At 35.9% G+C, this 144179-nt stretch overlaps 1 pseudogene; it reads right to left on the bottom strand.

Annotated features, from left to right (window-relative positions):
* LOC100739852 lies at positions 32934-87016 on the bottom strand (annotated as a pseudogene).

Genomic DNA, 144179 nt, shown 5'->3' with positions numbered 1-144179 from the left:
CTGGACCACCAGCATTAACATCGTGGAAACTTGCTGGAAATGCCAACTATTGTGAATCAGAAATTTGGGATTTCGGGTCCGAAGATCTATGTTTTATAAAGCTTTACAAGTGATTTTAAAGTAGTGTAAAGTTTAAGAGCCAGTGTTCTAGAACTTGAAAGATATGAGGATAAATATAAGAACTGTGGAGCAGATTGGCTTTTTATAACAGAAATAAAAGCCTTGAAGAAAGAGACTGACAGCCTTAGGTTAGCCAACTATCGACTCAGGGCTGTAAAAGCAGAAAGCCTTTGTGGCAGTGTTTAAGACCCTCTTCTGCAGCTGATGTGCAAAATGTGCTGACAATTAGACCCACCATTTGATTATAAAAGAAGTGTAATTACAAATATAAATTCACAGGCCCGGAAAATCTTCTATGCCAAAGTCAGGGCTATGATAGGGAAGAATGAGATATCAAGGTCTCAGATGAACCACTTAATGGTAAACGTACCTGAGAATTTTTCAGCCCCTACATCACCCTTCATTGTTGCCAGAGGAAAATATTGCCCCCCATGCCTGGACATTATTCTAAGGCCTCATGTGGGGTAAATGCCAGACAGAGGATGTTTGCTCTCTTCAAGTTCTGAACTTGCTCCCCTTTCCTGCCCCAGTGATTCTAGGTTCAATAACTGCAAGTCTTGTCCTTGCATAAATGGGGAAAGTCTGTCCCTGGTATCGTTCATTCGCCAAAAATCCGAAGAAACTTTATAATATGTAATGGCAGGGTATATATGAGAATGTTTCTAGAGTGTTCTACTGAGAGTGGCACCAAATATAAGACAAGACAGGGGAGATTTATTAAAAATCGGGCAATCCTGTGATTCAGCATTCAGTATTCCCCAAGGACCTACAGTAAGCCCTTGAAGCTTGGAGACAAAGATAGTCTGCAGTAAGCAAGTTCAACATGCCAGAATCACATAGACAGAGCATAGATAGAATCACATTGTCAAAGTAGGGACAGAATCGCATTGGCAGAGTATAGAGGAAGGGGTAGGTTTAGAGGTGGGGACCTATAAGAATTGGAACTAAGTGTCTTACATCTCTGTGTCTTTTGTCTTTGTGTCATTCATCAATGGCCACTAGACAGTGCCCACTGCAGAAGAGATGTTGGAAAACCACTGGAAAAATGATGTACTTAGTAGATGTCAGACAGCTTCTGTCCTTGGCCATAGTGGTACTTGCACAAGGGGGCCATGAACAGTATCTACAGTGACAGGAATGCAGGTTATACATAGACCCAACTGCTTGCATCTCCTTCTGCTAAACCAGAAGAGTATCAGAGACCAATATTGACTACTTAATAGGGTACTGTCCCTTAATAAGACCAGCCAGTCACTTGGTAGGAAGTTAATCACTTCAAAGTCTATGAGAAAAGCAACCCTAGATCAGTAAAAGTAGAGGGCAAGGGTGAGGGAGATCCAGAATGTTTAGTAGAGAGAGGAGTTGAGAAACACCTATTATTGCTCTGAGACCAACTGTGGCAATGGGGACTGTAAAAGCTATTGCCAGCAACCCTCTTATTGTGGGAACTGAAGCTCAGAATATGGGAACTTAAATGCCAAATTAAAGAAATTGTATTTTTTCCCCTTGAGGAATAAAAACTCCACCAGTTGGTAAGGTAATATAATCATAAATTTAATTTACACCAACATCATTACTCCCTCCCAGAAAAGTAAACCCATGTACACACATACACACATACACATACCAATTGGACAATAAAATGTCAGAATAAATTTAAACAATCAACTTACTAGGTAACATTTTCCTGAATAATTTAATCAATCCAATTTTGTTTTGCTATGACCCCAGAGTACAAGAAAATCACAAATTTTAGAGCTCCTAACTAAAACAATATTCTTAATAAATGTAACATTTTTTGAATGCTTACTCTGTTCTAGTCTCAATACTAACACATCGATAGCAGAATCTTTTTCAGCATATTCCAGTGAGGTAAGTACTATTATTATCTTTATATTTGAGAAAAAGAAACTGAAGGTAAAATGCTTGTTTAAGATCACTTAGGAAGTAGCAACATCAGGGATTCAGCTCCAGTTCTGGTTGACACTGAAATCCATGTGTCCTAACCTCTGTGCCATATTTGTCATCAAAATTTTTTCCAAAAGAGGTGGTGAAAAAACATAGCACTTGGGAAATTTTAGTGTAATTTTCTATGCTGTCTTTTGAATTGGCAAATCAGACTGAGAGCACTGGTGCTTTGATTTTAAAAGGGTCTCAAAGGGAAAGCTTTTTTTCTGTTATCCCATCTATGGTGTTTCAGGTAATTGCCGATAATCCAAATTGAGGTTCTTGGCTGCTGCAGCTTATATTAATGATTAAATGAAATATAATAAACATAAATTTAACTGTCTCTAGTGTTTGAGGAGTAACGAAAGATTATAGTGCTTCTAAAGTAAAAGATCTAAAAGACAATATTACAAACCAAGATGTTAATTTATTTTTAAGAAGAGGTTCAGGTTTAGAAGTAGGAAAATCTTTCAATCGACCATGGCACTTACATTTGTAATAAAAGCACTGCCAAGTTTATAGTTACATTGCCTATATAATGTGAATCAAAGCTGTGAAATGTTTTATTTCAAATTGCTTTTTAAGATTGTTGAACTCCTGTTGGTTTATACACAAGATTTATACCAACATGTTCTTTCCATCTCCATTTTTCATGAAGGAAATATTAATCTTTGATCACTTCTGTAATTTTTTTTGGGGTAGGAGTAGAGTATATGGCTAACCTTTGATTATGCATCCTACCTACAAACACGTTTCTACTTAAAAAAAAAATCTTTTCTTTTACCATTTAGGACTATAGAAAGCAAAGCCACATAGATCCCATAGGGTGTTGGTAATGGTCAGTCATGTTCAGACAAATCCTTTCTTGCCTTTTCTCTTCTGTACTTTGGACATCTACCCTCATGTACACTCCAGGCTAACTGAATTTTTCTAAAGTATAGTCGTATAGTCTCTTTTTCTCCTGTCATCCCTTGAACAAAACCATTGAGTGCTTGGTTTTCTTCTTTATGTAGAAACCCATTATATTCTGACAGCTATTTAAGTCAAAAATATATGCTATAAATCATGTATTTGAATTGGATTTCAATCTGTTCTCTTAAAAGCTGGTTGGTGCTTCTGAGAAGCATAAACCATATGCGTTTAAGCATACAGAAGTTGTCTTTTTTGAAACATGTTTGTAGCTTGTTCCAATTCTGGTAATGGTTTTCAAAATCTTTGTTATTTTAAACACCATCTTGGGGATCAGATTGCTCTTACCAATTATACTAAACCTACAAATTAAAAAGTTTTTAATGTTATATAAAGTGATATGCTGTAGAGTAATTTTAGATGTCTATTTTGTATTAAAAGATAAATTTAAGTAGGTAATATTTAAATATAAGTTCTATGAAAGAAAGGTCTATCCATGCCCCCCCCAAAAAAAAATGGAATAGTAGGGGTACTTTTTTTTTCATTTTTGATGTGTAAAGGTCATGGAAGTTATACTCTTTGCTGTATGAAACAACAACGAGAAAAGATGAACAAACTGAAAATCAACTTTTCTTGGACCCATCAGAGAGCTAGGATTACAAGGCAAACTGACACCAAAATCTTGAAAGACTTAAGAGAATAACAATTGAGATTTGAAAACAGGAACAGAGCTGCTAGAACCATACATTATTATGAAGCGTTGAAATGATAAGACAATTTACTGGAGTATAAGTGTGGACTAGCTGAGAACAAGAAACTATTAGAGGCTACAGTATGAGTGAGGTACACTATTGTGGAGTGTGCTGGGAAACTACCTCAAAATTCTCACATAGAAGATTCAAGAATGACATCATCTTGCCTCTGGTGGGGGAAGACTAATCCTTTACAAATATGTCTATAGTATACTTCCTATCAAGTCTATTCTCAATGAAAAAAGACTTTACCAGAGACTTATCCCAAATAAGGGAAAGTTTTCCACACATTCTATCCCATTTTAGACTTCCTATTTCACTTACTAAGGAAAAATCTATTCAGCTGAAGAAATACTTATAAGAGTCACAGTCTAGAGACACAGAACCTTTAAAAGACTGAAATATAATCAAACCCACACACACCTGTCCCTCACACCAAGACTGTTCCAGTATAATACAATGTATTATGACTAGAGTTAAAATGGCAAGATGCAGATTCTGTCTATGAAGGGCTATTTGGAAAGACCAAAAACAAGAGAGATAAAAACACTAGAGGAATCTGAAGCCTCTGGAACCTATAACTATAGAAAACATTCATGTTTGCTCCTGGCTTGATTAATATGAATCCCCGTAGCAATACTTATTAACCTCAGATCCTCATATCAGACATATTTAATACATATCTGGCTTTCAATAACAGCAATAAAATTACAAGGGATTTCAAAAGTCAGGAGAAAAAAAAACTAAAAATACAAAAGAAGCATAGAAGCAGCCTCAGATTTGGCATAGAGTTTGGAATTAATAGAGAAGATACTATTAAATTAACTTATTAATTATTATTAATTAAGGGCTCTAATTTTTTAAAGGTACAAGCTGCAAGAAAACATAATATAAGCAGAGAAACAGGAAAATCTAAGAAATAATTTTAAAAATGTTTGATATCAAAAGCACTGTAACACAAATGAAGAATGTCTTTAATAGGCTTATAGGTAGATCAGAAATGGCCTAGCAAAGAATCAGTATGCTTCAAGTTATGTCAATAGAAACTTCCCAACTTCCCCAGATGAAAAAGAGAAAAAAGAATAATAATTTTAATACAAATCAAACCATAAAATAGAAGAAAACATTTAAGAGTTTTGGAACAATTTCAAAAGATGTAACATGTATAATTAGTATACTTCGAGGAGAAAAAAATAAGAGAATTGAAAAAGTGTTTTAAACAATAATGGCTGAAAAATCCAAATTAATAGCATATGGGGATACATCAAGGAAGCTCAAAGAACAAAAAGTGAGCAATGTCAAAAAAAATCTATCTACACCTTAATGTATCGTATTCAAACAACAGAAAAACCAGAAACAAAGAAAATACAGAGAAGGAGCCAAGGGGAAAAGAATACTCTCAAGGAGAAATGAGGATACGAATGACGATGACTTATCATAAGAAACAGTGCCAGCAAGCTGACACTAGAATTAAATACTTAAAACTGTGAAAGGAAAAACAAGCTAGAATTCTATACTTAGCAAAATTATTCATTTAAAATAAAAAGGAGATAAAAAATATCTTTAACAAACCCAAACTGAGACAATTCAATGCAGCAGATTCACAATGTAAAAAGTGATAGAAATTATTCACACATACTAATTTACCTAAAGAAGAAAGAGCTTCAGAGAAGGAATACATAGAGGTAAAGTAAAATAATTTGTTTTGATTATTTTTAATCTATTTTAAAAAATAACTGTGTAGGAGTTCCCACTGTGGCTTAGTGGTAAGGAACCAGACTAGGATCCATGAGGATGTGGTTTTGATCTCTGGCCTCTCTCAGTGGGTTAAGGATCTACCATTGCCCTGAGCTATAGTGTAGGTTGCAGATGTGGCTTGGATCCTGCTTTGCTATGGTTGTGGTATAGGCTGGCAACTGCAGCTCTGATTCAACCCCTAGCCTGGGAACTTCCATATGCCCCCAGTTCAGCCTTAAAAAAAAAAAAAAAAAAAAAAAAAAAAAAAAAAGATAACTTTATATGAACAATAGTAACAATATATTGAGTGATTGTAGCATATGTCTAAGTGAAAAAACAGGATGTCATAAAAGGATGGGAAGGGAGAATTGGGGAAACTCTGTTATACATTACCATTGCCCCCTCTAGGCACACCATCCTCTCAGCACCTACATGTGTTCATCAAACTGGAAACTCTCTGAATCCCATAATTTAAAAAAAAATTATGGAGGACGCATTGCATAGGTGTTATTAATCATTCAGTCAACCCTTCTACCTTCCCTGGAAGACAGAGTGCAATGCAAAGGTCCACGCTTTTAACTACAGCTTGATCTTTCTGGTGACCAACCCCTGTGCTGAAGTTATCCAGGAGCCCCCTGAGAGTTCCCACATCAGAATGAAAGATGTCCCTATTATCCAGAAAATTACAAGGAATGTGGTAGCTCTGTGTCAGGAACCAGGGGCAGAGATCAAATATATACCTCTTATTGCACATATATTACAGGCAGCTTTTCAGATATGTACAATGTATATACTCAAAAAGGATATATGCCTAGAATATTGACATGGCATCCTCCTCCGAAGCCCTATGGCATGCTTGAATGCAGGCAAAACTCTTAAATACATATATATTTGATCATCTAGCTTTATCTTTTCCCAATTGTGCTATACTAATTTTACTTAGATTCATGGAACTTGACATTTTAGTATACAAGATTCAAGAAGGAACTTATGAAATTTCTTCATAAAATTATGGCATTTTGATGTTCATGTGGAAGGATGCTGCTTAAAAGAAAGAGAAACTATTAGGAAAAGACAACAAAAATGCTATATAAAAATTGACTATCTGAAGGAAATGATACCTAAAATTGGTGAATTTCAGAAAATAATGGGAAATTTTCCAAAATAAATGTTACAAGGAATCTGCCTTCATATAAGAAAACACATTGAAACTGCTTGTGTTCCAAAGTTTCTAACCTAACCATTAACATACTCTGTTAAGTAACATTCCCACTTAGTGGTAGAGGACATAATGAGTCAATTACTTGATTTTTCTTTAAAAAAATGAGTGCTTCTGCTCTACAGCACAGAGAACTATACCCAATATTCTGTGATAATCTATGTGGGAAAATTACCTTAGAAAATGGATTTGTATATATGTATAACTGAATCACTTTGTTGTACATCAGAAATTATCACAAACTTATAAATCAACTATACTTCAATAAAATGTTTAAAAAAATTTAGAAGAATACTATTGGGGATAGGTTTTAAAAAAAAGCATACTAGATATTACCACTATTTCATGTTTTGTGCAAATATAAATGGAAGGAAAAATATCAGTAAGGATTATGTAACATTGTATTTTTTAAAAGTGAAATGTTAAAGAATACCATTTGTTTCCCAATGTTTAAAATGAGGACACTCTTCTCAAATTAGTTCTAAAAGTAGTAGAATATTAAAATCATGAGGTCTTTCATTAAAGTAAAGGAAAACACTACAAGGTGATTTTATTTTACAAATGAAATAGAATCGTAAAAGCAAAGTTGTGAAACCACACTGATAATAAAATAATCTTAAGGCATCAAAATCAACCTCTATCAGGGAACAACTTTCAGGCCAAAAAATTATAGTATGTAAGCAAGAAAGAAAAGCTGTAGTTTTCATATTCTTCAGGCAAAGAAGTTATACTGTCTAATGAGCCTGTACTAGAGATGATTTAATCACATAAAAGATTTTGCTCCATCTGTATTATATACACTATCTAAAACACAGACACAAGCACATATATACTTACACACTCATGCATATGCACGAATGCATGAAAGCAAAATTTGTTTACCAAAAATATTTCTTTATTTTTTGTCTTTTTTGGGCCACACCCATGGCATGTGGAGGTTCCCAGACTAGAGGCTGAATCAGAGCTGTAGCTTCCAGCCTAAGCCACAGCCACAGCAGTGCAGGATCCAAGCCGTGTCTGCAACCTACACCACAGCTCATGGCAATGCAAGATCCTTAACCCACTGAGTGAGGCCAGGAATTGAACCAGCATCCTCATGGTTCCCAGTTAGAGTCATTTCTGCTGCACCAGGAAGGGAACTTCCCTACCAAAAATATTTCTCTATTGTAGGACTTATACCTTGATTATCAGAGTATGGTTTTTAGCAATTTTAATTTAGGAATAATCTAAAACAGAAGGCAGCAACCTTTTCTCTGCAAAGGGCCACAAAGTAAATATATTAAGCTTCATGGGCTTTCTAGTATCTGTGAATGGACCCATGGACAGTGCAGAAAGAAGGATGTGTGCTGGTGGCAGTAAAACTTTGTTTATGGGCATCAAAGTTGAATTTTATATGATTTTCACATTTCATGAAAAAACATCTTCTTTTAACTTATTTAATAACCATTAAAAATATAAAAAACATTCTTAGTTTGGTAGCCATACTAAAACTTAAAGAAAACCAGATTGGGCATGCAGGAATAGTTTGAAGAGCACTGGTCTATGCTATCTTTCTTAACAGTGCTGTGTGTGTGTGTGTGTGTGTGTGTGTGTGTGTGTGTGTGTGTGTGCACACGCGTGTATGTGTGACCTGGGTAATGCATTTGTTCTTTAATCAATTCACATTGATTTTGGACTTGTTTATCTGGATGAGCAAGAGTCAGTTATTTGGCATCAATGAGTAGAGAAAAAGGAGGAGCTTACAGTGTGGGCCCACAAATTCCTTACTCCATTATAGTTTTCCCTGTCCATACAGATGCCCCCTCCAAACCAAGATTTCATTCTAAAGGCAAGATGTCCTGCAGACAGGAATACTTGGAAGCCCATTTTTATGTAATTCCTTACTGACATATTTTCTCATATTTTACCTCTTTGTCTCTTGGTTTTGCCTCTAGGAATGTCTGTCTTAGAATGAGAAGCTTCCACCTAAGGCCCAGGAGACATGTCATAGAGTTGACCTAACTAAATCAAAGGGTCTAGTTGTATAGGAAAATATTTAAGTTTCAAAAAGTAAACATCTTCTGTTACTTTACTGTTGAATTCTATTGTTAAATTTCTTGTGTGTGTGCATTCTATTAAGTGACTTTATTAAAAATATGACTCAGAAATGCCATCTGTGTTTTACTTTCTTGAAATTAGTGCTGTCTTCTAGTGAGTTATGACAGCTACCCTTTTGAAGATATGTGGTAAAATTATCACGTTTTAAAAAATAATAAAAATCTGACCCATAAATGGATCACATATGACTTGTGATGCATAGAAAACCTAGTATTAATTAGACATTGTTCTTTAACTCCTGTGCTTCTAGGCTTCCTAAAATGTAACGTAATAGTGATAGGAATAACATGTTTAATACAAAAAATAATGTTTACTCTAGGTTGTGATTGTCAACTATATACCTAAAAGAAAAAAGTATTAAAATGTCACATATTTATAGGAATATGAGGAAGTAGGAGACTATAAACAGGAAAAATAATTAAAAAATATATACCTCCGCAGAAAAAAGCTAATAAGACTTCTGTGACAGATTGTAGTAGACATCTCATTCTCACTGATGTTAGGTAGGCCACAGGACTTGTTTTGGCATGTTAGGATCTGAGAAGATGTAAGGACCAATGCATGGTTAACCAAAATCCCCTTTTTCTCCTATTATGATGATGGGTAATATTAAGTAGAATCTTGGAGAGAAAATGATATGCAGCAGAGTTATTGTTGCTTATCCAGTGACTTGTAATGTGGGCAAGCATAAACTCACTCTTGTTGTTGTAATTCAATACAATTTGGGATTTGCTGTTATTGCAAGCTATTGTACCCTATACTTGCTGATATCTTTTTTTACAAATTAAAAGAGGACTCATCACTCTTTTGTAAAACAGCAACTGGTGACTCAGGGTTATGGATGCTATATAGTGTTTTCCAAAAGACTCAACTGATTAACAGTTTAACAACAGCATCCCCACTCTATAATGGTACAGCCATCTAGGTTGTTCAGTCAGAGCATGAAAATCTTGAATGAGCAGCTTAAATGGTCCACACTTTATAAAAACCAATTCAGTTCATAAAGAAAGTCATGGAAATTAATAAAGAAAGAAATCCACAATAGAGAATGAAAAGTGTTTATAGCTAAATGATGAAAGTATCTAAAACATAACCATACCAATTAAAATATAGTATAGTATAGTAAGTTTCTGCTATTAAGTTCTAATTCTCCTCACTAAAGAGTTTGTAGGTTTTTTTTTTTAATTTGCTATTACAGGATAGATTTCACTCAGCCTTTCATTATTCAGGTTATACAGGAATTCTTCACTGTGTCACATGTTAATAATGAAAAAATATTTTCTACGCTAGTATGTCCATTTTTTGATTTTTAAAATATTTTCCTGCACTTCTCCTTTTAGAATTACTCAAGTGAACTTTAAGTGTAATGATTATTATCTATGTTTAAGGTTATTTCCTTTCTGGAGTTCCTGTCATGGCTCAGTGGCTAACAAATCCAACTAGGAACCATGGGGCTGTGGGTTTGATCCCTGGCCTCGCTAAGTGGGTTGGGGATCCGGCATTGCCATGAGCTGTGGTGTAGGTTGCAGACTCGGCTTGGATCCTGCGTTGCTGTGGCTTGGGCGTAGGCTGGTGGCTACAGCTTTGATTCAACACCTAGCCTGGGAACCTCCATGTGCCATGGGAGCAGCCCAAGAAATTGTAAAAAAAAAAAAAAAAAAAAAAAAAAAAAAGTTGTTTCCTTTCCAAATGAAGTTGTCAGATGCTAGATCCACTGAGCAAGGCCATGCATTGAACATGTGTCCTCATAGATCCTAGTCAGATTCATTTCCACTAAGCCACGATGGGAACTTCTGTACTATACTTCTAATTCCATTAAACTGGAATGAAAGAAATCCCAGACTGTTGGATGGAATTATGTAGACCAAGATCCAACCTGTTGGTGGAAAGAACCAGCAAGATGTACACCAGGATAAGTGGGATTCCAACAAAGAATCAAAACCAGCAAGGCAAATTGAACCTCACTCAGTAAACTAAATACAGGGCTAATGGTGAATTACAAACTTCAGTGAACATTTGAAAACCAAGTGACCCACCCTTCAGGCAACTAATAACAAGTTGAGAGCCATGAGACTCATTTCAGGTTATGAAGGATTCCTGCAAACTTTGGCTAGGGAAGACCTAAGACTTATGATGGAATATAAATATAGGCTGAAGATCTTGATTAAGAATTCTAGATCTGCCTTTTATTAGCTGCATAATCATGAGCAAGTTTGTTACTCAATGACTTGATCCCCTCAGTTATAAAATTATAATAATAATTATACTTACCTCACGAGTTTCTATAGTAATTATGACATATAAATATGTCCTATTGGCTAAGACAGTGCAAAAAAAAAAAAAAAAAAAAGAAGAAAAGAAAAAAAAAGTGACACACTTTACTAGTACATGGCAAACCCTCTGAACATCAAAAAGCTCTGTAGAGGAGTTCCCATTGTAGCACAGGGGAAATGAAACCTGCTAGTATCCATGAGGATGTGGGTTGGATTCCTGGCCTCCCTCAGTGGGTCAGGGATCCAGCATTGCCGTGAGCTGTGGTGTAGGTTGCAGATGAGGCTCGGATCTAACATTGCTGTGGCTGTGGTGTATGTAGGCTGGTGGTTGCAGCTCCAATTCAACCTCTAGCCTGGCCTTAAAAAGCAGATTAAAAAAAAAAAAAGGCTTTGTAGAAGTTAAATCACTAAATCACTAGAAAGCACTTCCTAAAACTATAGTGAGCTCAGAGAAACTAACAGAATTCTTTTTCTAGCCTTCTATTCCTCAATTACTATCCCAGTTTGAGTTCAAAACTACCATCTGTCAACTGGATATATTTACATACATAGCATGCCTTGAATGATTTTATTTTATTATCTTTATCCTCATGCTTGCATCTCCTTTCACTTGTCAAATATCATTTATAGGAGCTCATCACCATAGGCATCCATGTCTAATTCATTTCTAAAAACATCTCCCATATATAATATTTATCACATCTATTCTCTTTTATTCACTATTTAATAGTTGACTTCCTAATTACCATTGCAATTGTCTGTTATACTTTATAACTTATTTGATCTCTTTATTTCCAAATTAGTTTTCTATAGTTTAATTCTATAAAAACACATAAACATTTTCCCTAACTAAGCAATCAACATTTCTTCATTTCCTATAGGATAAAGTATATATGTTATCCTGGCATTCATGGTCTTCCTTAAGTTGGCCTCAATATATATTTCTATTCATATCCTTTTCTGTATTTTATATCCAGGCAAACTATTCCATTTATTTCTGAGCACAATTTTTTTTGCTATTTTCTTGTTGACTTTACACATGCCATTCCTTCTGAGTTTCGATGCCAGATACCCATCAGACCTTGTTCATTCCTTAAGAAGCAATTGAAATCATTTTATATCTACACCTCTTAATGGCCTTCATTGTTTTACTTTGAATTATAGTCAGGCATGTGCATGGTCTATTCACCTACACTCTAAGCTCCTTGAGGAGAGACCCTAGGTCTTTGTACTTCACAACATATATGATTTATTGTACAAAATGGATTCTCAATGAATTAATAAATAAATGAATAAACAAATATGTAAATTCAAGTCCCAGAAAGTGATATGGTAATAATACCTCCTTAAAAAAAATGGGTAATTTTGAGGTGTTTTAAGGATATTTTTCAAGGGCGGTTTCTTATTGTTTTATTCTTTTTATTTTATTTTATTTTATTTTGGCTTTTAAGGGCTTTGCCCTTGGCATGTGGAATTTCCCAGGCTAGGGGCTGAATCAGAGCTACTGTTGCTGGCCTACATCAGTCACAGCAATGCAGGATTTGAGTTGCGTCTGTGACCTACAACACAGCTCACAGCAATGCTGGATCCCTACCCCACTGAGCAAGGTCATCTATAGCTTTTTTGCAGCAAGTCCTATGTTTTTCTGAATAATTCTCTACAGAGCTAACCTACGCCACAGCCACAGCAACTCCAGATCCTTACTCCAATGAGAGAGGCCTAGGATTGAACCCGCATCCACATGGATACTAACTAGTCAGATTCATTTCTGCTGAACCTCAAAGGGAACTCCTATTTTATTCATTTACTTGAATATATTATTTATCTAATTAAAATCTTCTCCACATGAATAAATAGTTTTATATAATTTTATAAAAACAAATATTGTTTTGTTTTCTTATCAGATATAAATTCTTTCCTTTCCTGACACCCACGCTGAGGGTGAAAACTGATAAAACTGAAAATTAGACCTTCAGCAATTTTAGAGGAAATTCAAGACTTTTCAGGATAAAAAAAATTGCAGGTCCCTGCAGCTAAATTTTGCCAAATATGTATGTGTATATATATATATATGTACATATATATATATACATATGTGTATATATATATACACATGTATATCAGTATTTTTTATCTGAGTAGTTTGAGTTTTTGTTTAGAAAACACTGAAGATGTTGAGAATTTAGGAATAAGTAGGAAGGAAGTGTGTTGAATTAGCATATGCATGCTAACATCTGCTGAAGAGAGCACAGAGAATGCTCAGAATATCATACTCTTGCAAATATGTGAAGAAAAGGAAAGGAAATGAAGAAAAAATGGAGCTATGGGAGGGGTAGAAATGCAGACTCTGAATCATCTATAACTTTTTGCAGCAAGTCCTATGTTTTTCTAAATAGTTCTCTACAGAGCTAACCTCTCAACTTGAATGCAACAAATGGCAAATAATAATAATGGTGACAGCAATAAGTTTTCACCATATAATTGGTCTTCGAGGTATAGTCAACTTGAATCTAAAAATTAGGGGCACATCTGCAGTAAATATTTTTATTTAATCCTCCTGTACTTAAACAATATGAACTGTATGATTAAAGTACACATTCTCAACCATCACTACAACCATTTATCCTAATGAGGACAAGTTTATACAATATAAGTTTCTTAGAAATTACACAGTAGAAGTTCCTTAAAAGTTTACACATTATATGATTTTTGGACATGGCACAATAGAAAAAGAAACCTGTCAATTCTGTTACCTTTTGAGATGTTGAGAAATAATTTTATTGCTATTTGGCTGAGAAATTTGAATAATATACTATTGAGAATTACTCTTCAATAGGCTCATTTATTCATGAAAAAATATTTATTGAATATTTGTAATGGAAAGGGTATAAGACAGCAAATAAACCAGACAAGGTTTTTATGCTCTTGGAGCTTTCATTTAAGTAATGAAAATAAAAAGGAAGAGAGAAAGGAGGGATGGTGGAGATACAGATTATAATAGATATCATGAAGCAAATCAGCAGAAAATGTGACAGTGAGTAACCATGACTAGTGAAAAGCCATGGGTGCACTACTGACAGAGTGGTCAGAAAAGGCAAGGAGGTAATTTGGGAGTTGAAGTACAGGAAGGAGTTATTCAAGCTGAGGGCAAGAGTGCAAGAGTGGAGAGAGGAACATCACCAAAAAAAAAAAAAAAAAGTGAGTCCTTGTAGATAGAAAGAAATATTTTTGGTGCATGTGGCCTGAAAGGAGGCCAGAGTGGCTGTGGCCTGGAGAACATGGATGAGAGGAACATGAGACAGGCCCTGGAGAGGTAGGAAGGAGGAAGTCTATGCAAGGTCTTAGGGGCCGAGGAGTTGAGTTTATTTTTGCTATTTAATGGGAAACCATGGAATTGCTGTAAGCAAGTTAGTGATAATTCTAACTATTCTGGTTGCTGTGGATAGAATGGGTTAGAAATGGAAAAGAGGAGACAAATGGACACAGAGGGGTATTTGCAGGAACCCAGCAGCCAGCCGAATGATGAGAGCTTAGAATTGAAGGTAGCAATGATGAAAACTGAACAGATTTAAGACATATTATGAAGCTATGAGTAATAACAATTGTTGATGAATCATATATTGGGGAGGGGGGTATGTAAAAGACAGAAATCAAGCATACATATATCCTAGGTTTTTAGCTGGAAGAACTGAGCTGAGTACATGATGGCTCCAATTTTGCGAGATGGAAAAGACCAGAAGATAAAATTTTTATTGTCCTTCTAATTATGTGAATTTTACTCCAACTTAGTAAGCCAGTTCAGCTTTTGACTCTATAAGACTGAAGTTCAGAAGAAAGCTATGCACTAAAGATATAAATTTGAAGTTTATTCGGAAGGCCTCCACCATTTAGTGACACAGAGAAGAGTAGATGCTTGCCAAAAACATTGAGAATTCTCAGTAAGGTAAAAAATTAAGAAACCAAGGAATCATGGATTCTAAAAGAGGAGGATATTGGAGGAAAGATGTAGTCAGCTGTGTCAAAAGTTATTAAAAAGTAGCAAAAAATAAAACAAAGATATTCCCATCAGATTGCAGTTTATTTCCATTAGCCAGCACCATTGGAATATGTTATAAATTAACATATATATTTTTTCCTAGGAAACTGGTTCTCTTCAACCAGTGCAAAAAGATGGAACACTGTAATTCTTATTCATTCATTTGATCCATAAATAATAGATGTTACAGGCTGTGTTAGGCACTCTTGGAAATATTTTCATTTGTTTTCCGATTTTTTAAATTGCAACCTAAACCTTATAATTTGAACCAATCTTTTTTTTTTTTGAATAGTCTAATTTTGAGTTATACCATAAAACTCCAGACCAATGACTTTCTACATTCCATTCCTATTTAAATTTCCTTTCACAATGAAAGCAATCTTCTTATCCTCCTACCCTTTCCCGAGAGAATAGCATTTCATAAGCTTCTGCTATCCTGCCATTGATATAGGCATGAAATCACAATCAGACAAGAACAGAGGAAGGAAAATAGAATCATTAAATTAAAGCCTAATGAAAATCAGGCTGTTGTTTCTCTTTTAAACTTGTAACACAAAGGAACCCCTTTAAAACAAAACAAGGCGAAACAAAACAAAAAAAGGGAGGTGATCATGGGGAGGAAAAAAACCAAGCAAACAAACAAAATAAAGTAGTGATTTGGTTAAATGTGTTATTCTAATTTCTCTTTTCATAGATTGCAATTTTCAATCTTCTTTTTTTTTTAATAGAGATTAGGAGATTGGCCTAGAGCCATAGGCAAAATACAATGTCTATAGGTACAACCTACTACAGTGGCATTGAGCCAAACATTTCATATTATGAATTTTGGCACAAGGTGTTACTTTGGGAGCACAGACTGTTCCTATGCTTCTCAGGCCAACCCACAGTGCATTCTTCATAAGGCATGGTCTTTATTAGGGCTTGGCCCTTTACATCATACATGGTCTGCATATTGGCACAAGTCTCCAAAGGTTTTACTAAATGCATATTCTACATGTCTCAGGCATGGTGTGTATTAGTGACATAATTATCCACACAAACCCAAATTATATAAATTGGAAAATGTGAAGTTCAGTGTTTTATGCGTTATGAAAAGAAAAAAAAATCTTGCTGACTGCTTGTGAAAATATTATGCACATGATCTAATGCTCTTCAGTTCAAACTACTTACTGTGGAGATCTTAGCACAAAGTCTAGAGGGTTGCCCTCACAATGATATTCATCACTTCCCTTGCTGAGAAAAATCATATGAAAGCACTCTGACCTGGAGGTCACAGTACAGACTGAAGGGAATATGGGGGATACTAATAAAATTTGGAAAGCTCATATGATGGAATGTTCAGACATGCCAGTAGGAAAGAATAAAAGTTTTCTATTTTTTTTGTTATTAGTGCTATTGTTTTATTATTACTGCTTTTAGAAATTAGCTTGTATTGATTGCCATTCTGGAGGATAAAAGGCCATTAATTTATTCAAGGTGATGCAATTTAAGCTTGGAATTTTTGCTTTAACCCCCTACTCTTTGATTTTCGATGCCTGGACAAACAGCATTATCTACCCTTGATTTGAAATAAGAACAAGTGGAAACTATGGTTATGTTTTGTTCCTTTTTTTCCCCCCAAAGCAGTTTGCACTTCTGCTTGTTAGCAAATTGCAGACTGTTGTGTTCACTTTCTGAAATAGAAATGGAAAACTGAGATAAAAAGAATAGCAACAAAATACATAATACCACTGCTGCTAACATCACCAGAAAGCTCCCTTCAGCTCCGTCATCTATTGACTGTATTCAAAGAGAAAGATGAAAATCCCACCACATTCTATTATAAGAATCTTGTTCAATGGTTTAAAGAAAGAACAAGATTTTTTAAAGCTCTTATTTTTGCCTTTTTAAAGAATTCTGCTTAAATGGATTATTTTTGTGCTATTGGTCTTACAAGACATTTTTAGGCATTTTTGCACGTTTATGGATCTTTTAGATGATGGTCTTAAAAACAGTGGGCTAGAACAGTGCTTCTTAAATTTTAATGTTCACTGACAGATATTGTTAAAAATGCAGATTCTGATTTAGGTGGCCTGGGGTGGAGCCTGAGATTCTGAATTTTCATCAAGTTCCAAGGTGATCGGATGCTGCTGGTCCACGAACCACATTTTGAATAGCAAAGGGTTAAAAGACTCTACAGAAGTAACTTCCTACTTAATCTATCTGGGTAAGGTGAAAGGATATTGTATCCATTGAAAGGAAGATTAGAAACTCATTTTTTTTTAAGTTTCAAAGTAATAGAATATTTTTGTGGCTTTATCTGGGTTAGTTAAAAACTTTATTGAGAAAGTTGGGTTCCAAAACTTTGAATTCACTACTACGATCATTTCTTTCCATTGTACTGATTTTATATTTCCAAAGATAAATACAAGTTTGTAATTGTTCCTGGAATAAATTATTTTAGAATAGCAAAGCTTTTTGGCTATTTCTCAACCTAAATTGCTCTCATTGTGGTGTGTTTCTCAACTAACAGTATTCCTCTTCTCAGATTTGTATTTTGAAGCTTCCCAAATAATTCATCTGATCACATAACGAGAGGGTGGAGGATTGGAGCTGACCACTGATCACTGGGACATAAACTTAACTTATTTGGCAAGTCAGAATCAAAAGAGAAAAACCGGTTGTTTTTCACAAAAGATGGAGTGGTAGTAGCCATGGCGGTGGGGAGAGGGGTGGGTATCAGAATCATATAGAGAGCTCTTAGAAACTAGACTTTTCTCTCTCTTCCACTGACACCCCTTTCCAAATATTAGAATTTTCTTCAGGGAACGTGGCTATTTTAATTTGAAAAATTGACCCAGATGGTTCTGTTTTGCCACCTCAACCCCTCAAATTAAAAACTGTCGAAAGAAATTAATGACATATTTTGAGTCTTACCTTTCATTTTCAATTTTGAAGTCAATACTGTAAAATTCTTAAATTTATCTGCGTACTTTTATTTATCATATAGTTAAATAATACTAAGCATACTGTGTTAGAAATTTTCTCACAGATCAAGCAGCTAAAGAGAACTACATTGCAGCATATTCTATTACATAGACTAGTAGTTCTCAATTCTCACTACAATCCTGGAATAACTTGGGGGAATTTTATTTTTTTATTTATTTTCTTAATTTTAAAAATTTTTTCTTATTTCTTTCTATTTCCCAAATACATTAATTTTTTTCCTACTATACAGCATGGTGACCCAGTTACACTTACATGTATACATTCGTTTTTCTCACATTATCATGCTCCATCATAAGTGACTAGACATAGTTCCCAGTGCTACACAGAAGGATCTCATTGCTAATCCATTCCAAAGGCAAGAGTCTGCATCTATTAACCCCAGGCTCCCAATCCATCCCACTCCCTCCCCCTCCTCCAAGTCCATAATTTTCTTTTCTGAGGAAAGGTTCATTTGTGCCATACATTAGATTCCAGACATAAATGATATCATACGGTATTTGTCTTTCTCTTTCTGACTTACTTCACTCAGTATGAGAGTCTCTAGTTCCATCCATGTTGCTGCAAATGGCATATTTTGTTCTTTTTTAATGGCTGAGTAGTATTCCACTGTGTATATATACACACACATCTTCCTAATCCAATCATCTGTCAATGGACATTTGGGTTGTTTCCATGTCTTGGCTGTTGTGAATAGAGCTACAATGAACATGCAGGTGCATGTGTCTTTTTTAAGGAAAGTTTTGTCTGGATATATGCCCAAGAGTGGGATTTCTGGGTCATATGGTAGTTCTATGAATAGTTTTCTAAGGTACTTCCACACTGTTCTCCATAGTGGTTGTACCAGCTTACATTCCTACCAACAGTGCAGAAGGGTTCCCTTTTCTCCACACTCCCTCCAGCATTTGTTATTTATGGACTTATTAATGATGATCATTCTGGCTGGCGTGAGGTGGTATCTCATGGTAGTTTTTTTTTTTTTTATAATTTTTTTTATTTTCCCACCGTACAGCAAGGGGGTCAGGTTATCCTTACATGTATACATTACAATTACATTTTTCCCCCACCCTTTCTTCTGTTGCAACATGAGTATCTAGACAAAGTTCTCAATGCTATTCAGCAGGATCTCCTTGTAAATCTATTCTAAGTTGTGTCTGATAAGCCCAAGCTCCCGATCCCTCCCACACCCTCCCCCTCCCTCCCCCTCCAAGGTCCATCAACAGATGATTGGATTCGGAAGATGTGGTATATATACACAATGGAATACTACTCAGTCATGGTAGTTTTGATTTGCATTTTTCTAATAATCAGTGATGCTTAGCACTTTTTCAAGTGCTTGTTGGCCATCTGCATATCTTTCTCAGAGAAATATCTATCCAAGTCTTTTGCCCATTTTTCAATTGGGTTGTTGGCTTTTTTGCTGTTGTGTTGTATATGCTGCTTATATATTCTAGAGATTAAGCCCTTGTCAGTTGCATCATTTGACACTATTTTCTCCCATTCTGTAAATTGTCTTTTTGTTTTCTTTTTGGTTTCCTTTGCTGTGCAAAACTTGTCAGTTCGATTAGGTCCCATTGGTTTATTTTTGCTTTTATTTCTGTTGCTTTTGGAGACTGACCTGAGAAAACATTTATAAGATTGATGTCAGAGAATGTTTTGCCTATGTTTTCTTCCAGGAATTTGATGGTGTCTTGTCTTATATTTAAGTCTTCAAGACATTTTGAGTTTGATATGTCTGTTTCGGTACCAGTACCATACTGCCTTGATTACTGTGGCTTCATAATATTGCCTGAAGTCTGGGAGAGTTATGCTTCCTGCTTGTGCCCACTCTCACCACAGTTATTCAACAGAGTATTGAAAGTCCTAGCCACAGCAATCAGACAAAATAAATAAAAGGCATCCAAATAGGAAGAGAAGAGGTAAAACTGTCACTGTATGCAGATGACATGATACTATATATAGAAAACCCCAAGAACTCAACCCAAAAACTGCTTGAACTGATCAACAAATTCAGCAAAGTAGCAGGATGTAACATTAACATTCAGAAGTCAGTCACATTTCTGTATACTAACAATGAAATATTAGAAAATGAATAAAAAATACAATACCTTTTAAAATTGCACCCCAAAAATCAAGTACCTGGGAATACACCTGACTGTGGAGGTAAACGGTTTATATGCTGAGAACTATAAAACATTAATCAAGGAAATTAAAGATGATGTAAAGAAACGGAAAGATATTCTATGCTCCTGGGTTGGAAAAATTAATATTGTAAAAATGGCCATACTACCCAAAGCAATCTACAGATTCAATGCAATCCCTATCAAATTACCCATGACATTTTTTCACAGAACTAGAACAAACAATCCAAAAATTCTGGGTCCACAAAAGACCCAGAATTGCCAAAGTAATTCTGAGGAACAAAAACTTGAGGGAATTTTAAAAAAAACACCAAGGCACAATCCCCACCCTAGACCACTTGTATCAGAATCTGTGGGCATCATTATTTGTAAACTGTCCAGGTAATTCTCATATGCAACCAGAGTAGAGAACCATTGGTATGGGCCAAAGACCCAGAAACCATTTGTCTATAGAGTAATCTAGAATGATTTAGTTTTATATTACTAAAATATTGAATTTTAGAATAATAAATTATAGCAACCTCAATTCTTCTTAAGGCATTATTCAAAACTTATTTTTTCTCATTATATAAAATCCATGATGCCATTATGTCATTATACATTTAATCTTTCCTGAGAATAATTAAGGGATATGTATTTACTCATCTCAGATTTTTCAAGATACATAGAACTGACTGAACTCAATTTAATGAATTAGCTTTAATGGCATTCCAATGCTTAGTAATTTATTAGGTCCTTTCACTTGAGAACATGCATGGTTTTGTTTGTTTTTTGTCTTGTTTCCAATCCAATTAAATGTTAAAAAAAAAAAGTGAAAATCCTCACATAGGCAATAAACCTCTTGAGGACAGAAAAGGAGAAAAAATTTTCATATTACATCATACTCCCATTCTCATGATTTCTTGAATGAAAGCTTTTTAAAGAACTAGGTACGTTTATATGAAATAAAATTCACCCTTTTTAGTGTACAGTACTGAGAGCCAATTCTCATGGGTTCTCACATTTCTGCATTTCTTGCAAACAGAAGTGTTGACTGCCCTTTCTTCTGGGCTATTTTCAAGGATGTTTGTAGTGCAAGCAGCCTTGGAAGATTGAGTGTTTCCCACTGGAACAAGGAGAAGAAGGCATTATATGAGTCCCAAGTAAAATTTTTTGACACTATATAGGCAGATAAAAGTAAATCCCTCAGCAGTCAAGGAAATATGTTACTTCAGCCTCCCATCACCAAAATGAGGCCCAATCCCTTACCTGACTGCTTGGGAACTAGAGAGAGTACGTCTCTGCCCTAGGCACTCAAGTTGGTCCTTTATATGGGCTAAGTCACAAGTCAGCCTGGTTTGAGAGAAGCCCAAACCAAAAGACTATGTTGGAAGTGGTCCAGGAAGCTGTGGCTGCTCTCTACCTTGGGGGCCCTGTCTAATGAACACTTTGAGTTGCAAGTCTCTGTGACTAACGACTTTGCCCATTAGAGCCTCTGTCAGTGCAAGGCAACCCCCACTCAGGGGAGCCCTTTTAAAGTTTGGACTTAACACCTCTGATACAGCTACCACCCTTTCTGAAAAGCAACTGTGAGCTTGCTACTAGGCTCTGGTCAAAGCTGAACTCCTGACCCACAGAGGCTCTACAACAACACCTCTGCCTAATATTTCCATTTGAGTATATATCAACTCAGACTCAGTAACTAACAAGGTGAGAAGGCCCCCACCAGCCTTATGCTGTAAATGGTATATTAAGAACACATTTGGCCTCAGAGACATTTGGGTGTTTTAAGAAAAAGTGACAGCTATTCTTTTGTAAGAAACTTTACCCACCACTCCTCCATGTGAAGAAATCCACTGACTCAAGGGGCTCTCAAGTCACAGAGGCTCCCTAAAAACTTGGGCAGGGCTCATGGATGGTTCAGCTGTGCCAAAACCTGATGTTGTCTCTTGGGCTATTGTAACCACTCAACTTCAGGGTTAGCTATGCAATGATGGAGGTGGTTGCTTAGCGGACAGAATTCAATGTCATTCTCTGAGCTCTGGTGACTATTTCCTTCAATGCCCTTTGCTATATTTTCACTCACTTGTTGCTAACAGCCTAGAAAACTGCAAACTGATAAACAACCCCCTTTTTTTTTTTGGAAATTGTGAATGATAGTTAATAAATGCAATAAATAAATCATAGCGGCAGGTCGAACTGTATGGGGCAATTATGTCCATGGAAACATCCTATTCTCTGGTGAGGCTGAACAGAATTAAATTGCTATCAAGTCTGAAGACCCTGAAGTTCCACAATCATTGCCTGGGGCCATCATTCTATCAGACCTGGAGACATATTCATCATTATGGACTGGAAACAAGATGAAGGATTGCATGTTTCTGATATGGGACTTACCAGTGCATGTCGGATATTGTAGTGTCTGACAAAGTTGACCTGTTTCCTCATGGTGAGGGAGGCCACATCACATGGGACATTGCCTCCACTCATTCCTGGCAAATTGACTAAATTGGACCTTTCACCCCTTTTATGGGCTCTTGGTGGTGCCTCATTGCTCTCATCACTTTTTTAGGTCACTGTGTTGCTTTTCCAATCCCATCAGTCACACTGTTTTGGCCCTTGATCCTAATCTCTGTCATGTTTGCAGATTTCCAAATCAGATGCAATCAGAGGATCCATTCAACAAAGGCAATGGACCTGTATTCTCTGTATCATCCACAGTTATCTGGTGAGTTTGGGCATTGAAAGACCCTCCTCAAAAACCAATTTAGTTTGTAGTAACATGGATGGGCCTAGAGATTATCATCCTAAGTGAAGTAAGTCAAACAGAGAAAGATGATATATGATATCACTTATATGTGGAATCTAAAAATATGTATAAAAATGAATTTATTTACAAAATACAAACAGATTCATAACCTACCAAAAAAAAAAAAAAACAACTTATTGCTACCAAGGGGAAACATTGAGAGGAGGGATAAAGTAAGAATTTGGGATTAACATATACACACTACTATACATAGAATAGATAATCAACAAGCACCTACTGTATAGCACAAGGAACTCTACTCAATATTCTATATTAACCTATACAGGATAGGAATTTGAAAATGAATTGTTATATGTATATGTATGACAGAATCAGTTTGCTGTACATCTGAAACTAACACAACATTGTAAGTCAACTATACTCCAATATAAAAGAAAAATTAAATTTATAGAAAAATAGTAATTTAGAAATATTTTTGACTTTACTTCTTTACCTTTTCTGTAATAAGACAGTTTAGTCACTGAAAGTGGCTCTCTCCAGAAAGGGATAATCTCCTTAGGCCACTTTCTGGGTAATGACCAGGATGAAAAGGGTGGGGACTATATATACCTATTGTGATACTTTGATATTTTGCTCTGACCATCCTGGGCATGAGTCTTCTTCCTTTTCCTTGATGACAGTGTTACACAGACCTGTTTGGTACACTTTCTGGATGGAAACCTGGCCAAAAGAGGGTCTAGGTGATTCAAACTTAATCTTGCATCAGCTTCCTAGATTCTCTGATTGCATTGGCATGACTCTCTCTCACAAAGATAGTGATCATATTGTTGATGACATTTCTTTCCAAGTCCACAGGTACCAAAGTGGGGGACAAAATGGAACTTTGTCATTTTTATAAAAGTTCATTTTTGAAGAGGGTCTTTCAATGACAAAACTCATCACATAACTGTGGATGATACGAGAATACAAGTCCATCAGCTTTATCCTGTTCTGCCTGCACCTTGTCCTTCTGGAAAGAAAAATCCAGGTGAGACTAGTGAATGATTGCAAAAAAAGATAAAGTTATGATTTATGGAATATGAAACACAAATTTTGCAGTAAACGAGGGAAAACAAAACCTTGGCACCTGGGGAGAGAACACCTCAGACATCAGGAGCTATGGGGGGGAAGGGGCAGTACTATTTTTTTCTTTCAGAATCACCCCTAATGAGGTGATTGTGAAGGAAAACTTCTTGATGAGGCTTCCCCCAAGCTGTTTTGAGAATCTTAACTATATAGTTAAACTTTCACAGCCCTGAGTTCCGCATCTGTGGCTGTGGAGGGCCAACTGTAAAGGACTTCATTCTGTGGATTTGGGTATCCAAGGGTGTCCTAGAACTAATCACCTGTGGATACCAAAGGATGACTGATGATGGATAGATGGGTTTGCCAACCCTGCCAAACAGTTCTGATACAGTTTTACCACCACCCCCCTTTTACCTTACTGAGTATAGGAAACTAAGAATTGGCCCCAGTTCTTACATTTCTATCACAAAACATATATCAAGACTCCTGTATTCCCCACCTTCATTACTGTCTCCATCACTCAGTCATTCTGTACGGTGAATGAATGCCAATCAGCTGGTGATATAAGCAAACGTAAGAGGATGAATTTATTTCTCTCAGATAGTCCTCTCAAAAATAAAGACTGGCTGCAAATTTAAGTTGAACTGGGAATCCTAAGTTTACCAGCTTGCTGGTCAGGAGTATAACGTGGAGGCAATGTCAACATATGCTTCTCTGCTGAGGAAGGTCCTATCTGAAGTGTCCAACAATTGTAAACAGCACTTTATCACAGCAGCACTATGTACATCCATGGGACTCTATTTCTTGTATGAAAGCCAGGCATTAACTTACTTTTCTTCCAAAAGTATGATGACGTGTACTTCAGGGATTGTCAGAAGAGACCTTGAAACATTTAAGGAAACAAAGCCAGTAGATTTCATACACAGCAGATGAGTGCAAAAATCTCTCCAAAATGAGACTACCATTTGTTACCTAGGAGAGCTTCCTGGAAGGATGCACAACTCATAATTTATGATAATTAGGTATTTAACTCTATGACAGTATCATCCAATTAGAAAAGGTTGGAATGAGATTATCCCTGACTTTAGCTGAAGGAAATAATCAAAGACACCACCTTATTCCTGAAAGGTATTTAGTTCAGTCTCAATTTATTGTTCAGGTTTAGTATGGATATAGAATTGCTCTAGATTTTTCTCCTTATGGACCAATACGGAGCTAGTGCAATCATTAATTTATCCTGCTGAACCTGAATTAATTCCTCAGGCCAAGGGAGAAAACAAATACAGAAACTTAAGACTAAAGGCCCCTAGCTTTCTAAGACCAGCTGATTTGTTCCAGGAGCCAAGGGTCATACTTGTGTTTAATACCACTCTTGGCTTCAACCTGCTGCTCAGAGTCCTACAGATAATAACCTAAATATATACTATAAGACACAAGTTGAATGAAGTTGGTCCTACCTTTTCTCAGAAGATTACTAGAGTGGCCAATAGAATTGCATACTCAAGAGAAACTTCACTAGAAGCGAAGAAATTTTGGGGAAACAATTCTTCACTGGTGTCCATTTTTTTTTTTTTTTTAATGTATCTTACAAGCAGAGAGATGACTGTCCTTTGCTCTGGACTACATTTTCAAGGTTACTTTTAATATATATTTAAATTCCCTGTTTGATAATTTCAACATCTGAGTCATATAAGATCTGGTCATATTCATGCATTGTCTTTTTTTAAGTTTAATTGAAATAGAGCTGATTTATAAGGTTGTGATAATTTCTGGTGTATAGCAAAGTGATTCAGTTATACCTATACACATATCCATTCTCTTTCAGATTCTTTTCTCATACAGATTATCATAGAATACTGGGTAGAGTTCTCTGTGCTATACAGCAGGTCCCCTTTGGCCAATTATTCCGTATACCTCAGTGCACATTTGCCAGTCCCAAGTACATCCCTCCCACCCCAGCCACCTGTCCCCTTTGGTAAATATAAGTTTTTCAAAGTCTGTAAGTCTGTTTCTTTTCTGCAAATAATTTCATTTGTATCCTTTTTAAAGATTCCACATATATGTGATATCATATGGTGTTTGTCTTTCACTGTCTGGTTAATATCACTTAGCATGATAGTTTCTGGGTCCATCCATGTTGCTGCAAATGGTATCATTTCATTCTTTTTTATGGCTGAGCAATATTCCATTCTATATATGTACCACATCTTCCTTATCCATTCTTCTGTTGATGGACATTTAGGTTCTATGTCTTGGCTAGTGCTGCAATAAACATTGCAGTTCAGGTGTTTTTTTTTTTTTTTTTTTTTTAATTATGTTTTTCTCTGGATAGATGCCCAGGAGTGGAATTGATGGACCATATGGTAGTTCTATTTTTAGTTTTTTGAGGAAGCTCTGTACTGTTTTCCATAGTAATTGTACCAATTTATATTCCTACCAACAGTGTAAGAGCGTTCCTTTTTATCTACACCCTCTCCAGCATTTATTATTTGTAGGTTTTTTGATGATGACTATTCAGGCTGGTGTAAGATGGCACCTCATGGTAGTTTTGATTTGCATCTCTCTAATTATTAGTGACATGAGCATCTTTTCATGTGTTTTTTGGACATCCACATGTCTTCTTTGGAGACATGTTTATTTAGATCTTCTGCCCACTTTTTTTTAATTGGGTTGTTTTCTTGCTATTGAGCTACAGGAGGTATTTGTATATTTTGGAGATCTTTCTTATTGTGAGGGTGGCAACAGTATTTTCTCTGGCTTTCCACATCTTAAGCAGAAGCAAGAACGCAAATGGACTTTTGATACAGTCTTAATTCTCCTGACCTCATGACTCTATGGGCCTTTTTTAAAGGGTAATTTTAATATTTTTAATTAAAAAAAATTTAAGGCCACAGCCATTACCTATGACAGTTCCCAGGCCAGGAACTGAATCCAAGCCACAGCTGCGACCTATGCCACAGATGCAACAATGTTGGATCCTTTAATCCACTCTGCTATGCTGGGGATCGAACCACTGCAGTCAGATTCTTAACCCACCACACCACGCAGTAACTCATTGAAGGGTAATTTTAGCCCCTTTGTTATCTGATTCAGTGCTGTCACAGAGAGAATTGGTTATTAAGGGCTTAAACAATATTTTATTTCTTCCTAACTTTTGAACACGTTGTGATTTTCTATTAACAGGGAAAAAGAGACATTCAAGAAAATCTTGGTTTATAATTTCTGAAAGTAAAACCATTTCTACACTTACCAAAGTTGAGTAAAAAAAAAAAGAATTGATCATTTGTACTTCAGGAGGGTTCTGTTTATGGCCTGGCTGATAGAGTGCTTTACTTAAGTCATGTATTATGTGATGATTATAATCTTGGGCAACTTATTTTTCTGGTTCTACACTTATTTATTTATAAAAGGGGTAAAATATAATCTGCTTCTCTTTTCACACAGGGTGTCTAAGAGGACCCAAAGATGTAGGCATGCAGAAGTGCTAATCTCAGAATAAGTACACTTTTTACCAGATATATATTAAGATTAGTTCTCCTACAGTATGCTCTTAGGAAAGTCTCTTAGCTTTTATCCACCTCATTTTACTTACTGGTAAAAATGATTCATGTAACATATTCTATTATAGCAAACCACCCAAATCAAAATGGTGAGAATCTAGATAGTGTGTCTATAGAAGGGCATTGTCTGCTGTAATACTGTACAAAGGGCAGGTATTCTTATAAAATTCTCCTTACTTTTAAAAATGATTCACGAATTATGCTGGAAATTTTAAACTTCCAGAATTTATTGCTGCTTAGGATCTACACTTTATTTTAAATGAGCTGCCCAATGCCTGGCATTATTTCCTACAGTCAGTTAACACAGAGGATCAAAGTCATAAGCACATGTTTTTGTTACTCCATGGTAAATCTCTCATTTAGTGGTTCTCAGATTTAGAATGAATTTGAATTTCACTGCTCTGAATCACCCAGAGGACTTGATAAACAGATGGATGAGTCCTATCCTCAGAATTTCTGATTCAGTAAGTCTGAGTAAAGGCCCAAAGCTCTTAGATGATGCTGATGTTGCTGGTCTAGAGACCACACTTTGAGAACTACTGCTTAAATTAGAATTCCTAAGGGGAAGAATATAATAGTTTATAAACTGGAGTATGCTATTCATTTGGCACCTCTAAACATTTGTAGTAAAGATGTGTTCCATAGATAAATAATCTTCACAATATTGACCACATGACACTCTAGTCTTTACATGACTTCTGAATCATTAAAAATAGCTTGTACTATGTAAAGTCCAAAGCTTTAATTTTTTTCTAACTTTTTGAAAATTGATACTACACATTGGTGTGTATATGATACTTCTCGTTTCTAAACATGCCAAAGAATAGAGATATGCTCTATGTTATATTTTGAAATTAATTTAAATACACATTCTCAGAACCCTTGAAATTACATTTACATGTGGGCTATTAGCATTTCTAAAAATATTCAAGAATAAGAAACGAAAACCTCCCAAATACCCAGATTCTTTGTACTTACAGTTATATTGTGGGAGGAGGTGGGGAGCTCATTCAATGAGCAAAATTATAAGCAATTCTGTTTTTGTTATTTCTCTAAATAACAGACTTCCTCCAAGGCACTGAAGATATTTTAATAACTTTCACTTTACTTTCTCTGTGAAGTGGCTAATCAGCAGGCACTTCCAAGTGTAATTTAATGATATGCAAAAATGCAGTTAAAGAATTTATTAAACCTCGTATTTTAACATCTTTGTGAAACCCCCATGTTGGACCATCTGGCTTATATAAGTCAGGCTAACACATAAGTTTTATCAAATGTATATTTGCTTTTGGAAATCAGAATATAAAAATGCCAGAACTTAAAAAAATTTTCATCACCTAGTGTCACTTGCAACTTGAACTGATAGAAAGGATGGCAGCAAGGAATTAAGCAGAGAGATTATTTTTAAAGAGCATGACAAAATGAGATCCCCTGTGAGCACTTAAGAGTTTGCCCTGTCTCTTAAGATGCTGTTACTATACTCTTCAGCACATTATCCAATGATACACTGATTGATGTATAGGAAATTACATCAGGAAGGGTAGCACATTTTTAAAAACCTACGGATAAAAATCAGCCAAACCAAAACTAAGAAATAAAAATAAGGAGTAATAGGAGTACCTGCTGTGTCTCAGCGGGTTAAGAATTTGACCAATACCAATGAGGATGCCTGTTTGAACCCTAACCTCACTCAGTGGTTAAACAATTCAGCATTGCTGCAAGTTGTGGTGTAGGTATCAGCATGGGTCTGGCATTGCTATGGCTGTGGTGTAGGCTGGCAGCTGCAGCTCTGATTGGACCCCTAGCCTTGGAACTTCTATATGCCATGCCTGAAGCCGTAAAGATTAAAAAAAAAATGAATAGTATTCAAATTTTTAATAAGAATTTGAAATCTGCGGAATCCTAAGCAAGTTTGTCTTTATCTCTTATTAGCTATGATTAATATTAGATCAAGTGATAGCGGACAATCTTTAATTTGTAAATATTTAACAAATATTTAATTACACCCTTACTGTGTTCTAGGTCCTATTCTAAGCAGGTAACATCTCATTTCACACACATACACACACACACACACACACACACACACAAAACTTATGGAAAAAATATTATTATTATGCCCATTTTACTGATGAGAAGACTGGAGAGAATGAAGTTATGATTTGCTTAGGATCACAAGTTTTTAATGTGTGTGGGATACATGGTTATTTACCTTTTATAATAAGAAAGTGGCTTGAGATTATTACATAACTTTTCTGGTTTTAGATTCAAATAGATTTGGATCCTAATCTCAGGTCATCTTGCAGCATTGAAGTTGAATTAATTTTTCAACTTCAAGAGCCTCACTCTACAATACTGATAAATTTATGTAATTAATCAGGCTGTTTCAAGCATTAGAAATATAATATATTTAAAGAATTAATTTCAGTCCCTTATATATAAATAGTACTAAATAATTGGCAATTATTGTACATTTTTCAAGGTCCTCTATAATGAGTCTTCTAAATTGGATGATGTGCTTTTGGATATCTTAACCACTCTTAAGTGTTTCTACTATACTTTGTCCTAAAACATACCTAAATACTGGACCTGTCCCAAAAGGTAACTCTACTGGGATCAATAAATATAGATATTGAAAGATAGCAGATGTTCATTTAGTGTGCTAAAATTAACACTGCTACTAGCAGGATGGACAAAATGTTTCAAAGGATATTTCCATGCAACTTTGACAAATATGGCTTTATGTAATAATTAAAAGACCAATTCAGTATTGCAATCAGTAACCAGAGTGTGGTGATTAGTTTCTGCAAAGATTTTGTATACTCTTGAGTCTGGAAAGACAGATTTTCAGACAAATTATTCTGTAAATATTATCTTTGATTTAAATAAATCAAGACAAATTTTCTAGATGTGTATCATGTACAAGGCACTGTTGGTCATATGCTTGAATTCATAACCATTTCTTTCTAGTCCCTATAAATAAAGGTTTATTGTGCAACAGTTTTAAGAAATACAGAAAAACGCAATATTCATTCTGTATCCACAGTTCATCTATATCATTTTTATAACTGGTTAATCCTACTCCATACTAAAAGATAACCAAAGAGATGGAACAATAAGCATATATTTTAGTTAATTTCTTCTTTTGGGATGTCAAAACAGTGAAGTGAAGCAAGCCCTAAGACTGCTCTTTCTGACCTTTCTGTCCCCCACAACTTCCAAAGGGCTACCTGCATCAGAGATACACATTTTAATATATTTTCCTCCCATTATTAGTGTGTAGTGGGGAAAGGAAACAAGATAACACTGGTGCCTGCTTGGCTTCCTGTTCTAGAATGATCCTCACCTAGGAAAAAACATATCCACACATATGTATATCTACCACATGGAATTCTATGTTGATATTTAGATCCATAGGAGTAATAGTTGTTCATAAGTATTGTCTTTGTTATGTTTGTCGTTTGGTGAATGAATTTCCCTTTGTGGTGCAAAGATGATGACTCTGGGAGTACTGAGTGTCCCAGGTCCTTCAATATCAATCTTTTAATTCCTTCCTAAAAGCTGTACCAAAAGAAAAAAAAAATAGAATATAAGTTAAAATATCACAAACCCATCTTGGAATGTATCCAAAAATAGGTAAGCTATCTTAGACATAAGAATATGTCATTGTCACATAATCACATATGTTAAAGAGTAAGGGTAAAACTATTGCAGAACATTCAATATTATCATGTTGGGAGCAACAGAAATAGAAGCTTCTCATGGGGATGTTGGTTATTTTGTCATTATCCCTCACTTCATTACCTTAGGTGTTCATATTGCCCTTAGAAGTCCTTATTTTCTGGTTTCTGAGAATGCCTTGGAACCAGAAGACAATGTAATCTAATATATAAAATCTGAACAAAAATAAATACAGTTTTCCTGGTGTATAGATTATATTTATTTCCCTTTTTAAAAAGAATAAGTAAAATTAGTAAAAATTTACAAATATTTTATGCTAACATTTATACTGATATTTCTTTTGGTATAATTACACACTCAAATCTTTTTATTTATAATCAATTACCTCTTGGTGTGTGTGTGTTGTTACCACACAGTTTAAAGAATGTAGTTCTCTTTAATCTAGGTTGAAAAATATTGGGTCAAGTTTCCTGTGCTTTAACATTAGGATTTTTTTTTTTACATAAAAAAGACCATTATTAGCTATATTTAAATTTAAAGAATTCTTCTAGTAACAGTTCCAGAGCTAAAATGATTATTACCAGGTTTTACCTTCATCTTTTCCATGAAAGGGAAGAGAGTGTATGCTAAAAAGTTAATAAAATTGCAGTCTGCAAATACAGAAACAACTCTAGTCTTCATGTTTTTCCCACTACTTGCAAACCAGTAAAAATGAAATGCAGTGGATTGAAGAAGGGGAAATTCATAAGGCCAAGAGACTGACATTTACCCAAGTATCTTTTGAAAAATTTGACTTAAAATCTCTCTCCTAACAAATACAATTTAAAAGCTTTCACTCACAGTGGGTTTGACCAAAGCAGTGAAAATATTTCCCATCCTAGACATGGCAAACTAAGCATGGCCTCTTGCTAAAACTTGAAAGTCAACTACCTGTGGGCTGGCAAAAACTACTTTAGCTTCTTCTGAGGTCTTGACCTCTTATCAGAGTGTTTCCAGGACAACTGACACCAGACACAGTCAAATGAGGAATACCTGCGCTGGGAGGCACTAGGGCATATACAATATATAATCCAGACCTCCTTCAGGTGAAGGTAGGATTACACTTCACTCCCTTTGAAATGGGGCATGGTATGGACTTGCTTTGGACAATGAAATGTGAGCAGAAGTGATGTATGTCTTCCCCAGGTGGAAGCTTCAGTGGCTAATGTGCGATGTGCCATTTCACTTACCACGGAGGCTGAGGCAGAACATCTTGAGGTGGAGCATCTGTGAGCTGGGGTCTTGCTATGGTGAGCTGAGCCCTCCTGCTGACCTGATTGGCTGCTGTAACCTGAGTGGAAAAATCTATGCATGATTGTCAGAACACTGAGTTTTTGGAATTGTTTGTTATCACAGCAAAACCTAGCTTATTCTAATGGATGTGCAAACTATCCTCTATCTGAGAAAAGTCAGGTTAGATCTCTTTTTTTTCTTTTTTCTTTTTTTTTGGCCTTCACATATTTATTACTGAGGCAAAGCTCTACACAGAAACACCAACATAAAGAGAACCCATTTCCTGATATATCCAACTGTTTGTGCTGTTTTCAGTGTGATATGGTAAGATGCAAGGAAGTGACCACCACACAGCACAAATATGTGTGCCACCTCATGTGCAGAGGCTTCTTATAGACCCAGCTTGGTTCTTCGCCAATATCTTCTCTTTGAGTTGTACCTGATTTTATTACCACTTTTCATTCTAATCCATTGAGGGATGGGATAAATCTGCTTTTGCTTCTTAGCCAGGAATCATTTGATCCTGAAAGTCTTGTGAGAAGACACGGTGAGGAATTAATTCAACCACACATAGGATGGCAGAGAAGAGAGGAGGAAGCAGACAGAAGCCAGGTTAGATTTCACTAAGTTTCCCAGTCATCTTCAAAGCTCAATGTATACCATAAAGCTGTGAAAAAAATCCCTTTCCCTGGAAAAACTATGCAGCTGATGGCCTAAACAACTGAAGCTGAATAGGGAGTGATTCTCCACCTTATTAATTTCATTTTTTTGGTCTTTTTTTTTTTTTTTTTTTTTTGCCATTTCTTGGGCTGCTCCCGCGGCATATGGAGGTTCCCAGGCTAGGGGTCTAATCGGAGCTGTAGCCACCGGCCTACGCTAGAGCCACAGAAACGTGGGATCTGAGCCGCATATGCAACCTACACCACAGCTCATGGCAACACTGGATCCTTAACCCACTGAGCAAGGGCAGGGACTGAACCCGCAACCTCATGGTTCCTAGTTGGATTCGTTAACCACTGCGCCATGACGGGAACTCCTAATTTCATTTTTAAAAACTATACAACTTATAGCAATGTTCTGAGTACAGTTGTAGAATCCATAAGCTTCTACAAATTACTGGTGAAAAAATTCTTTTTTTGGTGGGGGTGGGGGAACTTGCATGTGGCATGCAGAAGTGCCTGGACCAGGAATCAGACCAATGACACAGCAGCAACCTGAGCTGCTACAATGACAATGCCAGATCCTCAAACTGCTGCACTTCAAGGGAACTCTGAGAATTCTATAGAAGATGATTTCTGACTACTTCTATGTGTCCTACATGGAGGAAGTTTACTTAATAAAATTTATACGAGAATTTTTAAGTGGAGACTTCAACTGATTTCATGTCAAAAATTTAAAAAAAATTTCAGTTATAACTTTTTGTCTGTAGTCTTACCAAGACTGATGAGCAAAGTTTGCAAATATTATCATCAGGAGTGCAGTGCAGCATAAACAAATCCGACTAGTATCCATGAGAGTGCAGTTTTGATCCCTGGCCTTGCTCAGTGGGTTGGGGATCCAGCATTGATGTGAGCTGTGGTGTAGGTCATAGATGTGATTTAGATCTTGCATTGCTGTGGCTGTGACATCAGCCAGCAGCTGCAGCTCCAATTTGACCCCTAGTCTGGGAAGTTCCACATGGCACAGGTGCTGCCCTAAAAAAAAAAAAAAAAAAAAAAAAAAAATTATCATCATATATTAGTGTCAGAACAATGCTTTGATTCAGAAAAGAAAATATGTTTTCTAGTATTTGGCACAATTCAGTCTATTCACTGAGGCCATGAGAGTTCACCCTTTCAATCTCAGCTTCTCCTTCTACAAAAGGGGTAATGTACTCCCTGTAAGAGTTTATTGCCGTTTTTATTGTTGTTGGCTGAGAGGCAGGTGTATGGAAATATACCTTAAAGTCAAAGCTTTAAAATATGGGAGTTTATGGAGTTCCCATCATGGCACAGCAGAAAGGAATCCGACTAGGAACCATGAGATTGCGGGTTCGATCCCTGGCCTCTCTCAGTGGGTTAAGGATTTGATGTTGCCATGAGCTGTGGTGTAGGTTGCAGACATGGCTCGGATCTGACGTTGCTGTGGCTCTGGTGTAGGCTGGCGGCTATAGCTCCAACTAGAACCCTAGCCTGGGAACCTCTATATGCCACGGGTGCAGCCCAACAAAAGATAAAAAAGTAATAATAATAAATAAAATATGGGCATTTAATGCTTAATAATTTGTTTTATTTTTTCTCCTATCTTTCTGTCAAATACTATTCACTGAAATTTTGAAATTTTAGCTTATATGGTTGTCAAAAATTGAAGGTGAGTACAAACAGTTCTGTATAATCCAAATCCAATTCTCATTATCATCTGAAGAAATAATATGTTTGAGGGAGCTCTGTCTATGGCTAATGCTTAAAAAAGGCATTTGGGCCTGAACCCCAATCAAAAAACCCAGATTTCCTATGGTCATTAGCCACACAGAGATTTATCTTTTCATTAGGTAGCTTCCTTATCTTCTTCTGTTTTGACCAACCTACCTTCTATATATATATTATTTTATGAGTAAATAGGGAAATGTGGGAAAGGGAACTACTATCTCAAAAATTCTGGGAGCAATTGTAAACAGAGATCTTTCTGCTAAACTTCTTCCTTCCATTTTGAACATATATCCCCAACTGGATAATCAACACTTGTAAGTGTTGGGGAAAAAAGTAGTTTACTCACGCTATTATCTATCTTAGTAAATCCTTGAATCAAAAATGTTGTGGCAGAAGTTCCCATTGTGGCACCATGGTAACAAATCTGACAAGTATCCATGAAGATACAGGCTCAATCCCTGGCCTCGCTCAGTGGGTTAAGGATCTGGTGTTGCCATGAGCTGTGGTATAGGTTGCAGATGTGGCTCAGATCCTGTGTCACTTTGGCTGTGGCTGTGGCTGTGGCTTAGGCAGCAGCTGCAGCTCTGATTTGACTACTAGCCTGGGAACTTCCACATGCCAGTAGTACAGCCCTAAAAAGCAAAATAATAACAATAATAATAATAATAATTGTTGTGGCTAACAAATGTTTCTTGAGTTTGTATGCAGCAGACAGGGGAAGAGAACTGCACATTTTTGAGAGCTTACTGTATACTGAGGGCGCAAAAAGACTTGCAATTCAATGAATTGATGAGTTGGGTATTACCCCACATTTTCAAATGAGGAACCTGGATTAGAAAAGTGAAGGAAATTAAATTTGCATGACTCACGCATTTCAGAATGGAGACCGGATATTAGGTCTCCCTTAGGCTCAAAACTCTTGATCTCACAAGCAGCAACACACTGCCTTCTCTTAAGGAAATTACAATCGAAATAGTTCCAGCAACACACTCTTTTTCTATGAACCTCAGTTTCCTCCCTTCAAGCATGATGATAATAATAGTTCATGAGATTGGGAAGAGGAAGTAGGGGAACATTTCAAACGGAGTTAATAATACAATGCCAAAAGAACATGGCTCATTCAGAGAGATAAGAATAAAGCAGTTTGACAGGAGATGAGCATTTGGATAGAGATGTGGCAGGATACAAGCTTCAAGGTGAAGTGGGGCCATGACTTTATTGTCTTGAATTTTACCATTGTGTGTCTTAATATGTGGGCAATGATGAGTTGTACCTCTGATTTATACCTCTGAGTTGTTAGGTATAAAATGGTAGACAGATGTAAAACATAAACTGAATCTGGATAGTGTATTTTAACAGACTTATTTTGTCAAGGATCTGCTATTATCACTAGAAGGCTTATTGCTCAAAATGTGGACAGAGAGCTTAGAGCCCTACACATTGGAGTTCCAATTCTGCCACCAAATAATAAAGAACTAGAACCACCTCATCAGATCTTATTTCATCATTTACAAAACTCCAGTGTTAAAATAGTTCCTTCCTACCTTGTAATTCTAAAGATGCAGCAAAATAAAACATTTAGGATCATGGGCCTTTGGGGGCGAACATAACTGGTCTAGTCTTCTTTCTTTCATGTTTTAACTTTCTTATGAAAAAAATATTTAATCTCATTAAGCCTCAGTTACAATGATTGTAGACTAGTGATAATAGTACATTCCTCAGGAATTCCAGTTGAGCCTCACAGGTTAACAAACCTGACTAGTAACAATGAGGATGCGGGTTCGATCCCTGGTCTTGCTCAGTGGGTTAAGGATCCAGTGTTGCCCTGAGCTGTGGTGTAGGTTGCAGACACCTCTCAGATCCCAAGTTGCTGTGGCTGTGGTGTAGGCTGGCCGCTCCAGCTCCAATTTGACCCCTAGCCTGGGAACCTCCATATGCCAAGGGTGACAGCCCTAAAAAGACAAAAGAAAAAAAAAAAGTACATTCCTCCTAGAGAAGCTGAAAAAATCAACACTTCAATGACATTCTTAATGTATATAATGCAAGCCTTGGCATTTGGGTTCACAGAAATTAGTAATAATGGTGAGTTTTGCACTCAGGCAATCTACAAAAAAAGATCTAAGTATGGCATCACTTCTAAGTACAACAAATTACTAAGATGTTTTCATCCTTCTACTCTCTAAAATAAAAATTGAGATTACTGTGAACTAGGGAGATCTGTGGCAAAGACTAATTTAAATTCTTTTTGGATCTCCTCCCCTCAATTCCACAGCATATGAACTCATACCTTCTTTAGTCTGTTTGTACTTTTGCTATTAAGAATGTAAGCTGACTTAGGGAATGCAGTAGACTGCATGTAGTAGTGCTGAAGGGGGAAAGGAAGTGATGGGGACCCTTTTCAACAGCATAGCATGCATGGGAGAGCCACATGCTGTGTGTCAGCCAGCTCACCCTGGGAGAGGAAAAGATTACTACAAATGGAAGAGTAATGTTATAAAGAATAAAAATTGAGGTTTTTTTTTCCCTTGGAACCATTAAAACTTTTCAAAAATACATAAAATCAACTTGAAGCTCAATTAAGGGCTGCTAAAGGGAGAAGCTTATGCTGGATCTCTAGCATCTGGACTAGGACTAGTGCATGCCCTGCGTATCCGTCACTGACAGCTTTCTGGGCTATTTTTAATTCAGTCTAATTAGTCATGCCTTCTCCTTCAAGAACAGGAATCAGCCAGAGTGTGGGTAACAAATGTGAGACTACCTTTTGGAGAATTTCTTTGCATATTATTTGGAAGACAATCATAAGGTCCTACAAGTGATAGCCTCTATAAACATCAGCCCAGAAAATTCAGCTGACGTCAACAAGCAGAGGTTAGAGGGGCTGTCATAAATATTGGGGTTGAACACAGCATCTGACATCAAAATCATGGTTTTGTAAACATTTCCTTCTTTGCAGGCCGATTTAATTATCTTGCACCCCAGAGAAGAGAAAAACTGGGGCCAACATCATTTCAAAGGAAAGAAAAATGTGTTCCTATTTTTATAGCCTTGTAAAAGCAAGGAAATGTCTGAAAAGAAGAAAAAAAAAGTCTTGAAGAAGAATGCAATGTGCTCCAACCCAAACCTATTCAAGATGTCATTCCTGGGTAGAATTCTATGCTCTCAGCATTAGACAGGCTGGTTAAGCAAAGGCAGGTTGTACATAGACTGTCATATGAATATGATATTGATGGATCATTTTTACAAACAGCCTAGACTGCAATGAAAATCCTTATGAATGTGCTAAGACCATTTTAACAGGTCACTGGAGACCAAAGTGCCTGAAGGAGAGAATCTACGCCAAGTCCTATGAACAGTTCATAATATATGAATAATGAAGCACTTCAGAAAAAAAAATATATATGTGTATATATGTATATAATGAAGATATGCCCAAAGACATTTCTTGTATCACTAATATTTTTGAGAACTCTTCTAGCTGCAATCTGATTAGGTGTTTCAGGATCTGCAATATGTTTTCTTCATGACACTCTGATTCACAGTTCTTTTTTAAACATTATTTTTCACATCATGGAGAACACATTTCCATTGTACCAAAGCAGGTAGAAATTTTGTCTGAAAAAAAGAATGGGACACTATAATAAGTTAATTCAAAGTAGAAACATTCCTCTGTACACATGTACCTAGAACTTCTTAGTCATTTTGAAGGCAATAGTGACAGGAGAAACATTAGCTGAAAATAAAAATCAGCTTCCTTCAAAATGGGGCAACATATAACTCTTCTCAACCAATCCCACATGTTTAATTTAGTCACTAAACATGTGACTCAGGTCAAAACGCATTGAGGGTGTGTCTTGCTCATCTACATACCCGACTGTCAAGTTTTCTCTGAGCAGTCCTCAATTTTAAATTTGAGGCTCTCAAAATACATCATAAATTCTAACCTAGTTTACTACTGAATCATCATTTAAATCAAATTTTTGAAAGAGGAATTTGTCATTGTGCCTGCCCAGCTCAGGACTTAAAAGTTCCAAAGAAGTTAACTTGAATCTAAGTTGCAGGTTATGATGACTCTTTAGAGCACACTCAACTAAAACAAAGACCAGTGTAGCACTATTATTCCCATATAATCTCTAGCTACTCTTCCTGACGTTTGCCTTTCATGGGACTAGACAAAGGGAAAAGGAGTTTGGTTGTACATCCGGTCCAATTTTTGGCATTTAATTCTTTCATTGATTAAAAAATAAGAAGATCCTCCATAGACCTTCTTGCTAAGCCCTACTAGGGGGTTTTTAGCAATAACTTTGCCTTTGGTTATATGTTTGCTAGAGGTTAAACATCACTGTTCATTGTTCTTAAAAGTAGTCATCTGCATTACAAAGACTTAATTTTATCCATTTATAGACAATTTTGCACTTGCCAAGTCATATCCTTGTGCATCTAGTTTTATCCTCACAAAATTCTTCTGAGGTGGACAGAGCAGGTGAACTCTCAACAGCAAGGGTAGCATTTAATTTATATTTACATCACCGATGCTAACTAAGGAAGGGTCTTAATTTTTTTTCTTTTTTTAATAGCAAAATCCAGGCTCAGTGAAATTCACTGACATTCCCAAGATGTACTATTGTGGAAAATTGTCATTAAGATTGGTTCAGAGGGCTTCAATTACTTCATGAGATCTGTGCTCCAACCCATTTATTGGCTCTTCCCCCATACTACACATACAACCTCATAATATTCATTATCAAACTTAAAAACAAAACAAAAAAAGCCTAAGAAGCAGAATAAAGATGGAAAAAAATTATTTGCTTCTTTAGCTTGAAATCTCAACACTGCATTGCATTTTTCTGATAATTTTTTGAGGTGTAGTAGACTTATTATATTAGTTTCAGGTTACAACATAGTGATTAAACTTTTATAGATTATACTCAGTTCATAGTTATTAGAAAACATTGGCTGTATTTCTTGTGCTGTGCAATATACTCTTGTAGGTTATTTATTTTATGCATAGTAGTTTTTAAGTCTTAATCCCCTACCCCTATCTTGCCTCTCTCTTCTTTCCTCTCCTCATGCTAGGTAACCACTAGTTTGTCTTAATTATTTGTGAGTCTGTCTATATTCTTTGGAAAAATATCTATTTAGGTCTTCTGCCCATTTTTTAATTGTATTCTTTGTGGGGATTTTAGTACTGAGTTGTATGAGCTATTTATATATTTTGGATATTAACCACTTATTGGTCACATCATTTGCAAATATTTTCTTCCATACATTATGTTGTCTTTTCGTTTTGTTGATGATTTCCTTTGCTGTTCAAAAAAAGCTTTCAATTTTAATTAGATCCCATTTGTTTATTTTTGCTTTTATATCTTTTGCCTTGAATCAGAATAAAAAAAATATATGATTTATGCCAAGGAATGTTCTGCTTAAGTTTTCTTCTAGGGTTTTTTTGGCTTCCAGTCTTAGTTTTAGGTCTTTAGTACACTTGAGTTTATTTATCCAGATGGTGTCAAAAAACATTTTAATTTCATTAGTTTTACATGTAACATTTGTCTTACCAGAACCACTCATTGAAGAAACTCTCTTTTCTCCATTATATATTTTGATTCCTTTTTCATAGGTTAATTGATCATAAGTATATGGGCTTATTTCTGTGTCCTCTATGCTACTCCATTGATCTATATGTTCGTTTTTGTGACAATACCATACTCTTTTGATGACTGTAGCTTTGTGGTATAGTCTGAAGTCAGGGAGTCCAATTCCTTCAACTCCATTTTTCATTCTCAGCTTTGTTTTGGCTACTCAGGGCCTTTTGCAGTTCTATACAAATTTTGAAAATGTTTTCATTCTGTGAAAAATGCCATTAGGAGTTCCCATTGTGGCTCAGTGGAAATGAACCCAACTTGTATCCACGAAAATGCACGTTCAATCCCTGGCCCCACTCAGTAGGCTAAGGATCTGAGCTGCAGTATAGGTTGTAGATATAGCTCAGATCTGGCATTGCTTTGGCTGTGGTATAGGCCAGAAGCTGTAGCTCTGATTCAGTTCCTAGCCTGGGAACTTCCATATGGCACAGGTGTGACAGGTGTGGCCCTAAAAAACAAACAAACAAAAATGCCATTAGTATTTTAATACAAAGTGTATTTATTCTGGATTGTGTTCTAAGGATCAAAAATTCATTAAAATAATAAAATACTCATCATACTTTCAAAGGAGTCATTCTTCAAAGGAGAAAATGTTGGCTCAAGAATAATTGTACTGTATGTATTCTACTTAAATTCTCCACTGGTTGATATTAACAATGTTTTGTATCTATACGATGCTTATTTTACTCAGCACTTCCACATAAATTACTCCCTAGAGCCACACAGTAACAACATTTATTCCCATTTTATAGGTAAGGAAATGGTGGATAAAAGGCCAAATGAAGTTTCCCAGGTCATATATCTTAGTGTAGGTGGTCTGCCTCCAAGAAGTGCTATCTTGAATACCAGACACTCTTATCCATTGTGATTCCTATTTTGAATCATAGCTCTTTTGAAACTTATTTCATTTGTCTAATTGTAATTCTCCATTCACTGAGAATTTTTGGGTGAGAAGACACTTACCAAAGAACACAGCAGAATGCATAGTGTGACCATATGAAACTGAATAGTGTTGATTTGTATATTGTACCATTTGATGGAGTTCTTGAGTAAGTGTGGGAGTGAGTGCATAGCCGGGAGATGGCTGAGTAGGCAAGAGACACTAGAAGTCCTTCTAATTAAAATATCTTCATCTTTTTTATATAAATATTTGAACAATTAGAAATTAATTTGGATTAGCAAATTCTTCTTTTTAAAAGCAAATATCCCAGGGAGATCAAATCTGTAAGTCATAGTGACAATTATTTTAATAATCATATGAATATCAAGCTGAAAAGAAGTAATTCAGGAAATAGGGCTGGTCAGGAAAGAAGAGATCATTTTAGAGCATGGAAGCTAGAAAGCCCTGGTGGGAAAGGGAAAACTTTGGACAGTTAGGAACCATTAAAAGGGCACTGAAAAATTAGAAGGTGGAAGGCAGAGCAGGAGGTGAAAAGGCAGTTGTATACTAGAGGGAAGTTATGCCCCTGAGCCTAGATAGCAACCAATATGTCACTGAAAGTGCACATGGCTGTTAATTCATAACTGAATTCCAAATCATTTTTAAGGCTACAGATACAATTCTCCCAAAGTCAGCTCAGTCTCTGCAGTTCATTTTAGCTTAATCTTTTATAAGGCACTGGCTCATGAAAACCAGTGTTATCCTCATCAGTCACTACTACCACTACTACTACCACCACCACCACACGTACACACACACACACACACGAAGTTCCTCATACCTACTTATTCTAGTCAAGATTTTAGAAGATCTAACTCCTTCTCTCTTAAGATGTTTTCCATTTTGTCTTTCTCAACTTCCCATCTAATTTATTCATTTAAATAATATTTTCTAAGTTCAAATTATCTATGGAGTGTTGTACTGAAATTTAGAGATTTTGAAACGAATAATTAGACCCATGCATTCAAGGAATTCAAAGTCCTGGGTGGCACTGTACCAGAGGTATAGACAGGATAGTATGGGAGCAGGAAAAGAGGAGCACTTAATTTAGCCTGGAGTGTTAGGAAACTTTTCGTAGGACCTGTGGTTGAGTCTTCTTTGGGGGTATGATTCAAATTCCTGCAAGGTACCATCTCAGTTATTTCTGAGGATCTGTTAATGTTTTTGCTAAATCCAAGTTCTTTCTTCAGAAAAATCTTAACTATCACTTAGCCAAAGAGTTTAACCATCAAGCCACTATAATATTTTAGGAAAATCTTCAACCATTCTCTCAAAGGTTATACCTATGATGAAAGTGTATGTGCATTTAGCACAGAATCAACACATCCTTTTAATACATTTGTCAAGTCTTTTAAAGTTGAATTATCCAAATTTTGGGATATTGCTAGCTATCATCTTTCAAATTCATTAAATATACTTCAATCACCAGGGTCTTTGGAGGTCTTTATCTAGTGATTATATAAAAATACAAACTGCATAATGACTTAGTGAAAAAGACCAACAGCAGGATGTTGCTGCTTTTCCATTTTTCTTACTGGTACAGCTCTTGAAAAAAGAATAATACAAGACTCTTTTGCTCTTAACATGCCCAGTTTCAGTTCAGTTTAATATTTGAAAGATTTTTCACTGTGCTTGCTTGAAAATACTTTTATATCATGACTATCTGTGGTGTGGTCACCTGTTAGAATCAAAAGCATCATCCTCTGCTGAAGCATCATTTACACACATTCTTAAGACTTTACCTCCAAAGTCATCCATATACAGGAAAAAAAGAAAAAAATGGATTTTTTCTGTTGCTATTATGTTAGTAAAGTGAAGAAGAAAAAGAAATAGTGCTGATCTCTTGAGTTCTTGACAACAACAGGAATAGAACATGTGAAGGAATGAGGGAGGCCAGGGGGTGATGCCATTCAATTGTTGCCATTCCCAACAATTTTGCGTAACAGGACTTAAATTTCAAAGGAAAATAAAAACTTCCAAGGTGACTAATGTGGTCATGATGAACAATTAGAGGAGGGTAACATGCTGGAGAGTACATCCTTATTCGACTAGCACACACCCATCATTAGGGTTTTCAAGAGGTAACAAACTATTGACAGGCTTGAGGAGAGCAGCTGAAATTACACAGTCACCCCACACTCTTTATCCATTTGTCACTAGTGGATGTAAATATTTACGGCTCAGGTAATAAACAACTTCCCTTATTTGGTGATTTGAGGTGCTGGTGCAATTCTAGGGTCACCAGAATGGTGTTAGGTTTCCTGCTGAGATCTGGGCTGGATTAAGGCAAGGGAGTCATAGCAGCTGCAAACGAAAATGTGTCATAACCCATTCCACCCCCATAATCCTTCTGTTCTCACACATGCCCTCAAATAGTGCCCCCCCCCATAGAAAAAAGCATTAAGACAATCTGTGCCTTGGATTTTACGGAACAAATTCTTTCCAAAAACTGGAACTTAGGAAAATGTGGAGTGCAGAAAGGAAACTAAACCAAGCATGCATAAAAGTAAAACACACCAGCCTCATCTGTTGAACAGCATGAGCTCTGGCAGTTCATAAGCAAATGTTGAATAATATTTATAGTCCAACAAAATAAGGACTTAATAAAGGGGAGAGTGGGTTGTCCTGGATGAGATCAACTTGGTCTGTTCTCTCAGATGTTGATCCTAGGATTAGGCAGCACAGATTCACCTCTGGTCTCCAAGAGTGCAGGAGAACCCTGTGATGGAGCTCAGCCTGGGTGGGGATGGAAAGGCCTCTAAAGAGATACTCTTCACCTGCATCTCTACACTTAGACACATGTGATGCCACCAGTCAGGACGACAGTGTATTTTTTTCACCTAAAGAGTGTGTCTGCAGAGCTGTCCTCCAACTAGGAGCCTTGGGGGCCACTGAGCAGAAAAATGCTCAGAAACCTCTATCTAAAATGAATGCTCTTTTTAAAAATATAAGTATACATACATAATGTACATATTAAGGTGTACAACGTGATGTAGACCACTTCTCAAGAACACTCAGAGATTCCATATAGTATCAGTACTATATGGTATTTTACTTAGGAAATATTGTTAGGACAGCTTTGATCTTAGGTTTCAAAGCATCGCATTAAAGTTAAAAAAAAGAAGATAAAATATGTTATAAAATTTTCTTTAAATGAAATGGTCTTTTAGGAGTAGAAGTTATACTAGACAGGTTATAATTATAGAATATTAGGAATACTTTCCTCTAAGATTCTGGATCATGAAACTGTTTTCCTTAAAACTGATAAGACCTTAAGTGGATGTTGAATCCTGAAGTTTGCTGCAGTACTGTGCATCTACACTTGAAACTGCCCTGAGACACTCTTGATTGGAAATTTTCTCACCTGACAATTCCCAGATTTGAAAAAAAACAGGTCCATAACCATTAATTGATATAATCTATGATCAAGGCATTTTGCTACCACAATTTGTGGAATAAATGCCTGGGGAGCCTTCTTTTACAAAGAAGAAAATTTGTGTAGGAAATAACATTAAATATAAGGTACCCATGGAAATGGTGCTAAATTTTACTTAGCGGATTCTATTTTTTCTTTTTTGCTTCTTATGACCACATCTGCAGCATATGGAAGTTCCTGAACTAGGGTTCAAATTGGAGCTACAGCTTCAGGTTTACACCATAGCCACAGCAATGCCTGATTTGAGCTGCATCTGTCACCTACACCACAGCTCATGGCAATGCTGGCTCCTCAACCCACCGAGCAAGGCCAGGGATTAAATCTGCATCCTCATGGACAATAAGGTGGTTTCTTAATCTGCTGAGCCACAACGAGAACTCCTTCTTAGTGAATTCTTGTACACAACCCTTACAGGCACCTTTTATTCTTCCCAACACAACCTTATTACAACAGAAAGGGAAGATGTCCTGGGTGAGATCCGGATCCTCCTTTAAGGTTGTACTTGTTGCTCAAACCTCCCTTCAAGGAAGACTTGTTACCCCAGCTGCTAGGGCTACTGTTGTAGGCAAGCTTCAGTTGGTAGCACCTTCAGTGGTAACTTCAGCTAAGGAGAAACTCCTTGTCCTAAGCCATGTCCTTATGAGAGCAGCCCACATCAAATGACTGATAAAGGGTTTATATAACTGTCAGTTCATTTCAGCTCACCCAGTGCTGAACAACATGAAGAGGTTGTTTTAGCTCCAGAATTTCTCCGTGGGGTTGGTTATTGGTGAAGATTGTCATGAGGCCATCAATTCAACTGCTTCTTCTGCCAGATCCTACTGGCCTTTTCTGTCTTCTCTGGGTGTTGATTCATCTGAGTCCAGCACAGTTTCCTTCACAGAGAACTCAACCTGTGACCTGTGGTAAGATCTTTGCTAGGACTATTGCTCCAGCTTCAGAGAAGAAAGGGAATTCTGATGATTTGAACTCCAGGTGGAGACCATTATTTGCTTATAGAATTCCTCAATAAATGAGTTAGACAATGGATAACTAACTCTCTAAATTAAGGACAGATCATTTAGGTTTAAGGATGCCATGGGAGAATTGCTAACTTTGATTTCCTCTTTTCTAAATTCCAGCACCAGTATTAAAAGAAAATAAAAAGTGTGGGACCTATCCATATAACTCATCTAAGCTAATAAGACTTGGTAAAGATGGTGATTTTCATAACAATTAACATTCATACATTAGCTTTGCTTGACAGTTTTGGCATGCCCAGTTTTGTCACTCTTGTCTTTAGATATGTTCTCTAGATGTCTTTATTTCAAGCCATAGAATCAATCCTGGCCTGAAGATAGGATGATTTAAGAGACTAAATCAATGACTATACATGATCAGCTTTATATCTATTTCTACTCAGGTCTTAAATGTTCTAATTCCTTGGTGATGCAGCTTTTGATTTGTTTTCTTAAGAAGAAATCCTAATTATGTAGCTTAAAAAAAAAAAAAGGTATAAATGTTTTACTCCTAAATTCCAACTGCTTCTTATGAAATCTTAGTTTCTCTCTTGTAACTCCCCAATGGCTATCATCTACCAAAGTTTCCTGTAGATTGCTTTTCTCATGACGGCTTGGTGGCTTAAATCCTGAATTTGTTTGGAAGATAAAATGTTCTTCAGAAAGCCCTAAATAATCTGCTGCTAAACTTTTCCCTGTATTTCATCATCTATCCTATTCCTGACCTGTGATTCTGAGTGGAATGGATTTGGGCTATATTTGCTGCATTTAACTAAGCTTTCCTTCAAGCCAGAAACTTCCAAAGACATCTTGGTGTTCATGGATAAAAAGCAATAAATCTATCCCGGGATAAGAAAAGTGCCCTGATATTTAATGAAAAAGTGATTTTATCACTCAATTAGACTCTACAACATAATTAATGCATGGCCCTAACCATTTAGAGGTTATATTAACACATCTCTTTTGAAGGGCTCAATTTCCTTACAATTCTAACTAAAGCTTCCCAACCATGTGAGACCATTATCTTTGAAACTATATACCTAATGGACCAAGATCTATGTTCATCCCTATTGGGAAAGGCAGTCTCATGTTCAGTCTTCCAGCCCCTGCTCAGCTGCTTAGGAATGGGTCTTGGACCTGGAACACTTCCTTACCAGGAATAAAGAGCCCACAAATCCTTTGCTGGGTTTATCACATTGTGTGGGAATATCTCTCCCAATTTCATGCTGAATGTATGCTCTTTTGTTGTGCTTAGGCACGTGCATCATATGGCATCTGACCAACGCCAACTCTACTGTACCTGTCCTCATAGGGGAAGGGAGAGCATCCTTCACTGTTGCACAAAAGGGGTGCACAGAAGCTATTTGCCCTGCATGGGATGCAGGGAAAGACCTGCTGGCCATGGGGGACCAATGCTCAATAATGAATCTGATCTAGCTCTGTCTCTTCTCTTTGTGAGTAAAATGTTATTTCACCCAGTGCTTGACTGAGTTATCTTTTCTTTGGTGACTACAATAGTGAGATTATGTGGCTGAAAGTGTGCAAGAGTCCTCCCCTGGGATTGATAAACCCGGGCATGGTACTCTGTTTGACAGTCCACTACTGCATCTTTTTTTTTTTTTTTTTTTTTTTTTTTTTGTCTTTTGTCTTCTTTTAGGTCTGTACCCATGGCATATGGAGTTTCCCAGGCTAGGGGTCTAATCGGAGCTGTAACCGCTGGCCTATGCCAGAGGCACAGCAATGCCAGATCCGAGCTGCATATGCGGCCTACACCAGAGCTCATGGCAACGCCAGATCCTTAACCCACTGAGCAAGGCCAGGGATAAAACCTGAAACCTCAAGTTTCCTAGTCGGGTTCATTTCTGCTACACCACGACGGGAACTCTCCCTCTAATGGATCCTTTTAAAGTCATTCTTACAATTATGGGAGGAAATTCTTTCATATTTACAAATTATACACAAATTCAAAGGGTTTTCATATATGAAATTGTCAAAAAAACTAGAGTCCCACATTGTCATATAAAATTGATTCTTTATAAAACTTTGGAAAACAATTAGAATTATTAAATGAAAAGATTGATTTAATTTATGTATATTAAAATACAAAATACATATATATTTAAATGAAAATAAATTCATAAAAGCATACTGTAATATTTATATGCATGCATGTGTAAAATCACCAGATGTATACCTGAAGCCCTAATTATGATTAAACCTAAATACTTGTAAAACGAAACAAAAGTTGACCAGCCACCACCTTCCCCCATGGAAATAATTAATTCATATCTTCTGGTAGAACGTTTGCCATATTTCTCTTCAAAGAAAAATTAGGCAAACAGATTTTAGATTTCTCCCTCCAGAGGGCATATCAGGTGATAATATCTCAAAGAAGATCATTGCCCAAAGGCCAAAAACATTGCATTCCTGTCCCTGAAAGTCCTGATTGAGTTAGTAGAATAAAACCTCAATTTCTGCCCATAAATAGTTCCTAAGGTGTGGGGGAAGGAACAATAACTTGATGAGATTAAAAGAGTTTTGGAGGACTCCACCTTTAAACTCATTCACCATGCATCACAGCACAAGCTTCTAAGATCCCCTTCCCTACACCCAACCCCTGCCCCCATTACAGATTTGAACAAGCACTGAAGGAGAAGCAATTCAAGTACCCATTGACCGACCCAGGTTGAAAATAATCTAGGGGGAAAAAAAGGTCAACATGGGAGCAAAGTTCTCTTCATTAAGAAGATGTAATAAGCAGAACATAAACAGTCTGTGATTGCTAAAAGCATGAAATAATGTTCACACTGACAGGAATTTAGCATTTAAAAAAAGAGTTTCATTAAATAGAAATAAAAAAGTTCAGTGACCCTCACCACCTCTAAGGATATTCCCAGAATTTAGCAAAAAGAAGCAAAAATATATACATTAAGAGAATGCTTTCAAGATTTCTTTTTACAAAGACGACAGCAATTACAGACACAATCTGGCAGGAAGGACCATAGATCTTGCCTCCAAGGCAAACTTCATCCCAAAGGTCATCTCTGTGTCCCATTTCTGAAATGTCCTCTTTCATTTCTTAAAAATGGTGGTGTGTTCCTCTCTTTCTTACATCCATCAAACCTAATTTCCAGGACTTTGTTATCCTGTTGCTGTACTTGACTAAATGGAGTCTTAACCCCTTTTATCTCTTTGGAATTATATCATCTGGCCAGACAATCCTTCTTCTGCCTGGAGCCTTAGTGGCTGGCTCATTCCTTATATTTTTTCCATTAACTTTTTAATATCATCGATACTGGCAGAAGAATATGCTTTTAACAGAACAACTACATTTAAAAATGTAAAATATATTTATTTTTTTCCCAAGTTCAAACTTCACAATTTTGGGAAAGAACACAAGCTATTAGGGACTTTGAGCTCATGGATTGCGCTAAAAGTCAAATATACTGGCTTTCTTCACCCAGAGGCAATGACTGCAGAGGAAAGACGGGAAACAAGGTGAAACTGACAAAGCTTATGACTTTAACCCAACCAGAACTGAGACTACGGCTTGAATCCACATATTTTTAATTAGAATCTCTCACCTGGTGTCCAGGTTCTTTGTGTCTCAGCACAGAAGGAATTCAGTGAGAGACAAAGTGATAGGCAAGAAATAGACTTACTAAGATAGGACACTTGTGAGAGATATAAATGGACAGGCAAAGAAGCACTGCCCTGAGTATTAGGTGGTTTACATTTTTATAATCCAAGGAAAGTGGAAAAGGGGAAAAGACCACCTTCCTTCCTGTTCTTTGAGAAGACGTTAGGCTTACATCATTAGCTCCTCCTTCATGTTCGGTAAGAGAGTATTTGACCCTATGAGGTCAAACTACGACTATCTTGGCGCTTACTCAAATCAGCAGAAGGGTGGTAACATAGGCTAAAAATGTTGTATTGTTGAATAATATCAGATTTCCGTATAATGAGGGTCTCCTACGTTGTCTTTTTTTTTTTTTTTTCCCTTTTTTAGGGCCTTACCCATAGCATATGGAGGTTCCCAGGCTAGACGTCAAATCAGAGCTATAGCTACTGGCCTACACCACAGCCACAGCAATGCTAGATCCAACCTACATCTTCAACCTAAACCACAGCTCATGGTAACACTGGATCCTGAACCCACCGAGCAAAGCCAGGAATCAAACCTTTGTCCTCATGGATGCTAGTCAGATTTGTTTCTGCTGAGCCACAACAGAAACTCCAAGGGTCTCCTACTTTGGAATGTCATCTTTCCCTTCAAATCCTGTCCTTTGTCCTAAGGATCATTATCTTGCTGAACTTGAATGCAGGCCTCATTTCATCTTTCATTTAATAACCTGAGACATATATCCTGTTTTTATTATGGTTTTATACTTAAGCAAGGCTGCTCTGTTCCATGTAGTTCTAACGGCTTTTTTGAACAATTGATTTTTAGCTTACAGTGGTCTCCCAAATTTCCCTAGCTCTCCATCTCTATCTATGGTCCCCAGTTGGGACTTCTACAACTCCCTGTGTAACTATCCTACTCCATCCCTATCAGAGGGAAGAAGAGGTTTTCCTAAAACACACTTCCAACTGGAAATTTTTTTAATATATACACATAAAAAGTCCTTAGGCATTTTTGTTGTCAAATTTCTGGCAATACAGAGATGACACAGATATCTTGAGAATTAATATTTGGCATAAGTTTCTGTCCCCAAAACTTCAAGGCAGTGATTTTTTAAAAAAATTTATCTGACTCTGTACGTGTAAGTTTGTGAACGGTTTGAAGAACAGCCTTAGCTCAGGTTTCATTTTTTATTTAGAATCCTTATAACTCTGTCACTGAACATCTTGAATTTGTTTTGCATGTCATCAACTGTATGAGATGAAGATTTTTTTTTTAATCCTTTATTAACTATACAATCAAAGTCTCAGGCCCTGCATGATTCTCTAAAATTTGTGGCTTTCAGATCAGCAGTGCCCTAGTTCAAGAAGGAAATTGCTTTCAGGCAGTATTATTCAAAGAGTCTTGTTTCCATTTTATCTTTTATTTAAGGCTGCTGTGTCATCTAGGGCCTCTTCATGAGGGTTCCAATTATTTGATAGGCAGCAGTCAGTGACATTTTCCTCTTGTTTTCTCTTCTGATAGGCACACGCTAAAATTTACTTTCACTAAAAAATTTGGCACCTTCTCAGTGGTTGAGGCAGTTTACACAAGGGCCACAAAGATTTCACTGTGAAGCAAAGGAAAAAAAATGAGTGTCTCTGGAATAAAGAGTTCTGCAGAATTACCTAAAGAGGCCCCCAGCCCTGGTTTAAATCATCTGCATTATCTCTTTCTTCATTCCCCGATGACTGGTAGGCTGATAGCAATCTGAGAGTCCTAGTGTTGAACAAGGATCCTAGTTAATTCTCAGCAGGCAAGTCAGATTAAGCCCTGGGGTTTTCTTTTCCTCCTGTGAGGCTCTTATTGCCCTGGCCCTTTCAACCCCAGACAGTCACAGGTTATAGAAGCCAACCTCCAAATAACATTAAAAACTTACAAAATGATCGATCGTCCTATAAGAAAGGATCATTTTACATAAAATGTTGAAGCAGGTCTCTGCTTTTTTGTTCACCTGCACCCAGGTCAAACCCTTAGTGTGGATAACATTTTTAAGTCTTTACTGTTGGGGCCAGAGTAGCCCTTAATAGAGACCCTCTATTCCTTGTCACAATGCTATGGAGTAGGCACTATCATTTGTACCTTGCAGATAAAGAAACTGAGGTATGAGAAGTGACCTGCACAAGTCTATACATATAGTAATTGGTGAATCTGTTGCTGAAATATTGGCTAACTTTCTACACCGATGCCAAATAGAAGTGTAGAGACAGAGTCAGAGGAAACAAAAAGTAGATTTAATTGCCAGGCAGAGAGGGAACACAGCAGGCTAGTGCCTCAAGGACTGTGCCCTCCCTGGAAGAGTGAGGAGTCTTATAGTAACTTTAAGTACAGTTCGAGGAGCAGGATTGATCGGCTCATGGACACCTTTCTGATTGGTGTGCGGCGAGGTAGTTGGGTGTTGGTGTCATCAACCCTCTGGTTCCAACTGGTCTGGGGTCTATGTGCTTGTGGGCAACATAGAGTTAACTTCTTCCACCAGGGGGGGGCTTAACACTTGCAAAACAGCTCCAAGGACATGGATCAGAGTATTATTTATAGGCCTTGAGGAAGAACTAAAGCTCCTTAACTTTGTGGAATGGCTAAATTATTATTATTCTAACTTGTTCAACTATTTTCTTTTTTTTTTTTTCCTCTGTATTTTCTCACTTCTCTGATTAAATTTATTCTTCGACTAAAGTTTTTCCATAGACAAAAAGGCAGGCAGAGGACATGTGTGGGGGTCCACTCTGGGAAGGCCTCACAGGGTCCTGCTCTGTTACAAATCCAGGGTCAGAACCCAGAAAGTCAAGGCTGCAAAACAAGGCTCAGGAACATCTGCCTTACTACTTTTTATTCTTATCCTCTTCTATTTCTCCAACTAGCTAAGAGTATTTATGGTTTTGTGAAACACATGATAATGGTAGGAAATAAACAGTAACATAAAATTAAGAAATGAATGAAATCCTTGCATAATCCCTTCATTCAAGGATTATTCTCTTAGTATCTCATTTATTCTATTCCAGAATGTTCATTCTCTCTCTCACTCACTCTTGCTCATTTAATATGCCACTTTTAAATGTAACATGCCATAAGCTGTTTATGTCATTAAATATAATATTCTTCAAAAAATTGATCTTAATAGTAACACAATGTTCCATTAAATAGCCACATTTCATATGCATTTTGTGTTAAGAAATAAGACCTTTTCCTTTCTGGAAGCACTTGTTTCTCATTCTCTTTCCTTTTCCATAGACTTCAGATGTGAGCATGTAACTCAGATCTGGTCAAAGTACCAAATAGTTTAGGTTTTCTTTTTCTTTCTTTCTTTCTTTCTTTCTTTCTTTCTTTCTTTCTTTCTTTCTTTCTTTCTTTCTTTCTCTCTCTCTCTTTCTTTCTTCTTTCTTTCTTTCTTTTTCTTTTTTTTCTTTCTTTCTTTCTCTCTTTCTCTCTCTTTCTTTTTCTTTCATCTTTTTTTCTTTCCTTCTTTCTTTCTTTCTCTCTTTCTTTCTTTAAGATATGCATGTAATCCCAAATGTTTTCCTGTGAACTCTTGTTGCAGAAACTCACCCTTTGTCCACAAGTGCCCAATAAAAATGAGGAGACAGAGTTTGGGGTGAAGGAGAAAAAGTAGCTTTATTGTTTGCCAGGCAAAGGAGGACACAGCAGGCTAATGCCTAAAGACTGTGCCCTCCTTTATGAGAGAATAGGAGGTAGTTTAATAGTTCAGGAGTGGAAAATAGAGAGGCAGATAAGGATCTGGGTAGATCAGGCAAGCTGTCATTCTTCTTCAGAGTTGGAGTTTCATGACCCCAGAACTGGTTCTGGTGGTCCTTCTCTCTGGTTTTCATCTGTTGTTGTTTCATTTCATTGTTCTGCAGAATGCAAAAATACTATGTATATCTCTTGAGAAGGAACCAGGATCCTGACCCAAGGCTGCACTGTTGTTCCTAGGCTGCTCCTCCCTTACCTTTGAATCCCCTCCCTTCCCTGATTAGCAACTGTTTGAACCTGCCCTTTGTAACACAGGGAAAGTTGGGGAGGCTAAATGAGTCCTATTTCCCAAAAAATAAGAAATGGGACACACAAAAAGCCTTGTGCCCAGTAGCCCCATGGGGTCCTGCTTGGTTACACTCTCAAAAATTTTTTCTGGAATCATTGGAAAGAGGCATTTTATCTGTTGATATTCCTAAATTGATAAGCTTAGGGTACCTTGCCACTGGTGAGAACAGGGCTGTTGCTGAGGACACTGAGAGCTAGATTTCTCACTCTGTTGCTTGATACCTAGATTGAACCTCACCTGATGTTCGATTTAACCCTGAACTTTTCAAGAAGTTCCTGTCTTGCATAAATAACAAGTGCAAAGTCCATGAAATAAGAACATGTTTGAATGGCTGAGGAATAGCAAAGGCCAGTGGGTGGAGAGGCAAGGAGAAGGGCAGGCGAGGAGTACAGAGCAATTCCACAGGGCCAGATCATGCAGGGTGTTTGAGGTTTTTCTGAGGAATTTGGCCTTTACCCCAAGTGTGAGGGAAGTCAGTCACTGGAGGGTCCTGTGCAGAGAAATGGCATGACTTGACATTTTTAAAATGTGGCTCTGTTTTGTTGGTAATACTTGCGGGAGGCAGTACAGAGAGATGAGTAAAAAGTTATTACAGTAATCAGGGAAGAGTTGACATCTTTTATCAGGATTTCTGCCTGGATCTTTGCTACCCATTTGCCTGTGTGGCCCTGGGTATGCACATAGAAAAGATTGAGGTTGATGATATGCCCTGTGTACTGAGATGCAGAGTGAAGCCTCGGGTCTGAACTCCCCCCTTGAGTATCCCTGAGGCTAAGGGATTGTGACTTTAAATGGCAAATAAAAAAACTCTATGACAGGTTAAGAGCAATACATTGAAATAGAAAAGAAGAAATTCTTCTCTGACTTTGTAACAAAGGGCATAATTTCCTCTTGTTCTGGGCTCTGCAAATCATGTAGGCAACTTCATACAAAAACTTCATTTCAATTGTAGAAATAGTGTGTGGATAGTTGAGATATAGAAGAAAGGCAAGAATAAACTACTTTCATGTAAAGAAGGACATAGAAGACTAGAATCAACGTGTATTTTTTTAGCTTTTCTTTGGGGGGGATGAATCATCTGAGCAATTTTGAATGTCACTGGGAAGGAGTCAGTGGCAAGGGAGATAATAAGAGAGGGAAGTAATAAATGACAGAGCCAAGCACCAGGGAGGCAATAACAGTCAGAGGTTCTGGCCACATTGGACACCTTCAGGCAGAAACCTGAGCATATTTAACACTGAAATCACCACAGAGTAGACTGTCCAAGCGCCATCCATCAGGAAGGACTAAGCCTTCTTTGTGGGGTCTTGACAGATGAGAACCAGAGAACACGAGAAGAAAAATTCCAGCAGAAAATGTATTTTAGGTTTTTATGTTTGTTTGTTTGCTTTTTTTAAGGGCCACACCTGTGGCATAGGAGGTTCCCAGGCTAGGGGTGGAATCAGAGCTAGCAATGCAGAATCAGAGCTGCATCTGTGACCTGCACCACAGCTCACGACAACGCCAGATCCTTAACCTACTGAGCAAGGCCAGAGATCGAACCTGCATCCTCATGGATCCTAGTTGGGTTTGTTAACCACTGAACCATGACAGGAAGTCCAGATTTTAGGCTTTGAAAAAAAATGTAAAAGTAGACACATCTTGAAGACTAAGAGTGGGTGAATACACAAGTGTCTGGCATATGCGATGACTATATTCAGTCATTTGAAAGGGAAAGATCATCTTAAAAGAAAATGAGCAAAGGAAGAAGAAAGAGGCCTAGAGAAGACATGTTTTAGGGAGATGGTTCAGGACACTTCCGGTCAGTGAAAAGGCTCTATTTGAGGACAGACAGCCTAAATTTGCAGTTGTCCAGTGCTTTGCAACATAACAAATACTCGACGAATATTTGTTGAACAAATCCCAGATCAGGTTGGCTGCATTCTAGATTGCCATCAGACAACAGTCCTTCTGACTGCATAAAACTAGACTGACTGGTGTGTGTAGAGACCCAGAGCTGTTGGGCATGGCTGGAAATCATAGGCCTCTGTCCATTTCTCCAGGTTCAAATTCTGTGACTCCTATCTTTATAATCTCTCTTCCAGCTACTGCATACCACTCATTGTTCCTCAAAAACTGGGTCTATAATTCTTACCCCTTCCTTTGTTTGCACCTGCTATTCCTTCTGCCTACACTTGTTCTCCAGCTTGAGGCACTCCTCTTGGTCTCAAAGGCCAGATCCAGCTTCTGTGAAACTTTCCCTGACATTCTGCACAGACATGTTGCCACAGTGTCTTGTATTTATCCCCATAATTGGAACTTTACATAATATTTTAATTAAAATTTATTTTCTTCTTCCCACTACACTGAGAGTTCCTAAAGAGTGGGAATTCATTGTAGCACTAGTATATAAGACAGATCATAAAGCAGGTTCTCAATCAATGACTGCTTGCAGACTGATTGACTAATTGGGTCAATGAATGACAATTATGGAGGAAGATGAAACTCCAAAGATAAAATTGTAGGAAGCACAATGACCCAGTTGACATTTGCTATTTACTGTAACTCAGTATATATGTCTCTTTTCTCTTCTGGACAGGAATATTTTTTAAAGCATCTATCCCTTCCCATAGCATGTGATGGGGGAAGCCTGAGCTCCAGTCAGCCACAGGCCACCATCCTGAAGAGAAATCCTGGAGGAGTAGAGCAAGATAGGATCTAGTCACGTTGTTAGTGTAGCCTCCCAGAAGCCAGCATTTCCTCTGAACTCTTGGATCACAAAAGCCAATTATTAACTGCTTAAGGCATTTTTTGCCTGGTGCTCTATTATCTTAAGCCTATATGTTCTACCTGAATCAGTTGTCCTAGTCATTTCCATTGAATTTTGAATCACAGAGAATCACACTTACATGGATGAGGGTCAAGTAATGCATGTGACTCAGCGAAAAATCTCAGTGAGCAGTGAGATGGCACAATCATGATCATGATTGAAATTGTCTTCTGCCGAGGGCTGCTCTCTCCTTTTATTTTTCTTGGCCTCATCCTACAGTATGTGAAAATTCCTGGGCCAGGGATTGAACCCATGCCACAGCAGTGACCCAAACCACAGGAGTGACAATGCCAGATTCTTAACCCTCTGCACCACAAGGGAACTCCTGCACTCTCCATTTTAGATGGCTGGGGTTGACACTTACGGCATCCTCTGCCTGTGTTGACAAGGATTTTAAGTTCTGACCTTTAATGTTCTCTATCCCAATCCACTGGCACGTTCAGGCCTTTCTTACCTTTTTTGATTTTGTTCTCACTTCTTTTAAGACTGAAAGAAACTTGGGCAGGTGTGTGTGTGTGTGTGTGTGTGTGTTTAGCATTGACCGACAGCAATGAAAGAGATTTAAATTACCCATTTCCCATGCATAAAGTTTTCAGAATACTCATTCTCCTTAAAAATAAAACATCACATAGTAAAGTTTAAATAAACAAACTGTTTCACACAGCTTCTAAACCTTCCATAGAACTTTTCCATTTGGACAAAGAATAGAGCCTGTGCACCCCTGACTGGTTCTTTGTTGCTGAGTCCATGGCCTCTCCCTGGGTCAATATCTTGTATCCATTATCATGTCATATATTTCAGGCTGCCATCCTGCCTGAGTACACTCTGTTAACCTTGATTCCTTTCCCTGCTGAAACAAAGCCAAGTGTGGGTCACAGCTCTTCCCCTTCAGTGCCTGTCACTTTATTCCTAATTCCCCAATATCTTGGTCCTCTATCTGCCACTTTCCTGAAGCTTCCTGGTACCTCTGACACCAAAAACCAAAGGCACAGGCTTAAGGGTAGCATTTATGATGTTTCAGAAAGGGGAAAAGAACTACAAAATGTTTTTCCTCCCTTTCCCCTGCTCCCCAAGAGAGGACACTGGTAGAACCTTTGAAACAGTAAATAAACTTGAATTTGAGTGTTGAAAGGCTCTCTAGCTAGTCGCAGAAGCTAGTGGCACAGGCACACTTGGGGGCAAGTTCAACTATCTCCTCAGGCAAGTCTGGAGAAATTCCCTCCTGGGAGAGTGGTAAACCTTTCTTCTCCCCCTCCCTCAACAGAGAGTATCCTCTGAGATAATAGTCTTTGACCCAGGCAGGAGCACAAGAGTGTTCCCCTTCTGAGTGGGTCCTTGGAAGTCTCCTTGCTATTGAGAAGGCCTAAAAGGCCTGTTCAGCATGATCGACAGTTATTTTGTCATCATACTTAATACCAATTGTCTAAAATGGGTACCCTTTTTTTTTTCTCTGATGAAGAAAATTGGTGTATCCAATGTTGGCAGCTTTTTACAATTTTTAATATGAGTGGAAAATTAAGAAGAATATTAAAAGGAACTCTGATATCCATCCTTCCCAAATGTTATTGTAGTCATTCTCACTCTTCCAAACACTGTCACATATCCATTATGCTGTCACAGATCAGTGTACAATTGACAGAGAATAAGATTGAGACAGTCCATCAATCTAATGTCATACCATATAATAAAAGTCTACAGAAACCCTGTAAATGCTAGTTATACAGCCAGATACAGCTCCAAAGTGCCGATGGGTATAAAATGTTCTAAATGGCTATAAATAGGTAATATGTCCTAAGGAAAATCTGACTCTTAGTGGTATTGAAAAGAGAAAATAGCAGAAATTACAGATTATTACCAATGGAAATAAGGCCAGAGGGCACTAGCATGAGGAAATGGGTCTAGGGAGATAAATGAAAAGGAGATAACCCTATGTCAAACAATTTTTCTGATTCACTATTTTTAATGGTCTATGTGCTTAAGGCCGTTTTGAGTAGATGAAAAAAATTGCAATCTTCACTGAGATTGCAAGAATGTGAAATCGTATATGTTTAGTCCATTCTTCACTTAGAGGAGCTCCTGTGCTTGATGAAAAGCTGACTCACAATTGTAATATTTACTAATGTCTTAAAAGATAAAATTAGCGTAATTACATAGAAGTATCAGAGTATTGGTTCTGCATTTAACTACTTACTCTATTACCTGTTTTTTTAACACCGTCTTAATCCTTCAGAAATGGATACGCTGACCTGTTTTTGTTTGTTTATCTTCACTTTTGTCATTGTTTACTTATGAACACTTTGGAATTCTCCATAAGAAAGCATTGCCCTTATGAAAATATAATTTGACATCTTGTGGAGCTCTGGAAAGTTTCTGGTAACATATGTATCATCTTTTTGCATACCCAGGCAATGGTTTGAAGGGAGTTTGACAGTATCAGGGCTATAAAAATCATTAGCTTTCGGTGTCTATAACCAACATAGGACTTTCCATTAAAACAGCAGAATGAAATCAGCACTTTTGGTCCATGTATACTGATTTAGACGTTGACCACTAAAACATAATTTAAATGAAAGCTTAATAATCTTCTTCATTTAGTGATTTTGTAAAAAGCAGGTTACTTTTAATGTACCAGTCAGGATTCTTCAGAGAAACAGAAACTACAGTATACAGTGTATAATACATAGTATGAAGTGTGTTGTACAAACGTTAATGAATTGCTCCACATGATTATGGAGAATGGCAAATCCAAGATTTGTAAGGTAGGCTAGCAGGCTTGAAATTCAGGAAGGAGTTAATGCTGCAAACTTGAAACAGGATTTCTTTTACAGAAAACTTCAGGTTTTGCTCTTAAGGTCTTCAACTAATTTGATGGGGCTCACCCACATTTTCCCACTTACTTAAAGTTTAAGTCATCGCTGATGTTAATCATACTTTACAGCATCTAGATTAGTGTTTGATTAAATAAGTGAGCCCTATTGACCTAGCCCAACTGACACATAAAACTATCGCAGATAATGAGAAGAACACCATTTTAAATTAAATACAGTGGTATTACTGTAGCCATGTTGCCTCCCTTACCCAAGAGCATATTTGTAGAAATACCTTTGATTTCTGTATTTTTTGGTTTTGCTTTTTTGGGAGGACTGCACCTGCTGGCATATGGAAGTTCCTGGGCTAGGGGTTGAATCAGAGCTTCAGCTGAGGGCCTAAACCACATCCACAGCAACGCTGGATCCAGACCACATCTGCAACCTACACCACAGCTCATGGCAATGCCAGATCCTTAACCTACAGAGCGAGGCCAGGGATCAAACTTGCATCCTCATGGTTAATTGCTGGGCTCATTACTGCTGAGCCACAACGGAAACTCCTTTAATTTCTAAGTGGCTCATTTACTTGGCTGTAATTTACCTTGAAAATCGCAATTCACTGAAGGGGACTCTTGGAGTGTTTTTTTGTTTGTTTGTTTGTTTGTTTTCCAAAATGTTATTAAGCTTTAGTATAAAGCACAAAATAAAATGTTTTATTATGTTAAAAAATGGATTTTTGTGGAAAAAAATCTCTATCTTCTCTTTGATGCCTTGCCTTAGTTTATAAATACATAATTAATTTCTTACTCGTTTATTTCTCTGTTTATATATGCATATGTAAGCTGAGAGAAAGGTAGAAAGATTTTGTTTTTATTTTATCATAAAAAAGGGATTATGAAAGACATATTATTATTATTTTTCAAGCAGGTCTGTGGTATGTGGAAGTTCCTGGGCCAGGGATAAAACCTGTTCCGCAGAAGTGACCTGAGCCACTGCAGTAATAATGCCGGGTCCTTAACCCACTGTTCCGCAAGGGAACTTACCCCCAAACATATTATTTTTTATTTTGCCTTTTCAATTAATGTTTCAGATATCCTCCAAGGCAATATATTTTACACAGATCAATAGATTATAATATTTCAACTATTTTCCAGTTGGTGGATATTTAGGGTCTTTCAGCTTGTTGGTTTCTCCTTAACAAACAACTCTACAATTTATACCCTTGTACACAATTCCTTACATACATATGAGTTTAATTGTGCTATTATTTCTGTAGAACTGAATGTCCAAAGTGAAACTACTGAGTAAGGATTAGGAGATGTTTTTAAAATTGTAATTAACACTGGTGGATACTTAAGACAATTTCTATTTAATCCTCAATAAAAATATGTTTAATCTTGTTTTCCTACATCATTGTGGGATTCAAATATTCTTGTATTTTTGTCACTCTGATGCCTTAAAAATATTTCATGTGGCTTAGTTTTTATTCCCTTGACTTATACTGAGTTTAAATATTTTCTACATTTGTTATTTATAGTCCATTTTTGATACAGTGTTCTCAAAAGAATATATAAATATCAAATTCAGAGTTAAAATCAAGAAAATGGAAATTTCATTAAGTTTTTTTTTTCATTAAAAAAAGGGACATAATGGTTTTCTTAAAACATAGCTATATCAGGAGTTCCCGTCGTGGCGCAGTGGTTAACGAATCCGACTAGGAACCATGAGGTTGAGGGTTCGGTCCCTGCCCTTGCTCAGTGGGTTAATGATCCGGTGTTGCCGTGCGCTGTGGTGTAGGTTGCAGACGCGGCTCGGATCCTGCGTTGCTGTGGCTCTGGCGTAGGCCGGTGACTACAGCTCCAATTCGACCCCTAGCCTGGGAACCTCCATATGCCGCGGGAGTGGCCCAAAGAAATAGAAAAAAGCCAAAAAAAAAAAAAAAACAAAAAACAAAAATATAGCTATATTAAATGATAAGGAATGTCATTGTACAGGAGGAAAAAACGTTTTCTCTACTCTCTTAGGTTCATTAATTGAAGACTGTATATTAAAATAGCAAAAGGGGAGTTCCCGTTGTGGCGCAGTGGTTAACGAATCCCACTAGGGACCATGAGCTTGCGGGTTCGATCCCTGGCTTCTATCAGTGGGCTAGTGATCTGGTGCAGACATGGTTTGGATCCCGCATTGCTGTGGCTCTGGTGTAGGCCAGCAGCTACAGCTCCGATTAAACCCCTAGCCTGGGAACCTTCATTATGCCACAGGTGAGGCCCTAGAAAAGACAAAAAATGAAAAATAAAATAAAATAAAATAGCAAAAGACAGAATAATAGCAGAAAAAGCCATACAAATTTCACTGATGATTTTAATTTTACATACACAGGTCAACACAAAAGAGAAGTGAAAAGACAAAGAAGCAATTAGACTTGAGAGCTTATATACTATTTAAATGGTCAGTGATAAATTAGGGAGAAACGGCTAGACAAAGGAAAGGGGGTGAGGCTTCTGGGGTGGTGAATTGTGGGAAGATAAATACATGAAAAAGATAAGGGTTATTTTAGTAAGCTCTGTCTGAGAAAACTCATCGTGGGTACAGACTTACTATCTTTTTTATGGCCATAAAACTCCCCTGGAGAGACGATATATAGGGAAATATTTATTTCTCAGAGGTTTCTGCTTTTAAACAGGGAAGGGGAGCTCCAAGAAGGCTTCTTTCTCTGTCTGTTAATGCTCAGTTTCCTTCAGTTCAAAAATAATATACCAAAGTAACTTTTTTTTTCCTAGGCCCGCACTTGCAGTATATGGAAGTTCCCAGGAGAGGAGTCAAATCAGAGCTGCAGCTGCCAGCCTATGCGACAGCCACAGCAATGCAGGATCTGAGCCACATCTGTGACCTATACCACAGCTCACAGCAGCACCGGATCCTTTAACCCAATGAGAAAGGCCAGGGATCAAACCTGCATCCTTGTGGATACTAGTCAGGTTCTCATCCTGCTGAGCCACAATGAGAACTCCCAAAGTAATGTATTTTGAGGAGACAAATATTTTCTGATGCCTTTCATTATTTAGCCTTTATAAATATTATTGTGAAAATGAGAATCAAAGTTTGGTTTAATTTAGTTTTTTTGTGCCATAATTCATTTAGAGTTAGAATTGCAGTTTGAGACTTTTCTTATTGACTATGTAACTTTGAACAGATTTCTTTGCTTTCAGCTTAAAGTTTTCTAACCATAAACATAGGTGATTAAAACCTACCTTGGAATGTTGAGCTATCTCTCTCTCTCTCTCTCACACACACACACACACACACACGAATGCTATCCGCATGGAAAGTGTCTACACAAAATAAAATTTATGCAGTAATCAAGCTTTGTATTTATACAACCCTACTTCACTATGTTTGCAACATCTCCCTATCCATTCTTTTATTGATGTTTGTCTCCAGACTGGAAGATGGGAAGAGATTTAACAAAGGAATTTAACAAAGGGATAAACTGAGGCTTGGAGAAGTTAAAACAACTTCGCCAAACTCACACTAGTCATATATTATATATTAGATCATTTTACTTTGGGTCTAGTTTACCTTCTCTTCCATGTTTGGGTCAATATACTAATAACGTGGATGCTTGCATGTTAATAATATATATCTTTATGATTTCCTAAACATATTTGTTCCAATGCATGTACGACATTGTACCAAATATATTAATTGCTACTGGACAGGAATAACCTTAAAGTTATAAACAAAAGTTACATTTTAGATATAAAGATTATTATACACTGATTCAATTCTAATGTTTATTTATGAGTGCTAGGTAAAGGTGGAAGATTAGGAGGTATAGGAGACCAGTAAATATATTAACATTTATTTTTTGATATTCTGAGAAGAAGAGAATTCCAATTTTAAGACAAAGTCATTACAAGAATGTCAGAGAGGAGTTCCTGTCGTGGCGCAGTGGTTAACGAATCCAACTAGGAACCATGAGGTTGCGGGTTTGATCCCTGGCATTGCTCAGTGGGTTAACGATCCGGCGTTGCCGTGAGCTGTGGTGTAGGTTGCAGACGCAGCTTGGATCCCGCGTTGCTGTGGCTCTGGCATAGGCCGGAGGCTACAGCTCCGATTCGACCCCTAGCCTGGGAACCTCCATATGCCGTGGGAGCAGCCCAAGAAATAGCAAAAAGACAAAAAAATAAAAATAAAAAATAAAAAATAAAATAAACCGAAATAAGAAGCAATGTTCACTTAAAAAAAAGAAAAAAAAAAAAGAATGTCAGAGAGAACAGGCTTTGTGATCTGGATACCACCCAGGATGGTTCTCCCCAGCTACTCATCTTGTTCTGGATACTTTTTCTTCCCTTCTCTCCTTTTCCCTCCTCTCAGCACCTGCCTGAGTCATCACAGTGCATCTGAAAATCACATTCCCGGGAAGGTGATAAAGACTGCAAGGCTAAATGGCCCCTCCCAGGTGCTTCTGAACTTCAACAGAATGTGATGCCTGAAACTGGAGTCTCAAACTAAAGTACTTTAGGATCCTGTGAGCCACCACGAACAAGAGTGATATGCATATGTGCTGTTCTCTCACTTCTCTTGAAATGTCAGTCTCTCTATTTTATTTTTTCCTTTAAGATGTGTGCCCATAGAAATATCTATGTTTGACCATAAGATAAGCAAGAGTATAATTTGATGATTTCTCACCTGATACTAGCCTTCTAGGACAGTGGTGAGGCTAATATGAGATCACACCAAATCTACTGCAACTCACCAACAGTTTATCCTTGCTAAGCTGAAATGCATGTCTAGGTAGCAAAATTTTCTCATTGTTTTCCAAAAGAAGCTAAATCACCTAGGTTTTCAGGTAAATTACCCAGTTTTTAAAAAATTTATTAAAATTGATTTACAATGTTGTATCAATTTCTGCTGTACAGCAAAGTCACCAGTCATGTGTATATATATATATACACACACACACACATATACAACCCAGTCATATATGTATATATATACACACATACATAATATATATGTATATATACATACATGTGTGTGTCTATATGCACACATTCTTTTTCTCATATTATCTTCCATCATGTTCTATCACAAGTGATTGGATATAGTTCCCTGTGCTATACAGCAGGACCACATTGCTTAACCATTCTAAATGTAATAGTTTCTATCCACTAACTTTTTAAATTATTATTATTATTAAAGTATAGTTGATTTACAGTGTTTCGTGTTCTGTTATGCAACAAAGTGACCCAATCATACACATTTCCCTGTGCTGTACAGGAGGGTCCATACATTCTAAATATAACAGTTTTCATCAAAAAAAAAAAAATGCCCATCCATCCCACTCCTTCCCCTTTCCTCCTTGGGAACCCCAAGTCTGCTCTTCTTGACCATGGTCTGTTTTTGTTTTTTGTTTGTTTGTTCATTATTTTTAGATGGGATTCATATTTTAGATTCCACAAATAAGTGATATCATATGGTATTTGTCTTTTTCTTTCTGGCTTACTTCACTTAGTATGAGAGTCTCTAGATCCATCCACATTGCTGCAAAGGCATTAGTTTTTCTTTTTATGGTTGAGTAGTATTCCATTGTATATATGTACCACATCTTCTTTTTGTTATTGTGCATTTTTAAACTTGTGATTGTTTTTTGTAATAATGATTTTTGTTTTTCCATTATAGCTGATTTATAGTGTTCTGTCAATTTTCTACTGCACAACAAGGTGACCCAGTCACACTTACTTGTATACATTCTTTTTTCTCACATTATCATGCTCCATCGCAAGTGACCAGATATAGTTCCCAGTGCTCTACAGCAGGATTCCATTGCTTATCCATTCCAAAGATAATAGTTTGCATCTATTAACTGCAAATTCCCAGTCCTTCCCACTCCCTCCCCCTCTGCTTTGGCAAACACAAGTCAGTTCTCCATGTCATGATTTACTTTTCTGTGGAAAGGTTCATTTGTGCCATATATTATATTCCAGATATAAGTGAAATCATATGGTATTTGTCTTTCTCTTTCTGACTTACTTCACTTAGTATGAGAGTCTCTACCTCTATCCATGTTGCTGTAAATGGCATTATTTTGTTCTTTTTCATGGCCGAGTAGTATTCCATTGTGTATATGTACAACAACTTCTTAATCCATTCATCTGTTGATGGACATTTAGGTTGTTTCCAAGTCATGGCTATTGTGAATAGTGCTACTATGAACAAAGTGGTGAATGTATTTTTTCAGTGAAAGGTTTGTCCAGATATATGCCCAGAAGTGGAATTGCTAGATCATATGGTAGCTCTACATTTAGTTTCCTGAGGTACATCCTTACTGTTTTCCATAGTGGTTGTAACAATTTACATTCCCACCAACAGTGGAGGACGGTACATTTTCCTCCACACCCTTTCCAGCATTCGTTATTTGTTGACTTGTTAATTTTTACACTTTGGTTTAAATGTTTAAAACACAAAGTATACAAAATAAAACGAGTATCTATCTGCAAGCCAAATATGGCTCTTAAGCTGATCGTTAGTAACATATTCTATAATTTACAGGAATAAAAGTGTGATAACTTCAGATGTCATTAACAGGATTTGAAAGCAATAGTTTTGGTCAGACATACCAGATCAATTGCTTATAATCTTTGTGTATATTACAAAAAGATACCCTTTTCTTGAGGTATTTTATTTCCATATGTTAGAAAATTATACCATATTGATTTTATTAGGATATGAGATGTTGGCACCATATGTCAGAAAATTATTTTGGTGTCTGCAATAGTAAAAAGTCTCTAGAATGTCTATAATATAAATGGTGACTTCTAGGGCTGTTCATTGCTCACTGTGTACAACAATACATAAAAATCTTGGAGAATAATTCTCTGTTGCCAAGTAAGACCCTACCTCCTCTAGCAAAGGGTTTAGAAATTGAGCTCTTTTTGAAAGTTCTTGTTGTGGCTCAGTGGTAATGAACCAGACTAGTATCCTTGAGGATGCAGCTTTGATCCCTGGCCTTGCTCAGTGGGTTAAGGATCAGGCATTGCCATGAGCTGTGGTGTAGGTTGCAGATGGAGCTCAGATCCTGCATTGCTGTGGCTGTGGCATAGACCAGCAGCTGCAGCTCCAATTTTACCCCTGGCCTGGAAACTTCCATATGCCACAGGTGCAGTCCTAAACAGCAAAAATAAATAAATAAAAAATAAATAAATTAAAAAGGAAAGCAAGGAGAAAAAAAAGAAAAAGAAAAAAATATCTTGCGTTGATACTCTCTCCTGGCTACTAATGCTGGACATGGTGTTCAAGGTCTCTGCTGAACTGACTGTGACTGTTTCAGACATTAAAAGGTTACATCAATATAATGTTTTGAACAATTATAAGGTCATCAGAGTTTGTAAACTAGCTTACCAGGGCTACTGTGTTAAAGTACCACAAACCGATTTGCTTAAACAACAGAAATCATCATCTCACATTCTGGAGGGTAGAAGCCTGAGATCAAGGTCCCAGCAAGGTTATTTTCCCAGGGCTGTGAGGAAACTTATATTCCATGTTTCTCTCTTGTCTTCTCGTGGTTTGCTGGCAATCTTTTTGTCTTATAGATGCATCACCCAGATTTCTACTTTCATCTTCACAGAGTGTTCTCCATGTGTGCTTGTCTGTATCCAAATTCCCCCTTTTTATAAAGATATCAGTCATGTTGGATTAAAGGACACCCTAATGACCTCCCCTTAACTTGATTGTCTGCAAAGAACCTATTTCAAAATCAGGTTATATACTGAAATAGTGGGGATTAACACTTCAAGAGATAAATTTTGAGGGGGCACAATTCCATCTAACAGGGTATTTTCAAAGTCACTACATTTACTAATTCGAGACGACCTTATTTTAACTCTAGCTCTACAATATGTATTTTCTTATATGAAATACCCAAAATATGCAAATTTCCAGCTATTTTTCTTTAATAAAATGTAATACATTTTAAGCTAAAGCTTTTCATCTTTACCTGGAACAACTATATTTAGTGTATTTATGGGGTGTGAGTGTGTGTGTGTGTGTATGTGTTTGTGTGAGAGAGAGAGAGATTGCGTTCACAGTTTTAGATTGCTGAGTGATTTTCCACTTGCCAACAGCTCTTCCCATTATATAAATCTAAACTACTCACATTGTGAAATCCCTTTCATTCGTATAGATTGTAGAGTAATTGCCTGCCAGTATCCCTTTTTTGTAATTTACTTTTAACCATAAAGGAAAGGCTTTTTTAATTTTCTTGAATGCCAAATCATTCAGTACTAAAGGTATCATTTCAGTGTGCTGCATAGTCTCACTCAAAGCAAAAGGAAATGTAGCATGTCAGCAAGAAACGGTCCATTCCAAACCTTGATTTAAGGGGCTCTACCGCTCAGATCATCCAGTCTCTATAGGGGAATACTTGGGAGTTTCACTCAGTACAAGGTGCTTAGGTATCAGTATTGGTGGTGGGATTAATGATGTAATGAGTTCAAGCTAGAGCCGGGGCACTTATTTGCAGTAAATGATGCCATGGAATGCAAAGAGATGTGGGCAAAGAATTAGGAGACCGCTCCTCAACTTTACCTTGTAGACTTTCATTCATTCATTCATTCATTCTCTTTCATTCAGATTCTACCTTAGGTGCTAAGAACACAATGGTGATTAAAATATGGAGTGTGACAGATTAAACAGATATTAAAAAAGAAATTGTGATACAGAGTAATGTAGGTTTACAGTAAGAGAAATAGAGTCTTCATTAAGTGCAGACTGAGCTGCTTTGAGAGTCTCGAAAATGCAGTGATATAAACTACATACGATATCTGAAAATAAGTTATCTGGAGTTGGTGGAATAATATGTGGCTTCCATTGCTAGGTCTGTGGTGCTGCATTAGTTCTCATTATCTTCACAGCAGAAGGAAGGATGGAAAGGGGCAGAAATATATGTCCATTTTCCATTTTAGGGATACAGTTGAGAAGTGGCATACTTCCATTCTGTTCACAACCCTTAGAAGGAACTTAATTATATGACCTCACTGAGTTGAATGGGAGATTGGGAATACAGTCTTCAACTAGATTGCTGTGTTTGTAGCTAAAATATTGAATTCTACTAATACAGTTATATCCACTAATAATGAATATAGGCGGAAAAAAAAAATCGCTGCCCCAAAAGTGTAATGGGGACATCCAGTAAGTGGGTTGGGTAGGGGGATGTGACACCTGAGTGAGAGCAAAATCCCTGTCTTACTTTAAAGAAGTGACAAGGACAAGGACAATAGTGCCCAACAGTTAAAGACTGAAGGAGTTTGAGTGTTTTAGACAGAACAAACAACTTGGAAAACCTTGAAACAATAATAGAAAGGACAACTAAAGAACACAAAGCAAATATTAAGATTGGCATTGGGTATTTTGCTGGAGCAATAGTATCAAAGAATAACTTTGAACAATTAAGCAAAAGTCAAATTGCAAAATGATTTTGGTCTTCATCCTAGAAGCTACATAGAGGCAGAAAAAAACCTGTCATAGGAAGACATTCATGAGATTTTGACTTTTAAAGGGTGACCTTTGAGTAAGGGTGGAAAATGAATGGGAAAAGCCTGGCTAGAGCTGAGGACAGCAGTCGGGCGGCTTTGCAGTAATCCAAAGAGAATGTTTGTGGCTAGAATGTAGTGACATTCATAGAAATGGAACTAAGTGGACATAGGCCACAGGAGATATAGAATACAGGGTTTAGTGATGAAGAAGTCGTGGATGCTACCTCAACCTCTTGCCTGAGCAACCACACAGTGGTGATCATTTAATGAGCTGGAGACCTTTGGAAGAGGAGCAACTTTAAAAAGCAAGGGATGGGGAATTCCCGTCGTGGCTCAGTGGTTAACTAATCCGACTAGGAACAATGAGGTTGAGGGTTTGATCCCTGCCCTTGCTCAGTGGGTTGACGATCCGGCATTGCTGTGAGCTGTGGTGTATGTCGCAGATGCGGCTCGGTCCTGCGTTGCTGTGGCTCTGGCGTAGGTTGGCAGCTACAGCTCCGATTGGACCCCTAACCTGGGAACCTCCCATGTGCCGCGGGAGTGGCCCAAGAAATGGCAAAAAGACAAAAATAAAAAAAAAAGGCAAGAGATGGTAGAATAATTCATTTTTAAAACACTGCTTTTGAGACATTTAACTAGCTATTTCAGAAGACTTTCTAGTGGAGCGATCAGGAGCTCAGGACATAGGTCCAATTAGAAAACGTGGATCTTGGAGACATGGAAGAGGAGGAAATTTCCCTTGGATATTGGGCAGAAAGAGAGGGTGTAGACACAGATCTGTTTTTCTTAAAAGAACATCTTCATTTAAGGAAAGAGCAAAGGAGATTGGGAAGGAGACAGAGCCCAGAGAGGAAGGAGAAAAGTCAGGTAAGGTCATGGAAATCAAGTAAGAGAGAGTAGATTATGATGTCTAATGCTGTTACAAGAGGTAGTCCTCAAGTCAACTAAAGATGGATTGGTAACAAGTAGAATCAAGGAGAATAAGTACTGAAATACATCCAAGGAATTAACTGGCACATAAGAGACTATTATAACCATACTCTCACTGGTCGAACATTGAAGAGGTGCTGAGGAAATCAGTGTGGCATCCAGCTTCAAATATTTAAAGAAGTATGGCTGCAAAGAGTAGGAGTTACATAGGACAGTAGCAAGAGAGGGAGATAGTGATGAATTTTTTCTTTAATTGTGTAGGCTTAATTTGAGAAGCTTTCATGGCATAAGTATGTATTGATATGTATGTGTGTATATATATATATATATATACATATATATATATAACTGTGTATACCATAATATTAATATATATAACATATAACCTGTCTCTGAGCTCTTGTGCATGTCATTTCCTTTGTTTTAAATATTTTTCTTTTCATCTCCACTCTTTGCCTTTCCCATTTCACATAAAAATGGAAGAAAATTTGTTCCTGAAGGTAACACATTGATTCAAGTCTCCCCTAAATGACTCTTATGTTTATAAAATAATAATACTAGCATTAAGTGAGTGCTAATTAATTTGCCAGTTAACACTTTTCAAGTATTACCTCCTTAAATCTTTATAACCATCCCATGAAGTGTTTTTTTTTTCATTGTTTTTCGTTTGTTTTGCTTTTTAGAGCTGCACCCTGAACAGGTGAACGTTCCCAGGCTAGGGGTTAAATTGGAGCCGCAGCTGCTGGCCTAAACCACAGCCACAGCAACATAGGATCTGAGTCATGTACAGGACCCACACCGCAGCTCACGGCAGTGCTGGATCCTTAACCCACCAAGCGTGGCCAGGGATCAAACCCGCATCCTTGTGAATCCTAGTTGGGTTTGTTAACTGCTGATCCATGAAGGGAACTCCCTGTGTTTTGTTTTGTCTTTTTAAATTCATTTTACAGTTTAGAAATTCCTGAAGGTCACACAACTGAGTAAATGAGTAAATGATAGATCAAAATTTGAGCCCAGGCAGTGTGAATACAAAATCTGGATTACCCTAAACTTGGATAGCAGGGAATCATGCATTATTAATTCCTAAGTATTGTGTTGGCTTCAAGTTTGAGTTTTGTTCAAGGAGAGTTTTTACACTTAGAATAGAAAACATTTGCAGTTCCTGTTATGGCTCAAGGGTAAAGAAATAGACTAGTATCCATACGCACGAGGGTTTGATCCCTGGCCTCTCTCAGTGGACGTTGAGCCATGGTGTAGATCAAAGACTTGGCTCAGATCCGGCCTTGCTTTGCTGTGGCTGTGGCATAGCCTGTGCAGCTGCAGCTCCGACCCCTAGACTGGGAACTTCCATGTGCCATGGTGTGGCCCTAAAAAGGCAAAAAACAAAACAAAACAAAAGGAATAGAAAGCATTTCTACCTTAAGCTAGAACAGTCCTATTTTACTTTGGTCACCTTTTATCAGGATGGAACTAAAATAAAAATGATTAACTGTTCTATGATTGTGACAAATTTTTACAGGAAAGTTTATTTTTAGGGCCTCACCTGAGACATATGTAAGTTCCCAGGCTAGGGTTGAATAGGAGTTATAGCTGCCAGCCTACACCACAGCCACAGTAACATGGGATTCCTGACTCATTGAACAAGGCCAGGGATTGAACCTGTATCCTTATGAATATAATTGGATTCATTCCCACTATGCCACAACAGGGACTCCTACAGTAAGATTTCTACATATTAAAAATAGTTTGTTTTCCCCTTCTGGAGTGAGGAGTTTGGGGTTGATAGATGAAAACTATTACAGTTAGAATGGATAAGCAATGAGATCCTGCTGTACAGCACAGGGAACCATACACAATCTCTTGGGACAAAATGTGTTGGAAGGTAGTATGAGAAAAATAATGTGTATGTATGTGTGACTGGATCACTATGCTGTACAGCAGAAACTGACACGACACTTCAAGTCAACTATACTTTAATTAAAAATAAATAAAATACTTAAAAATAGTTTTGTAAAACTTGTTTTTCCTGACTAATCCTGATTATTTCAAAACAAAGCTGAGAAACTTTTAAACAGCTATGCTTTTTAACATGTTCATGTTTCTGAAAAATCATGACATGGGAATGTTATCTTCATTACGTTATTAGCTGAGAATTGATGCTTGCACAGTTAAAAAAAAGTTCCAAATCTGTGATGTTCCAAATATGATAAATTGCAACAATTATGACTGAAAATTACGTAGAGATCATGTGACACCATTTGTGGGGACCTGAGCATGAACTCTGACCCATATTGCCTGGGAGAGGGAGTTGTCCACCAAGGAGGAATTGGGGTGAATAGGCAGGCTGATTGACGAAGCAGACAGAAAGAGAAAGAGAATCTGAACAGCTTTGCAATAAGCTCAATTTTAAATGTATGTAATAAAGTTACAACAATAATGTTGTAGCTCAGTAATACAGTCTTAAAATGCAGCAAGCCAATTATACTTTCATTTGAAATTTCATGTCCTTATAATAAGGTTTGTCCTTTATTTTCGAGCTTTATTGTAAGTAGAGATGAGCTGGCTTTTTATTACCTGTGTCCATCTTTGGCTATGATAAAAATTAAAAAAAAAATCTTATTGTGTGTGTGTGTGTGTGTGTGTGTGTGTGTGTACTCTGCAAGAACTACTTATGATTATCCCTTGATCTAATAATTTTCCCAAAGGGATTTCTCATTTAAAAAGAAATTAAAAAATAACATGTATCAGTATGTTAGCTCATCTATCATTTCTTTATCCTGTCATGTATCATTACACACCATGTAACTTATATCACTTGTTTATTTTTCTTAAATACATTCAATAACCAACAGACTAAAATTTGTTTTCTTTTCTGTTTTCTGAAAATGCATTCCCTTGTTTCTTTCAGAGATAAATACAATGATGGGCTTGAAACATATCCAAAATTAGGTTATCAGTAATATTACAAATTACAGTACTATCTAGAAATTGATGCCATTTGGGAGCTACAATTTTACCATATGGTCTCTGCATATATTCATTACTAGCACAGTTACATCCTTCTTTATCTTCTCCCCATCATATATTTTAAGAGAAAATTTACAAAACAATGACAATCACATCACTGTCTTATTTTTATCAGCCTGACATACTAATCTTATTGGAATAATTTTCTGCCCCGCATAACAAGAATCTCTTCTTTCTTACCAAAGAATAAAATCTATAGGGAATACCACTATCATTATGCCTAAATAAAAGAGAGTCGTTCTTTTTTCTTGCCCTGTTTCCCATACCTATTAAGAAGACTTTTGATTTTTCTGCATGTTCCCAAGGATGCCCTCTTGGTATTGTTGAATGTCATCTTAGGTAATTCAAAAACTCTCATTTTAATTACCTATGTCCATTATGCATTTCCCACACTTACCACAAAGGAGTGAAAAAGACTTCTAAATGTCTCAATCTTAGCTGTTCCAAAGGACGCCTTGTTTAATTAAAAAAAAAAAAAAAAAGTCTTGTCAAAAAAATTCTCTAGGTGTTTGAAGGTATGTAGGCTTTGACAATCACCTGTCTGTCATATACTTAATGTAATGAAAGTAATGTACAAATAATTACATTTGTTTTAAAATAAGACCAACTGAAATATTGGTAATAAAATCACCCTAACAATAGCATAGGTCTAAAAAGTAATCTAGTAATGATTTAGGACTTTTTTCTGCATTAATTAAAAAAAATAATTTTTGAAAAGAAAATAAATTCTCATCGTTCAGGAACAAAATACACAGATATGTAAAAATGTATACTCCCTTCTGCAACTGTCATTAACTCTTTTCAGCCCCCATTTTCACTCCATCTTGGGCTATTAGTTAGTAGTTAATAGTTTCTTCTGTATTCTTTCAGAGTTTCCTTAAACATATGCTATCCTTTCTCTTTTCTTCAAAGTAATATATTCTGTTTCTTTTGTTTTCCTCAATATTTGCTATTATTTTCCCTAAGCAAAAATAATTTGTACTTGTTCTTTCTTCCCTTTTTTCCTCACTTTGCTTATGTATATCTATGTTGTAAAATTTTCAAGAACCAGCTTATTTATTTATTTATTCTACTGTTTCTCTGTTCTCTAACTCATTAAATTTTATTATATCTTTCTATTAATTTTATATAGCCATGTAGTAAATTGTAACAAATACAGTGGCTTAAAGCAAAACTAAATTATTATCTCATAGTTCTGTAGGTTAGAAATCCAGATAGACTCAACTGGGTTCTTTGTTTAAGGTCTTCACAGGCTGAAGTCAAGGGATGAGCTGTGCAGTGCTGGACTCTTTGCTGGAGGCTTTCAGAAAAATATCACCTTTCAAGCTCATTCAGAGAGTTAGCAAAATTCAGTTCCTGAGGGTTTCTGGACTGAGGTCTTTATTTACTTATTTTCTATTGGCAAGAGGTCATTCTCAGCTTCCAGAAGACAATAAAACCTATTTGAGGTGATTCCTTACATCTTTCAAGGTAGCAGAAGAACATAGAATCCTTCTTATGCTTTGAGTTTCTACATTTCCTTTCTGCTATCAAATGGAGAAAACGATGTACTTATAAAAATCTTTTGATTAGGAAAGATACACTCAGCTAAACTGCTTTTCAATTAACTCAAAGTTAACTGATTTGAGTCCTAAATACATTTTCAAAAAATCCTTTGGTAAGTATAGAAAATAACACAATCACAGTGTGATACTTGTCATATTCATTGTCTGTTTAGGGCAGGGAATCTTGGGAAGTCATTTTCAAATTCGGCCTGCCATGATTTTATTACTTCCTTAGACTTTTCTTTGTTTGGATTTATTGTTTTTTTCAAAATTTTAGTTGAATGTTCAATTTGCCAGTTTTCAGCTTTTTTTAAATTTTCCCATGCAAGTTCATTTTTATGGCTAACAGTTTTTGCTCTGCAAGCACTTTGAGCAATATCAGACACACTTTAATATGTAATACATTCACATTTCCATATAAATTATCTAATTTTATTTTAAATTTATTTTGAACTCAATAATTGTTATAAAGATACTTTTAAAATTTATATGTTTAGCATGTTTTTTGTTTTCATATTTTGTTAATAATTTTTAATTTTTTTTTCTGCATTGTGGCAACAGAATGTTGCCTGTTTTACATATATTCATGGAAATGTATTGATTATGTACCAGGCTATACCACACACACACACACACACACACACACACAAAATAAAACTGAAACTTCAGGGAGAAATGCTACAATTGTTTTCCTGAAATAGACACTGGATGGATTACATGCCTGGAAGAGGAATTCAGCTAAAATTCTGAAAAAGAATTCCTAAAAGCTAATGTAAAAATAGGCTAATAAAAAAGGATTAGTGGGAACCTACCTCAACATAATAAAGGCCATATATGACAAACCCACAGCTAACATCATTCTCAATGGTGAAAAGCTGAAAGAATTCCCACTGAGATCAGGAACAAGACAAAGATGTCCCCTCGCACCACTACTCTTCAACATAGTTTTGGAAATCCTAGCCAAAGCAATCAGAGAAGTAAAAGAAATAAAAAGAATCCAAATTGGAAAGGAAAAAGTAAAACTATCACTCTTTGCAAATAACATGATACTATACCTAGAGAGCCCTAAAGACTACCAGAAAACTGTTAGAGCTCATCCACGAATTTGGCAAAGTCACGGGATACAAAATAGATACACAGAAATTGAGAGCACTTCTATATACTAACAATGAAAAATCAGAAAGAGAAATTAGGGCAGCAATCCCGTTTACCATCACATCCAAAAGAATAAAATACCTAGGAGTAAACCTACCTAAAGAGACAAAAGACCTGTACTCAGAAAACTATAAGACACTGATGAAAGAAATCAAAGATGACACAAATAGGTGGGAAGACATCCATGCTCATGAATTGGAAGAGTTAATAGTATCAAAATGACTATACTACCTAAGGCAATCTACAGATTCAAGGCAATTCCCATCAAAGTAACAAGTACATTTTTCACAGAACTTTAAAAAAATATTTTAAAGTTTGTTTGGAAGCACAAAAGACCCAGAATAGCCAAAGACATCCTCAAAAAGAAAAATGGAGCTGGAGGAATCAGGCTCCCTCACTTCAGACTATACTACAAAGCAACAATCTTCAAAACCATATGGTACTGGCACAAAGACAGAAATATAGATCAGTGGAACAGGATAGAAAGCCCAGAATTCAACCCACGCACCTACAGCCAACTAATCTATGACAAAGGAGCCAAGAACATACAATGGAGAAAGGACAGCCTGTTCAATAAGTAGTGCTGGGAAAACTGTATGGCCACATGTAAAAGAATGAAATTAGAACACTCCCTAACACCATACACAAAAATAAACTCCAAATGGATTAAAGACCTAGATATAAGACCAGACACTATCAAACTCTTAGAGGAAAACATAGGCCAAACACTCTCTGACATAAAAGACAGCAACATCTTCTCAGATCCACCTCTTAGAGTAATGACATTAAAAACAAAAATAAACAAATGGGACCTAATCAAACTTCAAAGTTTCTGCACAGCTAAGGAAACCCTCAACAAAACGAAAAGACAACCCACAGAATGGGAGAAAATCTTTGCAAGTGAATCAACTGACAAGGGATTAATCTCCAAAATTTATAAACACCTTCTGCAGCTCCATAACAAAAAACCAAACAACCCCATCAAAAAATGGGCAGAAGATCTAAACTGACAATTCTCCAATGAAGACATAAAGATGGCCAAAAAAGACATGAAAAGATGTTCAACATCACTCATTATTAGAGAAATGCAGATCAAAACCACTATGAGGTACCACCATACACCAGCCAGAATGGCCATCATCAAAAAGTCTACAGACAATAAGTGCTGGAGAGGGTGTGGAGAAAAAGGAACCTTGTTACATTGTTGGTGGGATTGTAAATTGATGCAGCCACTGTGGAAAACAGTATGGAGATGCCTCAGAAAACTAAAAATAGAACTACCATTGGATCCAGCAATCCCACTCCTGGGCATCCACCCAGAGAAAACCACAACTTGCAAAGACACATGTACTCTGATGTTCATTGCAGCACTATTTGCAATAGCCAAGACATGGAAACCACCTAAATGTCCATCGACAGAGGAGTGGATCAAGCAGATGTGGTACATATACATGATGGAATATTACTCAGCCATTAAAATGAGCAAAATACCAGCATTCTTTGCAACATGAATGGACCTAGAAATTATCATGCTAAGTGAAGTCAGCCATACAATGAGACACCAACATCAAATGCTTTCACTGACATGTGGAATTTGAAAAAAGGACAGACTGAACTTTACAGAACAGATAATGACTCACAGACATTGAAAAACTTTCTGTCTCCGGAGGAGACAGTTTGCAGGGTGGGGGGATGTGCTTGGGTTGTGGGATGGAAATCCTGTGAAATTGGACTGTGATGATCATTATACAACTATAGATGTGATGAATTCATTTGAGTAATAAAAAAATAAAATATAAAAATAAAATAAAATAAATAAAACTAAAAATAAATAAATAAATAAATAAAAAGAAAAAGGATCAAGTTTCAGGGCCTGCACCTAGGGAAATTTTCAACCAACAGGTCTTTCTTCATGGTCCCTGGGGATAGCACTGGGAGTGGGGGTGGGGTAGTGGGATTGGACCCATGAGAAATATTTGAGGCAGAGTAAGATACACAAGAAAGCTTCCACTGGGTTTTAGGCTGGAAGGAAAACAAGAGCAGCTATAGCAGAAAAGGTGTGAACACTGCCAATATCACATTTTCCTATCTTATCTGTAGAACAAATTATAACTTGCTGAGGGTAGGCTATCAAACCCAAGAAAGGATCCACTGCATCTAGGGATAATGAAAAGGAAAAAAAAGTCTAGCCAAGGGGACATTGTAAGTGAATCCAAACCATTGGCAATCTCCTTCAGGGACAAGGCAAGCTCAGTGAGAACACCTAAGTCACTAATATCAATGATACATACATGCCTTAAACTGTGGTTAATTCACAACAACAAAAAAAGGTGTGTTCACGTCACAGTAAAAAATGAGGTGGTTCTACTTCTCAGACCAAAAAAAAAAAAAAAAAAAATTATGTGTCACAGTATCTACTGCCCTTCTAGTTCTCAATAAGAAGTCAGGAGAGGAGTTCCCATTGTGGTACAGTGGAAATGAATCTGACTAGTATCTATGAGGATGGAGTTTGATCCCTGGCCTCGATCAGTGGGTCAGGGATCTGGCATTGCTGTGGCTTCAGTATAGGCCAGCAGATGTAGCTATTATTTGATCCCTAGCCTGGGAGCTTCCATATGCTTCAGGTGCAGCCCTGAAAAGAAGAAAAATGAAAAAAGAAAAAAAAAGTTAGGAGAAACATAAAACAAGCAAGAAAAAACAGACACACAATGCGCTCTTTAGAGAAAAATTAATCAACAAAATCAGACTTATATACAATAATGATATTGGAACTATCAAACAGAATTTAAAATAATTGTGATTAATATGTTTAAGTCTTCAGAGTGATCGCTTAACCTCTGAAACAGAGTTTTATACCTTCTGAGACCTGACACCACCTAGCCTTTTTCCATTTTCTGTGCTTCTTCATTTCACACATCCCCACACACATTTAGTTCTGTAGCTGCTTTTGGGAACTCTACATATATTTTGAAGTCAGTAGATGATATGCTTCTTAGGTTCTCTAAAAATAAATTTTACATATTTTCCTTATTGTTTTCATGTAATTTCCAGAAGGAGAGGAGAAATAATGCTGATTTATAGTCATATTAAAATTTATACTATAGTCATATATATATATATATTTGTATTTTAGATATGAAGGGTCAAACCTCTAAGATGCATAAGTTCAATTGAATAATTACTATCAGATTCTTATGCCATCAAAAAAGATAATGTACTATGTTCTTTAAACTAGATCACACATTTACACAATGAATATTAAACAATAGCTTTTAGTTGAAACAAAACTCAATGTGAAGAAGGAAATTTCTTGTAGAGATTTTCTATTGTACTTTTTGGAGTAAATTTTTCTTTCTCTTCTTTTTCTCTATTTGATCATTGTTTATTCATTGTTGTTTTTCCATAGTCTAGGTTAGAACGCTTAATGCAGTTCTAGCGGGAAAATGCTTACCTTTCTCTCAATCTTATGGTTTCCTTAGAGGATTTGGTCCAACACTGAAATGTGATTGGCAATATCTCTTCTCAGGGACTTGCCTCTCCTTTCAAAACAAACAGTGGGTGAGGCAGCCCTCTGAGATACACAGGCACCACTCCAGGCTATTATTTTGAATAATCTGCTCTGGCGCAGGGATAGTCATGCAAGGTGTTGAAAGTCTTAAAATATGTGGCGCTACATGAGTGCCTACAGCACCTCAGGGTAAAGACTAAGCCCAGTATAAGAATGAATGATGGAGTCTTTGTGTTTTTCTCAATGTTCAGGCAGGTATGTTGGCACCCTGTTGGCATTTACACATGTCTATCTGATGCAGTGTTCAGACGGAGATAAAATTCTTTGATGATTATACATTTCTACTGTATGAAAAATTCATCATCTTGCTAAGACAGGTTGCTTCTAATTGTTATATCATTTCCTCCTCTCTCACATTATCTTGTTTTAAGGGAGAAGTAATTTTTTACGGAGCTACATTTGCTTTACACTTAATTTTGCAAATATGAAACCAAATCAAAGAGAATTGCAGGGTGTTCCGTTTTTTTAAAGTAAAACTATACATTAATGTCCAAAGGAAAAAAAATGAAGAGACATTTTGGGGGAAGCATCCAATGTTAGTGCATTCTTGGACTGACCAATTTTCATAAGTAGATTTTATTATACTGAAGGAAACAGCAAGAATTTCTGGTGAAAACTGTAATTGAATATTCACATGTGATGTTGGGAGGCTGGTGCATGAAGTGAAGGGAGAAGTTAATATGTATGCAGGAAAAAGGTAAGATAATCACATTTAAATGAAACAAGGAAACAAGGAAGTCCTTTTATACTAAAGGCTATACTTCCAGCAAATTGAACCTTAGCAATGCGGACATAAATTCAGCCACGCTTATTGCACATTGATCACATGAAAGACTGAAACTGATATTAAAGAGTAGTTTTTCAAGAAAGAAATAAAGATATTCAATCCTTGAGGAAATTCCAAGCTACTAAAGAAAAATTAGAGAAATAACTGACCATGGTACAACAATAGAGCAGTGCATTGTTTTAAAACAATGCAATTTTTAACGAGTATGTTTCTGGAATGTAATATTTGACCAGGGTATTTAAAAGATATAGCTCCTGTCTACTTTTTCATTCCTGTTTAAACCCTTTCTTCCCAGACAACTTTTATTCCAGTCCTTTGGACTTGTTTCTGTGCCTAACTACACTAACTCTCTAGCTGAGAGGTTCTTTCATATGAAGCAGCACATCTGCCAGTAGGTTATCTTCCTCTACCATTTTTACCATAGTCCATGGTCTTTGAGAGGATAAATGAGTTGATACATACAGTGTACTAGAACTATGATTTGATTCATAAGAAGAGCTCAATAAATGTTCACTATAATTAGCAATAATATAAAAATCAGTGTTAAATTTATTTCAGTGTCAAAGTCATCTTTACTCTTCATGGTACATATATCTAAATGCCTAAAAAGGTATGTGTGGGATGGGGACAATGCCAGAGGATGGTTTATTGAGAGGCAGAAAGCAACTTTTAAAAATAAACTTACAAAGCACTTATAAGCTAGAAAATCATAGTTGCTAGGGAATCATACCACTGAATCTGAAGCGCAGATTCCCTGTAACAAGCTTTAAAGGCATAGTTATATCACACCACTGTGCAATAACTGATATGTATTTTAGAAACTCAAATTATCTTAAACTCTGGTCCAGGAGGCCAGACTATGGATAATACAATTAGGAAATGCTTTCTTTCCAATGATAAAAATAAAAACGATTTCACAATAAAAAATATATCCACTTCAATTACCTGGGAAATTGTTCTTTTGTGACTTTCTCTATTCCCACTAAATGGAAAAGACGTTTCTAATTTTTTTATTATCTAGCTTATTGCCTAATATAAAGTCTAGAACAGTGTCTAGTCCAAATCCATGAAAGGTACAGTAGAAGAGACTGAATTAAAAAGACATTGATCTGTTACTTAAGGTTTTCAGGCCTGGAAATATACATATGCCATATGTGGAAAATTGGTAACATTTATTTGAAATATTAAAATTAAGGTAAAAATATTATTAAAATGATTATTCATAATTTCTTGCAGCATAGGAATGAAAACAGGTTATCACACAAATTCCTCCTTTTTTCCCTGCCTCAGTACATATGAGAATGTAAAAAATATATCAGATAGGAAAATAGGTTATGCTTGAGTAGTGTACTTATCTAATTTTGTTTTATTATATTTATTTATTTTTGTATGATCATTTAACTTAGTATGTAGAACTTTGAGAAAGAGATAAAGTTGTGTTTGGAATACAATGGTATGACTTTTTAAAGAGGACGGATTATTGCATTGCCCCCCTAGTGGTTTAGTCAGCAGAAGGTACAAAAATTCAATTTTACAAATATTTTAAATATAACAATATTTGCCCACTTCATTAGCAACTGTTTAAGTCCTCACTAGTAAAAGATCTAGGGCCAGTTGATGGGGATTCAGAATTGACAGAACACTGTTAATTCCTGATGTGCTCAAAATTCAAAGACAGAAAAAATTATGCTATAATGATATCAGGATGGAAGTAGTGAGAGAGGGATAGAGAGAGGAAGAAGGTCAGGCAGGCAAAGTATTTTAAAATGAAGTTTTCAATGTATTGGCCATCAAACAATGAAGGACAGTGAAAAGGATAAATCTTAAATTGCTCCAACTTACTTACTGCCTGGAGAGAACGTTCATGTCACAGTGCAAGGAAGACCTGCGAAAGTTTTCAATATCAATAACCAGTTATTTGATTCTTCCACACAACTGTATATTCAGCAGTTCAACTCAGTCCTGCATTAACTACCAGAGTTATCATCAGACTCCATAGGTTTAAGAATTCAGTCTCAGGAGTTCCTGTCATGGCTCAGCAGAAACAAATCTGACTAGGAATCATGAGGCTGTGGGTTTGATCCCTGGCCTTGCTCAGTGGGTTAAGGATCTGGCATTGCTATGAACTGTGGTGTAGGTGACAGATGTGGCTCAGATCTGGCATTTCTATGGCTATGGTTCAGGCTGGCAGCTGTAGCGCTGATTCGACCCTGAGCCTGGGAACTTCCATATGCTGCAGGTGCGGCTCTTAAAAAAAAAAAAAAAAAAAAAAAAAAAAAAAAAGAATTCAGTCTCATAAAACTGTCCATACTTTGTACCTAAGCTGCACATGGGTGACAAAGCTATACACATTTGTGGCCCACTGACTACAAATTTGAAGGATCCTACAATCCCCCTCAGGTTCAATAATTTATGAGAACAATTCACAGAACTCAAGAAAGTGCTTTACTTATAATTATTGATGTATAATAAAGGATACAGCTCAGGAACGGTCTAATGGCAGAGATGCATAAAGCAAGATACAAAGGGAAGGATGTAGATCTTCAATGCCCTATCCAAGTGTGTCACCATCACAACATCTTATGTGTTCACCAGTCTGGTGAACCTCCTCATTTCAACATTTTTATGGAGATTCAACTACATAGACATAATTGATTATGTCATTGACCATTGGTGACTAAACTCAATCTCCAGCCTCCCTCTTCTCCATGGAGATGGGGTTAGAAGGGCTGAAAGTCCCAACCCTCTAATCATATAGTTGATTCCTCTGGTCATTAACTCCCAATTTGAACTTCTCTAGAAGTTCAGCAAGAGTCATCTTATTCACATAAACTCAGGTATGATTGAGAGGGGTTTGTTATAAATAATAAAAGCTGATCCCATTACTTAATAAGTTCTAAGAATTTTAGGATCTCTGTGCCAGAAAGTAAGGATAAAGACCAAATAGATGTTTCTTATTATATCACAGAGGGAAAACTCAGGCAGAGCACAAAATTCTCCCTGAATTGAGGAGAAGGAGATGGACTCCCAGGGAGACCAAGGCAGCTGGTCTTTATACAGCACTCTGTTTATACTGTGCTCTATACAGCAGAGAGGTCTGCACAGAGAGAAAACTCAGAGGTCTTCAGAGACACCCCCATGGGCATTCGGCTGCAGACTCCTCAGTGCATGTGAGGAAGCTACTTGAGTTTGGGACAGAACCACCTAAAAGGACAGGAGGGAAAAGTCTTCCCCTCAGAGAGGAAGAGCAATAATGCTGCTCCCACTAGTCAGAATAGGAAACCTTATGACTTATGTAGCATCAAATAGATTTCTCAGAGGGGTTTTGCCTAATAACTTAGTATAAAATTAGCCCTGGGAGTTCCCGTCGTGGCGCAGTGGTTAACGAATCCGACTAGGAACCATGAGGTTGCGGGTTCGGTCCCTGCCCTTGCTCAGTGGGTTAACCATCCGGCGTTGCCATGAGCTGTGGTGTAGGTTGCAGACGCGGCTCGGATCCTGCGTTGCTGTGGCTCTGGTGTAGGCCGGTGGCTACAGCTCCGATTGGACCCCTAGCCTGGGAACCTCCATATGCTGCGGGAGCGGCCCAAGAAATAGCAAAAAGACAAAAATAAATAAATAAATAAAATAAAATAAAATAAAATAAAATTAGCCCTAAGTTAAATGCTGTTCGGTTCTCACATAACAAAGTTTAAAAGCAAGACTCATGTAACTTTAATGCATTCCAGAAGGAAGCTCAAAACTATTTGTGGAAATCTGTAAATATCTAGTACCTAGCAATGTAAAAGTCTAAATATCTGTCATCCTCCCCCACAGTTACCCAAAATGCAAAGAGGTAGAAATGTATAACCCATAATTAAGAGTGGAGAGAATGATAACAAAGAGCCATGAGATAATTTTTGTGGGTGACAGATATGTTTATTATCACAGTAGTAGTGATGGTTTGGTAGGTATATACCTAGTTCAAAACTTATCAAAATGTACACGATGTGTGCAATTTACTCTTTGTTAATTATACTGCAATAAACATGTTACTAAAAATCTGATCTTTTTGAAAACCAGAGAATGGGAGGTGAGGAAGCAGAAAGAGCAAATATTAGGGGGTGTTTTTCTGTAAAGGATAACAGAAAAAGGAAGCAGTTGCTGGAAAAAGGGGCAGGATAAACAAAGTTTTATGTGTTTTCTCTGTGTCAGAGCAATAACAGTATTTACAGTCTAGAATCCGTAGGAGTTGGTGATTAAGTGAATGTGAGAGATGAGGATAAACTAAAAGATAATATATTTTCAAATTAGAAACAGACCTGGCTTGGATTCACTGTTGTAGTTTTAGCTGCTGCACAAACATCTTATATCCAATGACCATCCATTTCTTCATGTGTAAAATAAGAAAAATAGCAATATCTATCTTTGCAATGGATTTGGAATTTAAAAAATGGTAAGTATGTAATGGAGACAGCTTGCAAGCCCTATTGAGGCCTAAAACATAATTAACTTTTTGCCTCTGCTTCCTCTGGGCCCTGTAGACAATGAAGAAGATATTCTTAGAAGTCATTTAGCAAGTTTGTCTTATGCAAATGGAGCTGAACTGTTTGTCAATTCTGTAATATTTTTATTTTCTTCCAAATCGGTTTTACTTTGCTAGTGGCAGCCAGATTAACAGTCTTTAGTTAGAAAAGTATTTGCATGATATGTACTTTTTGGAAGAAAGAGTAAGTATATTGTTTGATCTTTAAAAAAATATATTTCCAACTATATGACATTCTAAAGCAGGTTAATCTATAGAGACAGCAAAGACACTAGTGATTGCCAAGAGCTGAAAGGAGGGAGGGATAAATAGCCAGAGAACAGAAGATTTTTAGGGCAGCAAACCTACTTACTGTAGGGGAGCACAATTTTTCCTCCACCCTCTTATGCTTTGTGGCTGGACCTGAAACTTAAACTGACAGATCAACAGGAGAAAAGCATACACATTTATTGAAGTTTTACATGGCCTGGAGAGTCTTCATAAGGCATGAGGGCCTAAAGAAATGGTGAAACCTATTTGCTTTTACATAGAGTTAAAAATAAGAGGCAATTATGGAATAATAACTAAACCATATTAACTTTATAAAACTGGAAAGGCTAATGGAAAGTAAAAAAAAAAAAATTGTTGTTTTTTTTTTTGGGGGGTGCACATCCATGGCATGCAGAAGTTCCTGGGCCAGGGATCAAATCCATGTCACAGTTGCAGACTGTACCACAGCTGCAGCAATTCTGGATCCTTAACCCACTGAGCAACAAGGTAACTTCCAAGAATTATTATAACAAGGGATGTTTATATAGAATTCTCTTGGCTTTGTCTCCCTGTTGAAGAATGTTTCTCTCCTCCTGGTACAGGAAAGACCATCTTTTACATGAGAATTTTTATCTCATGTTTTCAAGAAGAATAGGAACATTAGAATGTCTTGTTGGCATCTTCTCCCTTCTGAGTGTCTTTAGCTTAAAATAACCCTTATGCCAAAGAGGAATTATTTGGGGGTGGCATATTCTTTAGTACTACCATGGCAGATACATGTCATTATACACTTGTTTAAACCTACATTATGTACAACACCAAGAGTGAACTTAACAGGGACTCCATGTGACTGTGATGGGTTATTGTAGTTTCCTCAGTTGGAATAAGTGCCCCGCTCTGGTGAGGAGTCTTGATAATGGGGGAGGCTTTGCCTATGTAGGATTGGAGCACTTGTGGGAAGTTTCAGTAGCTTCCTTGCAATTTTAATGCCAACCTAAACCTGATCTAAAAAATAAAGTCTATTAATTAAAAAGTTAAAGATTGATATTGAATAACTTATCAGCCTCACCTAATTCTATCTCCAGCCACCCCTGTCACTTCCACTTTTTTTTTTTTTTAGGAAAAGTTCCTGGATTCAGGAGTCTTCCTTTCTTTCTTTATTTATTTGGCCATGCCAGTGGCATACAGAAGTTCCCAGACCAAGGATCAAAATGGAGCCATAGCAATGACAATGCTGAGTCTCTAACCACTAGGCTATGGGAACTCAACACTATCCACTTTTTATTCTCACCCACATATGTGGTTTTATGAAATTCAATGTCTTGAACATGCTTAGATCTCAATGCTTCAAAATTTACACTCTTTCTTCTGGGCCACATTGCCCTTTCTTCATTCCCTCCACACCTTCCATGTTTATCCATTTGATCAGTAATTATTTATTTTAATGGGGCCCATCAAATTTCCACTTCTTCCAAAATTTTTCTGTTTTATGTTCCCAGCACCATCACCCCCAATACTGTGCCCTCTCTGTTACAACTCTTTTCTCACACTGGTGACATAAAATCCTCATGTCTCTTGATCTCACCAGCCAAACTAGTGTGAGACATTTACAAAAATGACTAAAATATCCAAATTCTGACCTGATCCCTCACCCCTTGTCCTTTCCCTCATTTTAATACCTTTAAGTCCTGTCTTTTCTTTCTTTTTTTGCTTTTTACGGCTGTACCTGCCACATATGGAAGTTCCCAGGCTAGGGGTTGAATCAGAGCTACAGCTGCTGGCCTACGCCATAGCCAGCGCAATGTGGGATCCAAGCTGTATCTATGACCTACATCACAGTCCATGGCAATGCTGGATCCTTAACCCACTGAGTGAGGCCAGGAATGGAACCTGGGTCCTCATGGTTACTAGCTGGGTTCCTTACTGCTAAACCGCAGTTGGAACTCCCAGTCCTGTCTTTTCTAAAAATGTCCAACTTGAGAAGGTGTAAATCATCAGGGTTTGTCATGGAGCTCTGATGGTTCTGTAGAAGAAACAGCAACCATGTATCCAGCAGGACACTGAAACACTGAAACTGCTTCTTAGTGTTGCTTTCTGACTTACGCTAGCCCAACTAACTTAGTTCATCTCACCAACAGAGCAAGGATTACCAAGGAGCCTGACTACTGAACTGTCCCCATGTCTTCACAGTATGGTTCCACTTAAAAAGCAGAGAAAACACTATCTAGGACAAAATAGTCAGGGAGGAGTGAAGTAGCCAGGGTTTCCACAAGCCTAGCTTGTGCTGAAGGATTTAAGAAGGAATTAGGGATGTGGAACCAACTATGAAACCATACTGAATTTTGGTACTGTAAGGTGGTCCTGAACGTTCTTGACATGCAACTCATATCTTACTTCAACAGCATCTGTCATCGCACTTATTTTACTTGTAAAAAACTGTAAATTTTTTTGTTTCATTATAAAATCCTCAATCTTTGTAGGAAACCTGGATGAATAAAGCATTAGATTCAAATTAGACACCCACCTTAGGTGAAAGCAATATGAACTGTTTTGGAAGGTTTACAGCATTTATTTAAATAAAGAGCTCTTTGATATTAGTCATAGAACCATTTCAATTTTACATTAGTGGAATTAATTTAGGGTTGTCATGCCATTTATAAAAAAATAAAATCTAACATATCCTTGGTTGTAAAAACTACATCAATAAGAAACTAAAGCCACAGCAATAATAATAATAATAATAACCTTCTTCTGAACATGTAAATCACTTCTTCAAAGAGTATCTGTATCATTTTTTTCATGAAATTGTAAGTTTCATAACTTTTACGAAGAATTCAGTAGTCAACTACTCTGCCTAATATTAGTATGTTAGGACATCAAAGGGAAATGGATAAGCATCAGGCTTTATTTCCAATAGGAAAATTATTGTGCACCACTATGCACAGTTCAAACATTTTCAAAAATAATATTTAATATTTAAAGAAAAATGATAGTCAACGTACTGCAGTTATTCTCATGCAGTATTTACCTTCAGGAAACACAAGGAACTAGAATATAAAAACTATGAAAAAGTATTCCTACCTCAAGAAAGGTTTAGTTTTGATAATGTCCTAGTAGAAGATGAGATGCCGAAATACATGGAAGAATATGTCAAAGTAAATCTTAATTTTATAATCTAAACAAATAAAGCTTCATGTTATATTATAAGGATAGTAATCCTTTCCTTTCCTTGCTTCTGGGTTCTTCAGCTGTTCTAATAATTAAACTGACATTAAGACAGATTAATAGGAGAAAAACAAATGTAATTTTGTAGGTAGGGGATCCTCCCAAAAATATGAGACTCCTTAAAGTAGCCAAAACTGGCATCTTTTATCCTTTTAGACAAGGAAGCAATATATTTATGAATTGACGAAATGAAAGGATTTGGACTTGGGTAGCAAATTAGTGAAGAAGTGATAAGATGTATGTACAGATCCTTCTCACCCCTGAATTCCTTATCTCTGGTGATAGGGATGTCCTATACCATCCCGGTTTAAGGAGGGTAACTTCAAATGTGAGATTTGTTTTCTGCTTTCAGGGGGACAAAAGAGGGTCAGAGTGGTCTTGTACCAGCTATTTCTTAAGTCACTTTAATTAAAATGACCAATATGCCAAAGTGGCATATTTTGGGGGTGGTATATTCCACACTTCAATGTCTTGGCATTTAAAGTCAGCGTCTAACTTCGGAAAGCCAACGTTACATTGTTAGGTGGCAAATTATGGCAATTTCTCAGGTAATTTAAAGCAACACAACCACTTTCTCTTCCATTTTTCAAGAAAGTATTAAATAGCAAATACATTATATGTTTCATTTGGGCTGGTAATGAAGCTGCAATTACATCCAGGCCTCAGAATATATTTTAGAAGGAATATTGTTTCTATATTACTCACAATGACTCTGTAGAACAATTTTTATTGTTGAAACACCTTTGTATTGCAGGTTTGCAAAACTATGTTTACCTAAACACAACTGGCAATAGAATTTTAAAATGGTGTCAAAAACTATACAATTGCATAAAGTAAGAATATAGATAATTTATGTTCTTAAGCATCTCATTTATACAAATTACCCATCATACTCCAGATCCACCACCTCTTCTGCTTTGAGCTCCTATCCTTTTTAACTTGTTTTGTTCCCTACATTCTCATTAACACATCAACTCTGAAATCTATCCTGAAATTCATCCTTTGTTCCTCCCTAAAAATTCATAAAGGCTATACGACTAACATATAGGCAAAATCATGTCTCCCTCTCTCTCTGGAAACCCTTAAGATGATTATTTATGGAATCATCATCAAACACTTTCTCTCTTCTTCCATGACAGGGACCTACATATTAGGACATCCTATGAAAATATGCTGTGTATCATGAGTGTGCTTCTACTTAGCCAGGAAGTCCAAAAGGAGGAAAACTATCTGACCTGCTATATTTTCTTTATGAGAACGATGAAATTGTGACAACTTTCTTTATGGTGAACGATGGCTTCATGTAGTAGATGTAGAGTAGATGTAGATGTAGAGTTTCAAATTTGCCCTTGAATCCTGGGTTAAGAAATGCTACCAACATCTATTCTTTCCTGCCACCCATTTCGATGAACTTATAGTTTGTCAAGCCAATGTCATTACTTTGAATTTGATTTGTGAGCATTCCAAAAAAGTGCTTATGCCCACATATAATAAACAGAAGCACATGACTTTGATTTGCATTTTTGTATTTGAATTCTTGAGTGAATACAAAAAATACCTCATGTTGATCCTTATGTGTCTCTCTCCCTCCACCCCTCCCTCCCTACTTCCTTTGTTAAATTATTTCTTTCAGATGATAAAAACAGGAAGAAAAATAACTAGAGAAACTAGTTAGTAATAATCCCAAAACTATGATATAAAAACAAAAACAAAAACATTTCACCTTCAAACACCTGTTTTTCTCTTGAGAACCTTGGGGAAACTAGTTTCAATGGTTGCTAGGCAGTTTGTTCTTCATCTCATGATGGGGTAGAACTTGCTTCATGTTACTAAGATAATAGCGAAATTCTAAAATGACTAGCCTTTTATTTTATAGTTCTAATTTAATGACTATTTTAGGCATATATATAGAAATTCATTAAACAGAAATGTTCCATGAGGTAGACATGTTTCCAGAATACTATGACCTTTTTAGCAACTTTTTTTTTTTTTAACTCTCCATAGATTTCTGTCTTGGTTACTTGGAAAAAGTGAACACCAGTTTGCTCACAGAATACCTGGTCTTTTTTTTTTTTTTTTTTTTTTTTTTTTTTTTGTCTTTTTTTGCTATTTCTTTGGGCCGCTCCCGCGGCATATGGAGGTTCCCAGGCTAGGGGTCTAATCGGAGCTGTAGCTACTGGCCTACACCAGAGCCACAGCAACGTGGGATCCGAGCCGCGTCTGCAACCTACACCACAGCTCACGGCAACGCCGGATCGTTAACCCACTGAGCAAGGGCAGGGACCTATCCCGCAACCTCATGGTTCCTAGTCGGATTTGTTAACCACTGCGCCACGACGGGAACTCCTGGTCTTTTATATTATTTCACCTGAAGAGTAATATTTTCTATTGCTTCCCTTGAGAGGTTGTACCTGAGTCTATCAGCAATGAGATTGTCAAAGAAATTATATTAAGAGCTAGAAAGAAAGACAAAAGATATATTACACACTCTCGCACACATACACAATTGTGAGTATGAGCACATATATTCATTTTCACAAAAATGTGTACAGAGATATAACTTCTATTTATTTCTAGTTATAACTCCATTAAACTTCCTAAAAACATGTTTCTTCTACTTAGAGTTTAGAGATCTCTGTGGACATTTTTCTTTTTCATTTGGGGAGAGATACAGTACTTTTAAGATTTCTTCATTTATTGGTATACTGTGTTATTTATTTTTATTGCTTTTCCCTTGAATGTTTATTTTAGATATTCAGGTGAATGAAATATCCCACATATAATCTCCACAAGAAATAGAGAGCCAAGGGAGCAATGCAGATCGTTGTCTAAGTCATGCTACTGAAGGAATATCATATTTCCAACCCACGTTCCTCTCCATGCCTGCCATTGGTCTTCTTTTCCTTAGTGACTCATTGTGAATTCATCTGTAACACTTTGTCATCTATTAGTCTTTCAGTTCTTACTATGTTCTAAAGCTGGTACATTGATTCAATCCCACAGTCCCAGACCAGGGTTTCTTAATCTCTAGTGAGCAAATAAACTGTCCCATCTATTCCTGTCTCAACTTTTTGTCCCCTGATATTCTTTCAGATTTGCTTTGTTGGTTTTATCATAAAATACATGGAGCAGAGTCCATGTATTTTGTCAGATGTTTAAGAGACATTAAAAGTACTAAAAAATATCACCCTTGATAACAGTTAAGATCTTTGTAAGTAACCCTGAGTGGCTGTAGGGACCCATCCATTCTGCCCTGATATCTTTCTCACACATGTGGATAAAGAAGGCATCATGGTCCATTCTCTGCTATAAGGGTGGGTCTGACAGTAGTAATCTCAGCTTAAGGGGTCTTATTTATAAAAAGTTAATGTAACAAAGAAAATTATATCAACTCCGTAATAACAATATATCTAATTAATCATCTGTAATTTTAATTTTTAATCTCTTCCTTAATCACGGATCTTGAAAGTTCTGAATCCCTAGGTAATAAACTACATAATACAAAGGGGGACCAAGAGATAGTCTTCTCAGCAGTATTAACACTTTGTATGACACTGGACAAATCTTTTAATCTTGCTGTTCTTCAGTGATTTTGTCTTCAAATGGGAATGCTAGGATTTCCACCACTTCCTTTGCAAGATTAAAGATATAATCATGAGGGTAATATAGAATAACTAAAAAGCTAAAATATGTATATGCAATTCATACACATATTTTGTACTTGAAGTATAAAATTCCCAAGTCCTTAATGGTAATAAGACAAGTCTATACTGTAGCATTCCCTGGATAAATCTGCTGACCAGAATTCTGAGATTGAATATTCATATACAATATAATGTTTTCATCTAAACTGAAGGGAGACTTTATGAGCCTGACTAACACAAAATTTTTCCTTCTTTCCTTTAAGTCTTTGCTTTGGTAAGTGAGAAATTTTGTGTTAGGGTAGAGTAAAAAGTATCTATTTTGTAGTCAGATAATTTTAAACTTTTATCTCTACACCGACATTTACTAGATCCGGGTCCCTGGGACGTTAGTACATCCTTTATGAATGACAACAATTCTTTTAAGTTGGCTTCTTTCTATGTTTGTGTTAGATTCGTTTTCTAACACAAAGTCCCTTGCTCCATTTTTTAAAGTCCCATATCCAACTTAGTCTAATTATACTAATTATAGTATTGTCTTGAGCTTAATGATATTTTATTACTTCTAGGACCATCTATGAATGTCATCAGAATGCTGATAATTTATTCCTCTAGCAGAAAGAAATCTTCTAGGATTTTCTGAACCTTCTGAAGATGATCATTTTCTTACCTCTACTTATAAGGACCTCAATTTTTAAGTTACCCCTCTCAAAACAAAATTACCCAGGAAAAATTGTCTCTAAAGCTCAAAGTGAAGAAAAGTTCTATCACTACATTTTTACTTCACCCAAGTTTTGGTTCTTTCCATATTTTTTTCTTGCTTAGCTCTTCTTTGGGGAAGATACATCCTTTTAAACACTTTTAAAATTTAATTTTAAGATTCATCTGGTTTAGAGTAATTCCTTAAATGATCTTAAAAGTGAATCTATTTTTGTGGAACATTCATAAATAACATTCATGTATGTAATTTCAACAACATTGAGCCTGACCTTGTAGAGTCGAGTCATTTCTCCACATTGGACCATGCCCCTAACTCTGAATAGAGAACAAAATAAATTGCTTCTTGTTTGAACTTCTCTGGTTTTAGTTCTCTTTGTTATATCCAGTTTGGTCAGTGTTCTAACTAAAGCACAGCTTAACTTTTCAGTTTTCACCTAGGCATCATAATCAATTTATCCTTCTTTGTTCCTCACCTTTCCATTTCTTCTGCCATACATAGTTCATGTCCTCACTGACCCTGGCCTGAACTACCCAAGTAGCCACAGACTTGGTCTCTGAACCTTCCACCTCCCTCATGTCTTCCTTATCCTTCACACTTCCATCAGCTTTATCTTGCTAAAGCCCAAAGTGCATTTGTATTACTTATTCTCCTCAAGGATATTCAAATTATTTCCCTGTTACCCAGAGAATAAAATCCAGACTCTAAGCTTGGCCTTTAAAGTGCTCTACATTTTGGCTTCAACTTGGATGTTATGTCCAAGTGGTTTTGTGGAGACAGGGGCACCTTCCCCAACTTCTTTATTCATTGAAATTCTAAGAATCACTGAAATTCTAATAAGGTGGGCTTGAATTGCACCTATTATGTGAAAATCCTTTCTCAGTTACTCAGATTTAGTTCACAATCCTTCTTGTACTACTTACACACACCTGCTTTTACCTCTTTCAGAATATCTTATTCAGGCACATATTATAACAACTTAAATATATATCTATTTCTACCAATAGAATATAGACTTCTTGAGGGTATGCAATGAACTTTATTTTTCTGTGTCTTTTGTATTTCTATAATCTAAAGAAATTTGCATATTTCTCCACACATCAGAGGTAACAAAAATGTTCATTAAGTTGAACCAACTTGAAGAAAGTGAAATTCTCCAGTTGCTTTGTGAATTAGAATGATCATTGCTGGAAACCAAGTTACTAACAGAGAAATCTTATAAGGAGAGAGAAAAAGAGAGACAGACAGAAAGAGGTTTCATAACATTCTCTTCTATAATTGGGTGTTTTCATTTACTTTAAACAAGATATGATTTCCATTTTCCAAAGGAAAAGATCTTGAATATATTATAAGAAAAAAGATAAGGCTTTCTAGACATCAAAGAATTCTTACAAAATAACTTTCGGATGAGATAAGTATAAAGGAATCAGAAACATATAAATTAAGTTTCCCTTGAGAGACACTGAGCTAAAAATAAAGAAGAAACATGTTTAAAATAATATAGAGCTCAAAACCTTGAGGAAAGATATTAGAAAACAAAATACTAAAGTTTAATATAATAAAATTAAACTATAATGGCATATTATTCACATTTTACTCCTTACTTCCTCCAAATATGGACCATTTTTTTTTTTTTTTTTTAGGCCATGCCTGGGGTGTGTGGAAGTTCCTGGGCCAGGGATCAAACCTGCCCCACGGCAGCAACCTAAGCTGCTGCAGTGACTATGGCCAATCCTTATCCTTCTGTGCCTCAAGGAAACTCACTTCCAACCATTTCCTAAATGACAGTGTTTTTTTGTTTGTTTGTTTTTTTGTTTTTGGAATTGTGGTTTGACTTAGGGGCCAAACCAGTAGATGGATAGAAGTTATCTTTCTTCCCATTTTCATGATAAAATTGCTAAGGCAAATTCTTAGGTAGCACATGCTTACAAAGTGATAAGTTTATTTCTAAATAATTTCTCAATTAATCTGAACAACTGTCTATGTTTTCCAGATGTCAGGGTTTTTCTTGACTCTCCAGCCCATACTTTTTATTGTACTCATGCTGCTTCAGCATGTCCTTGCATAAATTGAGAGTTCCTCTAATTTTACAGATTATAATAAGGAGTAAAAGGAACTTGAAAACTCACTAAAACCTTGGGTAAGGGAAATAATATCTGACTCATTTCTGAATTTTTTTGTAGGATTAACTCCAAATAAATTTAGCTAAATTATGATTAGGTAGCCAATGTGTAATAGTAATAACAGCAACCATTTACAGAGCATGCTTTATTATTTCAGGTGCTGGGCTAAGTACTTTAAATACACAACCTCAGTTCTCAAAAAAACTGAATACAATTGTTAATGCTATTCCCACTTTACATTAAAAAAAATGGTGGAGAAATGAAAATTCTGGAAAATTAAGCGAAAAGTCCATAACATCACAACAAGCATAGGTAGAAATTGAATTGGTATCTACCTGGTTCAACATCTTATACTCTTTAAGTTCATTTTATACTTTTCTTACTTTGAAACCTACAAACTATTAATAATAAAAATATCACCACACTATTGTTTCATGTATATCAAGTTGGCATAGTATACAAAATTAAATTATCAGGAGAAACTATTTTCCTTTGGAAAATTTGTTCATGCAGGTAAGTAATTTTGTAATATTAAAGTCATATCAAACTCTGACCCCCAAATGCCTATAGGTTTCTCTATTAGCATTGCAATAAGGCAAGCAGAAAACCCACCAATCTGTTGCTTATTTTTACCTTTCATTCTAACAAATGGAAATCTTATCTATATACAGGAAATCTGAGGCAGTATTTAGATACTTTATCTTGGTTAATTCATGTGATGAAGTGAGGTATATTAAGTAAGAAATAGCACAGGACATGATACATGTTATGCTGTAATGAAGCCACTCTTGTACTGTTTGGTGATGCGTGGACATCCTCCTCCATCGGGTGTTGTAATCTGTTAATGACGGGAGCTCTGGAATTTGCCACTGATGTCTCCATACCCTACATCACTGAGGATAAAGAGGATCAGACTAGGTTAAAAGCATATATTCTATTCCCCATTCTTTTATCATTTTTTTTTTGGTCTTTTATCTTTTTAGGGCCGCAGCCATGACATATGGAGATTCCAGGCTAGGAGCTGAATCAGAGCTGTAGCTGTCGGCCTGTGCCTCAGCCACAGCAATGTGGGATTTGAGCCTCATATGTGACCTACACCACAGCTCAGGGCAACGCTGGATCCTTAACCCACTGAGCTAGGCCAGGGATTGAAACCCCAACCTCATGGTCATTAGCCTGGTTCGTTAACCACCTAGCCATGATGGGAACTCCTCTTTTATCAATTTTTAATAAGTTGGCAAAATATTCATATAGTTTAAAAATGAAAATAATACAAAAAGATACACAGTAAGAAGTCTTATTTATACTCTTTCTCCTGTTTTTCCCATCTATGATCTCCATCACCATAATCAGGTAATTATTTCTATGGGTTTCCTAAGTTTATGCTTCATAGATTTTCTATCCAAATTCAAACAGATACAAACATAAATCCACATATTTTTCTTTTTTCTTTTCTTTTTTTTCTTTACTTTTTCATGCTCTGACCCATGGAATATGTAAATTCCAAGGCCATGGATTGAATCCATCCTGCTGCTGCAGCAAAACTGGATCCTTAACCCACTGCCCTGGGCTGGGGATCAAACCCGTGCTTCTTCATTGACTTGAGCTGCTGCAGTAGGATTTTTAACCCACTCTGCCACAGTGGGAGCTCCTATTTTGGTCTTTCTTACACAAGTGACAGCATACTATACACATTACTCTGTACTTTGCTTTTCCATATAATTTTGTCTTCTGAGATCTTTACAAATATTTTGACAGCTTCATAGTATTCCATTATTTAGATAAGCCTACATTTAATTAACCAAACATTTCTGCATGAGTTATGAAAATATCTGCTTAAAGAGAAGGCATGTATAAAAGAGAATACAATGTCTGCCAAACATGCTCTCCTCTAGTTTTTATCCCATTTGTAGTTGAGGGGCAGGTTCTGGATGATTAGACCTAGCTAAACAGTATATTCTGGGATGGGTATCACCTCCAGTCAGAGGTAGTGAAAAATTTATGTGTGATTCTTGATTCTTCCTCCCACTAAGCCATGGACAAGTACACTGAATGTTCCTAATGTTGTAGGTAGAAAGATGAGAGCCTTCACCAGTCCACATATCGGGGCAAATTTCACTCTCAGAGCTCTTTGCCACACCACAATGGTCATATATCATTTGGAGCTTATTTTGATATTGTATAGAATCGCACATCTCAAACTAGAGGAATTTTTTGTTTTAGGACCACATATGCAAGATATGGAAGTTTCCAAGCTAGTGGTTGAATCAGAGCTGCAGCTGCCAGCCACAGCCACAGCAATACAAGATCCCAGCTGTGTCTGCGACCTACATCTCATGGAAATGTGGATCCTTAACCCACTGAACAAGGCTAGGAATCAAACGCACATCCTCATGGATACTAGCGAGGTTTGTAGCCCACTGTGACGCAACAGGATTGGCATCAAACCAGAGGCATCTTTGATAATCTTTAGTGGCCAAGAGTCCTTAAGTCTCTGTGCAGAAATGTTGAATATTACATACAGTTTTTGGTTCTTGTGCTGTACACCTGAAATTAATAAACGTTTAAATAAACTATATTCCAATAAAAATAAATAAAGAAAATCAAAACCACTTAGTAGTTTCTTGTCACACTTGTGAAAAATTGTATGTTTATTTTTCTTACTTTTTTTCCCATACTATCTTCCATCATGTCCTAACACAAGAGACTGGGCACAGTTCCCTGTGCCGTACAGTCAGACTCTGTTAGTCATTCATTCTAAATGTAATAATTTTCATCTACCAATCCCAAACTCCCCATCTGTCACCTCTCTCCCCTCCCCCTTGGCATATGCTAGCCTAATCTCCATGTCTATGATCTATTTCTGTTTTGTAGATAGATCCCTCTGTGCCATATTTTAGATTCCAGAAATAAGTGATATCATACTGTTTGATTTCACTTTCTCTTTCTGACTTACTTTACTTATTTCACTTAGTATGAGAGTCCCTAGTTCCATCTATGTTGCTGCAAATGGCATTATTTGTAATTTTATGGCTGAATAGAATTCCGTTTTATATATGTACCACATCTTCTTAATCCATTCATCTGCAACTGGACATTTGGGTTGTTTCCATGTCTTGGCTATTGTGAATAGTGCTGCAGTTAACAAAGGGGTTCATGTATCTTTTTGAATGAAGGTTTTGTTCTGATATATGCTGAGAAGTGGGATTGCTGGATCATATGATAGTTCTATATTTAGTTGTCTGAGGAACCACCATACTGTTTTCCATAGTGGTTGTATCAGTTTACATTCCCACTAACAGTGAAGGAAGCTTCCCTTTTCTCCACATCCTCACCAGCATTTGTTTTTTCTTGACTTGTTAACAATGGCTACTCTTACTGGTGTTAGGAGGTACTTCATTGTAGTTTTGATTGGCATCTCTCTAATAGTGATGTTGAGCATTTTTTCATGTGCTGGTTGGACATCTGTGTGTTTGCTTTGGAGCAATGTCTATTGCGGTCCTCAGCCCATTTTTCAATTAGGTTGTTTTTTGTTTTTTTTTTTATTGTTGAGTTGTATGATGTGTTTATATATTTTGGACATAAACCTTTGTTGACCACATCATTTGCCAGGCTTTCTCCCATTCTGTGAGTTGTCTTTTCATTTTTTAAATGGTTTCCTTTGATGTGCAAAAGCAGTTAATTCTATTAGGTATCACTGGTTTATTTTTGTCATTATTGCCATTCTAGGAGGTGGATCAAACAAGATGTTGCTGGGATTTATGTCAACAAGCATTCTGCCTATGTTTTCCTCCAGGAGTTTTATAAGTATCTGGGTTTACATTTAGGTCTTTAATCCATTTCAAGTTTATTTTTGTGTATTGTGTTAGAGAATGTTCTACTTTCATTCTAATTTTCCCAGTACCACTTACTGAAGACACTATATTTCTACCATCATATGTTCTTACATCCTTTGTCATAGATTAGTTGACCATAGGTGTTTGGATTTATTTCTGGGCTTTATATTCTGTTCTATTGATCTATATTTCTGTTTTAGTTCCAGTACCTTACTGTTTTGATATTGTGGCTTTGTAGTGTAGTCTGAAGTCAGGGAGACTGATTCCTCCAGTTCTGTTTTTTCTTTTCAATATTGCTTTGGATATTTGGGGGTCTTATGTGTTTCCATACAAATTTTAAAATATTTTTATCTAGTTATGTGAAGAATGTCACTGGTATTTTAATATGGATTGCATTGAATCTGTAGATTGCCTTAGGAAGTAGAGTTGTTTTGACAATATTGATTCTTCCAATCCAAGAGCATGGTGTATTTTTCAATCTATTTGTATTATTTTTATTTCTTTCATCAGTGTCTTCAAGTTTTCAGAGTACAGGCCTTGCTAATGTAGGTAGGTTTATTCCTAGGTATTTTAGTCTTTTCAATGTGATGGTAAATAGTATCATTTTCCTAACTTCTCTTTCTGATCTTTCATGGTTAGTATATATAAATGCAGTCTATTTCTGTGTGTTAATTTTGTATTCTGCAACTTTACCAAACTATTGATGAGCTTGAACAGTTTTCTGGTAGTGTTTTTAGGATTTTCTAGGTACATTATCATGTCATCTGCAAACAGTGATAGTTTTGTACTTAGAATACTAGTTTGTGCATATTAGGGCTTAAACATTTATTAAATCAACCAATAAATGTTAATTTTCCAACCTTTTATACAAGATGTTGCTTTGCTGAGAATTCCCTTCATTTCCTTCTATCATCTGAACAGTATGAATCTTTCAGGATCCTAGAATTCTATGATTTAGCTACCTCCTGCCTCCCCTGATCTTTAGCTTTTCTGACACCTAGACCTTCTGGGGAAATATTGTATGTGAGAACTCACTTTATCTTAGAAACTAGAAAACTCATACGCTACCTACTTTTGATTCTAATATGTATTTACTATTGGCATGTGACTTTGGAAAAGTTAAATTCTCTGAATCTCAGTTTTGAAATCTATGAAATGAGAATGATAGAAACAATAATAAAAATGATCTGCTGGCTCTTTGATTCCTCCCCCTCCGTATTTATTTTAATATACAAAAATTAAGGGTCATAATTTAAGTTTATGCACATTGTAAATCAAAATTCCAATGTGAAAGAATATTGCCATCGTTGTTATGTATTGGGTGAAGTTATGGTTTACCTTCCTGACTCAACTTCCTGGGTGTTTCCTATTAACACTAGTAATAATGTCAATAAGGAAACCTGGAAATGTGCCCTTTTAGCTTCTACAGCCTTTGTTCCAAGGGTATTATGTGGCCTCTTACAAAGTTAAATATTATTGCTCGTTCTATACCCACAATTTACATAAATCACAGAGTCACTTTCTCTACATGGGAAAATGTGATACCATTTAGCAAGAATGGAATTTCATGGAGCCAATATTGTAAGTCTTTCATCAATATTCCACCAATTGGTGTTAGCAGATAATTTCACTCCACTGGTGTGAGAAACCTGCCTTTTCCTTCCTCTAATTGGCCAATACCTAATAAGAAATGAGCTGATTTTAATGTATATAAGATATGTTTACCCAAGCTGATTCTGTGATAACCCTCATCTTCATCATATCTGTGCACATGATATAAGTGTAAGGATTATGCCTATACAACAGACTGCAAAAGCACTCTTCAGAAGCATACTGAACAATGAGGCAATGAAAATTTGCTAATGCACTCTGAATCACATACTGTGTAAGAGCAGTAAATTGTTTCCTTGGTGGCTTTGACAACATTGCCTCTGAACATAATTGAATGTCATTAGTTTATATGTTTGCAAATAAGATCCCAGTGACATTACACCTGGGAATGTGTACACTTGGTCGTCTATTTATGACAGAGAAGCCAGACATATGGCCTGTGGCCTCTGTTTGGCCCCAGAGCTGTTGCAAAGTCCTCCTACCAGTTTTCAGCCAGTCTGCCCCATCACTGTGAATCAGCTCTGTCAGAATCCATGCTTGCAATCAATAAAGGAGTGGAAATGCAGCTTCTCCAACTACCAGCTCATGGGACCTCATGGCTCTGAAGTGACAGAGTCCTTGATACATGCAAAAGACTGTCACATGCTATGTAAATGAAATAAAAAGGATAAGACATGGAGAACAAGAAATGCTACAATGAAACTTGCAAATGGAATGATCTAGAAAAGAAGGGGGAAATGCCCTGCTTCATGGAAGTCAGGAAATGTGACTTTTAATACCTACTCTGCTCTAACAGTTTCCCGCAAAGGTGGACAAATTCGCTTTACCCCATGAGCCCTAGTTTCCTCTTCTGTAAAGTAAGAGAGTTAAATTAGTTTTTCATCTTTTTTTTTTGACCAAGAATATTTTAATTTTCTTTGTAAGATCTCATATTTTAAAATGTTTTGTCTAGTAAACAATCTATATTTGTTAGTTTATTTCTAATCATAATTGAAAAAATTTATAGCTACTAATCAGAGTTTCTGACCAACATGACACATGGGGTTGGTATAATTTCAGCAAGAAAAAAAATGTCATTTGACTTTCTGTACATAGAAAGCTTTGGAATATGAAAAAAATACCTTAGGACTACAAATAATGTTTCATGAAATTTTGTTCTTCTTGTGAACACAATTTTTAGGTTTTTCTTTCAACAAATATTCTAAAACACATGCTAAGCACTGTATAACTAAGGTACTGAATAACATAAGCAGTTCTGGATAAATTTCCAAAGTGGCAGAGAATTTATCAAAGAAAAGCCATATTCAACAAAAATATAAAAATATGGTTATAAATCAAATACAGGCTCAAGAGAAGGCGTATCACTCAGTAGCCTTACTGAAAGACAACAAACAAAGAACGATGACAACAAAACACTCTTTATAGAGATTCACTTAGGAGGGCCCATCCATATGTGTCACTGATCCAAAGTGTGCTGCATGGAACAAAAGGCCTGGGATATGCTCTTTTAGTTAAGCAGATGCTCTTTAGTTAAGCAAAGCTAAGCCAGAGCCCTAGGCTTAACTTTGCTCCTACATCATTCTTAAAGATTTTTTAATGCAGAGTTCCCACTGTGGCTCAGCAGTTGGCAAACCTGACTAGTATCCATGAGGATGCAAGTTCGATGCCTGGCCTCGCTCAGTGGGTGTAGGTCGCAGATGCGTCTTGGATCCCATGTTGCTGTGGTGTAGGCTGGCAGCTGTAGCTCTGGGTTGACCCCTAGCCTGGGAACCTCCATATGCCATGGGTGTGGCCCTAAAAGACCCCCTCCAAAAAAAGATTCATAAAGCTTATTTGCAAATCGAAGCCTCTAAAAAGTCCCTTTATATAAATACTTAACTTAGTTTGGTATAGACTTTTCTTAAATATTTGACAAAGGAATCTAATTTTGTAGAAAACAAAATTATAAATCATAGATCAAGGTGCTCTAAACATAGCTCTCTCTCGTGTGTGTGTGTGTGTGTGTGTGTGTGTGTCTGTGTGTGTGTGTGTTTGTGGTGGAAACCTAAGATCTATCTTCTTACCACATTTTAAGTATATAATACCTATCATTAACTGTAGTCACCATGCTGTACATTAAATTTCCAGAATTTTTTTTACCTTGCGTAACTGAAACTTTGTACACTTTGACCAACATTTTATAATTTCCCCCTTACTTCCACCTAAATATGGCACTTCAAATTAACAAGATGATAGCAGAGTCAAGTTTGTGATCACATTGTTTGGTGGCCTATTGCCAGCCTCCTCCCCAAGCCCTCAAGTCCTAAAAAATTGGTATTGCCAAGCTACACTTTGGCAGTCTCCATAAAACATTTAAAAAGGAAAATCTCTATAAAATGCAGTGAAGTTACTATAAAATAATGATAAAGTTTCTGCTCACATATCACTCAAGAGAGACTCAGGATAGAATATTTTCTTAGGGTGCTGATCTCAGCCAGGAATGGTATGTATCTCCTGAATAATTAGTTTGTTTTTAATCATGTTGATAGCACGATTTAACTGGTCATTGTTGGCTGAAAATATCAGTGCAAAATTTATAACCCACATTTTTAAAGTGTAGAGAATTTTATATGCATATTCAGGGTTACTCTTGATTTCTTCTTGCTTTCCTTATTTTCCTTTGCCCTAATTTTCTTATCATTAAAATTAATAAACACTACTGTTGAAAAGTGTGAGTTTAAGAATTCAAACAATTTAAAATCAATTGAAAATTTCACATTTTGTCCTTCCCTCTTTACCTCATCAATCCTCGACTCCTATCTAACTGTATTCACTGTTACAAATCACTGTCGTGTTTCTTTTTAGAATGTACTTATATATTGAGAGAAATATACATATATAATTTTGATGTGTTAGTGGAATCCCATTCTATATTTAATTTTATTTTTAAATTTATTTGTAGTCTGGGAATTTTTCCATGTCATATATTTATCGTCTAAATTTTTTAAATTAAATTTAATTTAATGTTACATTATTTTATTTTTATGGCTACACTGGAGCATATGGAAGTTAATGGGCCATGGGTCAAATGGGAGTTGCAGCTGTGGCCTATACCACAGCTATGGCAGCTGATCTGAGCCACATCTGCCACCTATGCCACAGCTTGCAGCAGTGACAGATCTGTAGCTCATTGAGTAAGGCCAAGGATCGAACCCACATCCTTACAGAATCAATGTCAGGTCTTTACCCACTGAGCTGCAATAGGAACTCCCAATGTTATATTTTTAATAGCATAATTGCTACGTAATGAACAAGACTTCTAGCCTTTTCCTATTAAAATAAGGATGCACCAAATGTCTTCATACATATATCTTTCAAAAAATACATTTATTCAATAGACAGCTTTTAATTGATGGCAACTATATACCTAATGTTTTACAAGTGTTTTTTGTTGTTGTGATTCACAAGTGAACAAAAGAGTCTAAGATACACACCCTTCAGGAGACAAGAATTCAAAAATATAAATAGTTAAAAGCAAACCATATAGTCTGTTATAAAGTGTCAAGTCCTATGGAAAAAGAAAAAGGAGATTAAGATAAGGGGTGCAGAGTATAATGAGCAAGAGTATGGCTACAATTCTAAATAAGATGATTAAAGCAGGACTTATTGAAAAAATGACACTTGGGCAAAGACTTGAACGAGATGGTGGAGTTAACTTGGTGGAAGATCACTTTTGGTGTGAGAATAAAAAGTACAAAATCCCTCATGAGGAAGTGTGGGAAATACATTGAGGAAAGAGCAATAGACGATTGTGGCTGGAGCAGCATGGTCCATGAGGAGAAACGTAGGCAAGGTCAGAGAGGCTGTTGGGTGGGGAGGGGGATAAATGACATAAGACCTTATAGGACATGTGAGGATTTAAGGGTTTATTCTGAGTGACATGGGGATTCGATATAGATTTTAGAAGAGGAGGCATTCATTATGACTTGACTTCTGTTTTAAAAAGTTCTCTCTGATTGCTCTGATAGGACAGAATGTATGGGGAACAAGAAGCTGATGCAGGATGATCAGTTAGGAGGATATTATGGAAATCCAGGAAAACGGTGATAGAACCCAGATGAGAGTGGTGAAGATAAAAAAGAAAAAAAAAAGTAGCTGTATGCTTGTCTGTATGCTGATGAAAACAAACCAGTATGAATAGGGAGAAATGGTGTTGCAGGAGAGGAAGAGGAATTGCTGACAACTGTTTCTGTGTAAATAAGAGCTTCTGGAATTTCAACGCATGTAGAGGGATAGGCTTTAGCTAGTAGTATAAGCAGTTCATATCTGACAATGAGAAGGCCAGACACCAGAGACTGTGGGTCCATACTTGGTAAGTGATGTAGTTGTGGGAACCCATGATGTTATCTTTTTATTATTTCAATTTTCTTCATGAAATTGTATGTACAGCCATTGATTGAGAGTAAGGACAGGGGAGGAGATATTTCAAGTACAAATAAGGAGAAGAAGATACAGAATTGAAATAGAAGAGTAGAGGAATTAATGGAATAGTATGACTGCCTGACAAGCATGAAGAGATATTATGAGGTCTGTTGTTATGAGTAGGGATTGTTGTGTATTTTTCTGTATTTATTTTCAGCTGCAGAATTGTATGCATAGAGAATGGTGATCTGGATTTAACCAAGTTGTGGGTCTTGCCAAACAGGGAGAAACAATAAAGGTCAGATAAGCAGTTAAGGGTATATAATAGGAGGTGGTTTTAAAGATTATTCATGGAGTGTAAGTTGGGTAAGGAGAGAAATGAGAACATCAAAGGTGTGAGGGACAGTGAAAAGTTGGTTGAATCCATTTCCCAATGGAATCAAAGAATTTTTGATGCTTGGAACTAGAGAAAGTAAATTAGAAAGACGGTGGTCAGAGAGAGCTACATAGAACTAAAATTGTGGAACGTTGTCATTTTTGATGATGACATATAACAGGGTACTAAGGCAAGTGGAGAATAAGATCACTGAAGATGGAATTCAAGGATCATAGAATTTAGGGAGTCAGAAGGATTATATGCTTAAAATATTGAAATTGCCTAGAATAAAAACAAAACTTGTGTCAGTGAGAAAGGGAGCCAAGAGCTAAAAGTCAATAAACCAACAGGATAGGTCTGAGAATATAAGGATAACAGTAATAATATGAGATATTGGAAGGTACATCTGTATGACAAGAGATTCAAAAGTAGACAATTTTAAGGAGGACAAGAGAGAAAATGGTTTAAAAGTGGCATTGAAAAAACAGTAAAAGTCACCTACTCCAACCAAGGTCCAATAATAGAAAGGTATTCTAATGATGGAATAAAAACAGCCTCCATCAGACAGGCTTGCAGAGAGACCAGAGCCTTTGGGAGAAAGTCAAGTTTTCATTAGATAAAGAGTGCAAATTAAACAATAGAAAAGAGGTTGCAGAGGTAAGGAATTTTTCTGAAGATCAACTGTGAATTCCAGAGAACACAATGGAAGTGTTGGAAGATGGGAAGGTATGAAAAAGGGAATGAATGCAGGCTTGTTTGAGCATTATGAGGATTAGTTTTGGGAAGTGAGAGATGCCTTGGAAACTAGGTCAGGATAAAAGACAAAAAGAAATTAATTTGGGTGGATTCCAGACATATGATTGTGTCAGGTCTATAAGCATGCATTAGTAGGGAAGATAGGTATCTGGTGCTCTCTTTATCTCAGTCAGTGGAAGCAAAAAAGCCAAGGGATTTGCTTATTTGATTAACAAATATTCATGAGCACCTACTACATATCACATGTCGTTATAGGTTCTAATGATTCTGCTCTGACCAAAGCACTGTTCTTATCTTATAAAATTGACATTCCAATACAGGAAACAGAGGAGAAATAGTGGGATAATAATAATTTCATTTATTAATAAAATGAACCAAAGGAGGAGGATAAAGAGTAACAGGGATGTTATTTTATGTAACATCTCTAGGGGAGACCTCTTTAAGAAGGTGATAGTTGAATAAGTCACCCGAATGAAACGAAGTGAGTTTTGCAAATAACTGTAGGGGTGGGGGTGGGGAGAGAATTCCAGGCAAAGGAATAGAAAATATTAAGACCCAGAGAAATGAAAGCATCTGGTATGTTTGAGTGACAGCAAGAAGGGCAGTCTGCAAAATGCACAGTAAGGAAAAGGGATAATAGTAGGAAATTACATGAGTTTGGAGCAGTAGCCAGGATCCTGATTCAAATGTATAAAGTTTGTGGGTGTATCAAAAGATACATTCATTTCCAAAAAGATTTAATAGACTCTATATATCCTACAATGATATTCCAGTTTACACTGTCATTAACAAGGCAAATGTTCTTGAGAACATAAACTAGAAAGATGGTGGTGAGAGACACATGCAGCTGAAATTGTGGAGGAGCTGTAGTTTTTGACAAGGACACCTGACCGGGTACCTGATATGTACTTCTACAATCTTTATGAAACAAAAATGACTACTGATCTTTATAAATTTACCCCCATTTAAGAGGATATATTATCACAAGTTGTCTAAATAGGTACGTTAAATGTTTATTGGATATTTGCATGTCATTCATGTTTGACTATTTTTTACTCATTATTTTATTAGTTTTCTCTTCAATTAACTGAATTGCAGGAGCTCCTTACTTAATGTCGTTATTAAACCATTATTGTACATGTTGCAAACACAATATCTTGTTCTGTCACTTGCATGACCAAGATAGGTTAAGCAAGAATTAGATAGGTTTGGTAACTTGCCTGATTTCAGAGAGCTAGATATTGACAGAGCCAGAATTGGAAGCTGCATTTAAAGTTTACACTCTAATGTACAACAGTCAAACTCTCCCCCTCTCACTGGGAAGAAAATCCTAATATTTAGCATGGCCTCCATAGCCTTTAACACAAGCCGCCTTCTCACCTCCATTCCCACCCTCCACCCTGTGTACCTGATGCACCTGTGACCATCTGGGAGGATGTGATGTTGGAACTGAGGCTTCTGTTGAGGTTTGAGAAATGAATAGAATTTTGACAAAAGAAGTGTAAGGAAGAGCCTGTTGTAATAATACAGCACTGTAAAGAGGTGATATTTTCCAGATCTGGAGTAAAGGTAGTTGTCACAGGTGTATCAAGTGCAAGGAGTGGAGGGTGGGCCTTGATGTGAGAAAGGAAGTTTTGTGTGAAAGGGTTTGGAGGCCATCCTGAAGGTCAGGATTTTGTCCCCAGTGAGAAGGGGCACTTTGGCTGTTGTGGTGGTAGAGTGTAGACTTTAAAAGCAGCTTCCAATTTGGCTCTGTCAGTATCTAGCTCTCTGAAATCAGGCCAATTATCAAACTTATCCAATCCTTGGTAAATAGCGCTTGAATAAGAACAAAAATCAAGGTTTGCTTCAAAGATTTAAAAAAATAATGAATTTCTGGAAAGTAGTAGACTAGTAATTAACTCTTCTTATTACTAGTCAAAGTAAACTGATGAGAGATAGTGGGCAATGTGATCAAGGAGATAGATTCAAATGTCTTTTAAGATGTAACAGGCATGGGTTTTGAGAACCATTTGGATTCAGAGAATGTAAAAAGAAACATTGATAAGGGTGGTACTGATTGACATTTGAAGACTAGGTGTTTGGAAATAAAAACTGGGATCAAAATGAAGAAGTTATGAGAAGATTTCAGGACAGAGTGGTCAGTTCGGCCTTGGGGACATTTAAGAAGAGGACTGAAATCTGTTTAGCTCAAAATTATCTAGTATATATGTGTATATACAGAAGTCTCTGTTTTCTGACCATTTTTATGTTAAAAAAAAGAGTTAATAAAATCAATTTATACAACATTGTGTCTGCTGTAAATGCCTATTCATCAATATCTCCAGGTTTTGCCATTGCAATAAAAAATTATAAAGTACCTAATGTTGACTTTGAAAACTCTAGAAGCTTAAAGTGTCTTCTGAATCACCAAATATTACATTTTGTACAGTATAATTTTATTGTTCAATATGTTATTGCATTCTAATTACATAAAAATAAGGAAACCACAAATGCTATGAGTAGAGAATAAATACATTCCAGTTTCTGAAACAGTCTTAATTTTAAATTTATTTCTTTTATAAGCTGTTTATTTAACATAAATAAAAGCATCCATTGAGTTTAATCGTTAAATGTCAAGTACCTCTGTCCAGAACACAGGCCACAATATGCAGAGCTAGTAACAGCAAGGAATGAAGGCATGGTGGCCTCCTTAAGGCGTTACTGGAACCATGGGTCCCCCCAAACAAAGGCACCAGTGTTCTATGCCTGACTCTAAAAACTCTCTGGTTGATTATGCAAAAATGCCAGTCTTGTGCGATCCTAGAACAAATTAAATTTATTATGCTGTTATGTTTCCATTTTTATGATATCTGAATGCTGATACAGTGTTTCCAGAATGCCAGATTAAAGTTTTCAAATTAGAGTTTAAAAACCTTCTTCCAACCTGAGGAAATTAATTTTATGAACAACTTAAGCATCTACACTCTAAAAAGGCACCTGCTTTCTTACAGTAAATATATGACTTTAGGATAATTTAAAGAGGCTTTGAAAAGTTAAAAAAAATCAGAAAAATCTACTAATAAAAATAGACAAGTTGCTCAGGGGATTCAAAGTAGGTTAAGATATTGAACTATAAATGCTATTTGAAAGGGATTCTGGCACTAAATTTAGGATTTTAGCATTTTGACACTGATAAATCTTACTGCAGGGTTCCTAAATCTGATAAGAACACCTGTTAGTGATACTGAAATGCCTGAATTAAAATGCAGTTTTGATATTTCAGTTTTTAGATTAAAATCAGAAACCTTTAAACACACAGTAATTTGTGTAGGATTCTTTTGTGGGAGACTTTTAAAGTGTAGACTGACTCAGTTTGATTCTGGAAAATTTCTAAATTGAAGACTTTAAGTGAAGGTGCTTTGGCCGTATGATGCAATTTTATTCCATATCAAATGGGGAAGTCAAAAAATAGAGTATGATATCATGCTGTTAAGACATAATGAGAAGATTTAAAAATTCTTTTAAATAAACTCTTAAATGGAAATATTCATAGATGATAAAAATATTCAGGTGGTGTGGTTTGACCTTTAGAGTCACATAAAAAAGATGAGTCCAATTCATTATTCATCTAGGTATTGCCTATTATAAAATAATAGAGGCTTTGAGTGCTTTATATATAACTATTAGAAAGATCTGTGCATAACCCAGCCTCCATAATGTAATTGAGGACTGCAACAAACATATAAAATTTAAGAAGCGCAGGTAATATGCAACACCACTACAAAGCAATTTTTAAATAACTTAAAAAATATAAGTATTATAAGGACTTTTTTTTTTTTTTTTTGGCTTTTGTCTTTATAGGGCCATACCTGCGGCATATGAAGGTTCCCAGGCTAGGGGTCTATTGGGAGCTGTTGCTGCCGGCCTACACCACAACCACAGCAATGCCAGATCCAAGCTGCATCTGCGACCTAAACCACAGCTCACAGCAACGCCCGATCCTTAACCCACTGAGTGAGGCCAGGTATCAAACCCGCAACCTCATGGTTCCTAGTCGGATTCATTTCCACTGCACCAAGACGGGAACTCCAGGATACTTTTTAAATAAAAGCTATAAAAGATAGGAAACCTCTCTTTCTCCAAACCTTAGCTTCCTTACTCTTCAGAATGTTGGGTATGGCTATAAAGAACCTCCCTCGCTTACATGAAAGTTTTTCAAAAAATTATATTATATTAAAGCATATTATACCTGTATAAATAAATGATATAAAAAGATCGCCAAACCTAAGTCTTGGAAAATTTAATCAAAATTAGGCTTCTATTTATAATTCTTTCTGAGATCTCTACATGAAAAATTTATTAGAGAACAGAAAAAAAAAACACAGCTAAGCTCCTTCTAAGTCAAAGATATTATTTGCAATTTGAGCTTTCAAAAATTGATAAAGCAGAACACATTTATTTTACAAAGAAGATTCAGGTGTTTTCCTATTATGATATATGTGTTGGACAGTAGGATATAATATTGGTAAGTGATTTAGCAGGCTTTCTTTTTTTTTTTATTTTCCCACTGTACAGCAAGGGGATCAAGTTATCCTTACATGTATACATTACAATTACATTTTTTTCCCCACCCTTGGTTCTGTTGCAACATGAGTATCTAGACAAAGTTCTCAATGCTATTCAGCAGGATCTCCTTGTAAATCTATTCTAAGTTGTGTCTGATAAGCCCAAGCTCCCAATCCCTCCCACTCCCTCCCCCTCCCATCAGGCAGCCACAAGTCTTTTCTCCAAGTCCATGCTTTTCTTTTCTGAGGAGATGTTCATTTGTGCTGGATATTAGATCCCAGTTATAAGTGATATCATATGGTATTTGTCTTTGTCTTTCTGGCTCATTTCACTCAGGATGAGATTCTCTAGTTCCATCCATGTTGCTGCAAATGGCATTATGTCATTCTTTGTTATGGCTGAGTAGTATTCCATTGCGTATATATATCACATCTTCCGAATCCAATCATCTGTTGATGGACATTTGGGTTGTTTCCATGTCCTGGCTATTGTGAATAGTGCTGCAATGAACATGCGGGTGCATGTGTCTCTTTTAAGTAGAGTTTTGTCCGGATATATGCCCAAAGGTGGGATTAGTAGGCTTTCTTAGACATTGAAAATAACTAGACAAAGAGAGAGATGTGCGCTGAATTCTTGGAGTGAATATTTTGGAGTGAATTATAAAACAGATTTCTGATGATAATATATATAAATTAAAAATAGATCAGCAGGGAATGAGTAAGAATAGTCAATTTTCAAATACTTTTCACAGCTTTCTAAGCTTGACTTATTTCTCTAGCTAAAAGGAAGAAACATATCAGCACTTGTATTGGAAAGACTTTAAAATACCAAAGTGCTAAATCTTGCCAAACCAACTTAAAGCTTAAAGGTTTCTTGTGACTCTGGTGTGCTCCACACTGCACTGTGTTCTTTTTCTTTCTGGGTTTTTGTTTTGTTTTGTTTTGTTTTGTTTTTGTCTTTTTAAGGCCCATGCAGAAACATATGGAGGTTCCCAGGCAAGGGCTTGAATTGGAGCTGGAGCTGCTGGCCTACACCACAGCCACAGCAACACCAGATCCGAGCCATGTCTGTGACCTACACCACAGCTCACAGCAATCAATGCTGGATCCTTAACCCACTGAACAAGGCCAGGGTTTGATCCTGTGTCCTCATAGATGCTAGTCAGATTCATTTCTGCTGAGCCACAACAGGAACTCCTGCACTACGTTCTTGAGTGTAATATTTCCACACTTCTCTGAAAGAGTCTGCTTAATTTTGGAGAATTCATTTTTCCTAGTGGGTGTATTATTCAAAATTTTATGCGACATTTAAATAAATAAAGTGTATTAATGTTATATGTGCCCCTGGAATACTATACAACAGTGAAGACTTGTGCTTTACCATGAGTGTCAAAAAGAGCCAAGGAAGCCATTGATCAGCCAGCAATGCCTCCATGAGATATTTGCAATCTATCATGACTCCGCATTCACAAAGGTCCTCTTTGGATTGTAAAAGCCACTTATATAGATGTCATCTACCAAGAGAAGCTAATATGAAAGTCAAATGAAATTCTAGGATCCTTGGTATATCAGTCAAGTGAGTATTATTATAAAATGCTATGGATAGACAGATAAAGGACAATTAATCTAGGGTAAGAATACATTCGGGAAAGTTTAAGGGATTGTGTCATATGTCTTGGTGTGAATTCTACATAGAGTACTTATGGATGCTAGTCAGATTCATTTCCACTGAGACATGACGGGAACTCCCTACATAGAGTACTTATGATAATGTATGCAAATTAAAATTAGGTCAGGAAAGCATCAGCAAAAGTAATAATTTTCCAAATATTTCACAAACCTTTTCAGCTTACATTTAAGCACATATTCTGCAGCACTGATTTTGTAAATATAGAATCATTTTCTTTGTTTGTATAAAGGCATGGAAAAGTTTCATTTGACAATTGCCCAGTTTCATAGAAGTGGTACAGACTTTTAGAGATATTTTAATGTTAGTTAAATTTATCCAGGTTAATTTGAAAACAGTTATGAAGCATATACAAACCACAAATCATGAAGCATATACTATAAAAATTGGCACAGTTTTAAGAACCCAAAAGATTCAAGCTCCATTTGCTAAGAATAAAATGTTGATAGACATGAGTTGCAGTTGTGGTTTAGCTATACTCAGAAAAGTTAACTATGTAAAAAATGTCACCTTCTTATTCTGCATATTAGCTCCCTGGGTGTCTTCAAGACATATCCACTGGCTTTTCTTTCAAAATTTATACTTCCCTTAGCTATGCCACAATATTACAGCTATGGAAGAGTGAATTGGCTTCCCTTCTGCCTCATGCATCATCAACTCAACTGTCAGTAAAGTGCTAATTGCAGAAACTTTATTACTTGAGGTGATATTGAACCAGAGAGAACACAGCTTGATTTTTCATATTCCAAACTTTGCAATGTGAGCAATTAGAAAAAAAAAAAAAACCTTTCCTTTTTGTTTCAATTTGTAAGCCAAGCAAAATTGAAATGAATGTCACTGACAGTAAAATAGATACTTAAAATGTTGTCCTTCTAGGTGACTTTATAACTTAGTATAAAAATATCCCATTAACCCCTTCTTATCAAAATGTATGTTTTGTACCTTCATAGCACTTTTCATTTTACAACATGATTGGATATCTTTAATTGGAGAAATAGAGAATTGTATCTTATTTTGTGATTCTGTCATTTGAGGATTTTTTGCAGGGGAAGTATTCTTCAAAGATGAGCTTTATATATACTTTCTAAATTTATGCAGTATATTTCCTATGAGATCTAAAATATTTAAAGTACCTTTTAAATATTATTTCAGAAAATGGGTTTGGCACAAGGAATTTCATCTAGAAATACTAAAGTAGTCATCTATTTAGATGGTTTAATAGAAATGTATTGGAATACATACCTAGAGAGTCAGCTGGGACCATTCCCAGGGTGAAATGTAGAGGAGGGGATTAGAAAAAGCAGCAAATATAATTCCATGAAAAGTCCTTAGGGAGATTTAGTGTTCACTAAAACACATGAGAAGGGCATCTAAATCAAACTTAAGTATATAAAGAAGAGAAAACAAACCTATGACTGTGATAAGATTTTAAGGAGACAAACTAATTAGGGACATGGAGTTGGAAAGGGCAGAGTGGAGGAAGAATAAAAGGAAAAAGGAAGTGCTCTCATTTTAGAAAAAAATATACATAGTGTGGTCTTGGATTTTTTTTTTTTTAATGATGGCAATTTAGAGAGATTGAAAGTTTAGTAGGACTCAAGTCTGAAAATTAAGTGGGTTGTTTGGATTAGAAGTACATTAGCCTATGAAGTAAGCTTTGCAAAATTTTGAAAGTTCTGGTAAGCCATGCTGAAGAATCTCAAATTTATGGAAGGGCAATGGGAAGTCACATAGGGTTTTGCATAGGAATTTAACATGACCAGATTTGAGTTTTTGAAAGGTCAGTCTTGCAGAAATCTGGGGAATTGCCTGGAGGGAGACAAGACTGAAAATAGGGAAACCACTTAGAAAGTTGTTGCAGCAATCCACGTAGGGCTCAGCTGGGGGAGTAACAGGAGGAAGGGAAAGATAGGAGATTTGAAAGATATGTAGGGGATAAAATCAGCTGGGTTAATGACTAGCTGTGTGCAGTGAGGGAGAGGGAATATTCAGGGGTGGCACATAGATTTCTGGTCAGGACAACAGAACAGAGAGTAATGCCGTTTACTGGCTCATAGGAAGAAGAGTGGATCATGGTAATAAAGATGATTGCAGCTGTGAACCTGTGAGTTAACATTTCTTATGAGATATACATATAATTAATAAAGGTTGAAATAGTAAAACATGGAATACAAGCCAGACAGGAGGGAAATGAAAGGAGGAAAATAGTGTTAGATAGGAGGAAAGGACAGGGGTCAAGATTTGGAAATCTTAATAAGTTACATGGGCAAACCTGTGGCGATTAACTGCTAGAGATACAGATCAGTTGGAGCTTGTACTCAGAGAGTAATATATCTAAATTTATGAATTCAGAAGTGGAAAATTCCTCATGTTAGATGCATGGGTAGCTGCGGGCCAAAGTGGAGTTGATGTGAGAGTCCTTAAGCAGCTCAACTCAGTGTTATGATTTCATTATCCCAGTACATATGTTGAGATTTTGCTTGGAACTCAGATGCTCTTAGGGTACAGAATTATATTGATTAATATCTGTATCCTAATGTTTGTGCCCATACACACATGGCATCATATATAAAAGTCACAGGCTAGTGATTTTGCTGCAGTGAATCATGAAAAGAATTGTATACTTATTGAAAAAAAAAAGAATGACAGCCCTTCTCACAATAAATTAGCGAAGGGAGTTAAGCGTCAAACCATAGACATAGATTTAATTTACTAGTAGTTTAATTAACACATTCACCCCATTATTGGGTTGAATTCAATTTAATAAAATTTAGTGCAAAAATGCCGACATCAACAAAATTAAAATGTATATGTAGACAAGCATTTGAAAAGCCAAGGGAAAAGATTGATCATTGAGGATTAAAAGTTCAGGAAGCCTTAAAGAGGAGATAAAACTTGGTCTAAACTTTAGAAGCTGGGTTAAAATTTAAACTAGAGAAAATATATTATTTTCCAATTGAACATTTAATAGGCTTGGGTTCAAAGTCTAAGCTGTAAGCCTTAGTTTTTAGCCTACAAATTCATTAATTTTTTGAAAAGTAAATGTTCTCAACTGTAATATATGAATGAAAAAATGTCACTATTTTAAAAGCTTGTCCCCTGGAGTTCCCTAGTGGCTCAGTGGGTTAAGGATTTGGATTTGGGTTTCTGTGTGGTGTGGATTCAATCTCTGGTCCAGGAACCTCCACATGCCATGGGTGCAGTCAAAAAATAAATACATAAATAAATAAAAGCTTTCGCCCTATGATTGTTTGAAGTGAAACATTAGCATGTTAATCTTCGAAAGGACAGTGATTAGAGGTTATATAGAGAAGGAATTTCTAGCTTTAAAAATTGAACATATATTTTTCTGTGAAAAATTTTTTAAAAAGAATAAAAATTGAAATTATTGTATTCCAACTTTTGAGCTAATGATATTATCAGAATATACTAAATGATAAATTAAGGATATTGTGATTGACCAATAATTGTTTCATTCCATTGCTTAGCACACAGATATTTGTGCTTTCCTGCCCACTTGAAGTTAGATGAGACCACATGATTAGTTCTGGTGAATACAATGTGAGTGGTATCCCTCAGAATAAAGCATTTAGGTGCTTGTGCTCAATTATTCAATTCTCTTCTTCTCCCATTGTGGCAAATCTCTAAGACTGGTATTGAGATGGAATAGTTAAGTCATTTTAATATTAATTAATCTGGTTATTTGAACCAAAGACCTCTAACGCAATAGCATTAAACATGAAAAAGAACCAAGATTTGGGAGTTACTTTTTGCTGCAACATAGTTTAAACTATATCAACTGATCCAAGCTATAAAGTTGTCCATCACAAACTAGAAGTTAATATTTTCTCTAGGGCTGAACAGACATGATAAATCAAAAAGAAAATAGTAAAGTTGATATATATAATAGTGACATAATTATATCCTTCTAATGAAAATATAGGCAATGGCGTTCTTGAGGTTACACATATTAAATCATTTGAAATCTTTTGATTGTTTAAAAAAATCGTCTCTAAACTTTTAATTTTACGCCACAGAAAACACCTTCCATGTTTCATGTTCCCTTCTCTCTAGGAGTTTATAGTTCAAGAACAACAATGTAGCATAAACATAACCATACAGCAAATAAATTCTGTTCGATATATCCCAATCCTAGATATGGTGAAAGGCAAGATAAAAGGCATATTTGGTAGTGAAAACTACGGGAGTTCCCATCATGGTACAGCAGAAACAAATCTGACTAGGAACCATGAGGTTTCAGGTTCAATTCCTGGCCTCTCTCAGTGGGTTAAAGTTCTGGTGTAGGTCGGATCTGGTGTTGCTGTGGCTGGGGTGCAGGCCAGCAGCTAGAGAGTAGTGAAAGCTATAAAATTATATAGACCTGAATGCTCTATAAATATGAGAGTGAAAGGTATTTGTGGAGAAAGAAGATATGGATATTTGAATGCATAAGAATATAGGGCTAGGACAGAAGAAGTCTGTGGCAGAAATAGATTGAACTTTGAAATGATATGTGCTTTTTTATTTAAGTAGAGCTGAGAACTACTGATTGTAACAGAAGAAATGACAACAGACACTTTCTGTATGAATGTACCTTAATAATTGGTTAATTGTACAATTTAGATATCTTATTTAAATCAATTTGTATTTCACTATGAATTTCAGTTTTACATTAATGACAATTGTAATGAACTCATTAAATGTGAAAGACAATATTAATTTAATATCAAAAGACTCAGTGAATTACATTGTCAGGTGAGAATAATGGTTTAATACTATCTATTTGATTATTTCAAAAGCAGTGCAGATTATAATGGAGTTTCTGGTCGCCAAATTCTTTTTTCAGTTATAATTACCTGATACTAAAGTATTACTATACTAAAGAAGCTTTTCTTAGAAAATTATAGCATAAGTATATATAACTATCTAGTCATATAGAACACATCTTATATGAAAGGCCTTTTTTATTATTGAGGTAAATTGATATATAATATTATGTTAGGGAGTTCCCGTCGTGGCGCAGTGGTTAACGAATCCGACTAGGAACCATGAGGTTGCGGGTTCGATCTCTGCCCTTGCTCAGTGGGTTAACGATCCAGCGTTGTCGTGAGCTGTGGTGTAGGTCGCAGACGCGGCTCGGATCCCGTGTTGCTGTGGCTCTGGTGTAGGCCAGCGGCTACAGCTCCGATTGGACCCCTAGCCTGGGAACATCCCATATGCCACGGGAGTGGCCCAAGAAATGGCAAAAAGACCCAAAATAAATAAATAAATAAATAAATGGTGCTGAGAAAACTGGACAGATACATGTAAAAGAATGAAATCAGAACATTCTCTAACACCGGATACAAAAATAAACTTAAAATGGATTAAAGACCTAAATATAAGAGTGAACACTATAAAAAATATATATATTATGTTAGCTTCAGATGTAGGACACAATAGTTTGATATTTGTATACACTATTAAATACAATAAATCTAGGTACTATCCATCACCTTAAAATTGAACCCCTTTATCTTTTTCTTTTTTTGTAATCTTTTTAAAAAAATGTTTAAATTTTGTTGAAGTATGATTGATTTACAAAGTTACGATGATTTCTTCTGTAAACAAAGTGATTCAGTTGTATATATACATACATCCATTCTCTTTCAGATTCTTTTCCCACGTAGATTATCGGAGAATATTAGGTAAAGTTCTCTGTGCTATACAGTAGGTCCTTGTTGGACAATCATTCCATATACCTCAGTGTGCATATGCCAATCTCAAATGTCAAATATCAGTCCATCACTACCCCAGAACCCACCTGTCCCCTTTGGTAAACAAGTTTTTCAGAGTCTGTGAATCTGTTTCTGTTCTGCAAATAAGTTCCTTTGTATCTTTTTTTTTAGATTCTACATATAAGTGATATCATATGATATTTGTCTTTCTCTTTCTGACTTATTTCACTTAGTATGAGAGTCTCTAGTTCCATCCATGTTGCTGTAAATGGCATTATTTTGTCCTATTTATGGCTGATTAGTATACCATTGTATATATTTTCCACATCTTCTTAATCCATTCATCTGTTGATGAACATTTAAGTTGTTTCCATGTCTTGGCTAGTGTGAATAATGCTACTATGAACATAGGGGTGCATGTATCATTTTCAGTGCAGGTTTTGTCTGAGATATGTGCCCAGCAGTAGGATTGCTATATCATGTGGTGGTTCTATATTTAGTTTTCTGAAGCACCTCCACACTGTTTTCCATAGTGGTTGTACCAATCTACACTCCCACCAACAGTGTAGGAGGGTTTTCTTTTCTCCACCCCCTCTCCAGCACTTGTTATTTGTAGACTTACTAATGATGGCCATTCTGAGTGGTGTGATGTGGTACCTCATTATAGTTTTGATGTGCATTTCTCTAATAATTAGTGATGCTGAACCTTTTTTGCATGTGCCTGTTGATCATCCGTTTGTCTGCATTGGAGAAATGTCTGTTGAGGTTTTCTGCCCATTTTTCAGTTAGGCTGTTTGGTTTTTTTGTTGTTGACTTGTATGAGATGTTTGTATATTTTGGAGCTTAAGCCCTTGTCAGGGCATCATTTGAAAACATTCTCTCCCATTCCATAGGTTTTCTTTTTGTAATTTTTTTATGGTTTTCTTTGTTGTGCAAAACCTTGTAAATTCGATTAGGTCCCATTGATTTATTTTTGTTTTCATTTCTATTGCTTCGGGAGAATGACCTAAGAAAACATTTGTATGGTTGATATCAGAGTGTTTTGCCTATGTTCTCTTCTAGGAGTTTTATGGTGTATGATCTCTAAGATCTTTAAGTCTGCGAATCATTTTGAATTTATTTTTGTGCATGTGTGAGGGTGTGTTCTAGTTTGATTGATTTACATTCAGCTGTCCAGTTTTCCCAGCACCACCTGCTGAAGAGAATTTTTCCCATTTTATATTCTTGCTTCCTTTGTCAAAGATTAATTGACCATAGGTGTCTGGGTTTATTTCTGGATTCTCTATTCTCTTCCATTGGTCTGTATGTCTGTTTTGGTACTGGTACCACACTGTCTTTATTACTGTAGATTTGTAATGTTGTCTGAAGTCTGAGAGAGTTTTGCCTCCTGCTTATTTTTTTTTTTTGGGGGGGGTTTCCTCAGGATTATTTTGGCAGTTCTGGGTCTTTTATGATTCCATATAAATTTTTGGACTGTTCATTCTAGTTCTGTTAAAAAATGTCATGGGTAATTTTAAGGGATTGCACTAAATCTGTAGAGTTCTTTGGGTAGTATGGCCAATTTAATGATATTAATTCTTCCAATCCAGTAGCATGGAATATCTTTCCATTTCTTTGAATGCTGTTTAATTTCTTTGATTAATGCTTTATAGTTCTCAATACATAAGTCTTTCACCTCCTTGGTCAGGTTTATTCCCAGGTATTTAATTTTTGGGGGTGCAATTTTAAAGTATGATATTTTTATATTCCTTTTCTAATATTTCATTTTTAATATACAGAAATGTAATCAATTTCTGAATGTTAATCTTGTAACCTGTTTCTTTGCTGAACTTGATCAGTTCGAGTAGTTTTTGTGTGGAGTCCTTAGGGTTTTCTATATATAGTATCATGTCATCTGCATAGAGTGACAATTTTATCTATTCTCTTCCCATTTGGGTACATTTTATTTCTTGTGTTTGTCCAGTTGCTTCTAACAATATGTCGAATAAAAGTGGTGGGAGTGGGCATCCTTGTCTTGTTCCAGATTTTAGCCAGAAGGCTTTCAGCTTCTCTCCATTGAGTGTAATATTGGCTATTGGGTTTGTCATAAATGGGTTTTATTATGTTATGTTCCATTTATACCCACTTTGATAAGGGCTTTTTTTTTTAATCATGAATGGATGTTGGCTTTTGTCAAATACTTTATCTTCATCTATTGAGATAATTGTGTGCTTTTTGACTTTTCTTCTGTTAATGTGGTGTATGATATTGATTGATATGTGTATGTTAAATCATCCTTGTGAACTCAGGATGTATCCCATTTGGTCATGGTATATGATCTTTTTTCTGTGTGTTGTTGGATTCAGTTGGCTAAATTTTTGTTGAAAATTTTTGTGTCTATGTTCATCAAAGATATTGGCCTATAATTTTCTTTTTTGGTAGTATCTTTGTCTGGTTTTGGTATTAGGGTGATTGTGGCTTCATGGAATGTCTTTGGGAGTGTTCTTTCTTCTTCAACATTTTGGAAAAATTTAAGAAGGATGGGTATAAGTTCTTTGTATGTTTGTTAGAATTTGCCTGTGAAGCCACCTGGTCCTGGACTTTTGTTTGTAGGGAGTGTTTTTATTGCATATTCACTTTCATTTCTAGTGATCAGTCTGTTCAATTGATCTATTTCTTCTTGATTCAGTTTTGGTGGGTTTTATGTCTCTGGAAAGTTGTCCATTTCTTCTAGATTGCCAAATTTGTTAACATATGATTGTTCATAGTATCCTCTTATTTTTTTTTCCTCAGCTACATCTTATATACCACATTTTTAGAAAGTCTTTCCATAATCCTTGGCTAGGTCACATCCTACTATAATGTGGTTTTGTACCACTGAGTACCTCTCCTTTGTAGATACGGTCAGAATTTAAAATTGTATGATTGTTTATGCATGATTCATTGATAGATATCTGTTTTCCTTAGTGGAATGTATGTTCCATAAGAGAAGAGACTGTCTATGTTTCTGTTTAAGCTTGTCTTGTCACTGTTAGCTACTGAAGTGTCAAGCAGGTAGAATAATTTGATGAGTATTGGTTGAATAAATTAATATTGTAGAACAGTGATGATGACACCCTAATGAACAGGTGTGCCTGCCAAGTTGTTTAAATACTAAAAATAAAGGCCAAGATGTTTTGCCAGGGGAAGTGTAGGAAGGCACAAATTTCTTTCAAAATGTTGTAGTCTTTAGCATTTGGAGAAAAATATAAAATCTGATGCCAATCTCTTAGGTTAAAGAATAAGGGATGATAAAATGTCATATTAGCAGGGATTCTCATGGGAATTCTCTTCCAAGATCAGAAATGAAAGGTAAGAAATAAATTATAATTTTGACAGTATATTTTCTCTCAAGTACATTACAGAAAAGGTTAATAAAATTCTGTATTAATTATGATCCTTAGGTAATATACATTCTAAAAAATGAATAGTATGGTTAACCAAAAACTTCTGTAGATTTCAGTAATTTTTGCAAAATATATTTTGCAAAAGTCTTAGTATTCTTTTCTACCTTTATAAGCACAATAATGGTGAATATGTAAGTTTTTTGCTGATGATTAAGAATATTATGATGCCTCACAGTTAGCCACTTTGATAATCAAGACTCACTGTGGGAAATATAGATATAAATTTAGAGGATAGACTAGATTGAATTGAATGGATATAACCTGAAAAAATTTTTTAAATAATTAAATATCTTTCCATATTTGATTTATATCAATTTGTCTCTATTATAAAACAAGAAGAAATTGAAGAACTGACTTTACCATAATTGACTTAGTATGTTGAAAAACTTAAAACTCTCTTAAATCATGTGACATTGTTTATAAACTGTACTTATTATGTCAGTATCTAAATTATCCCATCTGGGTCTAAATATGGGAGTCAACCCTCAGAATATGTGTGAGTGGCTTACATTCTACTCAAGACTAATCTACATAGATGTAGGTAATCAATGTGAGAATGGTATTTTTTAAACCAAATATTAAAAGTTGTTCCTTTTTCAACAAATTGCTTAAGAATGATCAAGGGTTTTTATTTTTTGAAAAAAAAAAACACATAGTTTCTAAATGTTATTTTCGAAAAGGGCATCACAAAAATATTTCTCTTAAGAAAGAATGTTTTATAAATAAAGTATTTTAAACGGAGAATATGTATAGGTAGATATTCAATGAAAGGAAATGAGTTATTCTTGTTAGGGGTGGTTTAACATAAAAATATAAATTATTTAATGAGAGCAGGTAACGTTTATAAATGTAGAAAGAGATCTTGCTAATAATCAGTTCTGCTAATGATCAGAAGGTCACATATTGTAACATATTTAAAAAAACATTTAATTTTTCTTCACATTGGGAAAATATTTATGTTTTATATCAAAGGAGGTGTTAAATTGATTTGCATAAAGACTAATGTAAAATGCACATCTTTATTGCTAATGTTGCCTATATTGATGACTTTTCTGTTTTATTTTAAAATAGAACTTCCAAACTTAGAAAAATAAAAATTCCAAAACATCGGTCTTTGATGTACAGCCAATAATCCTACAAAAATGTGCTTTTGTGCTACAATCAGGTATCTTTTTTGATAACAAACACCCTATTCCTGGCTACTTCTAATTCCTATATTCCCATTCCTAGAAAGAAATTATTGGGCAAACTTTTTAGAAGATGCATGCTTTTTACACAAATATTATGCAAGGCAAAGAGAAGAACCTTCCTATCCTCCCTAAATCAAGTGAAAATTCCCTCCAATTTTATACCTTGCGGTTGAGCATTATTAGAAAATCCTTGCAAATCTCACAACTGGTCAGTGTTTCTATTAAGAGACTATGGATTTGGTCTGGACATAGAGAGCTATAAGAAAAATTCTAACCATTTCTCCATACATTAAAAACACTAACAAACCTCATTTTCTTTTAGGGACTATATTGTAAAATATGTAGAAGATAATTATTTAAACTGTGTAAGGTTTTAACTTATAATTTTCCAAAATAACTCTGTCATTCCTAGTGTCCCTGCATTTGTACTTATTATTTCCATTCTGGAAGATTTTTTTTTTTTCATTTCACACCTTGAGAATCCATATTCACACTTGAGTGCAAATCATCATCTCTGTCCTGGGCTATTGCAGTACCACCTCAGAGGTTTCTCTGCTTCTGCTCTTTCTTTCTCACCATCTTTTTCCACACAGTAACAACAAGGATCTTTTAATGATCACATGTAATTTTTTAAATCCCCACACCACCCCTGCATCCCTCCCTGCCCCCAGAGCTTCTCCTAATGCTTAGAATGAAACCCATAGTCTTCATTTCACCAGCATACAATGGTCTTTAATCTAGCTCTTCACTATCCTTTCAAATCTGCCTTCTTGCTATTCCTCGAACCTGCCAAACTCTAGAGTTCTTGGAATAATTAGTAGAACAAGCTTTAATCAGATCGTTAAATTCCTGCTTAATATCATTTTCTCTGAGAGGTCTTCCTTAAAATTCTGTCTAAAACAGTAAACAACCGCATCACTGTCCATTCCTTTAGCTTGCTTTATTTTCTTCATAGCACTTACTACTTATTGAAATTATATTATTCATATAATTTTAAAACTTTTTATAATCTATCTCCTGGACTGAAATATATTCTCAGAGTGTAACAACTTTATTCATCTATCTGCTGTTTTATCCCCAGTGCTTAAGAAAGCATGTGGCACATATTAAGTCCCCAGTTTATAGTTCCTGGATGAAAAGAAGAAGTAAATCAAATGTCTCTTATACCATGAAACCTCGTCCAACAACCTCCCACCTTCAACATACATCAGTTAAACAGATGTAGTCATCCCTTTCTTTATCTTAATTTGGCCCAAAAGTTAACATTTATTGCGTAGTTACTGTGTGCCAGGCCACAACTACTCTATTGCAGTAACTTATCATTATTATTATCCCTAGCCAAAGCAAATGGCAGAGTCAAGAATCAACCCTAGGTAGTCTGGCTGCACAACTGGCCTCCAAAACCATTATACTACCCTATCTCTCTTAGGGAAATCATCATAGTATTTTGCAATAGTTTTTTTTCATATTAATGTCACTATACTGTGAGTTCTCCTGGGGAAAAGGCATGTTTGCTTCAACACAGCACATACACAATGGTAATAAGGGAGTGAATGAATGAAGAATTATCTATACTTAGACAGCAACCAATGAACTCATACAATCTAAAATCAAAACAAATGAATTTTTGTCAGACTGTCAGAACTGCTTTATTCTGATCTATGAGAACAATGAGGAACCTATAGTTTACCTGAGGAACAGATAAGCCTATTATCATGAAAGTTTTCAGAATATATATTAACCATGCATCCCTTCAATCTATAAACATTTTAAAACATTCATATGAGCAGAAGAATTCCAGGAATATTCTTTGAAATATAGACATAAAATATCACTAAGACCTTTTGGGAAAGAGAGATAAATTCTCATTTCATACTGGTAATATTTTTTGGTAATTGTTTATGAAGATATAGATGAAATACAACCTAATTTTACTAATGAACTCCAGACCTGTGTTATAAATTTCTTTTCAAAGCTTTGGCCTCTCTGACCCTAACATTATGCTGTGGAGATAGAAGCACCACTTTGTGTGAATACACGAATATGTGAACAGGCAAAAATCGGCTCTATGTGTCTGGACAACTAAAGGGAAAACATGTCTATTGTATTTCTCAAGACCTTTGTATGTCAGAGATGTATCTCAGATCAGCTCTGATAAAGAGAATTATTGGCTGAACTAACCTAGTTTAGGGAAAGCCAAGGTGAAGTGCAGCCTCACTTTCTGGTTATATGAACCAGATACTCCAATGCTAGCAGTATTCTAACAGAGTTTTGTATGTTTATTCTTTTCAATATACATCATTTATGCCCACTAACATGGGAGGGGAATAATTCAGTTAAACACCTGGAAAATCTGGAAAATCAAATACAAAAATTACTTTTTCATAATAGTGGCTCTGTTCATAATTCAAAGCAATCAATTATTTTACCAGTCAAGTGGGAGAGTTTTTTTTTTTTAAATACTTTAGGTAAAATTTTTATTAAGCAATTTTGGTTTAAATGATGTTATATTGAGACCATCACTGGCATATGTTCTTCTTCAATTAATTTGGGAAGTTTGCCCTAATGCCTCAAACCACAAATATATATTGATTACCATATGTATACAAAAGTGAACAATTTTTATATATAAAATAATACTAAGAAAGTGTGAACAAGATAAATATATTCCCTCTCCAGAACAATATATTTCAAAGTATCTGTGGTGAAAAACCAGCTTTTCATTTGGTTTTTTGTCCCCTCAGAACCTCAGGTGCAAATATATTTTTGTTAAAAAATGAATAATCACAAAAATAAAATGTCATAGATATCCAAAATGCAGGCCCCAATTATTTATTTTTATATTAATTGACATAAATGGAATTTCAATAAATATAACCACAAGAAATACTACAGAGAAAAGTAACTACAAAATCTCTGTAAATTGTTCACTTAATATGAATGATTACTATAGACAATCGCTATGGTATTTATTATTTTTCCTTTCTTCAGCTGTAACTAAAATAAATATTTATGTGTAAAAATTCTTATAAATATATTTTTACACATTTTGAAGCAGCACCATGCAAATCAATATTTAAAGTTCTTAATGTGACAAATGAGTTTGCTTTTTACTTATTTCATGCAAATTGCATGAATACATTTCTAAATTTTAATCTTTATATTTGTTCTTATTTTATCACAGACCATAACAAACAGTTAAAATGTAGTAGGTAAATATATCTTCTCTATAAATTAAGAAGGTCTTCCCAACTTCCTTCTCTGGCACCTTAATTCTGCAAGCCCTTAAGTCTGGGCTCTCTATCTGGTGCTGCGGGCTGGACTGTGCTTCCAGGAGTTAGTTCCTTTGAATGTACAGGTCACCTTCTGTCCTATCCATGACTCATGATTCACATTTCTGTACTGTTGTTCAGTGTCTGATGATGTTTGTTTCATATTTTCTCCTGTTTCCAGTGTTGTTGGAGAGAGTGTAGATTTGGTCCTATTGTACTATCTTGGCTGGAAATGGAAAGCATTGCATGTTTTTTTATGTAATATATTTATTATTAGTTGCTTCAGACTATTTTCTAATTTCTGCTTTCATGTCCTGTTTGCACCTTGGATTATTTAGAAATGTATTATTTCATATCCTGCCACTGAGATTTTTCTGATTCTATTTTCATTATGGATTTCTAGGTTAATTCCATTCTCATCAAAACCATAACTGGATAGTTTCAACATTTGGATTATGTTGAGGTTTACTTTTCAGCCTAGCATATGGCTAAATTTTATACATGGTTTCTTAAAAATATATATTCTGTTGTTCTTGGTGAAATATTTTCTATGTATCAGTTACTTCGTGTTTAAAATGTAGGTGTTTATATCTTTTGAATTTTCTTTTTTGCTCACTTCTTGGAAGAGATTGAAAAGCATCTAAATTTTGTCTTTTAAAAAATATGTACAAATTCATCTGTGAAACTGTCTGGGTCAGGAAATGACTTGAGGAATTTCTTCAGTCGATATAACAATTTAATTTTTTTTTCCTTTTGTATTTTTAGGGCCGCACCCACGGCATATGGAGGTTCCCAGGCTAGGGGTCCACTCGGAGCTGTTGCTGCCGGCCTACGCCACAGCCACAGCAACACCAGATCTGAGCTGCCTCCGTGACCCACACCACAGCTCACGGCAATGCCGGATCCTTAACCCACTGAGCAAGGTGCAGGATCAAACCCACAACCTCATCGTTTCTAGTCGGATTTGTTGCCGCGGCGCCACAACAGGAAAGCCTAACAATTTAATTTTATATCAAAATTTTACAGAGTTCCCATTGTGGCCCAGTGGATTAAGAATCTGACTGCAGTAGCTTAGGTTTCTGCAGAGGTGTGGATTTGATCCCCAGCCTGTCACAGTGGGTTAAAGATCTGATATTGCCACAGCTGCAGTGTAGGTCATAGCTGTGGCTTGGATACAGTTCCTGGCCTGGGAACTTCTATATGCTGTGGATGCACCATAGAAATATATATATATATATATATATATATATATATATATATATATATGTATATAAGTATTTCATTGAGTGTTTAAATTTCATGAGCATGATTTCATGTACATAATTAATCTAAAAAACAATTTTTCTGTGTTTGAAGTATCTCTTTTCACATGACTAAAGTTGTGAATTACTATTCTTATATACTTTTTCATGAGTATCTCTTAGTGGTTTATCTATTTGATTTTAGCTTTCAAACAATGACCTTTAGGTATGTTCTCTTTTCTAACTTTCCTTATTTATTAAGTCAGTTGTCATTTTTATAACCTTTTTTCTACTGATTCTTAGGGGTTATTTTAGTGTTCTTTTATCATTTCTGCATTAGTATTTATTACTGCAAAGCAAAAGACAACAAATATTAAAATAAGACAATACTCATTTGTTAGCTCACTGCAGGTCAGAAGTCCGGCAAAACATTATTGGGTTCTCTGCTTAAGGAATCATGAGACTGAAATCACTAGGCTGGTCAGGTCAAGTCTCCTGGAGGCTCTGAGGAGAAATCTGCTCACAAGTTTATCATCATTATCTACAGAATTAATTGTTTTGTTGTCATAGGACTTAGGTCCCTGTGTCCTTTTTGCTGTCATCTGCTTCCACTTCTAGAGACCATCTACATTCCCTGCCATGCGGTCTTCCAACATCAGAGCTGCAACAGTGTGTTAAATCTTTCTCATGCTCTGAACCCCTAAACTCTCATCTCTCCCTCTAAATCATATTTAAAGATATTATGAGATTTGGCCAGGCACGTAGGATATTTTCCTGTATTAAAGTCAATTGGTTTGAGACTGCAGTTTCATCTTCAAAATCCTTCACAGTAGCATCTAAAATTTATTCAACTGAATAACTGGAAAAGGGCATGTGTATACCACAAGGTCACACAGAATTTTGTCTCACAAATCTCTGCTAATAGAAACTTTAAATCATTTGCTATTTTTTTTTCTATTTTGCAGGTATAAATTTTCCAGAGTACATATTTGTCTGTGTCTCTACTTTTTGGCACACTTGACTTGAGAAGTTAATATGCTCTTTGACTAAAGAATGTAGCCCGTTACTATTATCGTTCCTATGTGGTTCCTTAAGTAATGCTTTTGTAATTAAAGTTAATTTTTATTTTGCTGAAATAAGATAAAGAGAATTGCTATAGTTTATTCTATTTCTTGTGGGAATTTTTTAAGATTCAAGATTTGATCAATATTTATAAATGCCTTATGAATATTTTAAAAGTGTATATGCTTTCTGCCTAGGAGCTACAGTATTCATTATATTATTCAATTTCCCAATTTCCTTATTTGCCTTTGGATTATTAGATTATCATAAAGAAAGTTTAAAAATAATTATATTCTTCCATTTATCTTTTTTGTTTTGAATGTTTTTGCTTATTATAATTGAGTGATATATTACTTGTTTTATTTTTATTTAATTAGAGTAATCATGCTTTACATTACATGCCAAAACTTATTTATCTTATAAGTGGAAGTTTGTACATTTAACCACTTTTACTCATTTCCCTCACCACTTTAGTCTTCTGCTTCTGGCAACCACCAATCTATTCTCTATTTCTCAAACTTTGTTTTTTTGCTTTTTGTTATTTTTTTAAAATTCTACATATAAATGAGATCATAGAATATTTTTCTCTGTACAACTTATTTCTCTTAACACAGTTCCTTTAAAGTCCATCTATATTGTCATAAATGGGAGAATTTCCTTTATTTTATAGCTCAAAAATACTCTGTTGAAGACACATGCCATATCTTTTTAATCCATTCATCTGGTAATAGATACAAACTGTTCTTGTGTCTTTGCTGTGTAAACAATGGTTCAGTGAACATGAGAGTGTAGATATATCTCCGAGATAGTGATTTTGGTTTTTTTGGCTACATATCGAGAAGCACAATTGATGTATCATATGGTGGTTCTATTTTTAATTTTTGAGGGACTACCATACTGTTTTCCATAGTGGTTATACCAATTTACATTCCCATCAGCAATGCACAATGTTTTTTATTATCCTTTTGATATAGTATTGTGGCTTCAATTTACATTTTTCTGATAATTACTGATATTAAGCACATTTTCTGTACCTGTTGGCCATATGGGTGTCTTCTTTGGAAAAATGTCTACTCAGTTGCTCTATCTGTTTTTTACTCGATTTTTTTTTTGTCTTTTTGCTATTGAGTACTACTATATATGTATATATTATTAACAACTTATCAGATACATAATTTGCAAATATTTTCTTCCATTACATAGATTGCCTTTACAGTTTGTTAATGGTTTTCTTTGCTATGCAGAAATCTTTAGTCTGATTAGTCCCACTTGTTCATGTTTGATTTTGTTATTTGTGTTTTTGCTGTTAAATCAAAAGTGCAAAAAACAAGAACAAAAATAAAATTGGCAAGGCTGATGTCAAGGAGTTTAATGCCAATTTTTTTTTTAGAAGTTTTATGGTTTCTTGTCTTAGAATGAAGTATTTAATCCATTTTGAGTTGATTTTTATAAGATAAAAGTTGATGTAAGGTAGGGGTTCAGTTTCATTCTTCTGCATGTTGCTGGCCCAGTTTTCCTAACACTGCTTATTGAAGAGACTATCTTTCTTTCCACTGTATACTCTATGCTTCTTTGCCTTAAATTATTTACCACAAATGCAAGGATTTGTTTCTTCATTCTCAGTCTGTTCTGATGGTCTATGTATCTGGTTTTATGCCAATATTATACTGTTTTGTTTATTAAGGCTGTCTAATATAGTTCAAAAACATAAAGTGTAATATCTCCACCCTCATTTTTTGTTTTTTCAGATTGCTTTGGAAATTCAGGGTGTTTTAAGTTCCATACAAATTTTAGGATATTTTTCTACTTAGTGAAAAAATGCTGTTAGAATTTTTACAGGGATTACATTGGTCTATAGATTGCTTTGGATAGTACTAATATCTTAACAAAATTAATTCTTTTGATCCTAGAGCATGGAATATATTTCTATTTGTGTCTTCATCAGGTCCTTTTATAATGTCATATAAATTTGAGTGTATAGATTTGAGTGTATAGAGCCCAGAGTCAGTGACAGAGACATCAATGGTTTAATGGATGGGGGATCTTATATCTCTGAAGCAAAGTCTTAGAGAGATACCCTACCACGTGAAGAAGATGGTGAGAAGAACATGGTGGTGGTCTCTGCTACCTGGGGAGAGGGAAGTTACCAGTTATAGAGGGAAATAATGTCAGGTTGGGTGATTAATTACTTGGGAAATCATCAGAAAGCATGTGCTACCACTCTAAACTGTCATTTCATAGTGGAGATGTTCCAATCTAAATATTAGGACAATCACTTGCTGGGCCCAAGGGCAAGTATTCAGGCATTTCAAGATTATGCTCTATGGTAAAGAGGGAAGGTCAGTCACATGGGTAGGGTGTAAATGAAGTAGGGACTGGTTGAACAGAAGATATACAGAGAGAAAGAGAACCACTATCTTGGGTGGCCTGATCCAACTTCTGCCTTTGGTGGTCAGCAGGGTTTGGGTCTTAAAGGACAACAGCAAGCAAAGAAACAGGTTGTAACTGGATATCACTCTAGATCTCAGTGCAGAGTAAGTAGAAGTGTCCAACTCCAAGTATTTCAATCAAAGAGGTCTACTTACATAATACTTTAAAAGTTGCTGCTGCCTGAGGGTCAGCCTTCCACCATATATCCTCCCCTATGGTTTACTGACAGATCTTGGCACACTCTCAAATACTGGGTGCCACTAAGAACAAAGAATGAGACTTAGACACTCACAAAGTTTTGAGATACAACCAAGAATTAGGACCTTGCTAAACAATCAATTTCATCTCCAACACAAAACCACTTCTTCAAGACTGGGAAAGGTGGTTATTTTATCCAAGGAACATAAGTCAACACAAAGAGAGTCAAGGAAAATGAAGAAACAGTTGAATATATTCCAAATTAAAGGACAAGATGAAACTCCAGAAACAGACCTAATCGAATGAAGATAAGTGTCAAGAGTTCAAAATGAAGATGTTAACAGAGGTCAGGAGAACAAAGATGAACAAAGTCATAATTTCAATGCATTGACAGAAAATAGAATAAAGTATCAAATGGAAATTACAGAGCTCAAGAATACAATCACTGAACTGAAAAATTCATTCAATATTTCAGCAACAGCCTAGATGATACAGTAGAAAGGATCAGCAGACATGAGGCAAGACCCTAGAATTCATATAGTAAGAAGGTTAAAATGAATTTAAAATGTCAAAGGGGGCTTCACAGGAGAATAATAAGGGCATTATAAAAAAGAGAGGAAGAAAGTTACATAAGGCTTATTTGAATAAATAATGGCTGAAAACTTCTCTAAACTGGGGAAAAGAAAGAGATATCCAGATGCAGGGAGCGCATAGAGTTCTAAATAAGATGAATCTAAAAAGAAGCATACCAAGACACTTTATGGTTATATCCTCAAAATTTAAACAAGAAGAGCATTTTAAAGAAACAAAGACAGACAAACAAACAAAAAACAGGAGAGAAACAGCTTGCTATGTTAAGAGAAGCCCCCATAAGGTGATCAGCAGATCTTTCAGTAGAAACTATGGAGGTTGGAAGAGAGTGGCATGACATATTCAAAGTGTTGAAAGAAAATGCTAACCAAGAATGCTCTACTTGGTAAAGCTGTTTATTTATTTTAGCAAAGTTGAAGGAGTTCATCACCACTAGACTGGCCATATAAGAAATATTAATGGACTTCTTCACACTGAAAGGAAAGGATGAAAAAGGAAGAAACCACAAGAATGTAAAAATCTCACTGGTAGAAGTAACTATGCCATTAAATTCAGAATAATTTTGTAATGATGGTGGGTAAAACACTTATAAATATAGCATTAAGGTTAAAAGACAAAAGTAACAAAAATAATTACAACTATTATAGTCTGTTAATGGATACAGAGGGTTAAAAAAATGCAAACTGTGGAAAAAATATGTAAAGATAAAAAGTGTAAATTGTGACATCAAAAACATAAAACATGGGCAGGAAGATAAAAATATCAAGTTTTAGAATGTACTCAGTCTTAAATTGTTGTCAATTTAAAATGGACTGTTAAAAATATAAGGTGTTTTATTTAATACTCAAGAAAATCACAAAGCAAAAGCCTATAGCAGATACGCAAAGAAAAAGGGGAAAGGGAGTTCCCATCGTGGCGCAGTGGTTAACGAATCCGACTAGGAACCATGAGGTTGCGGGTTTGATCCCTGGCCTTGCTCAGTGGGTTAACAATCTGGCGTTGCCGTGAGCTGTGGTGTAGGTCACAGACGTGGCTCAGATCCTGTGTTGCTCTGGCTCTGGCGTAGGCTGGCAGCTACAGCTCCAATTAGACCCCTAGCCTGGGAACCTCCATATGCCGTGGGAGCGGCCCAAGAAATGGCAAAAAGACAACAACAAAAAAAAGAATAAAGGGAAAGCAATCTAAGCATACCACTGTAGAAAAATCATCAAATCACAAAGGAAAAGATGAAGAAAAGAGAGGAAAAAAGGAATTACAAAACAGCTAGAAAAAAAAAATAACAAAATGGCAACAGAAAGCTATAACTATCAATAATAACTTTAATGTAAATGGTCTAAATTCTCAAATCAAAAGACATAGAGTTGCTGAATGGATAAAAAACAAGATCTACTTATATTCTATTCACAAGAGACTCACTTCAGCTATAGGGATATGCAAAGACTAAAAGTGAAGGGATGAAAAATAGATTCCTTGCAAATAGAAATCAGAAGAAAGCCCAGATAGCTAAACTTAATAAATTTTAAGATGAAGACTGTAAAAAAGACAAAGAAAAAGATGATCATCATACGATAGTAAAGAGATCAATCCAATAGGAGGTTAAAACATTTACAAATATCTATGAATCCAACAGAGGCGGACCTAAATATATAAAGCAAATATTAATAGAATTAAAGTTAAAATATACAGCACTATGATGATAATAATAGGGGACTTCAATATCCCACTTTCAACAATAAATAGATCATCCAATTAGAAAATAAATAAGTATTCATTGTACTTAACATATATATTAGGCCAGATGGACTTAATTGACATTTACAGAATATTCCATCCAACAGGAGCAAACCAAACATTCTTCCCAAATGTGTATGAAATAATCTCTAGGATGGATCATATGTTAGGTCATAAAATAGTGATATATTATGTGACTCATAAATGGGTTTTTTTGTTTTTGTTTCTTTTTTAGGGCTGCACCTGTGGCATATGGAGTTTCCCAGGCTAGGGGTTGAATCAGAGCTGAAGCTGCCTCCCTACACCACAGCCACAGCAATGTGGGATCTGAGCTGCATCTATGACCTACATCACAGCTCACAGCAATGCCAGATCCTTAACCCACTGAGTGAGGCAAGGGATTGAACCCACATCCTCATGGATACTAGTTGGATTTGTTAACTGCTGAGCCATGATGGGAATTTCTAGACTCATAAATGTTTTTGATGGTTAAATGTTCATGCATAATTATGCCTTTAATCTTTGCATAGTGTCTGACAACATAGTAGATAAAAACTGCTATGATGATTATAATGATGTTGATTATCTTGATCATTTGAATAATACTAATATTGCCACTATTGCTTTTAAATTTTTTCATATCACATTATTTTAATTTTGTTTGTGTTATTTAGTTTTAGGCCCTCATATATTTTAGTTGCTTGTTTTGTGATCTAGAGTTTTTAAGCAGTGAGATTAACACATTTATCTTCAGTTGGGCTTACTTGTATTATTCTACTTTATATTTTATGCTGTTAAGATTTCACACTATTCTTCTACCCCAAGTTCACTGCTTTTACTGTATTACTCAAACTTTCTTTAGTCTTTTGTTCTATAGTGACTTGGTAATTTTATGTCTTATATTTATCCTACAAGTGATTACCTTAAAATGTTGGTCATATATATATGTGTATATATATATATATATATATATATATATACACATATACAAATTCATATTTAAACCATTTTTGTTCCACCAATAGAGAATAATTTTTTAGTAAAACTAAACTGATACTCTCATTTTGCCAAGAAATATTTGAACTTCCTCTCTTTGAAGATAAAAGTCAAAAACCTTAGCTTAGAAGTGAAGGTCTTTTGTTAACTGACTTATTCCTCTATGTGTTGCTTTGTAACATCTGTTTACCTTTTTTTTAGCTACCAAAACATGTTCCATTATTTTAGCCTTCATGCATTCACACATGCTGTTATTTCAATTGGAATGCTTTTACTTCTCCCATTCATCTGCTAAATCCTATTCAAATTTCAACATTCAGTTCAAGCTATCATATTCTCTGGAAAACCATCCCTTGTCAACTTCTCTGCACAAAGTCTAATTTTTAAAAATCCTCTTTTTACTCAAGTGGTACTCTGTAAATACTCCACCACAGACTTACCATCCCGTGATCTGACAATTAGATTACTCATTCGTCTTTCCCCAACAGAGAGCAATGGAGAGTTAGTATTTCAAAAGTTTAATGGAGAAAAAAGATGTTTTTTAGTTGAGAAACATCTTCGATTTTACACTGTATTTTTCCCTTGGTGGTGAAGTAAAGCATATTTATTTTCAGTGGACATTACATCTTGAGTATACAAGGACTCTTACTCTAGAATCTTGAAAAACTCTTAGGCTACCATTCATATAATAGATTTCAAGGGCTTTATCACTTTCCTAACTATAAGAATGTGTGTACTTTAATGAAGTTGTTATCGACTCAGTCACTTAATGTCTCTTCTTATAACAAATATTGTAGAATGTTTCCTCTACTACCCTGAAATCAAACTCAAAGATAATACCAACATATATGACATATAAAAATACACTACCTTAATTTATGATAAAGGGGGGATAAAGGCACAGTATAATAAAATATTCTGTCTCTATACAAAGGCTCAGACATAATAACACTAGATATACTGAAATAATGACTTGAACCCTTAAATGTAATTATCATTAAGCTACATCTACAAATGAAGATTGAATAAATTTTAGAAAGACAAAGGTTTTTTTTTTCTGTTTTATTCACTGTTATATCCTCAATTTGTGGAGCTGTGCCTGACACATAGTGCATGCTCAATAAACACTTTGTAAATTATTAAAAAAATGAATATAGATGTTTTATATTGACTTAAATACCACTAGCACCATTGCTCTTAGTGGTGTAATATGATTTGTGAACAAATTCTTGGTGAATTTCCAAGCAAAATTTTCCCACTATTACATTTAATTATTGTTACTGATTTATTATTGGTCAAGATTTAATCCATGAAAAGGAATCACTGATCTGAAAGAATTTCTTTAAAATAGTTTAATATGAAATACTTTATTTAATTTTTGAATAGAAGAATTCTTGCAACAACTATGTTATATGGGTGTTTTGCCACTTTATTGTTTTTCCATTTGCTATGACTAAGGTGTATACTGATTGATTTATTACCTATTTTGAAGTAATTTGGCAGAATTGTTTAGAGTCCTTATTTATAAAAAAATACATATTTACCCAGAATTTTAAGACTATGTTTAACTCATCATTTACTCAAAGAAAAAGCAACAAAATACATCAAACAATTTTTACCCTTGTCAGTTCTCTGCCCAGAAGCTTTTAGATCCCTTCTTTTGTGATAGCAAACTTGACTGTACTTCCCACAACACTGCTATCTTTGTTTGAAGGAAGATTTATGTTGCTAGTGCTCTATTTGCCAACACACAACTGACTAGAAACGTCTGGGAATTAAAGATCAGCCCTGGAGTTCCCGATGTGGCGCAGTGGTTAACGAATCCGACTAGGAACCATGAGGTTGCGGGTTCGGTCCCTGCCCTTGCTCAGTGGGTTAAGGATCTGGCGTTGCCGTGAGCTGTGGTGTTGGCTGCAGACGCGGCTTGGATCCCGCATTGCTGTGGCTCTGGTGTAGGCCAGTGGCTACAGCTCTGATTAGACCCCTAGCCTGGGAACCTCCATATGCCGCGGGTGCAGCCCAAGAAATAGCAAAAAAAAAAAAAAAAAAAAGATCAGCCCTTAGCCAATGGATTCAAGAATGTGTATATTCTAGCTCCTTCACTTTTGGCCACAATAATTATAAGGTATGTGTTTTACAACTTTTCTGAGAGCTTCCCTGGAGATTATGCTTAATAACCACCTGACAAGTTTTTTTTCCTTTCTGTATCATCTTCATACTCCTTTGCTTTTTTATTTTTTTTTCTAACATCTGCCAAATAAATAATGACTGCCTAGGCTCCTCTCTGAGTCTGATTTTAAGAGGAACCCCACTAAGGGGGTTAGAAAAGGTTCTAGGAAAAAATACTCAGAAGGCACCCCAGGGTTGAGTCACTGGCAGGTCAGGTATCACAAACAATTGTATTGCTAGTGATGAGGCGATGCTGATAATTCTTGGCATTTCTGTAACATTACTGAAAATAAGTCTCCAACAGGTGGTGAGTTGAGATGAAATATGTGTGGAAAAGGATGTACCGATTTATGCAAAATCTCTGATATTTGAGATATGTAGTAACAACAGAAATTATGAAGACTGAACATTTTTAGTTACTTTTAAATTATAATCAATGAGCTAAATAAAAATGGTGGACTCGAATCAGCCAATAGATACCTTTAGCAAAGAGTTAGACTAAAGGATATTTTTGGTAGTATTTAAATAGACCCTTATTTCCTGCAACAGACAGGTAAATCAGGAAAAATCAGACCCAGGACATAGGTGTGAAGTAGCTAAATTATCAGGAAGCCTTCATTCTCAGTCCTATTTCTCCATGCTAAAGAAAGACTCAAAGTATAAAAAGAGTGGTGTCCAGCTACCTGGGATGGGAACACCTGCATGGATGTACTTGCAAATCTTGAATCCTCTGATTCTCTAGAACCCTCTAAACCTTCAGAAGTGGCCCATGTCCCTTTCTAGAGGACAATAGCCTTCTTTTACCTAAAGAACTTGCAGAATCCTCTACTGAGATGAATGCTTCACAAGATGAAAATCATCTTCTTTAATATTTCCTTCCACCTCCCATCATCACTTTTACACTACTAGCTAGTAGAAAGTTCAGTAAACAACTGTACCTACTGTCTCTTTCCCACAAAAGCTAGAGGACATTATCTTGCAAAAATGTACTGATAGGATGCTAAGATTGTTTTTTTGTTGTTGTTGTGTGTTTGTTTGTTTTAGGGCCACACCCGTGGCAAATGGAAGTTACCAGGCTAGGGGTCAAATCGTAGCTGCAGCTGCTGGTCCCATGCCACAGCCACAGAAATGCCAGGTCTGAGCCACGTCTGTGACGAGCACCACATTGTGTGGCAATGCCGCATCCTCGACCTACTAAGGCCAGGAATCAAACCCACATTGATACTAGTTGGGTTCTTAACTCATTGAGCCACAACAGGAACTCCCAAGAATTCATTCTGAGGGTTCTAGACGAATGGAAGGAGTGTTTTGGATGAGTGGGTAGCATACAAAATGCAAGGCTGTGTGAGGGAAAGTTTTTATAAAATATGGACTATAATCTAGGGATTCCAGATTCAACAACAGGCAGGGACACTTAGAGTTTGTACTAATTTACTACTGAAATGTCTTCCTAAATTTGAAAAAAATGTTGGTTTTTAAGTAAATGGATGGAGATGCAGGAACGGCCTTGGCAGAATATTGTGGATGGATGCAAAATGTTTGGAGAGGTGGGTGTGCTGATATGAGCTTATTTATTCTCTGAACTATTAAAGAGAGCCCAGAGGACTCTAGATTTAGTGGATCAATGAGATGAGCTAAAGAGGATGGCACCAACATCAAGTTCTTCCTAAGCCAAGGTGGACAGAGAAGAGACTACTCTGGAATTTGGTTCCCTGAGTCAATGCGGGTTATAAGATTTTCACACAGCACAGGACTGCTGCCAACATTAAATGTTAGAGGAAAAGTATATGTAGTTACCATGATGATAAAAAACTGAAATGGTAAAACAGGTTTATGTTTTGCATTATTTAGTTATCTGTGATTTTCAGGTAAAATTTAATGGAAACCTATTCATTAAACTTAACCATGTATCTGTATATTGAAATTATATTCCCATATCATATGTTTAATCTTTTATAAAAAAGAAAAAATCAGTTTTAATCACTTGGGGTCACTTGTAATAATTATGCAATAAAAGCAAATTATTGGATTTTCCTGGAAAGGTGAGCATTAATCTTATAATACAGATTTCATAAGTGAATACTGTATATTGAGCAATCCTTTCTGGATCACAGAGTGGTGTTCAAAAAATTTCCATACTTTTTCAACTTATTTTTATCCTAAAATCCTTACTCTAAAAATGTTATAATGATATTTCATGCTTTGCTTAGAAGAAAATATTATGTGTGAGTGTGTGTGAATATATGTGTGCAAGGACATAACCATTGCTCACTAAAGAAGAAGTTGAGGCCTTTTTGGGTAAAAAATGTATATAATGAGCCATCCCAGTCCCTTTTGGGGTGTTTCTTTCCTGGGACCCATTCTTATTTCAAGAGTGATTTCTTGGCATTTTAGCTCCAAATGTTTCTCCATCCAGCATAAGTGGTTGTATTTAAATGGAGTTTAAGTACACCAGAACTTTGGAAGCATTAGCAGTCGAACAGGCCAATGGTTTCTGTTATTCAGTGAGTATATCAGGATAATAGATGGTTTTTGATTGTACTAACATATGAGTCTCCACTGTGTATTCCTCTTTTCTTTTCAGGGCATAAAAGGCGTACATTTTATCAAGTGTACTTAGTATTTTTAGCCAGTTACTTAATCCCCTCTGTTAAAAAAGCAATTTTTTCCATTTTAAATTTAATCTAAACTTATTCTTGGAAATATGGAAACAGATTTTTTAAAAAAAAATAACCACCCATATTTTCACCACCTGCTAGTAACCCAAGTATTTTTTATATTTGCTTCTATATTTAATACTTTTGTATGTTTTCTATTTACAGTGAATATACAACTATTAATTCTTACTTTTCATTTGTGAAAATGAATACACATTTTCCAGGAGCTAATACCAGTTAAACAATATCCCATAAGAGCTCACGGAAGGTATATACTATACATTGCTTAATCATGAACAATTTAGGTTGTGTATTAGCGTTCTCCAAAAAACAGAACCATGGATAGATGGGTAGATAGATAGATGGATAGGTAGATAGATGGATAGATAGATAATAGATAGATGGATGGAATTGCTATAAGGAATTGGCTCACATGATTATAAAGGTTGAGAAGTTGCTCAGTCTGAAGTTATCAGGCTGGAGATCCAGGAGAAGGCTATGGTGTAAGTTCTAGTCCAAGGGCAGGTGAAGATTGATGTCCCAGTTCAATAGTTACACAAAGAGAAAAAGATTTTTTTTCTTTTTCTGCAGTTTTATTCTACTCAGGCCCTCAACATCTTGGATGATGCCTTGCACATTGGGGAAGGCAGTCTGCTTCACTCAGTCTATTGATTCAAATGATAAGCCCACCTGGAAATACTTCCACAGCAGAAAGATTTTTAAACTTATATCTGGATACTCCATAACCCAGTAAAGTTGACAAATAAAATTAACATCATGGGTTGTTTTACTTCTCATTATCAAGAACAATTTTGTCACCAGTATTTATACCAATTTTATTTTTTGCTTTGATTTATTTTAAAATTTATTATTACTGTTTTATAAAAGACTTCCAGGTGTTTATCAGAACAATTATCTATAATTATCAGATCAAATTGTATAATTGAATTTCTCATTATTGTCCCAAATCGTGTCAGAACATTTTTTATCACATTGTACTTGAACACAAATTTATCACTTTGTACTATACTTTACATGTTTATTTACTGTATATAAAATTAAAATTTATATATGAATGTATTTGTCTTTGCGACATTAATAAGGTAGAATATTTCCCATATGTTTAGTAACCATTTGTATATCCTCTTTCATTAAACATTAGGTCATATCCATTGGTTGATTATCTAGTGAGATAACAGGACTTAAACTTATTTGTGAAGTCTTCATATGTTGATAACATGTATATACTGTTAGTGTGAATTTTTTTTTTTTTTTTTTTTTTGTCTTTTTGCTATTTCTTGGGCTGCTCCCGCGGCATATGGGATGTTCCCAGGCTAGGGGTTCAACCGGAGCTGTAGCCACCGGCCTACACCAGAGCCACAGCAACGCGGGATCTGAGCCGTGTCTGCAACCTACACCACAGCTCATGGCAACGCCGGATCGTTAACCCACTGAGCAAGGGCAGGGGCTGAACCCGCAACCTCATGGTTCCAAGTCGGAGTCATTAACCACTGCGTCACGGGAACTCCTAGTGTGAATTTTTTAATTGTATTGTTTTTTTGAATGTTTCTAATTTTATGTATCTTAAATCTATTTTTATTATAATAGCATATTTAAGCTTGTAAACATCTTGTTAGCTCAATAAATTTAATGAATTATTTCTGTTTCTTCCCAAACTCATGTTTGAATCTTTATATTTCACATTATTTTTTCTAAGCAGCCAACTGATAAACCAAGCAGTTTTATTAATTCTTCCTTTCCTCACTGGTTTGTGATGTCTCTATGACATGTAATATTTCTTAGGGGAGAGAAGATGGAATCTTCATTTATACATTCTGTATTATTTATCTATGTCTGTCTAATTGTGTTATGCTCAATTAATTTTATAATTTTGTAACATATATAATGTCTGAAAGGTCTTACCCTTTGTTTTTATTTTTAAAAGTAGCTCTCCTGTCATGTTTTTATCATAAAATTTTAAATTATAATTTCAACTTTTGGAAAAATTTTTTAATTATCCATTTTTGATAAATTATTTAAAATGAATAATTAGGAACTAAAAGATACCTTTAACTATGCACTCCTTTTATTTAAATCATGATATATCTCTCTAAATTCTCAATTGTTCTTTAATTCCATATTCGATCATTTTCTTCCAATACATACTACACATATTTCATTGAGATTCTTTTTGGGCACCTTATTACCTCAAATGGGAATTAGATTATTTGCAAAATAGGCAGAAATATTCTACTTTTATAAAACTCCCAATATCAACATTTAATTTGTTTGACCACATAAATAGACCTATGAAATTTTGAATTCAGATAAAACCCTATATTTCATTTGATCACAATTTTGTTTTTGAGCTATGTGGCTAGTGTCTTGGAAAGTTATTGATGTAAAGAATCCCTCACAGATATCACTGAATCGAGAAAAGCTTACCTTCCTAAATCTCAATGTGGGTAGTCTGAGGAATACAGGGAAAGTTGATTTAATTAATAAATTAATGACACACAATTCTGTAGAGGAGGTAAGAGAGGAAAGAAGGAAAGTTCTGTGGCTGGCTCTATGTTCAATCTATAAAATTTTCCTTCCTCTTTTCATTTTCACTCAGAACACCAACTATCATATTAATATAGGTAATATCCAAATATGAATTTCTAGTCCATAGTCTGCTGACGAACTACAGATATATCTAGAACTAGGTCAATCTCTCTGTCGATCTGTCTGTCTGCCTATCTGTCTATCTATCTATCTATCTATCTATCTGCAATTGGACAAGCTCAATTTGCCCAAAACTGAACTCAATAATTTTTGCTCTGATAGACTACTTTTTTTTGCATTCCATATCTGACAATGACACTACTACTTAGCTTCTTATGCCCGAAGGAGACCATCTTAATTCTTGCTTGTCATTTTTATATGTTTTTATTTGTCTGTGTGTTTCCCAAAGAATATTGTTTCCAAGTCACTTAACATCTCTTTAGTACAAACTTGTTCCCATCCTTTCTTATACTGCCTTCATTTTGGAACTTATCCTCCTTCTTTGGTCTGAGAAACAGTTTCCCCACATTTTCTCTTCTCTAATCTGTCTCTACCATCATCTACTAATATACACTTTAGGTAAATAAAACTTTCCTTCTTTCTAAGAAGGAAATCACTGTTGTTGTTGTTTCTTTAAATACTTCAATGGCTTATTATCAGCTTCAGGATAAAAACTTTTTCATGAGCTAGGATGTCTATGTAATATCTTGCATATCAGTCACTATGCTTTTCTTTTCTTTTTTTCAGCTTTCTAAGCAATATACCCTTAGATTTGCAAAAGCATTTAGATTGCAATGGTAGTAAGACTGAAACAGAGTGGAAGGAAATAATCATTAGGAATTGAAGATCATTTTGAGAAACCTTAAGAAATCAGAGGGTATATTAAAATCTAGCTTCCACTCCTGTAGAGACAGGGGAAGAATGCCACCAAGACAGTGTGGAAGGCTGAGTAAGAGATGTGACCTAGAATACTGGTAACCTAAAGCCGAGGGAATGAGCAATGGCTGAGAGCAGTGGGAGGTGGTCTGCATAGAGAAAAATCAGGGACACTTCCAACGCCAGTCAAGGGGCTTTGTGGGGTCATTGGATGGAAGACTCGCCAAAGGTGAAAGCCAAGCCAATGTCTGATTCATGGGTTTACCTTCATACTGACTGTTCCTTTGTACTGTCTGCCCTTCTATCAATAACATGCCACTTGCTATTTATTCAGGACGGTGGTACTCATACCCCCAAATTTTGCTTAATTTTTATACAGACCACTTGATAAGTTTATTTACTAATTATTTTCAATGGTCCAACACATTAAGAAGATCAACATGCAGGGTGGGGGGAGGTTATTTTAACTTGAAGGAGACTTGGAAAAGCCTAAACACTTATGCTTAGAGGTATGACATTGTAGTTAAAATTTTTCCGTGACATGTACATGTATTTTGCTGTCCAAAGTTACCCAGTCCTGTAACCTCTTCTGCTTCAACCACAGTAATGCTCTGTAGTCTCACCTAGATATGCCAGATTATGTGCAGCTTTCATGACTTCATCAATGTTCTTCCTTCTACAGAGAAACTCCCATCTCTAAACTATATAATTTTCCAGTATACTTGTCAATCTTGCAAGACCACATTTTTTTTAAAGTATCTTTCTCTTACCTTGTCATACATATATAAATACAGAGGTGCAACAAAATATTTGAGTATTGTCTCCCCTCCATCCTATCACCGGCAATCCATGCCTTTCCTTGTAATTACAGTTTATCTAATTTCTATTGTCAACTACTAACACAGTAACACCTAATATTTAGCATATGTTGAATGAGTGAATCTACACTCACAATCCTTAATACCTATCTCAAGATTAAAATAGTGGCATTTAAATTAACCTTGAAATAATCACTGTACTCTACCCCACAAATTTCCCTGTTATTATCAACCTTTTACTAAATGTGTAATTTTTATTTCCAACTTGATATTTCAGTTATGCAAAGCTCCCCCAATCTAGGATTATCTTGCTAGCCAGATTGAAAATCTTCAAAGTAACCTGCTGCTGCTGAGGATGGAGAGAGTGGCAAGTTGGTTAGTGTGGCTGGTGCCAGGTTTGAGTTAAGTGGATACAGTGGAGCCAAACAGACACCTACTTTCCAATAAAATCAGATCTACCACTATACACATACACCCCACAATTTAATCTTTTACACTATGGAAATACTTTAGACTTTTGAAGAAACTCAGAATCTTTAAAATCTGCAAGAAGGATGACTATGATTCCCATTGAACTAAAACAAATAGACTGCCAGATATTTCTCTAGTATAGATAGATTTTTTTTTGGCATCAGCATAGAATTGCAATTTGGGGTTTACAACCAGCAAGCCACAATCAGTAAGGGAGGGAGAAATCTTTTGTAAAGGTGGAAAAGAAATGGGGAGAGCTATAGTAGACAAAGATTCCATGGGTTTTCATTGGCTGAGTCCTTGCCAAAAAAGACAAAAATCTCCATTTTCCTGTTGGCCCCTACAATCACCACAGGTTATAACTGTTCCCTCTACTGGTCCCTTAACTCTGTTTAATTGAGGTTTCTGTTTATTAATTTTTTATACTTCAAATAAGCTGGATTAAACACACTTCCAATTGGAGTGATAATTCTTCTTTCCTTCTTTGTGAGCAATCCAAAACCAAGTCCCCAGTTCTGGAATGTTTCAAATTATCTGTTAATAAGAGTCATTGCTTTGTTTGCAGGGCTTATCATAACTTCAGAAAATTTCACAATTGCATTTCTGTTGGACCCCAATTAAAGGTTTCAACAAATCAGACTTAACATTTTTTCCCCCATTGTGGAGTAGCTGATTATAAAACTGGACATATTTTTAAACCATACACTTTCCAAATTACGAATATTGATAAATGTAAGGAGTAGAGACAGTTTGGTTAACAAATGCCAAATAACTATCCAAACTTTATCCAAATTTAAGTATTGTGGTTTAACCGAACATTGTTAGTGGAAGGCTTTTAATCTTTGAACACAGAAAATCCCGTAGACCAACCCAACTCAAGTTTACTAACACCTAAAGCACAGAGCAATAATTTTTAGTCACCCAAGTCTAGTCTATATATTTCATGGATCTATTTTTTTTTTAAATAGTAAAATACTAAAAGAGAGAATCCTTTTCCAGTGACTTTAGTTATTGTTCCAAAATAAGCATGCAACCCTACCCTTAAAAAGTGATGTAAAGTATTAGTATATTTTAAGTAGATTATGTCTGTAAATCATTAAACTCTCCCAACTCAAGTCAATTTTAAAACTCATTAAGGTAAAATTTATTTTTATAATGGCCAGTGTAATATAATTTCTTGCACAATGAGAAGGAAACAAACACCTTCTTTTAAGCTCTTAATGTTCCATTGACTTTGAATTAGGGAGGGAAACTGCAGACGTT

The sequence above is a fragment of the Sus scrofa genome, chromosome 6, assembly GCF_000003025.6.
Source record: "Sus scrofa isolate TJ Tabasco breed Duroc chromosome 6, Sscrofa11.1, whole genome shotgun sequence".
Taxonomy (NCBI): Eukaryota; Metazoa; Chordata; class Mammalia; order Artiodactyla; family Suidae; genus Sus; species Sus scrofa.
Note: the sequence above shows the minus strand (reverse complement) of the source record. Positions and strands in the feature narration are given on the sequence as shown.